Source organism: Salvelinus namaycush, chromosome 17 (genome assembly GCF_016432855.1).
Source record: "Salvelinus namaycush isolate Seneca chromosome 17, SaNama_1.0, whole genome shotgun sequence".
Taxonomy (NCBI): domain Eukaryota; kingdom Metazoa; phylum Chordata; class Actinopteri; order Salmoniformes; family Salmonidae; genus Salvelinus; species Salvelinus namaycush.
Genome location: NC_052323.1, coordinates 30,656,339 through 30,787,654, shown reverse-complemented (window position 1 = coordinate 30,787,654; position 131,316 = coordinate 30,656,339). Strand labels below are relative to the sequence as shown.

The 131,316-nt window shown below is 44.0% G+C and overlaps 5 protein-coding genes across 6 annotated transcripts; 4 read left to right on the top strand and 1 right to left on the bottom strand.

Annotated features, from left to right (window-relative positions):
- The first annotated feature begins 9,942 nt into the window (after positions 1-9,942).
- Positions 9,943-31,140, top strand: LOC120062524 (vesicular integral-membrane protein VIP36-like). 2 transcript variants are annotated; one of them, XM_039012564.1, is made up of 8 exons: positions 9,943-10,156; positions 25,939-26,057; positions 26,240-26,357; positions 26,673-26,752; positions 27,122-27,283; positions 27,567-27,681; positions 28,686-28,805; positions 29,979-31,140. In XM_039012564.1, the coding sequence occupies exons 1-8, from the start codon at positions 9,991-9,993 to the stop codon at positions 30,137-30,139; spliced, it is 1,041 nt and encodes a 346-aa protein (XP_038868492.1). In that variant the 5' UTR covers positions 9,943-9,990; the 3' UTR covers positions 30,140-31,140. The 2 variants fall into 2 exon arrangements, with proteins under 2 accessions (XP_038868492.1, XP_038868490.1); XM_039012562.1 differs by lacking the exon at positions 26,673-26,752 and adding an exon at positions 26,539-26,621 and having other exon boundaries at positions 9,944-10,156.
- A 310-nt stretch (positions 31,141-31,450) lies between these two features.
- Positions 31,451-35,554, top strand: LOC120062523 (transmembrane emp24 domain-containing protein 9-like). The gene is made up of 5 exons (XM_039012561.1): positions 31,451-31,627; positions 32,275-32,375; positions 32,533-32,658; positions 32,848-32,994; positions 33,518-35,554. The coding sequence occupies exons 1-5, from the start codon at positions 31,480-31,482 to the stop codon at positions 33,665-33,667; spliced, it is 672 nt and encodes a 223-aa protein (XP_038868489.1). The 5' UTR covers positions 31,451-31,479; the 3' UTR covers positions 33,668-35,554.
- Positions 35,555-35,787: 233 nt separating this feature from the next.
- On the top strand, positions 35,788-43,619 carry LOC120062522 (beta-1,4-galactosyltransferase 7-like). The gene is made up of 6 exons (XM_039012560.1): positions 35,788-36,497; positions 40,236-40,568; positions 40,817-41,042; positions 42,260-42,343; positions 42,633-42,737; positions 42,883-43,619. The coding sequence occupies exons 1-6, from the start codon at positions 36,358-36,360 to the stop codon at positions 43,036-43,038; spliced, it is 1,044 nt and encodes a 347-aa protein (XP_038868488.1). The 5' UTR covers positions 35,788-36,357; the 3' UTR covers positions 43,039-43,619.
- Positions 43,620-53,236: 9,617 nt separating this feature from the next.
- LOC120062081 (homeobox protein EMX1-like) lies at positions 53,237-75,759 on the top strand. Its single transcript, XM_039011887.1, has 3 exons — positions 53,237-53,579; positions 74,198-74,382; positions 75,589-75,759. The coding sequence occupies exons 1-3, from the start codon at positions 53,237-53,239 to the stop codon at positions 75,757-75,759; spliced, it is 699 nt and encodes a 232-aa protein (XP_038867815.1).
- A 26,667-nt stretch (positions 75,760-102,426) lies between these two features.
- On the bottom strand, positions 102,427-103,554 carry LOC120062179 (basic proline-rich protein-like; the record flags this gene model as incomplete). The annotated part of the gene is made up of 1 exon (XM_039011985.1): positions 102,427-103,554. A coding segment is annotated over exon 1 (1,128 nt), but the record flags the coding sequence as incomplete, so codon positions are not given.
- Between the last annotated feature and the right edge of the window lie 27,762 nt (positions 103,555-131,316).

Here is a 131,316-nt window from a genome sequence, read left to right as displayed (position 1 = left end):
GGAGGTATGGTGGGGTGGGAGGTATGGTGGGGTGGGGTGCAGTGGGAGGTATGGTGGGGTGGGAGGTATGGTGGGGTGGGGTGCAGTGGGAGGTCTGGTGGGGTGGGGTGCAGTGGGAGGTCTGGTGGGGTGGGGTGCAGTGGGAGGTATGGTGGGGTGGGAGGTATGGTGCGGTGGGAGGTATGGTGGGGTGAGAGGTATGGTGGGGTGGGAGGATTGGTGGGGTGGGAGGTATGGTGCAGTGGGAGGTATGGTGCAGTGGGAGGTATGGTGGGGTGGGAGGTCTGGTGGGGTGGGGGGTATGGTGCAGTGGGAGGTATGGTGGGGTGGGAGGTATGGTGCAGTGGGAGGTATGGTGGGGTGGGAGGTATGATGGGGTGGGTGGTATGGTGCAGTGGGAGGTATGGTGGGGTGGGAGGTATGGTGCAGTGGGAGGTATGGTGGGGTGAGAGGTATGGTGCAGTGGGAGGTATGGTGGGGTGAGAGGTATGGTGGGGTGAGAGGTATGGTGCAGTGGGAGGTATGGTGGGGTGGGAGGTATGGTGGGGTGAGAGGTATGGTGCGGTGGGAGGTATGGTGGGGTGAGAGGTATGGTGCAGTGGGAGGTATGGTGGGGTGAGAGGTATGGTGCAGTGGGAGGTATGGTGGGGTGAGAGGTATGGTGGGGTGGGAGGTATGGTGCAGTGGGAGGTATGGTGCAGTGGGAGGTATGGTGCAGTGGGAGGTATGGTGCAGTGGGAGGTATGGTGCAGTGGGAGGTCTGGTGGGGTGGGAGGTATGATGGGGTGGGAGGTATGGTGGAGGTATGGTGGGGTGGGAGGTATGGTGCAGTGGGAGGTATGGTGCGGTGGGAGGTATGGTGGGGTGGGAGGTATGGTGCAGTGGGAGGTATGGTGCAGTGGGAGGTATGGTGCAGTCGGAGGATTGGTGGGGTTGGAGGTATGATGGGGTGGGAGGTATTGTGCAGTGGGAGGTATGGTGCAGTGGGAGGTATGGTGGAGGTATGGTGCAGTGGGAGGTATGGTGCAGTGGGAGGTATGGTGCAGTGGGAGGTATGGTGCGGTGGGAGGTCTGGTGGGGTGGGAGGTATGGTGGAGGTATGGTGGGGTGGGAGGTATGGTGCAGTGGGAGGTATGGTGCGGTGGGAGGTATGGTGCAGTGGGAGGTATGGTGCAGTGAGAGGTATGGTGCAGTGGGAGGTATGGTGGGGTGGGAGGTATGGTGGGGTGGGAGGTATGGTGGAGGTATGGTGGTGTGGGAGGTATGGTGGGGTGGGAGGTATGGTGGGGTGGGGTGCAGTGGGAGGTATGGTGGGGTGGGAGGTATGGTGGGGTGGGAGGTATGGTGGGGTGGGGTGCAGTGGGAGGTCTGGTGGGGTGGGGTGCAGTGGGAGGTATGGTGGGGTGGGAGGTATGGTGGGGTGGGAGGTATGGTGCAGTGGGCGGTATGGTGGGGTGGGAGGTATGGTGGGGTGGGGTGCAGTGGGCGGTCTGGTGGGGTGAGCGGTATGGTGGGGTGGGAGGATTGGTGGGGTGGGAGGTATGGTGCGGTGGGAGGTATGGTGGGGTGGGAGGTATGGTGGGGTGGGAGGTATGGTGGGAGGTATGGTGGAGGTATGGTGCGGTGGGAGGTATGGTGGGGTGGGAGGTATGGTGCAGTGGGAGGTATGGTGCGGTGGGAGGTATGGTGCAGTGGGTGGTATGGTGGGGTGAGAGGTATGGTGCAGTGGGAGGTATGGTGGGGTGGGAGGTATGGTGCAGTGGGAGGTATGGTGGGGTGAGAGGTATGGTGCAGTGGGAGGTATGGTGGGGTGGGAGGTATGGTGCAGTGGGAGGTATGGTGGGGTGGGAGGTATGGTGCAGTGGGAGGTATGGTGGGGTGAGAGGTATGGTGCAGTGGGAGGTATGGTGGGGTGGGAGGTATGGTGCAGTGGGAGGTATGGTGGGGTGAGAGGTATGGTGCAGTGGGAGGTATGGTGCAGTGGGAGGTATGGTGCAGTGGGTGGTATGGTGGGGTGAGAGGTGGGGTGGGAGGTATGATGGGGTGGGAGGTATGGTGCAGTGGGAGGTATGGTGGGGTGGGAGGTATGGTGCAGTGGGAGGTATGGTGGGGTGAGAGGTATGGTGCAGTGGGAGGTATGGTGGGGTGGGAGGTATGGTGCAGTGGGAGGTATGGTGGGGTGAGAGGTATGGTGCAGTGGGAGGTATGGTGCAGTGGGTGGTATGGTGCGGTGGGAGGTATGGTGCAGTGGGAGGTATGGTGCAGTGGGAGGTATGGTGCAGTGGGAGGTATGGTGCGGTGGGAGGTCTGGTGGGGTGGGAGGTATGATGGGGTGGGAGGTATGGTGCAGTGGGAGGATTGGTGGGGTGGGAGGTATGGTGGGGTGGGAGGTATGGTGGAGGTATGGTGGGGTGGGAGGTGTGGTGCAGTGGGAGGTATGGTGCGGTGGGAGGTATGGTGCAGTGGGAGGTATGGTGCAGTGAGAGGTATGGTGCAGTGGGAGGTATGGTGCAGTGGGAGGTATGGTGGGGTGGGAGGTATGGTGGGGTGGGAGGTATGGTGGAGGTATGGTGGTGTGGGAGGTATGGTGGGGTGGGAGGTATGGTGGGGTGGGGTGCAGTGGGAGGTATGGTGGGGTGGGAGGTATGGTGGGTGGGAGGTATGGTGGGGTGGGGTGCAGTGGGAGGTCTGGTGGGGTGGGGTGCAGTGGGAGGTCTGGTGGGGTGGGGTGCAGTGGGAGGTATGGTGGGGTGGGAGGTATGGTGCGGTGGGAGGTATGGTGGGGTGAGAGGTATGGTGGGGTGGGAGGATTGGTGGGGTGGGAGGTATGGTGCAGTGGGAGGTATGGTGCAGTGGGAGGTATGGTGGGGTGGGAGGTCTGGTGGGGTGGGGGGTATGGTGCAGTGGGAGGTATGGTGGGGTGGGAGGTATGGTGGGGTGGGAGGTATGGTGGGGTGGGAGGTATGATGGGGTGGGAGGTATGGTGGGGTGGGAGGTATGGTGCAGTGGGAGGTATGGTGGGGTGAGAGGTATGGTGCAGTGGGAGGTATGGTGGGGTGAGAGGTATGGTGCAGTGGGAGGTATGGTGGGGTGGGAGGTATGGTGGGGTGAGAGGTATGGTGCAGTGGGAGGTATGGTGGGGTGAGAGGTATGGTGCAGTGGGAGGTATGGTGGGGTGAGAGGTATGGTGCGGTGGGAGGTATGGTGGGGTGAGAGGTATGGTGGGGTGGGAGGTATGGTGCAGTGGGAGGTATGGTGCAGTGGGAGGTATGGTGCAGTGGGAGGTATGGTGCAGTGGGAGGTCTGGTGGGGTGGGAGGTATGATGGGGTGGGAGGTATGGTGGAGGTATGGTGGGGTGGGAGGTATGGTGCAGTGGGAGGTATGGTGCGGTGGGAGGTATGGTGGGGTGGGAGGTATGGTGCAGTGGGAGGTATGGTGCAGTGGGAGGTATGGTGCAGTCGGAGGATTGGTGGGGTTGGAGGTATGATGGGGTGGGAGGTATTGTGCAGTGGGAGGTATGGTGCAGTGGGAGGTATGGTGGGGTGGGAGGTATGGTGCAGTGGGAGGTATGGTGCGGTGGGAGGTATGGTGCAGTGGGAGGTATGGTGCAGTGAGAGGTATGGTGCAGTGGGAGGTATGGTGGGGTGGGAGGTATGGTGGAGGTATGGTGGTGTGGGAGGTATGGTGGGGTGGGAGGTATGGTGGGGTGGGGTGCAGTGGGAGGTATGGTGGGGTGGGAGGTATGGTGGGGTGGGAGGTCTGGTGGGGTGGGGTGCAGTGGGAGGTCTGGTGGGGTGGGGTGCAGTGGGAGGTATGGTGGGGTGGGAGGTATGGTGCGGTGGGAGGTATGGTGGGGTGAGAGGTATGGTGGGGTGGGAGGATTGGTGGGGTGGGAGGTATGGTGCAGTGGGAGGTATGGTGCAGTGGGAGGTATGGTGGGGTGGGAGGTCTGGTGGGGTGGGGGGTATGGTGCAGTGGGAGGTATGGTGGGGTGAGAGGTATGGTGGGGTGGGAGGTATGGTGGGGTGGGAGGTATGGTGCAGTGGGAGGTATGGTGGGGTGGGAGGTATGATGGGGTGGGTGGTATGGTGCAGTGGGAGGTATGGTGGGGTGGGAGGTATGGTGGGGTGAGAGGTATGGTGCAGTGGGAGGTATGGTGGGGTGAGAGGTATGGTGCAGTGGGAGGTATGGTGGGGTGAGAGGTATGGTGCAGTGGGAGGTATGGTGGGGTGGGAGGTATGGTGGGGTGAGAGGTATGGTGCAGTGGGAGGTATGGTGGGGTGAGAGGTATGGTGGGGTGGGAGGTATGGTGGGGTGAGAGGTATGGTGCAGTGGGAGGTATGGTGGGGTGAGAGGTATGGTGCAGTGGGAGGTATGGTGGGGTGAGAGGTATGGTGGGGTGGGAGGTATGGGGGGGTGGGAGGTATGGTGCAGTCGGAGGTATGGTGGGGTGGGAGGTATGGTGGGGTGAGAGGTATGGTGCAGTGGGAGGTATGGTGCTGTGGGAGGTATGGTGCAGTGGGAGGTATGGTGCAGTGGGAGGTATGGTGCGGTGGGAGGTCTGGTGGGGTGGGAGGTATGATGGGGTGGGAGGTATGGTGCAGTGGGAGGATTGGTGGGGTGGGAGGTATGGTGGGGTGGGAGGTATGGTGCAGTGGGAGGTATGGTGCGGTGGGAGGTATGGTGCAGTGGGAGGTATGGTGCAGTGAGAGGTATGGTGCAGTGGGAGGTATGGTGCAGTGGGAGGTATGGTGGGGTGGGAGGTATGGTGGGGTGGGAGGTATGGTGGAGGTATGGTGGTGTGGGAGGTATGGTGCAGTGGGAGGTATGGTGGGGTGGGAGGTATGGTGCGGTGGGAGGTATGGTGGGGTGGGAGGTATGGTGCAGTGGGAGGTATGGTGGGGTGAGAGGTATGGTGGGGTGAGAGGTATGGTGCAGTGGGAGGTATGGTGGGGTGGGAGGTATGGTGCAGTGGGAGGTATGGTGGGGTGGGAGGTATGGTGCGGTGGGAGGTATGGTGCAGTGGGAGGTATGGTGCAGTGGGAGGTATGGTGCAGTGGGAGGTATGGTGCAGTGGGAGGTATGATGGGGTGGGAGGTATGGTGCAGTGGGAGGTATGGTGCAGTGGGAGGTATGGTGCGGTGGGAGGTCTGGTGGGGTGGGAGGTATGATGGGGTGGGAGGTATGGTGGAGGTATGGTGGGGTGGGAGGTATGGTGCAGTGGGAGGTATGGTGCGGTGGGAGGTATGGTGGGGTGGGAGGTATGGTGCAGTGGGAGGTATGGTGCAGTGGGAGGTATGGTGCAGTCGGAGGATTGGTGGGGTTGGAGGTATGATGGGGTGGGAGGTATTGTGCAGTGGGAGGTATGGTGCAGTGGGAGGTATGGTGGAGGTATGGTGGGGTGGGAGGTATGGTGGAGGTATGGTGGGGTGGGAGGTATGGTGCAGTGGGAGGTATGATGCAGTGAGAGGTATGGTGCAGTGGGAGGTATGGTGGGGTGAGAGGTATGGTGCGGTGGGAGGTATGGTGCGGTGGGAGGTATGGTGCAGTGGGAGGTATGGTGCAGTGGGAGGTATGGTGCAGTGGGAGGTATGGTGCAGTGGGAGGTATGGTGGGGTGGGAGGTATGGTGCAGTGGGAGGTATGGTGGGGTGGGGTGCAGTGCAGTGGGAGGTATGGTGGGGTGGGGTGCAGTGGGAGGTCTGGTGGGGTGGGGTGCAGTGGGAGGTATGGTGGGTTGGGAGGTATGGTGGGGTGGGGTGCAGTGGGAGGTCTGGTGGGGTGGGGTGCAGTGGGAGGTATGGTGGGGTGGGAGGTATGGTGGGGTGGGGTGCAGTGGGAGGTATGGTGGGGTGGGGTGCAGTGGGAGGTATGGTGGGGTGGGAGGTATGATGCAGTGGGAGGTATGGTGGGGTGGGTGGTATGGTGCAGTGGGAGGTATGGTGGGGTGGGGTGCAGTGGGAGGTCTGGTGGGGTGGGAGGTATGGTGGGGTGCAGTGGGAGGTATGGTGGGGTGGGAGGTCTGGTGGGGTGGGAGGTATGGTAGGGTGGGAGGTATTGTGCAGTGGGAGGTATGATGGGGTGGGGTGCAGTGGGAGGTCTGGTGGGGTGGGAGGTATGGTGGGGTGGTTGTTAGAGCCACTAGTGGATCATTCTCTCCAGGCTTTGTTTGTGGAGCTAAAATGGAGGGTTGCCGGCTTCCTTTTACTTTGTCTGTTGAAGGAGGGTGTGTGTGTGTTTGTGTGTGTGTGTGTGTGTGTGTGTGGTGTGTGTGTGTGGGGGGGGGGGGTATTCATGTTGGGGACTCCTCACGCTGCTATTGTCTTCATTGGGTGGTGGGTGTCTGTGTCCACATATGCTGCTGAGGAATTAATTTACTGGGGCTTCTTCAAGACAAGCTGGCCAGGATAAGATTAATGCATTGGCCCAGGGATTACATTTATTTAGAAAGTAAAACCATAAATGTCTATTTAGTTGTAGACTACTAGGCCTGTATTCCATTAGAATTCATTCTGCACTGTAGGCCTGGACAAATGACAAACGGCGTGATTTAAATCCCCTCCAACACTGACTGACATAAATGTTAACAGTTTGTTGATAATTCTGTGACTGCCCAGTTTATAAAACCAGAAATTTGAGTAGATTGGCCAAACCACTCATTTTTAAATGTAATCCGTTACAGTTACTGTTTAGGCCTAACCTGTGCAAAATTGTGTAATCGTTGTAATATATTTTTGGATTACCCAAAAATCAGTAACATAATGTCATTACTTTCATACCCAGACGTCTTGAGACATTGTCGTTTTTGAAGATGTGTCCACAGATGTTTTAAGACGTATTAAAACACATTTCTAAGAAGACATTCAATCAGATTTTCAACTTGTTGTAAGCAAGCAAAGCATTTGAATGGATAATATATGTTAGTCCAGAATAACATTTTGTCAATATTAAGAAATATGTTTTGACATCTTGTTTAAGCACTGCCATAATGTTATATTGAAGACTCTGTTTAGCTAGCTAGGTAACGACTGTCAATAAAACATCTCTAAATCCAGGTTGTTACGTTTTTACTGTTGCCTTTGACGCCAAACTGCGGTCAGGTTAAGATCCTGGTGAGGACGACAAGCATGTAGGTGAGCTTCCCTGAGACGATTTCTGACAATTTGTGCAGAAATTCTTTGGTTGTGCAAACCCACAGTTTCATCAGCTGTCCAGGTGGCTGGTCTCAGACGATCCCGCAGGTGAAGAAGCCGGATGTGGAGGTCCTGGGCTGGCGTGGTTACATGTGGTCTGTGGTTGTGAGGCCAGTTGGACGTACTAGCAAATTCTCTAAAACGATGTTGGAAGCAGCTTATGGTAGAGAAATGAACATTATCTGACAACTCTGGTGGACATTCCCTCAGTCAGCATGCCAATTGCACGCTCCCTCAAAACCTGAGACATCTGTAGCATTGTGTTGTGTGACAAAACTGTGAATTGTTGAGGGGCCTTTTCTTGTCCCCAGTGATAATGATAACAGCAATGATAATGCTGTTTAATCATATTCTTGATATGCCACATCTGTCAGGTGGATGGATTATCTTGGCAAACGAGAATTGCTCACTAACAGGGATGTAAACAAATTTGTGCATAACATTTCTGAGAAATAAACTTTTTGTGTACATGGAACATTTCTGGGATCTTTTATTTCAGCTCATGAAACATGGCACCAACACTTTACATATTTTGTTTCTATGTTTTTATATCTACAGTACCAGTCAAAAGTTTGAACACACCTACTCATTCAAGGCTTTAAAAAATAATTTTTTCTACATTGTAGAATAATAGTGAAGACATCAAAACTATGAAATAACACATATGTAATAACCTAAAAAGTGTTAAACAAATCAAAATATATTTTAGATTTTAGATTCTTCAAAGTAGCCACCCTTTGCCTTAAGGCAGTTATATACAATAAATAATATGACATTACATTTCCTTACACTTTCCACCAGGGGCGCAACTTTGGTTTTATTCTAAGAATCTGTACATTCTGTGAATGTTGATCTATTCTATAATCTGTACATTCTGTGAATGTCGATCTATTCTATAATCTGAACATTCTGTGAATGTCTATTCTATAATCTGTACATTCTGTGAATGTCGATCTATTCAATAATCTGTATATTCTGTGAATCAATCAATCAATCAAATGTATTTATAAAGCCTTTTTTACATCAGCCGATGTCACAAAGTGCTGTACAGAAACCCAGTTTAAAACCCCAAACAGCAAGCAATGCAGATGTAGAAGCACGGTGGCTAGGAAAAACTCCCTAGAAAGGCCGGAACCTAGGAAGAAACCTAGAAAGGAACCAGGCTTTGAGGGGTGGCCAGTCCTCTTCTGGCTGTGCCGGTGGAGATTATAACAGAACATGGCCAAGATGTTCAAACGTTCATAGATGACCAGCAGGGTCAGATAATAATAATCACAGTGGTTGTAGAGGGTGCAACAGGTCAGCACCTCAGGAGTAAATGTCAATAGGCTTTTCATAGCCGATCATTCAGAGTTAGAGACAGCAGGTGCGGTAGAGAGAGAGTCCAAAACAGCAGGTCCGGGACAAGGTAGCACGTCCAGTAAACAGGTCAGGGTTCCATAGCCGCAGGCAGAACAGTTGAAACTGGAGCAGCAGCATGACCAGGTGGACTGGGGACAGCAAGGAGTCATCAGGCCAGGTAGTCCTGAGGTATGGTCCTAGGGCTCAGGACCTCCGAGAGAAGAGAGAGAGAAAGAGAGAGCAAAAGAGAGAGAGAGAATTAGAGGGAGCATACTTAAATTCACACAATGTCTATCTATTCTATAATCTGTACATTATGTGAATGTCTATCTATTCTATAATCTTACATTTACATATCACACCTATTGAGAAATAATCTCATAGTTAAATGTGCTATTTATATTTCACTGTTCTTATGTCCTTGAACATCAGAGGTATGCTGCAAGTGTTGATTAAGTTTTCTGTAAGTAAATATGTTCAACTGTTTTAAACTGTTGTTTTCTAAAGTTTGTCCTAGAAATGAGTAAGTGATTGCCAAATCACTACAAGACAAAGTAAGTAAGCAACTGAACCATAGAAATACTATTTATAGAGCCTTGAAACATCTTATTATTTTTAAGATGTCTTAAGATGTCTTCTATATTCAAGACATCTTGAGACCGTCTGTAGATGCATCTTAAAGATGTCTTGACTTCTCAAGACATGTCTTAAAATGTCTTAAGTAGTCTCAAGACATGGTGATGGCTGGGTTTGTTCAGTTACTTTTGGATTACTTCCCACTGAAAAGGCATTAGAAGTGACAAAAAGGATCCATAAAACGGATTTGGTGTGTCATCATCGTGGTTTATTTGACTTGTGATCAGATTTGTTCAGGTGGAACAAACTTAAACTTGAGTGTTTTATCAATGTTGAACTGAATGTCATTGAGAAAAGTAATCCAATACATATTTTTTGTAACTGTAAATGATTACATGTAGTCAGTTACTACCCAACCTTGGGCGCGACCTTGTGGTGGGCCGTCACAGCAGGAAGTCAGGAACGCTTCAAAGGATCATAAACTGATGTAATGGCACCATCTAGTGGAGAAAGAGAGAAACCTCAGTGGCGCCATTTGCAAAGTTGTGAACATTTGCATACTTCGAACGTTTCAACTATAGGCATCCGCTGATTGTTCGTTTTCGTTGGCTTTTTAACTATGTGCTCGTCTATGATTGACAATAGTACGTTTTAGCAACTATAAAAACGTTCCATACAACGTTGAAAGCGATAATCAAACAAAAATAATGTTTTTGAACTTTGAAAGGTAACAATGAAAATATAATTCCCATATAGAAGGTAATTTCAACAACAACAAAAAAATAGAACACGGTCAAAGTTCTTGAGAAGTAACATAGGAACCATTTTAGTGGGAGTTGCTGTTTCCTACCCGGATCAGGAACATGGTTATCCAGGATTCATGGTGTCTTGCATAGGCCGAGTGAGCAAAATGAGAGGTTTTTGTACATTTATCAGCAGGCCACTGCTTTTCTTATTTCTTCACTTTACTCTAGTGCAATGCGATATAACAGACGGCAATGTGGAGCACTTAAAGCGTGAGCATTCGCTCATGAAACCGTACCAGGGTAAGTACGCTAACGGCATGTGAAATCGATAGCTTAGTTAGCTAGCTAGCTAACTGTTATCTTGTTAGAAACGTTAGCTGCTAAGTCATACTACACTGAACAAAAATATAAACGCATCATGTAAAGTGTTGGTTTCACGAGCTTAAATAAAATATCCCAGAAATTATCCACACGCACAAAAAGCTTGCACACATTTGTTTACATCCCAGTTAATTAGTATTTTTCCTTGGCCAAGATAATCCATCCACCTGACAGGTGTGACATATCAATAGGCTGGTTAAACAGCATGATCATTACACCGATGCACCTTTGTGCTGGGGACAGGAAAAGGCCTCTCAAATTGGCAGTTTTGTCACAAAACACAATGCCACAGACGTCTCAAGTGAGTGTGTAATTGTCACTTTTCATGAGGCAAATGGTCACACCAGACACTGACTGGTTTTCTGATTCACACCCCTACTTTTATTTTTTTAAAGGTATTTGTGACCAACAGACACATCTGTATTCCTATCATGTGAAATCCATAGATTAGGGCCTAATGAATTTATTTCAATTGACTGATTTTCCTATATGAACTGTAACTCAGTAAAATAGTGTGCAACTGCAGCCTGCAATTCGGGGCGTACCTGTATCTGCAGGAACGCACCCCCTCGAGCATCCCATTGGTTCCTTCATGAACACTCTTAACTAGCACGGTGTTGCCCCGGCCTATTGTGTACCCGAGAACATTGCCTGCTAGCTACTCTGGTACACAGCAGGTGGGAGGCGGGGGTGACACTGTGTACTAGTAGCACAGTGTGCTAGCTTGCTAGTTAGCTAGCTAACACATGGTGTTGCAATTTTTGTTTTTATAACTAACCCAAGATAGACCACAGCCTGTTTTCAATTTGAGGAAATTAATCGTGGTGACGAGCTTGCGAGAGCCTATTGGCATGTTTTTATTATGTATTTGCATATTTCCGTTAGGGAAGTGCGCAATAACTCAATTCGCCCTTGCATTCATTCTAAACAAAAATAAATAAAACCATGGCAAAGGGAAAAGTCTACAAAACTTAGTCCACTCTGTTCATAACAGATTTTAGTTTTGAAAACAGAAACTGTATTGTTAGAGAAATGTTTAATTGACGAGAAAAGTAGCAGAATGTCGTCAAATCCATCTCTATCTTGTCCCACTGCTGGCCCCTGGGCTTCCTCTCAGCACCATATTTGGTAGTGAGTGGAAACGCGAACTGGATATTTCACATTATACATCCGGTAAAATATCTGTCTCATTGTTCTACCTGTGGTGTCGCCTGCTGTGTACCGGACTCCTCCTTAGGACTAGCTGGCTAAGCTAGTATAGTGTATATCGCGCACCGTCATGAACAGTTCCCGACAGGCGGGGGCGAAGGACACTACCGGTGTATACTAGTTATAGCTAGCTACCATGGTCGCCCCTACCTCTTCTGCTGCAATTCAAATGTTTAATTGTCACATGCGCCGAATACGACAGGTGTAGACCTTACTGTGAAATGCTGACTTACAAGCCTTTAATCAACAATGCAGTTTTAATAAGAGAAAATATTTACAACATAAACTAAAGTAAAAAAAAAAAGGTAACGCAATAAAATAACAATAACGTGGTTATATGCAGGGGGTACCGGTACCGAGTCAATGTGCGGGTAACAGGTTAGTCGAGGTAATATGTACATGTAGGTAGGGGTAAAGTGACTGCATGGATAATAAACAGTGAGTAGCAGTAATAGTATGTGTAGCCATTTGATTAATTGTTCAGCAGTCTTATGGCTTGGGGGTAGACGCTGTTAAGGAGCCTTTTGGACCTAGACTTGGTGCTCCGGTACTTCTTGCCGTGCAGTAGCAGAGAGACCAGTCTATGACTTGGCCTCACGGTCGGATGCCGAGCAGTTGCCATACCAGGCGGTGATGCAACCGGTCAGGATGCTCTCGATGGTGCATCTGTAGAACTTTTTGAGGATCTGGAGACCCATGCCAAATCTTTTCAGTCTCCTGAGGGGGAATAGGTGTTGTTGTGGCCTCTTCACGACTGTCTTTGTGTGTTTGGACCATGATAGTTCGTTGGTGATGTGGACACCAAGGAACTTTAAAAAACTCTCGACCCACTCCACTTCAGCCCCGTCGATGTTAAATGGGGGCCTTTTCGGCTCTTATTTTCCTGTCGTCCATGATCAGCTCCTTCTGTCTTGCTCAGGTTGAGGGAGAGGAATTAGGTCAAATGGATTCATTTTTGCCTGCTTTAAAGTCCCCGGCCACTAGGAGCGCCACTTCTGGATGAGCATTTTCTTGTTTGCTTATGGCCTTATACACCTCGTTGAGAGCGGTCTTAGTGCCAGCATCGGTTTGTGGTGGTAAGTAGACACCTACGAAAAATATAGATAGTGTGGTCTACAGCTTATCATGCGGTACTCTACCTAAGGCGAGAAAAACCAGCTGTTTTTGACAAATAGACATAGACCACCACCACTCGTTTTACTGGAATTAGCTGTTCTGTCTTGCCGATGCATCGAAATCCCAGCCAATTGTATATTATCCATGTCATCGTTCAGCCACGACTCGGTGAAACATAAGATGTTACAGTTTTTATTAATGTCCCGTTGGTAGGATAGTCTCAAACAGAGCTCAGCCTGTTTATTCTCCAATGATTGCACTTTGGACGGATGGTAGAGGCAGGTTACCCACTCGCCAACAATTTCTCACAAAATGCACCTGGATCTGCTGCCCCTGTATCTCCTTCTTCATGTGAATGACAGGGATTTGGTCCGGGAGCAGCTGTATATCCTTCGCGTCAGACTCATTAAAGAAAATAATCTTAGTCCAGTTCGAGGGGAGTAATCGCTGTTCTGATATCCAGAAGCTCTTTTCGGCCATAAGAGACGGTAGTAGAAACTACTGTATTGGAGCACCCCTGCCTCCCACCTGGAGTCATAGATTAAAAATGGACCAATAGAAGTACACTATATATAAACTCAGCAAAAAAAGAAACGTCTCTTTTTCAACACCCTGTTTTTCAAAGATAATTCGTAAAAATCTAAGATCTTCATTGTAAAGGGTTTAAACACTGTTTCCCATGCTTGTTCAATGAACCATAAACAATTAATGAACATGCACCTGTGGAACGGTCATTAAGACACTAACAGCTTACAGACGGTAGGCAATTAAGGTCACACTTATGAAAACTTAGGCCTTTCTACTGACTCTGAAAAACACCAAAAGAAAGATGTCCACGGTCCCTGCTCATCTGCATGAACGTGCCTTAGGCATGCTGCAAGGAGGCATAAAGGACTGCAGATGTGGCCAGGGCAATAAATTGCAATGTCTGTACTGTGAGACGCCTAAGACAGCGCTACAGGGAGACAGGACGGACAGCTGATCGTCCTCACAGTGGCAGACCACGTGAAACAACACCTGCACAGGATCGGTACATCCGAACATCACATCTGTGGGACAGGTACAGGATGGCAACAACAACTACCCGAGTTACACCAGGATCTCACAATCCCTCCATCAGTGGGCACAAACCCACTGTCGCTGGACCAGACAGGACTGGCAAAAAGTGCTCTTCACTGACGAGTCGTGGTTTTGTCTCACCAGGGGTGATGGTCGGATTCGCGTTTATCTTTGAAGGAATGAGCGTTACACCGAGGCCTGTACTCTGGTGCGGTATCGATTTGGAGGTGGAGGGTCCGTCATGGTCTGGGGCGGTGTGTCACAGCATCATCGGACTGAGCTTGTTGTCATTGCAGGCAATCTCAACGCTGTGCGTTACAGGGAAAACATCCTCCTCCCTCATGTGGTACCCTTCCTGCAGGCTCATCCTGACATGACCCTCCAGCATGACAATGCCACCAGCCATACTGCTCGTTCTGTGCGTGATTTCCTGCAAGACAGGAATGTCAGTGTTCTGCCATGGCCAGCGAAGAACCCGGATCTCAATCCCATTGAGCACGTCTGGGACCTGTTGGATCGGAGGGTGAGGGCTAGGGCCATTCCCCCCCAGAAATGACCAGGAACTTGCAGGTGCCTTGGTGGAAGAGTGGGGTAACATCTCACAGCAAGAACTGGCGAATCTGGTGCAGTCCATGAGGAGGAGATGCACTGCAGTACTTAATGCAGCTGGTGGCCACACCCGATACTGAATGTTATTTTTGATTTTGACCGCACCTTTGTTCAGGGACACATTATTGCATTTCTGTTAGTCACACATCTGTGGAACTTGTTCAGTTTGTCTCAGTTGTTGAATCTTGTTATGTTCATAAAAATATTTACACGTTAAGTTTGCTGAAAATAAACGCAGTTGACAGTGAGAGGTCGTTTCTTTTGTTGCTGAGTTTACAAAAAATTGTGGATTTGGCTATTTCAGCCAGGGTGTATAAAATCAAGCACACAGCCATGCGATCTCCATAGACAAACATTGGCAGTAGAATGGCCTTACTGAAGAGCTCAGTGACTTTCAACGTGGCACTGTCATAGGATGCCACCTTTCCAAGAAGTCAGTTCGTCAAATCTCTGCCTTGCTAGAGCTTCCCCGGTCAACTGTAAGTGCTGTTATTTTGAAGTGGAAACGTCTAAAAGCAACAACAGCTCAGCCACGAAGTGTGTCCTCGGTTGCAACACTCACTACAGAGTTCCAAACTGCCTCTGGAAGTAACGTCAGCACAAGAAACTGAGCTTCATGAAATGGGTTTTCATGGCCGAGCAGCCGCACACAAGCCTAAGGTCATCATGAGCATTACCAAGCTTCGCCTGGAGTGGTGTAAAGCTCGCCGCCGTTGGACTCTGGAGCAGTGGAAATGCGTTCTCTGGAGTAAGGAATCACACTTCACCGTCTGGCAGTCCGACAGACGAATCTGGGTTTGGCTGATGCCAGGAGAACGCTACCTGCCCCAATGCACAGTGCCAACTGTAAAGTTTGGTGGAGGAGGAGTAATGGTCTGGGGCTGTTTTTGATGGTTCGGCCCCTTAGTTCCAGTGAAGGGAGATCTTAACCTTACAGCATACAATGACATTCTAGACAATTCTGTGCTTCTACCTTTGTGGCAACACTTTGGGGAAAGCCCTTTCCTGATTTCAGCATGACACTGTCCCCGTGCACAATGTGACGTCCATGCAAAAATGGTTTGTTGTTCGGTTTGGATGAACTTGACTGGCCTGCACAGAGCCCTGACCTCAACCCCATCAAACACCTTTGGGATGAATCGCCGACTTTGAGCCAGGCCTAATCGCCCAAGATCTGTACCTGACCTCACTAATGGTCTTTTGGCTGAATGGAAGCAAGTCCCCGCAGGAATGTTCCAACATCTAGTAGAAAGCCTTCCCTGGAGAGCGGAGGCTGTTAATAGCAGCAAAGGGGGACCAACTCCATATTAATGCACATGATTTTGGAATGAGATGTTCGACGAGCAGGTGTCCGCATACTTTTGGTCATGTAGTGTATAAAGAGGGGTTCTTCGCCGCTAACCTCCCTTTCTGCTGTTATGCCAATTGTCTAAATCTGTTGTGGTTGTAATACAAATTATTTAAGTCAAGTGTACAAGTTCAGCAGATACTTAAGCTAGCTAGTTAACGTTAGCTAGCTACTTTATTTTGTCTAGTTGGAACTCCTGCAAGTCCCAACTACATTTTTTTGTTGTTTTGGAAGGTGCGGTGTAGATTTGAGGTGGACGGAGTCAGGTCCAGTTCTGGGCTTTGGGGGGTAGCCCTAGCCGTAGCCCTGGTCGTCACTAGTTACCACAGCCACAAAGTCAGACATATATTTGCTCTACTGATCCATCAATTATTCGTTGATTTATTAGTAAAACCAACTGTTATACAGTGCATTCGGAAAGTCTTCAGACCCCTTGACTTCTAGATATAGTTACATTACAGCTGTATTCTAAAATGTATATTTTTTTCTCATCAATCTACACAAAATGCTTGATAATGACAAAGTGTAAACAGTTTTTTTTAGAAAGTTTAGCAAATTTATAAAAACAAAAATACCTTATTTACATAAGTATTCAGACCGTTTGCTATGAGACTCAATTGAGCTCAGGTGCATCCTGTTTCCATTGATCATCCTTGAGATTTTTTCTACAACTTGGTTGGAATCCACCTGCGGTAAATTCAATTGATTGGACATGATTTGGAAAGGCACACACCTGTCTATATGAGGTCCCACGGTTGACAGTGCATGTCAGAGCAAAAACCAAGCTATGAGGTCGAAGGAATTGTCCGTAGAGCTCTGAGACAGGATTGTGTCGAGGCACAGAACTGGGGAAGGGTACTAAAACATGAATGCAGCATTGAAGGTCCCCAAGAACACAGTGGCCTCTATCATTCTTAAATGGAAGAAGTTTGGAGCCAGCAAGACTCTTCCTAGAGCTGGCCGCCCGGCCAAACTGAGCAATCTGGGGAGAAGGACCTTGGTCAGGGTGGTGTCCTAGAACCCGATGGTCACTCTGACAAAGCTCCAGAGTTCCTCTATGGAGATAGGAGAACCTTCCAGAAGGATAACCATCTCTGCAGCAGTCTACCAAATCAGGCCTTTATGGTAGAGTGGCCAGACTCTACGGTAAAAAAAAAGAAGAAAAAGACGTCCTGCTTGGAGTTTTCCAAAATATATTAAAGGACTTTCCGACCATGAGGAAAGTGATTCTCTGGTCTGGTGAAACAAAGATGGAACTCTTTGGACTGAATGCCAAGTGTCACGTCTGGAGGAAACCTGGCACCATCCCTATGGTGAAGCATGGTGGTGGCAGCATTATGGTGTGGGGATGTTTTTCAGCAGCAGGGACTGGGAGACTAGTCAGGATCAAGGGAAAGATGAACGGAGCAAAGTACAGAGAGATCCTTGATGAAAACCTGCTCAGGACCTTAGAGTGTAAGGGTAAACTCCATCCTAACCCCACTCTATACAGGGGAAACTCTCCATCCTAACCCCACTCTATACAGGGGAAACTCTCCATCCTAACCCCATTCTATACAGGGGAAACTCTCCATCCTCACCCCACTCTATACAGGGGAAACTCTCCATCCTAACCCCACTCTATACAGGGGAAACTCTCCATCCTAACCCCACTCTATACAGGGGAAACTCCATCCTAACCCCACTCTATACAGGGGAAACTCCATCCTAACCCCACTCTATACAGGGGAAACTCTCCATCCTAACCCCACTCTATACAGGGGGAAACTCTCCATCCTAACCCCACTCTATACAGGGGGAAACTCTCCATCCTAACCCCACTCTATACAGGGGGAAACTCTCCATCCTAACCCCACTCTATACAGGGGGAAACTCTCCATCCTCACCCCACTCTATACAGGGGAAACTCTCCATCCTAACCCCACTCTATACAGGGGAAACTCTCCATCCTCACCCCACTCTATACAGGGGAAACTCTCCATCCTCACCCCACTCTATACTCATCCTAACCCCACTCTATATACAGGGGGAAACTCTCCATCCTAACCCCACTTACATACTCTTTATTTGTATGTATTCCCCCCCCCCCCCTTAGAGGACAAAGGCAACTTTGTTTAACATTTTTTTGTTTTTTTACAGATATTTAGTGACATACATTATTCATACACTTGACATACATGGTACTTTTATACACAGTATTACATGATAGGAATACAGTTTGACACACTTTAAAAACAGGCTTCCCAACTCTGTGGTTACTAAAGATCCTATGGGGGGGGTGCTTATATTGACATATCACTACATGTGTTTGTCAAACTGTATTTCCTATCATGTAATACTGTGTATAAAAGTACCATGTACACTACCGTTCAGAAGTTTGGGGTCACTTAGATATGTCCTTGTTTTTGAAGGAAAAGCAGATTTTTTTTTTTGTCCATTTGAAAATAACATAAAAATACGGTGTAGACATTGTTAATGTTATAAATGACTATTGTAGCTGGAAACAGCTTATTTTTAATGGAATATCTACATAGGTGTACAGAGGCCCATTATCAGCAACCATCACTCCTGTGTTCCAATGGAAAGTTGTGTTAGCTAATCCAAGTTTATAATTTTAAAAGGCTAATTGATCATTAGAAAACCCCTTTGCAATTAAGTTAGTGCAGCTGAAAACTGTTGTTCTGAATTAAAGAAGCAATACAACTGGCCTTTAGACTAATTGATTATCTGGAGCATCAGCATTTGTGGGGTTCGATTACAGGCTCAAAATGGCCAGAAACAAACCTTTCTTCTGAAATTGTCAGTCTATTCTTGTTCTAAGAAATGAAGGCTATTCCATGCGAGAAATTGCCAAGAAACTGAAGTTCGTCTACTTCCGGCGCCGACAGAGATGGCCGCCTCGCTTCGCGTTCCTAGGAAACTATGCAGTATTTTTGTTTTTTTACGTGTTATTTCTTACATTGGTATCCCAGGTAATCTTAGGTTTTATTACATACAGTCGGGAGGAACTACTGGATATAAGAGCAACGTCAACTCGCCATCATTACGACCAGGAATACGACTTTCCCGAAGTGGATCCTCTGTTTTGCCCACCACCCAGGACAATGGATGGAATCCCAGCCGGCGAACCAAAACAACGACGCCGTAAAAGGGGCAGACGAAGCGGTCTTCTGGTCAGGCTCCGTAAACGGGCACATCGCGCACCGCTCCCGAGCATACTACTCGCCAATGTGCAGTCTCTTGACAACAAGGTTGATGAAATCCGAGCAAGGGTAGCATTCCAGAGAGACATAAGAGACTGTAACGTTCTTTGCTTCACGGAAACATGGCTCACTCGAGACACGCTATCGGAGTCGGTACAGCCAGCTGGTTTTCTTCACGCATCGCGCCGACAGAAACAAGCATCTTTCTGGTAAGAAGAGGGGTGGGGGGGTATGCCTTATGATTAACGAGATGTGGTGTGATCATAACAACATACAGGAACTCAAGTCCTTCTGTTCACCTGACTTAGAATTCCTCACAATCAAATGTTGACCGCATTATCTACCAAGAGAATTCTCTTCGATTATAATCACAGCCGCATATATTCCCCTCAAGCAGACACATCGATGGCCCTGAACGAACTGTATTTGACTCTTTGTAAACTGGAAACCACATATCCTGAGGCTGCATTCATTGTAGCTGGGGATTTTAACAAGGCTAATCTGAAAACAAGACTCCCTAAATTCTATCAGCATATCGATTGTGCAACCAGGGCTGGTAAAACCCCGGATCATTTTTATTCTAACTTCCGCGACACATATAAGGCCCTCCCCCGCCCTCCTTTCGGAAAAGCTGACCACGACTCCATTTTGTTGCTCCCAGCCTATAGACAGAAACTAAAACAGGAAGCTCCCGCGCTCAGGTCTGTTCAACACTGGTCCGACCAATCTGATTCCACGCTTCAAGATTGCTTTGATCACGTGGATTTGGATATGTTCCGCATTGCGTCAAACAACAACATTGACGAATACGCTGATTCGGTGAGCCAGTTTATTAGCAAGTGCATCGGCGATGTCGTACGCACAGCAACTATTAAAACATTCCCAAACCAGAAACCGTGGATTGATGGCAGCATTTGCGCGAAACTGAAAGCGCAAACCACTGCTTTTAACCAGGGCAAGGTGACCGGAAACATGACCGAATACAAAACAGTGTAGCTATTCCCTCCAAGGCAATCAAACAAGCTAAGCGTCAGTATAGAGACAAAGTAGAGTCGCAATTCAACGGCTCAGACACAAGGTATGTGGCAAGGTCTACAGTCAATCACGGATTACAAAAAGAAAACCAGCCCCGTCGCAGACCAGGATGTCTTGCTCCCAGACAGACTAAACAACTTCTTTGCTCGCTTTGAGGACAATACAGTGCCACTGACAAGGCCCGCTACCAAAACCTGCGGACTCTCCTTCACTGCAGCCGACGTGAGTAAAACATTTAAACGTGTTAACCCTCGCAAGGCTGCAGGCCCAGATGGCATCCCCAGCCGCATCCTCAGAGCATGCGCAGACCAGCTGGCTGGTGTGTTTACGGACATATTCAATCAATGCTTATCCCAGTCTGCTGTTCCCACATGCTTCAAGAGGGCCACCATTGTTCCTGTTCCCAAGAAAGCTAAGGTAACTGAGCTAAACGACTACCGCCCCGTAGCACTCACTTCCGTCATCATGAAGTGCTTTGAGAGACTACATTTACATTTACATTTAAGTCATTTAGCAGACGCTCTTATCCAGAGCGACTTACAAATTGGTGCATTCACCTTATGACATCCAGTGGAACAGCCACTTTACAATAGTGCATCTAAATCTTTTAAGGGGGGGGGGGGGGGGGGTCAGAAGGATTGCTTTATCCTATCCTAGGTATTCCTTAAAGAGGTGGGGTTTCAGGTGTCTCCGGAAGGTGGTGATTGACTCCGCTGTCCTGGCGTCGTGAGGGAGTTTGTTCCACCATTGGGGTGCCAGAGCAGCGAACAGTTTTGACTGGGCTGAGCGGGAACTGTTCTTCCTCAGTGGTAGGGAGGCGAGCAGGCCAGAGGTGGATGAACGCAGTGCCCTTGTTTGGGTGTAGGGCCTGATCAGAGCCTGAAGGTACTGAGGTGCCGTTCCCCTCACAGCTCCGTAGGCAAGCACCATGGTCTTGTAGCGGATGCGAGCTTCAACTGGAAGCCAGTGGAGCGAGCGGAGGAGCGGGGTGACGTGAGAGAACTTGGGAAGGTTGAACACCAGGCGGGCTGCGGCGTTCTGGATGAGTTGTAGGGGTTTAATGGCACAGGCAGGGAGCCCAGCCAACAGCGAGTTGCAGTAATCCAGACGGGAGATGACAAGTGCCTGGATTAGGACCTGCGCCGCTTCCTGTGTGAGGCAGGGTCGTACTCTGCGGATGTTGTAGAGCATGAACCTACAGGAACGGGCCACCGCCTTGATGTTAGTTGAGAACGACAGGGTGTTGTCCAGGATCACGCCAAGGTTCTTAGCGCTCTGGGAGGAGGACACAATGGAGTTGTCAACCGTGATGGCGAGATCATGGAACGGGCAGTCCTTCCCAAGGACCATATCACCTCCACCCTACCTGACGCCCTAGACCCACTCCAATTTGCTTACCGCCCCAATAGGTCCACAGACGTCGCAATCACACTGCACACTGCCCTAAACCATCTGGACAAGAGGAATACCTATGTGAGAATGCTGTTCATCGACTACAGCTCAGCATTTAACACCATAGTACCCTCCAAACTCGTCATCATGCTCGAGACCTTGGGTCTCGACCCCGCCCTGTGCAACTGGGTACTGGACTTCCTGACGGGCCGCCCCCAGGTGGTGAGGGTAGGTAACAACACCTCCACCCTGCTGATCCTCAACACTGGGGCCCCACAAGGGTGCGTTCTGAGCCCTCTCCTGTACACCCTGTTCACCCACGACTGCGTGGCCATGCACGCCTCCAACTCAATCATCAAGTTTGCAGACAACACTACAGTGGTAGGCTTGATTACCAACAACGACGAGACGGCCTACAGGGAGGAGGTGAGGGCCCTCGGAGTGTGGTGTCAGGAAAATAACCTCACACTCGACGTCAACAAAACAAAGGAGATGATCGTGGACTTCAGGAAACAGCAGAGGGATCACCCCCCTATCCACATCGACGGGACAGTAGTGGAGAGGGTAGTAGGTTAAGTTCCTCGGCGTACACATCACGGACAAACTGAATTGTTCCACCCACACAGACAGCGTGGTGAAGAAGGCGCAACAGCGCCTCTTCAACCTCAGGAGGCTGAAGAAATTTGGCTTGTCACCAAAAGCACTCAAGAACTTTTACAGATGCACAATCAAGAGCATCCTGTCGGGCTGTATCACGCCTGGTACGGCAACTGCTCCGCCCACAACCGTAAGGCTCTCCAAAGGGTAGTGAGGTCTGCACAACGCATCACCGGGGGCAAACTACCTGCCCACCATGACACCTACACCACCCGATGTCACAGGAAGGCCATAAAGATCATCAAGGACAACAACCACCCGAGCCACTGCCTGTTCCCCCCGCTATCATCCAGAAGGCGAGGTCAGTACAGGTGCATCAAAGCAGGGACTAAGAGACATAAGCTGTTTTTCAATCTCAAGGCCATCAGTCTGTTAAACAGCCACCACTAACATTGAGTGGCTGCTGCCAACATACTGACTCAACTCCAGCCACTTTAATAATGGAAAAATGTATGTAAAAATTTATCACTAGCCACTTTAAACAATGCCACTTAATATAATGTTTACATACCCTACATTACTCATCTCATATGTATATACTGTACTCTATACCATCTACTGCATCTTGCCATCTTTATGTAATACATGTATCACTACCCACTTTAAACAATGCCACTTTTATATGTTTACATACCCTACATTACTCCTCTCATATGTATTTACTTTACTCGATACCATCTACTGCATCTTGCCTATGCCGTTCTGTACCATCACTCATTCATATATTTTTAAGTACATATTCTTCATCCCTTTACACTTGTGTGTATAATGTAGTTGTTGTGAAATTGTTAGGTTAGATTACTCGTTGGTTATTACTGCATTGTCTGAACTAGAAGCACAAGCATTTCGCTACACTCGCATTAACATCTGCTAACCATGTGTATGTGACAAATAAAATGTGATTTGATGAACGCTGTGTACTACTCCCTTCACAGAACAGTGCAAACTGACTCTAACCAGTTTAGAAAGAGTGGGAGGCCCCGGTGCACAACTGAGCAAGAGGACAAGTACATTAGTGTCTAGTTTGAGAAACCGATGCCTCACAAGTCCTCAACTGGCAGCTTCATTAAATAATACCCGCAAAACACCAGTCTCAACGTCAACAGTGAAGAGACGACACCGGGAGTCACTTCTTCACTGTGTTCCTGATCAATTTGATGTTATTTTAATGGACAACTGTGCTTTTCTTTCAAAAACAAGGACCTTTTTAAGTGACCCCAAACGTTTGAACGGTAGTGTACATGGTACTTTTATACACAGTATTACATGATAGGAAATACAGTTTGACATACACATGTAGTGATATGTCAATATAAGCACCCCCCCCATAGGATCTTTAGTGACCACAGTTTGGACACCCGTTTTTAAAGACCCATCTTCAATTTTATTTAGTAACATTCATTTTTGTATTTTATTAGGATCCCCATTAGCTGTTGGTCCACATGAAACATGACGTAATACATAACATTAATAGACAAGAACAGCTCAAGGACACAACTACATCAATTAAAAATATATAATATAGGCTATTTTCATCCCTTTCATGGGTAGCTTATCAGAGATAAACATAATATGGAAAAGAGCACACCAGGCTTGATTAAAAAATATATATATACATTCAGCAGTTCATTAATCGGTTGGTGTGAAATTGGGGTTGAAGCTACAAACGCCTAGGTTTGGCTCTCATCTCTTCCAGACTTTTGGGAGGGTGGACATTGCTTACATCCGCTATGACAGGCTCAATGTCCCCCGCAATGTCCCCACGGCAGCTTTCATGGCTGGGATCAGTTCTTTCCTCTTCTGGTGCACAGCTTCAGGATACTATTTTTGTTCGTTTGAAAGATTCTTCACCAGCCTCCTAAGTGGCGCAGCGATCTTGTTGTAACTTTAATGTGTTACAGAGTTAATGTTTAAGTTAATTCATTGAGCTGTATCTAAAGATATTTCTTTACAGTTATTTACATATGTAATTGTATTGGTTAGTATTGAATTATGCTTTTGACTGCAAGTTCCAGAATGCCTTGCGACAGGAAGTAGAGAGTGAACGCGCTAGTTAAGTGCAATTAACAGGTGATTATGTGTGGCTCCTTTGCGCTAGCATCTTACTGGCATTGCTCTGTAGAATCTAAAGTTGTTAAATGTAACGTGATCAAGAATTATTACTAAAAGAAGCTTTCATATCAAACCCGACGTCCCGAGTCATTACTTTGAAGATAGTTATTCTATAGATCTAAGGCACTGTATCGCAGTGTTGCAGTATCACTAAAGCCTGGGGTTTGGCCGGGGGGGGGGTTTGGCCGGGGGGGGGGGGGGGGGGGGTTTGGCCGTGGGGGGGGGGGGGCTTTACTTGGCTCATCGCTCTCTAGCGACTCCTTGTGGCGGGCCGGGCGCCTGCAGGCTGACTTTGGTCATCAGTTGAACGGTGTTTCCTCTGACACATTGGTGCAGCTGGCTTCCGGGTTAAGCGAGCGGGTGTTAAGAAGTGCGGCTTGGCGGGCATAACTCGACCTTCGCCCCTCCCGGGACCGTTGCAGCGATGAGACAAGATCGTAATAATGAAATTGGGGAGAAAAAAGGGGGTGGGTTAAAAAATAAATAAAAAATAAATAGATTCTTTACCTGTGCTAGAGCGACTCAACTGTACTCCCACCGGCTTTGGTCTTTGTCATGGTAGCAACGTAGGTTACGTTGTTACTCCACGCGGTTCCAGACAGGGCAGGTCACAGGGAAGATTCTAAACCACAAACAGCAGGGATCTAGACCGCCACAAGCCTGGGACAATACACGGTCCCAGCCACAATGGCTGACCGTTCAAGCCCTCAAGAAAACCCTTTTAGCTGCTACACCAAACAGGTCCTTAGACCCGGCCTTGGTTGGCAGGATCACTGGACAGATAGTAGCAGTCCCAGCAACTGATGCCAAGCGTGTCGCAGGATCCAAACTCAAAAGGTAACTAGCTACTAAGAAACTTTTCAATGGACATTCAACATTTTCCAAAACCACAAACCGAGCTCTCCCTTGTTCCTCGTTTAACAGGAAGTGACGTTGTTAATTAGTACTTTAACATTTTATTAAAATGAAATGTAAAGTTGTAAAAAGTGTATGGTATAAATTACTGATTTGTCATTGAACTTACTGCCTTCATTTCAGCAGCATGTTTCTTGTTTGTGTGGTGGCATACATATGTCTTAGCTAGCTACCTCATTTTAGATGAGAGTAGCAACAGTTGTCTGCTAGTTATCTAATACAGAAAAGACAACGTACCCTTTTAGCCCAAAACTTATTTCTCAATGTTATTCATTTTAGTGACGTTGCCAAGTCTTGTTCCCGAATGTATTTGCTACTTGAACTTGAGATGTGCCAATTTGAAAATGAGGGTGCTCGGTGGGCCTTCTGACTTTGTGGCTGTGGTAGCTAGTGACGAACCCTAGCCCTTGATCATGACTCTGTTCCAATATATAGGGTTAGGGGTAGTGTTCCCACATGGCCATATCTCCATGTTACAGAGCGTGTTTGCAGAAGACCGATGGAAGACAGAGCATGCTAATTAGCCATCTGGCTCGGGAACACCTGTGTGCAACGGAAGAATGCCTCCAGAAATGTGTTGTTTAAAATACTGTCGGGCTTCAACTGTGATAAAGCAGGTTAAAAACCGTGTGGATATTTTTGGATTTGTGAAATTATTTTGATGTGATATGAAAGTAAAGTTATGAAAGTTATGTTTCTAGAACCGTATTGCAATTGAGAATCGATTGACATTTTAGATGGAGTATTTGGCTGCCAGAGCCGGTCTACCTCTGAAGATAACATAAGGTCCCTGGACTTTGAGGAGCAACGACAGGCTCCTCAGCTTTGGCTAGGCTTGGGGTACCCGACTCAACTACGTTTAGTCAGCTGGGCTAAGGGTTTATCTTATTCATGACTCCAATTCCATTGCATTACATTGCCCCCTTGAGTTCTCCAGAGCTGGGCTAGGGGTGGCAATGAGTCATTGATGCACAATGGAATTATTCACGTTCTTCTCTCATGTGTCCCTGAAATCCTGCTTGACTCTTCACCAACATGTTGTACAGGTGTTGGAAGCAGCCCATCCAGTCAGTGGGACTTCTGGGGGAGCACGCTAGTCACCAGCTCCTATGTGCGCCTGACACCTGATGAGAGAAGTAGACAGGGATCCATATGGAACACAGTGGTGAGTAAGGAACTAGCTTCTAGGAAATGTATTCTGTTAGGCTTTACAGACAGATACACAAACAATAGAGTCCACTCCCAAATCCATTATAGCTTGATTGGAGAATATCTACATATTGAACTGAATAGGTCCAATTGATGGTTGAATTGATGATCCAATGTCATTTTCCTTTCACTGTACAGCCTGTATATCTGAAAGACTGGGAGATGCACGTGCAGTACAAGATCCACGGGTCGGGGAAGAAGAATCTCCATGGTGACGGCATCGCCATCTGGTACACGAAGGAGAGACTTCATCCAGGTAATGTATCATCTTGCCAAAATAACATCTTTGTCATCAATCACTTCCTCATTCCATTACAAAGCTTTGGCAATCAAATTAGTAGACAATGTGATGTGGTAGCACTGGGTTGCATTTGCCGTAAGCACTTCATGTCTCAGTCATGTGCTCATCATATCTCGCCTCTTTGCCTTCCATTCAGGCCCAGTCTTTGGAAACCAAGATCATTTTGTTGGCCTGGCTTTATTTGTGGATACCTTCCGCAATGATCTCCATGGGATGGATGTAAGTGCAGCGATCTGACTGGTTGACTTGACGTGATTCTTCCCTTTGCAGGGTCTGTGTTTGGCAGCAATGCTAAGTTCCACGGCCTCGCCCTTTTTATAGACACGTACCATAACGATGAGGCAGCTGACGTGAGTTGATGCAGCTACATTTATCATTATTGTCCTACATTTCATGTCAATGTGATGGATGGATTTTAAATGTGAAGTATTTTCTTTTTGAGTTTCTTTGTTATTTTGTCATATGAAGTTTTTTTTTTTTTTTTTGCTTTCTGAGAAGGACTTTTTTTGTAACACAATGAACATCACCTTTTAATATGCCACATTTGGCTTATTACAAATTTTTTAATTACATGTACAAATATTTTTGGGGGCATCACAGCCTAAGATGGATTGATTGGTAACTGAGTCAGGATTCGGATCAAATAATTGATTGACGATGTCTATTTTTGACGAACATTTGTCCAGTTTTCTGTCCTTACATCCCTTGATTCCCACTAGCGTTCCTTCCCCTACATCTATGCCATTGTGAATAATGGTTCTCTGCCCTATGACCATGGGAATGATGGACGTACCTCTGAACTGGGAGGCTGCTCTTCTGAGATCAGGAACAAAGACCATGACACCTACCTGGCCATCCGTTACTCCAAGGGTAGACTCACGGTAGGAATCCCTTTTTTAAATTATATAAGTTACTCTAGTTCAGACATCTTGGATCGGTTTCCTAAACATAGATGAGGCTGAACCTAGTCCTGTATTAAAAGGCATGCTTAATGGAGATGCTCCTTGGAGAATTCTCTTTGGTCCAGGATTATGTTTAGTCTTTGTCTGGGAAACTGGTCTCTTGTGTTATGAAATTGGTGAATTTCAATGTTATGGAGTATCTGTTATGTACTCGACATGTTACAGTTCTATTCAAATAATGGCACCATTCTGATCTCTACAGGTGATGATTGACATTGATGATAAGAATGAATGGAAAGAGTGCATTGACATCGGGGGTGTCCGCCTCCCCACGGGGTACTACTTTGGGGCTTCTGCTGCTACAGGAGATCTCTCTGGTAGGTTGGGTCAGGTTGTGGAGACTGATTCTTGCTACAGGGGATCTCTGGTAGGTTGGGTCAGGTTGTAGAGATGGATTCTTGCTACAGGGGATCTCTGGTAGGTTGGGTCAGGGTGGATTAAATAGACTGATTCTTGCTACAGGGGATCTCTGGTAGGTTGGGTCAGGTTGTGGAGACTGATTCTTGCTACAAATGGATCTCTGGTAGGTTGGGTCAGGTTGTAGAGACTGATTCTTGCTACAGGGGATCTCTGGTAGGTTGGGTCAGGGTGGATTAAATAGACTGATACTTGCTACAGGAGATCTCTGGTAGGTTGGGTCAGGGTGGATTAAATAGACTGATTCTTGCTACAGGAGATCTCTGGTAGGTTGCGTCAGGTTGTAGACAGGTTGTAGAGACTGATTCTTGCTACAGGGGATCTCTGGTAGGTTGGGTCAGGTTGTAGACAGGTTGTAGAGACTGATTCTTGCTACAGGGGATCTCTGGTAGGTTGGGTCAGGTTGTGGAGACTGATTCTTGCTACAGGGGATCTCTGATAGGTTGGGTCAGGTTGTAGAGACGGATTCTTGCTACAGGAGATCTCTGGTAGGTTGGGTCAGGGTGGATTAAATAGACTGATTCTTGCTACAATGGATCTCTGGTAGGATGGGTCAGGTTGTAGAGACTGATTCTTGCTACAGGGGATCTCTGGTAGGTTGGGCCAGGGTGGATTAAATAGACTGATTCTTGCTACAGGGGATCTCTGGTAGGTTGGGTCAGGTTGTAGAGACTGATTATTTCGAGATGTAGATCTAAATAAATGTAGGTCTCTAGAACACAAAGGTAAAAACTGCACACTGAGAAAGATAATGACTGACCTTGATTCAATTATTATTATTCATTTTTTTATCACTGTGCAGAAGAGTACACAGATTGAACCAATTACTACTTGTATTCCGACTTTGTCAGTTGTACATCTGAAGTCTATGGGGATTTATGCTAACACAACTCTCATGTTGCAGATAACCATGACATCATCTCTATGAAGATGTATCAACTGATGGTGGAACACACACCTGATGAGGACAGTCTGGACTGGACCAAGATTGAGCCAAGCGTCAGCCTGCTGAAGTCCCCCAAAGGTAGGTAGATTGATTTTATTTTATAAAGAAAACCCATTTCCGTTCTAATCAAATAGACAATAAAGCTTGTATTCTATTTGACCACAGTCAGGTATTTGTCATTTTACTGTAGATCATATACGGTAGGTGAGTAGGCATGTCACAGTCAGGTATTTGTCATTTTACTGTAGATCATATACGGTAGGTGAGTAGGCATGTCACAGTCACAGTCAGTCACAGTCAGGTATTTGTCATTTTACTGTAGATTATATACGGTAGGTGAGTAGGCATGTCACAGTCACAGTCAGTCACAGTCAGGTATTTGTCATTTTACTGTAGATCATATACGGTAGGTGAGTAGGCATGTCAGTCAGTCACAGTCAGGTATTTGTCATTTTACTGTAGATCATATACGGTAGGTGAGTAGGCATGTCACAGTCACAGTCAGTCACAGTCAGGTATTTGTCATTTTACTGTAGATTATATACGGTAGGTGAGTAGGCATGTCAGTCAGTCACAGTCAGGTATTTGTCATTTTACTGTAGATCATATACGGTAGGTGAGTAGGCATGTCACAGTCAGTCACAGTCAGGTATTTGTCATTTTACTGTAGATCATATACGGTAGGTGAGTAGGCATGTCACAGTCACAGTCAGTCACAGTCAGGTATTTGTCATTTTACTGTAGATTATATACGGTAGGTGAGTAGGCATGTCACAGTCAGTCACAGTCAGGTATTTGTCATTTTACTGTAGATCATATACGGTAGGTGAGTAGGCATGTCACAGTCACAGTCAGTCACAGTCAGGTATTTGTCATTTTACTGTAGATTATATACGGTAGGTGAGTAGGCATGTCACAGTCACAGTCAGTCACAGTCAGGTATTTGTCATTTTACTGTAGATCATATACGGTAGGTGAGTAGGCATGTCACAGTCAGTCACAGTCAGGTATTTGTCATTTTACTGTAGATCATATACGGTAGGTGAGTAGGCATGTCACAGTCACAGTCAGTCACAGTCAGGTATTTGTCATTTTACTGTAGATTATATACGGTAGGTGAGTAGGCATGTCACAGTCACAGTCAGTCACAGTCAGGTATTTGTCATTTTACTGTAGATCATATACGGTAGGTGAGTAGGCATGTTAGAGGAAGAGTTAACCGTGATCATTCTTTCATTTTCTCTTTCACAGACAACATTGATGATCCTACTGGTAACTTCCGAAGCACGCCGCTTACTGGCTGGAAGGTCTTCCTGCTTCTGCTATGTGCTCTACTGGGAATTGTAGTTTGTGGTGTTGTAGGGGCTGTAGTCTTTCAGAAGCGCCAGGAAAGAAACAGGAGATTTTACTAAGAGGAAAAACATATTTCTGTATGTGAGAGGTATTTGTGAAATTGACTGTTGCGAAGAATGTGTTGTTGAATCTCTATTCTAAGTGAATTTTCTAACGATTGTACAAATGTTTATATCTGCTGAAGCGCTGTGATGAGTCACTTATGGTATCATTCAAATTTTTGTGAAATAACCATGACTAATGATTGCTACCATGTGTCTGAGTAACCTTTGACTTTTTGATGGAGGCAGTTTAGCATTTTTGTTTTTATTTACCTTTTCCTCTGTTATTTTTGCTTTCACAGTGCAGGGGATAATTGCTGTTGAATTATTGTTTATTTGGATCGATCTGTAAAACACTGATTAGTTAAATACAACTTTCAAAAGAGATTATTTTCACAACATGTTCAGTATAAGCTTTTTGTACCATTGGGTTCTGATTGGGCTAGTTTAGATGGGTAAATGGGATTTTATTTAGTTTTTAACTGACTGCTTTTGACTTTGGGTTCAATGTGATTGCTGCACTTCTGATGCTGATATGCTAAGGCTTCCTTATCTGGCCTTTGCCATTTTCTTTCTCCATGTGTGAAGTTTTCTTTGCTGACTTAGACAATAATATTTTTGGGTGAACAACTCCCCCAACTACCATATCCACACCCGTCACATGGCCTATATGAAGAATAATTTGGCTACTAATAATGCAACGATTGATTTATACAGACTAGTTACATTTTAGGTTTTGACGTTATTATACCATGTGGGTGTTGGGAAGGATTTCAACGTTCTCATTTTTGGTGAGGCCTACTGGAGGCTTTACAAATCACTACTGTGAGATTGCATCACCTTTCTCATCTTGCATTAAATCGATGGGAATTGTGTGTTTGAACACCTGCTTATACGCTGATTATTTGAGTGGGAATATCTCTTTAATGTGTTTTGAATGATTCAAACTGAACAAGGCCATTGTTGAGTTTATCCTGTAAGACTCAATAAAACTGGTCTCCCCAAATGAGTAAACTCTGCATCTTCTAATGTGTAGTCTAATGCTTCCATATCATTTGGTATGTGTGACAGGCAGTACACGTTTGCCGTGGACTTCTTCGAGCAAAGCTCTACTACTGATTCAACTTATTGATGTCTAAATTGAAGACCATGATCAGTTAATTATTTTCATTCCTTTTGTTAGTTTTGGGTTGAAACAAACCCCTGCACAGTGCATACCGGAAGAACATTACTTAGAACTACAACAACCACAAGTCTAACTCGAGTGTTGATTGGACGATGGTAAGCGATAGGTTACGTGGCATTGGTGTCTGCGCAGACTCGAATCACAACATCCGTCCTCTACAACCGGCTGGAAGATGGTGGCAGTCAAAATGCGGTCTTGTGTTTTGTCAGTTTTGCTTTTGAACGTTTATTACACATTTGTTTCCTCGCTGTACTTTCACATCGGGGAGACTGAGAAGAAATGCTTCATAGAGGAAATTCCGGATGAAACGATGATCATCGGTCAGTGTCTTGTGGCCATTGGGATTGCTATACTAGTTAGCCTTGGGAAGTCAGCTAACAACCAGCGAGCTAATTCGATAATTCGTCAAACTAGCATCCAAATTCGAGTTAGCTAACATTTACCCAGCAATCTAGTTAGTTGGCTAGTTATTTAGACAGCCAACATTAAACTTGTCTGTAGAGGGGGCTGTGAACTTTTCAGTTGGTAGACTTGGCTAGCTAGCTACTCATATTCATGAGCAGGCTAACCAGCTAGCTAACGTTAGCTATACAAATGAAGTTTATTGGTTGCGTACACATATTTGTAGAAGTTATCGCATGTAGAGCGAAAATCGTATGTTTCTAGCTACAACAATACAGTAATACCTAACAAAAACAAGCAGACACCTGTCATTGATGTCCTCACCTAGCTAGAACTGTAATATTGGAAATACGTTTCGAATGTTTTTGATACTTTAATAAATAAACCATGTAACTACATATTTTACTGTCGTACCATCCATATACTGTTTGACATACTGTAGGTCTTGCCCAGAAACAACCCCTGGCCCAAACAGTTTACCCCCTAACTAAGCACTTGTAAGGATAGGACCGGTAGAAGCAATCATTGGCTGGCATGTATAAACAATTGTATTTTTTATTTTTAGGAAACTATCGTACACACTTGTACGACAAGCAGAAAGAGGAGTACCTACCTGCCACACAGGGTCTGGGGATGTTTGTTGAGGTGAAAGACCCTGATGAGAAGGTAGGATGCTACACTTTGCAACTAGTGTCATTCACTTCATATGGTATTCTGTGAGAGAGAGACTTGTGAGAACAATCATGACCCAAGCTGCATTGAATTGAATAGTGATGATACTGAAAAAGTTTTGCTCTCTGTGTGTTTCCTGTCTGGACTCTAGGTGATCCTGTCTCGTCAGTACGGCTCGGAGGGAAGATTCACCTTCACCTCTCACACCCCAGGAGAACATCGGATCTGCCTTCACTCCAATTCTTCCAAGTTTGCCCTCTTCGCTGGAGGAATGCTTGTAAGTACATTAGTGTGACAAATGTGGGGGAAAAAGCTATTGCACCCACAATATGCATATGAACTGTTGGTCAATAAGAACAGTTGATGGCAGGGATGCAGGGGGGGGTGTAGGAGTAGAGGGTAAAAAAATTAAATACCCACATTGATTCTCCTCTCAATTGCTGTGAACCACCCTTTTTTCCCTCAGAGAGTTCACCTAGACATCCAAGTGGGAGAGCACACCAATAACTATGCAGAGATTGCAGCCAAAGACAAGCTGACAGAGCTGCAGCTGAGAGTGAGACAGCTGGTGGAGCAGGTGGACCAGATCCAGAAGGAGCAGAACTATCAGAGGGTGAGTACATCAGCTGTCCTGCTGAGTAAAGCCCTGGACACGCCGGTAGTGTTTGCCGGCCAGGACTACTTAGCACCTCTGAACAGACTGCCAGCTGTAATTTGCTAATCAATTCTAGATGTAGAAAAATGCTCAAGTAATGTCAGTCAGACACGTACTGGCGGATGGTCCCTAAAACACACCGAGCGGAATGAACGCGAGACTGCCATTTGGTGCGATGTTTTCTCCTTCAAATACAATGAAATGTCTGTTCAAGGCAACCTTAAGACATTTGCTAAATTGCAAATAGACCTCAAGCCCACATACTCTAGCCACTCCTGTAGATCTGAGGGGATTGGATAGATATTCGCATGTGAGTAACAGCTTACTATAGTCTTCTGAATGGCTGGGTGGAAATATCACCATATTGCTTCCACCTATCCAATCCTGTCAGATCTACTAGTGAATAGATTCCGGAAATTCATTGCCTTTGCTTGTGTGCTACTATTTGTATTTTATAAAAGCTTTGCTATGTCTCCTTCAGTACCGTGAGGAGCGCTTCAGGCAGACCAGCGAGAGCACCAACCAGAGGGTTCTGTGGTGGTCCATCGTTCAGACATTGATCCTTGTGGCCATTGGCTTCTGGCAGATGAGACACCTCAAAAGTTTCTTTGAGGCCAAGAAATTAGTGTAAACCTGCACTCTCATATTGTTCTTTCTGAGTCCGGGTTTGGGATCAAATCAGTAAATTCAGGAAGTTAACTTAAACACTATTCTTGAATTGAAAATTCCCCCATTTTGTTTTCTGAGGCATTTTTCATTAATCAATTCAATTTGAATGAACTTCCTGAATTGATGTGTATTGAATACAACCCTGGTCTGAATGCAGTAGTTAAACATCAGTGAGAATGTGTGTTTACTCCCAGAAGTATGTGTACAGACGGGTGAGGTTACCGTTCTATCAGTGAAAACCCAGTTACTTTTTATTTTGAAAGGGCTCTGCTTTTGGATTTTTAAGACCTGTTTGTGACTTTGATATTCCCCATCTCTGTTTCTGTAAGAACACTGTTTGCAATTGGTTGTATTTATGATCCTCTACTGTATGCTATATGTTTTACATTTGGCTGGGGGGGAAATGATATTGTACTATCGATATCAAACATGGTTTTGTACTATTGATAATATCAAACATTGTTAAAACCACTTCTGTATTTTTTCCACCTCATAAACCCCCTCCCCCCGACATCCCATAAGATATTTCTGTAGCACTGTTTGTGACTAGAATGCCTGTCAGTCATATAACAGGCCGCATCTCTTCTCTCAGCATAACAGGTTTGTTTTCAAACTGATTAGACATTGTTCTCACTCTACATGCATTGTAATGGGGTTTTTGTTACTGGCTGAGAGAGAGCACCTATTTTGGTTTAGAGCCACACAACAGAAATGGTGACTTGATTTATGAAACTTACTTTTGGTCATTTGTGCATACTAATCTTTACGTTTTTATTTAGCTTCAAATGAATGTACGTTTCAACCCCTGATGTATTTAGTTGTTGGCCGTGGTCTGTGTGTTTAGAAACAGAAAGACATCCAGAATATGCAGATTTTTAAATTGAAGATCTTGAAAATTGGGAACCTTCTCCTTGTCTTGTTAACCAGTATCCGTTTTCGCAAAGCACCTCGGAGTAGATGTGCTGATCTAGTATCTGCTACCCCTTGTTATTCATTTTGATTTAAAAGGAGAAACTGATCCTAGATCACCACTTGTACTCTGATACGCTTTCTGAATATGGGCTCTGTCTGTGTTTTATTTATAAAGCTGGAAAGTGAGATAAGAAACATGACATTTTTGTTTAAAGGTTGGTGCTAGAGTGTCTGATGTTAATATGGTAGTTTCATGGAAAACTTTGACATACCAGCTATGCATTTGCTGAAGTACGAAAGCAGTTCACACAGTTTTTCCCTAACTTGCTGAATAAACTGCCAAAGATGTTCCCTTATCACAATCTACTGGCTTGATGGTGGTCAAGTGAACATTGGTTGTTTTTTAATCTGTACTGCATATCTAAGTGAACCTAGAGGGTCTGGTTTGTCCATTTCCTTTCTGCAAATACTCAGGTAGAGTTTTGAAGACACTGATTTAATTCAAATTGATTAAGTAAAGAATTGTTGTCCAGGTTAACAGGTTTGCTCCTGTTCTCATCATGTACAAGGAGTTGATTTGTGTGTAAACATCCATTGTACACTTGAAAAGTACTTAGCCAGAAAGCAGTCCTTGCTTCTTGTCACTCACAAAACTATTTGAACTACACTGGATCGTTTTTGTAAAAAATATTTTTGTTCAATTAATCAGTTTTTTGTTTCTCCTTAATAATTACCCAAACTGTTCCATATTGAATTAGTTCACAATTGATGTTTTTTTTTTGCATTTATATGGTTAGATACAGTATCAGAGATTTCGAGTATGATTTGAATCAATTGGTACTGGTTTGTTTTGGGTGGGGGGGTTTTAATTTTAGATTATGTAAATGTGAAAATTTGATTAAATTGCACAAAAAAATAAAGTTGTCACCAATGGCTAGCCATCTTGAATTTTTTTCCACCGACACTTTGCCCAACAACAATATTAGATCAGACGTGGGTCCATCCATAGGGAATGCGTTCTATATTTCCTTAAATGCATAGGAACGTTCAGTCTTTATAACGTGTTTCCCCCGGAGCAATATCGTAGGCGGACCTTATAAATTCAGGTGTTGATATTTTCTTGAGTAGAAGCTCTTTAGCGAATTAACGAATTATTTCAATGTAACTTTCGTATGGTAGTGTGTGAAACACAGTTAATTATTGAAACAAATGATATTTGTATAGTTTGTTGCTAGACTTTTTTGTTTCCCGAAATCCACGTGTCTCACCACAGAACAATCTTTGGTCTCATTGTGCAGTAGGACATGGATAGGAACAACATTTCCTTGCTCTGCTATGTTGCAACGTGTACACCCGGGGCGTCGTCATTACGCCGATTCTGTTGCAAAACGTTTTTTAAACAGAATGAAACGAGGCGGGACCAACCTTAATTTGTCCAATAGAAACTCTCGTTTTAGTTGCTAAACGTTCTGCAACTGTTTAGACGAATGATTACACCCCTGCTAGCAGTGAGCAGCAATGTTGCTCTGTTATTAGCCAGCGTCAAGCCAAAGCTTTGCCAATGTAATAAGAACATTGGCACGGCATTTCACGTTCAGTAACCAAAGGCTTAATGTGATATTTCGAGGAAGAATATGACAAGAACATCAGTTGGACATCAAAATAATCCGACTGCAAAAGGAGAGAGCCAGGAATAATGGAGAAGTTCGGTTGTAGAATCACGACGACATTCTCTGTTTCATGAGGAGCTACTGTCAAAATCGGGGGAATAGCATAACTGGATTTTTCTGTGAAATCTTGAAGCTGTTGTCATTTGCAACCTCAAAAATGATGTATTCATCAAGAAGGAAACCAGTCCTCTATTTCAAAGAAGACAGAAGGTAAAACATAACGGTAGCCCCGATGTTCACAATGATCCTGTCCTATGATTAGTCTAGATGAGTGAACCGACATTAGCAAGCTAGTAAATGTTTACTTTTTATCTACTAGCTAGGCCTATGTGAATCATACCAATACACTACTAATGTTACTGTAGGTACACTAAAGCCTAAATCTCTGGCTATTACATTGGGACACTAGCCTATTTCTTTAAAAACGTTTAAGAATGCAGCTGGTGTAAATGGATTGCAGTCAGATGTTTAAGATGGTTGAAATATTTATTAGTATTGTTCAACCGAGTAGTTGATGACAATAGAAGAAGAGAGTAATCAGTGAGTAGTTGATGACAATAGAAGAGAGTAATCAGTGAGTAGTTGATGACAATAGAAGGAGAGTAATCAGTGAGTAGTTGATGACAATAGAAGAAGAGAGTAATCAGTGAGTAGTTGACTACAATAGAAGAAGAGAGTAATCAGTGAGTAGTTGATGACAATAGAAGAAGAGAGTAATCAGTGAGTAGTTGACGGCAATAGAAGAAGAGAGTAATCAGTGAGTAGTTGATGACAATAGAAGAAGAGAGTAATCAGTGAGTAGTTGACTACAATAGAAGAAGAGAGTAATCAGTGAGTAGTTGACTACAATAGAAGAAGAGAGTAATCAGTGAGTAGTTGATGACAATAGAAGAGAGTAATCAGTGAGTAGTTGATGACAATAGAAGAGAGTAATCAGTGAGTAGTTGATGACAATAGAAGAAGAGAGTAATCAGTGAGTAGTTGACTACAATAGAAGAAGAGAGTAATCATTGAGTAGTTGACTACAATAGAAGAAGAGAGTAATCAGTGAGTAGTTGACTACAATAGAAGAAGAGAGTAATCAGTGAGTAGTTGACTACAATAGAAGAAGAGAGTAATCAGTGAGTAGTTGATGACAATAGAAGAAGAGAGTAATCAGTGAGTAGTTGATGACAGTAGAAGAAGAGAGTAATCAGTGAGTAGTTGATGACAATAGAAGAAGAGAGTAATCAGTGAGTAGTTGATGACAATAGAAGAAGAGAGTAATCAGTGAGTAGTTGATGACAATAGAAGAAGAGAGTAATCAGTGAGTAGTTGATGACAATAGAAGAAGAGAGTAATCAGTGAGTAGTTGACTACAATAGAAGAAGAGAGTAATCAGTGAGTAGTTGACTACAATAGAAGAAGAGAGTAATCAGTGAGTAGTTGATGACAATAGAAGAAGAGAGTAATCAGTGAGTAGTTGACGACAATAGAAGAAGAGAGTAATCAGTGAGTAGTTGATGACAATAGAAGAAGAGAGTAATCAGTGAGTAGTTGACTACAATAGAAGAAGAGAGTAATCAGTGAGTAGTTGATGACAATAGAAGAAGAGAGTAATCAGTGAGTAGTTGACTACAATAGAAGAAGAGAGTAATCAGTGAGTAGTTGACTACAATAGAAGAGAGTAATCAGTGAGTAGTTGACTACAATAGAAGAAGAGAGTAATCAGTGAGTAGTTGATGACAATAGAAGAAGAGAGTAATCAGTGAGTAGTTGATGACAATAGAAGAAGAGAGTAATCAGTGAGTAGTTGACTACAATAGAAGAAGAGAGTAATCAGTGAGTAGTTGATGACAATAGAAGAAGAGAGTAATCAGTGAGTAGTTGACTACAATAGAAGAAGAGAGTAATCAGTGAGTAGTTGATGACAATAGAAGAAGAGAGTAATCAGTGAGTAGTTGATGACAATAGAAGAAGAGAGTAATCAGTGAGTAGTTGATGACAATAGAAGAAGAGAGTAATCAGTGAGTAGTTGACTACAATAGAAGAAGAGAGTAATCAGTGAGTAGTTGACTACAATAGAAGAAGAGAGTAATCAGTGAGTAGTTGACTACAATAGAAGAAGAGAGTAATCAGTGAGTAGTTGATGACAATAGAAGAAGAGAGTAATCAGTGAGTAGTTGATGACAATAGAAGAAGAGAGTAATCAGTGAGTAGTTGATGACAATATAAGAAGAGAGTAATCAGTGAGTAGTTGACTACAATAGAAGAAGAGAGTAATCAGTGAGTAGTTGACTACAATAGAAGAGAGTAATCAGTGAGTAGTTGATGACAATAGAAGAAGAGAGTAATCAGTGAGTAGTTGACGGCAATAGAAGGAGAGTAATCAGTGAGTAGTTGATGACAATAGAAGAAGAGAGTAATCAGTGAGTAGTTGATGACAATAGAAGAAGAGAGTAATCAGTGAGTAGTTGATGACAATAGAAGAAGAGAGTAATCAGTGAGTAGTTGACTACAATAGAAGAAGAGAGTAATCAGTGAGTAGTTGATGACAATAGAAGAAGAGAGTAATCAGTGAGTAGTTGACTACAATAGAAGAAGAGAGTAATCAGTGAGTAGTTGATGACAATAGAAGAAGAGAGTAATCAGTGAGTAGTTGATGACAATAGAAGAAGAGAGTAATCAGTGAGTAGTTGATTACAATAGAAGAAGAGAGTAATCAGTGAGTAGTTGACTACAATAGAAGAAGAGAGTAATCAGTGAGTAGTTGACTACAATAGAAGAAGAGAGTAATCAGTGAGTAGTTGACTACAATAGAAGAAGAGAGTAATCAGTGAGTAGTTGATGACAATAGAAGAAGAGAGTAATCAGTGAGTAGTTGATGACAATAGAAGAAGAGAGTAATCAGTGAGTAGTTGATGACAATATAAGAAGAGAGTAATCAGTGAGTAGTTGACTACAATAGAAGAAGAGAGTAATCAGTGAGTAGTTGACTACAATAGAAGAGAGTAATCAGTGAGTAGTTGACTACAATAGAAGAAGAGAGTAATCAGTGAGTAGTTGACTACAATAGAAGAAGAGAGTAATCAGTGAGTAGTTGATGACAATAGAAGAAGAGAGTAATCAGTGAGTAGTTGACTACAATAGAAGAAGAGAGTAATCAGTGAGTAGTTGACTACAATAGAAGAAGAGAGTAATCAGTGAGTAGTTGATGACAATAGAAGAAGAGAGTAATCAGTGAGTAGTTGATGACAATAGAAGAGAGTAATCAGTGAGTAGTTGATGACAATAGAAGAAGAGAGTAATCAGTGAGTAGTTGATGACAATAGAAGAAGAGAGTAATCAGTGAGTAGTTGATGACAATAGAAGAAGAGAGTAATCAGTGAGTAGTTGACTACAATAGAAGAAGAGAGTAATCAGTGAGTAGTTGATGACAATAGAAGAAGAGAGTAATCAGTGAGTAGTTGATGACAATAGAAGAAGAGAGTAATCAGTGAGTAGTTGATGACAATATAAGAGAGTAATCAGTGAGTAGTTGATGACAATATAAGAAGAGAGTAATCAGTGAGTAGTTGATGACAATATAAGAGAGTAATCAGTGAGTAGTTGACTACAATAGAAGAAGAGAGTAATCAGTGAGTAGTTGACTACAATAGAAGTGTGTTGCTCTCAGATTTTGTTCTGTGAAATAATGTTGGTGGATTGATTTTTTTTGTTTGATTTCTGGTAAAATTGTGTGATAGTATTATAAACCAGCCATTCCTTACAGTCTAGACAAATCTAGACGTAGCCATTGCATACAGTGTGTATGGGTTTGGTTGTGCAAGCGTTTAGTGTACAATACTTATGCCTAGCTGAGTTAATGCTACTAAACCTCTCACTTGGTCAGTTTGTGGTTCAGGTGTGTAACATAACACTGATTGACTGCACTACATTGCTGAATGAGACTGGCTGTTCTACTTTCAGATTCTGGTCTGGGAAATGCACAGTCTACAAACTATTTGGTCTGTGTATGGTGCTGGTGCTGGTCTCCCTCCTATGGCTCCAACTCAGCTGTACAGGAGACATGAGCCGGGTTGTAGTGGATGACGGACGCATCCCCCATCAGCCTTGTCCCCTGGAGAGACAGGCATCTGCTGCGGACGACCCTTCCTGGGGTCCTCACAAGCTGGCCCTCCTGATACCTTTCAGGGAGAGATTTGAGGAGCTGCTGGTGTTTGTCCCCTTCATGCACACCTTCTTGAACAACAAGAAGATACTACATAAGATCTTCGTAATCAACCAGATAGATCACTATCGGTAAGGGATGGAAGACGTTATGTTGCCTTGTTAGTCATTAGGCCTACAACAGAAGCCCTGTTACTGTCTAATCTGAAGGCCACAATATATTCTGTTCTATTCTATTTTAGTCCAGTGGTTGTTGATGAATTCTGATTGGCACAGGGGAACTATAGTCTGGATGTGTGCCTCGTTGATTTGCACCTTACCAATGAAATATTGACTCCTCCTGGCAGTAAATAATGAGTTCCACCCTTATCTCACCACAGGTTCAACAGAGCCTCTCTCATTAACGTTGGTTACACGGAGAGTGGTAACGACACTGATTACATCGCCATGCATGATGTGGACTTGTTACCTCTGAATGAAGCTCTGGACTATGGTTTCCCAGAGGAGGGCCCTTTCCACGTGGCCTCACCAGAGCTGCACCCCCTGTATCACTACAAGACATACGTGGGAGGAATCCTGCTGCTCACCAAACAGCATTATCACATGGTAGGTTAGCCTATTGTTAAGATAATCATTCATTATCAATAATAATAGACAGCACTTCAGAGCTCCAGTACATTAAATTCATTATTTACACATATTCTAATCAAATTTTATTCATCACATGCACCAAATACAACTGGTGTAGACTTTACAGTGAAAAGCTTGCTTACAAGCCCCTCCCAACAATGCAGAGTTTAAAAATAAAATAGTAACACATGAGGAATGATATAAAATACACAAGAATAGAGCTATATACAGGAAGTACCTGTACCAGATCAATGTGGAGCTATATACAGGAAGTACCAGTACCAGATCAATGTGGAGCTATATACAGGAAGTACCTGTACCAGATCAATGTGGAGCTATATACAGGAAGTACCTGTACCAGATCAACGTGGAGCTATATACAGGAAGTACCAGTACCAGATCAATGTGGAGCTATATACAGGAAGTACCAGTACCAGATCAATGTGCAGGGTATTTGAGGTAGATATGTACATGAAGGCAGGGTAAAGTGACTAGACATCAGGATAGATAATAATAAGGTATTTGAGGTAGATATGTACATGAAGGCAGGGTAAAGTGACTAGACATCAGGATGGATAATAATAAGGTATTTGAGGTTGATATGTACATAAAGGCAGGGTAAAGTGGCTAGGCTTCAGGATAGATAATAATAAGGTATTTGAGGTAGATATGTACATGAAGGCAGGGTAAAGTGACTAGGCATCAGGATAGATAATAATAAGGTATTTGAGGTAGATATGTACATGAAGGCAGGGTAAAGTGGCTAGGCATCAGGATAGATAATAATAAGGTATTTGAGGTAGATATGTACATGAAGGCAGGGTAAAGTGGCTAGGCATCAGGATAGATAATAATAAGGTATTTGAGGTAGATATGTACATGAAGGCAGGGTAAAGTGACTAGGCATCAGGATAGATAATAATAAGGTATTTGAGGTAGATATGTACATGAAGGCAGGGTAAAGTGGCTAGGCATCAGGATAGATAATAATAAGGTATTTGAGGTAGATATGTACATGAAGGCAGGGTAAAGTGACTAGGCATCAGGATAGATAATAATAAGGTATTTGAGGTAGATATGTACATGAAGGCAGGGTAAAGTGACTAGGCATCAGGATAGATAATAATAATTGTACGATTGTGCCGGGTGGTGGTGTGCTGTTTTTAGCTGTGTCATGTTCTATGTTCCTGAAGTGCAACGGCATGTCCAACCGGTTCTGGGGATGGGGGAGAGAAGACGATGAATTCTACAGGAGACTAAGAAGTGCTGGATTACAGGTAAACCAGAACTGTCCTTTACGTGTCACAAAGAGACAGAGATAGCTGGCTAATCCCTTAAATTACTCCAAAAGAATGACAAGTCAATGACTGATAAGCATCAGTATCTGACACATCTACCTACATATTACATCTACCTACATATTACATCTACCTACATATTACATCTAACTACATATTAGGAAAACTCCAGAGTACGTCTGCATGTAGACCAGTAAAAGAAACAGCTGCTGCCACGTCTCTAAATACTATGAATAATATAATCAATCTGTCATGTTCTGTTTGCCAGCTCTTCAGGCCCAGTGGGATAAAAACAGGGTATAAAACCTTTCGCCACATCCATGACCCTGCCTGGAGGAAGAGAGACCAGAAGAGAGTGGCTGCACAGAAACAGGTAGAGATGCAGTCACTGGACACCTACTACCGTGTTGTATTGTTATGTGTTGCATTCTCAGATAGACAGATACTGGATTGATCTCTTTGGTTGTATTTCCAATCACACTACTGACATTATGGTTTTCTCTCCTCGTTTTTGGAAGGAACAATTCAAGGTTGACCCTGAGGGCGGGCTGACTAACTTGCAGTACAAGGTGGAGTCGAGACAGGAGCTGACTATTAGTGGAGCCCCTGTCACTGTCCTCCACACCAAACTGGAGTGTGACACAGACAAGACTCCCTGGTGTCTGTTGAACTAAGAGGAGCCCAATGATAGACCCATGCTGCCTCTCATCTGGGTTATGTTCATTATCCACCAAACGGAATAAAACAGACTAAAACAGGGAGGGACTACCTGAGCTTCTGGAATGAGAAACACTTGTTTTTGTGTGCCCTAATGAATATGACCCTGGTGCTACAAAGGGTGATGTTTCCCCTACCTGATGTGTCTGGAAGACATGGATAAAAAATAAAATGTAGATTATTATTTAAAAAATGTATCAAACAACCGCATCAGAAGACATGGGTGCCATCTTCTGGACGACCCAGAGAAGAGGCTTTGGCCTTTGACCTCAGCAACGCCTTCCCTCATTGGAGAGATGGAATGTATTTATATTGAACTAGCTATATGATGTCATCCTTTAGAACTGTATGTCTAACTTTCATTCAGAACTGTGAGTGACTGGATCTGTGAGTGACTGGATCTGTGAGTGACTGGATCCGTGAGTGACTGGATCTCATGCAGGCCTAACTTCAGGGGCTTTGAACTACAGAACCTTTACCAATATTGACGATAAATGAAAGGAAAGGTGTACTGAAATAATAAGCAATGGCCTTTGTATCTGTTTGTTTGTTTATTTATTTTTACCCTTATTTTACTTGGTAAGTTGACTGAGAACACATTCTCATTTACAGCAACGACCTGGGGAATAGTTACAGGAGAGAGGAGGGGGATGAATGAGCCAATTGGAAGCTGGGGATGATTATGTGGCCATGATGGTTTGAGGGCCAGATTGGGAATTTAGCCAGGACACCGGGGTTAACAGCCATACTCTTACAATAAGTGCCATGGGAACTTTAGTGACCACAGAGAGTCAGGACAACCGTTTAACGTCCCATCTGAAAGACGGCACCCTACACAGGGCAATGTCCCCAATCACTGCCCTGGGACATTGGGATATTTTTTTTTAGACCAGAGGAAAGTGTACCTTCTACTGGACCTCCAACACCACTTACAGCAGCATCTGGGCTGGACCAACACTGCTTAGCTTCAGAGGCCAGCCAGCAGTGGGATGTAGGGATGGTATGCTGCTGGGTGTGATCCCGATGGACCATTTGCACTTTTCAGGAATCCCTCCTCTGTCCTTCAGCTGAAGTCTGCTATACTGTCTGGCTTAATATATTATCATCAGAGTTAGTTTACTATGAAAGGGTTTTCTTTCCGACATTGTAATGCACCGGATTGGCATGCCATTTCCATGATCCGTAGCGCTGTATTCTCATCCGGTATCCATTGTAACCCATCATGTGCTCAACTGGTAGTGAGTTGAGTGTCAGGGGGCCATTTTGACTTTGTTGGTGATGGTAAAACAGTAAAGGTTTACAACTGTGCTTTAGAAGGTTATCAGAGACCGACTAGACATTATGAAGGTATTTTGGGGTAAATTAAGGTGTGTTTACAACATACTGCTGGAATGTATTTTTGAATGACTAGACAAGTCAATGGTACCGTAAATGTATTTGTACAATATTCAGTATGTATATGAAGTTATGACTCAAAAACATGGGAAAAGCATGCATTGTCATTTTTTTTCCTAATTTATAAAGTTCTTCATTGTACATAATATGGTTAACAACACATCTGTATTGTATTTTCAATACTTAACATCATCTATTTGATCTGTTTGAAGTTCTGACAGAAGACCGTTGTACCTGAGCTTTGTTATGTTGACATCTCTCACTATAATTGGAAAAAAAAGATACAGCATTTGTTGCACTTGATATCTACTCAAGAAATGCATATTAGTGAACTGATGCTACTTTGATTTGAGAGTGTAAATGAAGGTGTGTAACTAGCCTGTCATTCCACGTGTGACTTTAATCTTACTGATCCTGTAAACAGACAGTAATGAGGACTTTCACACACGTTTGAAGTCAACCCCTGCATTGTCTCACTGGTTTATAGACAAGCCTAATTTTGAATCCACTAGAAATGCAAAAACAGATACTTTTACCATTACCAAGAAGTCTACAATATACTGTGTCTGTAATTTAGCATATGACATAAGTTTATAAAGTCTGCTCAAGACTGCAGAAGTTATGCCTATTTCTGCTTCATGACTATTTTTTAATTAACCTTTATTTAACTAGGCAAGTCAGTTAAGAACAAATTCTTATTTACAATGACGGCCTACCAAAAGGCAAAAAGCCTCCTGCGGGGACGGGGGCCTGGGATAAAAAAATATATACACTGCTCAAAAAAATAAGGGAACACTTAAACAACACAATGTAACTCCAAGTCAATCACACTTCTGTGAAATCAAACTGTCCACTTAGGAAACAACACTGATTGACAATAAATTTCACATGCTGTTGTGCAAATGGAATAGACAAAAGGTGGAAATTATAGGCAATTAGCAAGACACCCCCAATAAAGGAGTGATTCTGCAGGTGGTGACCACAGACCACTTCTCAGTTCCTATGCTTCCTGGCTGATGTTTTGGTCACTTTTGAATGCTGGCGGTGCTTTCACTCTAGTGGTAGCATGAGACGGAGTCTACAACCCACACAAGTGGCTCAGGTAGTGCAGCTCATCCAGGATGGCACATCAATGCGAGCTGTGGCAAGAAGGTTTGCTGTGTCTGTCAGCGTAGTGTCCAGAGAATGGAGGCGCTACCAGGAGACAGGCCAGTACATCAGGAGACGTGGAGGAGGCCGTAGGAGGGCAACAACCCAGCAGCAGGACCGCTACCTCCGCCTTTGTGCAAGGAGGAGCACTGCCAGAGCCCTGCAAAATGACCTCCAGCAGGCCACAAATGTGCATGTGTCTGCTCAAACGGTCAGAAACAGACTCCATGAGGGTGGTATGAGGGCCCGACGTCCACAGGTGGGGGTTGTGCTTACAGCCCAACACCGTGCAGGACGTTTGGCATTTGCCAGAGAACACCAAGATTGGCAAATTCGCCACTGGCGCCCTGTGCTCTTCAAAGATGAAAGCAGGTTCACACTGAGCACATGAGCACATGTGACAGACGTGACAGAGTCTGGAGACGCCGTGGCGAACGTTCTGCTGCCTGCAACATCCTCGAGCATGACCGGTTTGGCGGTGGGTCAGTCATGGTGTGGGGTGGCATTTCTTTGTGGGGCCGCACAGCCCTCCATGTGCTCGCCAGAGGTAGCCTGACTGCCATTAGGTACCGAGATGAGATCCTCAGAGCCCTTGTGAGACCATATGCTGACAAATGCACATTTGTGGCCTGCTGGAGGTCATTTTGCAGGGCTCTGGCAGTGCTCCTCCTTGCACAAAGGCGGAGGTAGCGGTCCTGCTGCTGGGTTGTTGCCCTCCTACGGCCTCCTCCACATCTCCTGATGTACTGGCCTGTCTCCTGGTAGCGCCTCCATTCTCTGGACACTACGCTGACAGACACAGCAAACCTTCTTGCCACAGCTCGCATTGATGTGCCATCCTGGATGAGCTGCACTACCTGAGCCACTTGTGTGGGTTGTAGACTCCGTCTCATGCTACCACTAGAGTGAAAGCACCGCCAGCATTCAAAAGTGACCAAAACATCAGCCAGGAAGCATAGGAACTGAGAAGTGGTCTGTGGTCACCACCTGCAGAATCACTCCTTTATTGGGGGTGTCTTGCTAATTGCCTATAATTTCCACCTTTTATCTATTCCATTTGCACAACAGCATGGGAAATTTATTGTCAATCAGTGTTGCTTCCTAAGTGGACAGTTTGATTTCACAGAAGTGTGATTGACTTGGAGTTACATTGTGTTGTTTAAGTGTTCCCTTTATTTCTTTGAGCAGTGTATATATATAGGGCAAAACACACATCAGGACAAGAGCGACACCACAACATTACATAAAGAGAAACCTAAGACAACAACGTAGCATGGCAGCAACACATGAAAACACTCAATAATGATTACCTTTGTGGTGATTTGTCACAAAGCCCCGCATGCAAAGCCCCTGTCTGAACTCTTTGTCAGGTCATAATTGATCCATCGGCTCACGGTCGACCAGAACACCGCCCCATCACGACAGCTTTACACTAATCTCCTCAAAGTAGTTTCTGACTCGATGGGACAACACCTTTCAGGCCTATGATCTATCTGTTGAGGCGGGGTATAAAGTCCTCGCCTCCCGCCTGGAGAAGGAGCCACATTGAGCCACACTCAACGGCGCACCATGACGAGAGGAAGCCTAAGCGCGAGTTCCCTCAACGGGACATCTTCTTTCTCCTTTCCATCACATTTTCCTTTTTATGGTGGAGCAACCGACATCTCCCCATGGTTGCCAAACAAGGTTATATTAACGGCAAAGACAAATAAAGCGTGCTTCTTCAGTGTTGAAGTTATCCTTTCCGTGGGTCCTTCCCGGGAAGCAGCCGCACAACAAGCCATGAACATCCAGCAACCAGGCGGAGGCGCAAGGCACCATCCGGCGATGCTGACCTGGTCGCATATTGGAGACACAAATTCACTTCACCCAGATTACTACCAGCATCTAAGTGGTTATAATCAAGGTCTGTATAATGGTGAGATCAATGTATGTCCTCAATGTTTCCGACTTTGATTGTTTTGGCCCAAGGGATATTAGCCTACATTATAGGTCTCGCATTGCATTGTGTTTGTAAAACTGATGATCTGACTCCTCTTAATTACATGGAAAATGGAATAGGTGTCATTGTGATAATGTGTAAGGAAGACTATTGTTTGGAAATTAATGTTTGTTTTCTCTCTGCAGGGCAACCGGGCAGTCTATCCAGGGGAACCTTCGTGCGGAGATCTGGCAGGAGAATCCGCACCATCTACACTGACGACCAGCTGACCAAACTAGAAGAGGTGTTCAGTAAGCAGCGGTACATGACCGGGACGGAGAAGATGCTTCTGGCCTCAGCGCTGAGACTGACCCAGACACAGGTCAAAGTCTGGTTCCAGAACAGGAGAACGCGGTGGAGGAAGGCCCACGGGGACATTGCCGGTGTACGGGAGAGCCATGCGCACTGTGCAATGAGAAGGAGGAGTTGATTTCCGTGGACAATGACGAGTCATGGGTGTATTTCTGATTTAAAGTTAAATTACTAAATGCCTTGAGGCCATCACACACATTCACGATGATTCTTGAATTACTGTCAAACAAGAGAGACTTGTCTATATTTTACCTCTGTGTGGCCTGGCATGGGGTGCTTCAGCTTGTCAGCCAGCTATCAACTAGGCTATGATTCACTGCAGATTTAGCCATGTCATTTTTGTAATGTATATAATGTATCCTTTTCACACAGACTTTTCATTGGGTTTCTTTTCAGTTTATGTGGTGCATTTATCCATGTACTGAACCCAGGATATAGGCCTTCTGTACTAAACCAAGGATATAGGCCTAGCCTCCTACTCTGAACCCAGAATATAGGCCTAGCCTCCTACTATGAACCCAGGGTATAGGCCTAGCCTTCTATACTGAACCCAGGATATAGGCCTAGCCTTCTATACTGAACCCAGGATATAGGCCTAGCCTCCTATACTGAACCCAGGATATAGGCCTTGCCTTCTATACTGAACCCAGGATATAGGCCTAGCCTTCTATACTGAACCCAGGATATAGACCTAGCCTCCTACTATGAACCCAGGATATAGGCCTAGCCTTCTATACTGAACCCAGGATATAGGCCTAGCCTCCTACTATGAACCCAGGATATAGACCTAGCCTTCTATACTGAACCCAGGATATAGGTCTAGCCTTCTATACTGAACCCAGGATATAGACCTAGCCTTCTATACTGCTGTTTTTTCTGTTCTACTGATTACTGTCTCTATATTTTTGTTTTGACTGATATTTTTTGCTACTTGATATGCAATTCGCTTGTATTTTTTTCTGAAAAACCTTTGGCCTATAGACGAGAAATGGTGTACAATCATTTTCAAATAGAAAATGCTGTGTCCAAAACAGAAAGTGTGGATTATTTAATGAACAAACTGCAAATAGCTATACATAAATATATAATCTAAATTGACTAATTCTAATATACTCGGATGACAATAGTGTGATGGACACAAGACTGCAGGTATAGCCCCAAACTGAGCGACTAATGCATTATGGGCCACTACAGTCTGTTAATTCGTTTTCCATGAGTAAAGAAGTCGCTCCAGGCATACTGGCCCTCACTTAACCAGGTATTATGTTCCTAGAAGCCAGGTGTGTAGCGGTAAAAGCTTAAAGTCAGACCCAACACTGACATTCTTCTCCCTAATTGACCTTTATGGACTCGAGCTGACAGAGACAGGAAATGTTTGTGCGCGAGAGTAAATAAATCAGACCGCCCGGAGAGAGAGACAGCAATTATAGGCGCGCAAAACGTTCCCCAATTTGAGCCTAAATATGCTTCAAGGTTAAATTGCAATTAGGTAGTAGATGGAAGTTTTCATTATGTAGATATTACAAAATAATACACGTGAAATTAATAAATATTATATAATTAACTATAATAAAGTTATAGTAATTCGGGGTACATTTTAAAAATCACATTGTTGAATTGAAATAAAACACATTTTTGCAAATAGGTAATTATGAAAAATAGAAGGCCTTGTATTTCAAAAAAAATTAAAACAGATATCATCAATTCTTTCCCAGATCTCATTTGAACGTAACATCAATATTATCTTTAAAAGCCACTAGAGGGCGCCATCAACATCCACTAGTGGGCATTGACCACATCAATAGAACTCCCCCAGATTAACCAATTCATTCACTTGACATCATTAATTTACCACCAAATTAAATGTAAATTAAAATAAATGATTAAGCCAGCAGATGACATGACAAAACTATGTCTGTCAACTTTACCTTTGACCGTTGTACTTAACCCAAGGCTATACTGTAAGTATTTGAATTAATAAAGTTATGAATAAAATACTGAATTAATATCATAAACGAAGATGCATATTTAAGGGGACTGTTTCCATTCCTCATTCGATGTACTGAAACTATAAATGTAATCTGTAATGACCTGATGTGTCGATGAATGTTCCATTCAACAGAGTTCTGTCCTTTACAGCTTACTATATAGAATAACGTAAATGGCAGGCATTTCCTATAACGCATCCCATTTCTGTTCCTTCCTGAATAGAGTAACCTCATTCCTTGTAAAAGGGACTTAACTCCAGTTAGCTGATTCAAGGCAGACCATGCAGGGGGACAATAGTCACATTTTAACTCGGCTTTACACCCCTGCGTGCCTACAAAAACTCCAACTGCTTAATCCCTCTTTTCAGACCAGCAAAATCTATCATTATTTGCCAGAGGCAAAATTAATAGTTGTTAATGGCCGCCTGAATCAAAGGCTCCGGGGCTAGATCTGCCAGTTAAACCTATTAATTCTATACAGGGGGACTGGGCGGTATAGGATTGGTATAGGGGACAAGAGGGGTGGAGACAACTCCTTTGGGTCTCACTGGGCTCTTTGGCCCTTGGTGGTTCACATCAGCTTCCACAGGAGCAGATCATGAAAGATGGAAGCAGGGGGGCTTTTGTGGTTCGTCCCTGATTATTTCTCCCCTGAAAGGACTGACATCTGTCCTGGGTTCCTGGGACTGGCTGAGTCTCTGATCTACTGGTACCCCCCACCCCCCACCCCCACCCTCTTCTCCCTCAACAACATCTAAGATGGTAACTACCAAAAGAGGGAGGGAAGGTACCCTGGACATAACATAAAGAAGCAATATTTCCCAGACCTTTGACCTTAGTAAAAAAATAGTTGACCTATTCTGTTAAGTACTTAATTTAGGAGACCTATAGGTCTATTCTGTAAAAAACAGTCATTTTGCAGACCAATGTACAGTGCATTCACAAAATATTCAGACCCCTTGACTTTTTCCACATTTTGTTACATTACATCCTTATTCTAAAATGTATTAAATTGTTCCCCCCCATCAATCTACAAACAATACCCGATAATGACAAAGCAAAACACACCTGTATTTGGGGAGTTTCTCCCATTCTTATCTGCAGATCCTCTCAAGCTCTGTCAGGTTGGATGGGGAGCATCGATGCACAGCTATTTTCATGTCTCTCCAGAGATGTTCAATCGGGTTCAGGTCCGGGCTCTGGCTGGGCCACTCAGGGACATTCAGAAACCTGTCCCGAAGCCACTCCTGTGTTGTCTTGGCTGTGTGCTTACAGTTGTTGTCCTGTTGGAAGGTGAACCTTCGCCCCAGTCTGAGGTCCTGAGCACTCTGGAGCAGGTTTTCATCAAGGATCTCTCTGTACTTTGCTTCGTTCATCTTTCCCTCGATCCTGACTAGTCTCCCAGTCCCTGCCACTGAAAAAAATCCCCACAGCATGATGCTGCCACCCCCATGCTACACAGTAGGGATGATGCCAGGTTTCCTCCAGACGTGACACTTGGCATTCAGGCCAAAACGTTCAATCTTGGTTTCATCAGACCAGAGAATCTTGTTTCTCATGGTTCGAGAGTCCTTTAGGTGCCTTTTGGAAAACTCCAAGCGGGCTGTCATGGGCCTTTTACTGAGGAGTGGCTTCCTTCTGGCCCCTCTAACATAAAGGCCTGATTGGTGGAGTGCTGCAAAGATGGTTGTCCATCTCCACAGAGGAACTCTAGAGCTCTGTAAGAGTGACCATCGGGTTCTTGGTCACCTCCCTGACCAAGGCCCTTCTCCCCCTATTGCTCAGTTTGGCCGGGCGGCTAGCTCTAGGAGTCTTGGTGGCTGGAGACCACTGTGTTCTTGGGGACCTTCAATGCTGCAGAAATGTGTTGGTACCCTTCCCCCAGATCTGTGCCTCGACACAATCCTGTCTCGGAGCTCTACGGACAATTCCTTCGACCTCGTGGCTTGTTTTTTTGCTCTGACATGCACTGTCAACCGTGGGACCTTATACAGACAGGTGTGTGCCTTTCCAAATCATGTCCAATCAATTGAATTTACCACAGATGGACTCCAATCAAGTTGTAGAACCATCTCAAGGATTATCAATGGAAACAGGATGCACCTGAGCTCCTTTTTGAGTCTCATAGCAAAGGGTATGAATACTTATGTAAATAAGGTATTTCTAAAAACCTGTTTTTGCTTTGTCATTATGGGGTATTGTGTGTAGATTGATGAGGATTTTTTTTCATCCATTTTAGAATAAGGCTGTAACACAATGTGGAAAAAGGGAAGGGGTCTGAATACTTTCCCGAATGCACTTTAAAAGAGTTTCAGTCCACAGTGGTTTTGGATACCTTGATAAATAAAAACAAATCATAGTAAACCTCAGAGATATTTTGTAGTTAATCCCTAGAATTATCATGTTTAAATTGTTAGAAGTGGCTTTAAAGGTCTGGACTAGTCTGATCTTTGACCTAGAATTAAATTGATCAATCAACCTACAGGTGCCACTGTCAGCTATAGGATACATTACCAGAATAATTTTTGTGTGAAAACCTTTTCTATTGTTTTCTATTAGGAGGCTAATTTCCTAGATTTTAGGGACCATTTGGGGGATGACGAGACGACATAGGGCATAATAAACTTGTTATAAGTAAGTTATAATTGCTAAATCATTAACAAGAAAATCCTTCAAATTATGTTTCTTCTGGTTTAATATAATATCACTTTGCAACATTGAAATAAACGCATATCGATAGGCTATTAGTCACAAGTAATTTCAATAAATCAGAAGCCACTCCACTTAGATTTACAAAATGGCTGTTATGCTAGGCTACACGGTCCTATCTGCGCATGCCCACCACACCTATGTCAGCGACAGTTGAGGGCAGGTATTGAGTCTGACGAGTGACAGGCTTTTTGTCAAGGGCTTAGCCTACTGATCCTGGCTCCTAGTACAGCACAGTCCAACATTTATTTCCAGGAGTGATGAGACTGAGACAAGAGCCAGACTGTCATAAACATAATCACAGACTAATACATCTGACGCTGCAGTGGTATCTAGAACCGAAACTTGATTTTTGGCAGATTGTTAAAGCAGAGAAATCCGGTCGATAACCTACTGAAGACAAGGTTCGGAGACAAGTGAACTTACTCTACAGGAAACCCGCTTCCAGAGGTCCACGGATATAGGCAACACGATTTGCACGCGCAAGGGACTGCGAGTTATGGATTTCCCGGGAACTGTTCTACTTCTACTGTTGTGAGGTTTTCTTCTGCATCACCTGTTTTATAACTGTGTTATTGAATATATTATTAGAAATATATAAACTATAGCCTATTTTTGATCATGTACCAACATAGTAAGAAATGTTTTACCATCGAATCCCTTGTTGGGAAAGACGTGAACTCTTCGACTAACGGGGACGAACCGATCAGACCCACAGCGCTGAGGTTCATGGAATCAATTCACCCGGCGCCTTTTGGGAGTTGTTTCCAGAACTCCGGCAGGACTTTATACGGCAGTCCAGACATGATGTTCCCTGACCCGGGTACACACACAGGGAACTCCGGTCTGCCCCTGCATCCCCTCCAGCTTCCATCTCAGCCTTTCTTCAACCCGCATCAGAGAGACACGTTGAATTTCTACCCGTGGGTTCTTCGAAACAGATATCTCGGTCACAGGTTCCAAGGTAAGCGAACAGGTTCTTTAATTTAATGAATATTAACAACGTTATTTTCAATAATATCATATGTTTGGGCATATCCTTGCATATCCTTGCATGATTGATAAAGAAACATATAGGGATATATTATGCACGAGCTAAATTACAACGAATGTACGCATCAGAAATGAGAACTCAGTCTAGTTGACTGATGGAAGAAATGTCCTTATTGATCCCTGAACATGCAACATGTTGTTAGGGATGGTATTTAATTCAGGATACAAATCATCTATTAAAAGGTTAAAGCAACAAAAACAGGACCAAAGCAAATGATTAAAACTACTGAAATCTGTTTGGAGATGGAAAAGTTTCAACATCCAACTATAATTTTTACTATTTATATTTCAAGTCATTTTGCTTTTTAAGTTAGGTCTATGCATTATTGGTACATTTCAGAGATTGAATGTATTTAAATAAACGTAAAAACATCGCACCCAGGATTTGCACCCGCCCGTAGCTTAAAACAACTTTTTTAAAACCTATAACATTTCAGTAGTTTAATTTTGTAGCATTAATATATGTTTTAATTCAAGTAGACTATATTGTTTATTTTTATTCATTTAAAATACACATCAAAATCATTGCACTTTCTTATAATATATGTTCCCAAAAAGTTGTTAGGAGATCAATAGTCTAATGTGTTGAATAATAATACTAGGGTAAATTAATTGTGATTTAAATGTGTAAGCTCTATGCAATTATACAAATACAATAATATAAAATAAGAACAATATTTATCTAACAAATAGGCCTATAATGAATATTTTTTTCCCCCTTTTGCCTACCCATTCGTTTTAGGTTTTGCATTATTCAGAATGTTAATTATAAGCAGCGGTGGAAAAAGTAACCAATTGTCATACTTGAGTAAAAGTAAAGATACCTTAACAGAAAATGACTCAAGTAAAAGTCACCCAGTAAAATACGACTTGAGTAAAAGTCTAAAAGTATTTTGTTTTAAATATATTAAATATGCTTGAGGTATCAAAAGTAAATGTAATTGCTAAGATATGCTTAAGTATCAAAAGTAAAATTATAAATCATTTCACATACCTTCTATTAAGCAAACCAGACGGCACGATTTTCTTGTTTTTTAAATGTACGGATAGCCAGGGGGCACACTCCAACACTCAGACATCATTTACAAACGAAGCATCTGTGTTTAGTGAGTCCGCCAGATCAGAGACAGTAGGGATGACCAGAGATGTTCTCTTGATACGTCTGTGAATTAGACCGTTTTCCTGTCCTGCAAAACATTCGAAATGTAACGAGTACTTCTGGTTGTCAGGGAAAATATATGGAGTAAAATGTACATCATTTTCTTTAGGGATGTAGTGAAGTAAAAGTAAAAGTAGTCAAAAATATAAATAGTAAAGTACAGATACCTCTCCCTAAAAATACTTATATGGTACTTTTACTTAAGTACTTTACATCACTGATTATAAGGATTTTTGTTTCTCAAATATTTAGATATAATTAACTAATAATTATTTAATATGAAAGTTATTTTAATGAAAAGTAACAAGAGACAGGAATATTGTAATATTATTAGTTTATAATAATATTATAGTATTATTACAAATAAAAACAGCAATAATAAACAATAAACAAATAATAACAATAATAATAATACTATTTCATTCAATTCATTTGCTTTGTGTTCTACTTTAGATTTAAAGGCTGCCCATTTCTAATAAGACAATAACTATTTGAAAATGGACCAGCTTTAGCAACCAAACAAAGCCATGAGAGAAATTGAATATTGGAAAATCTCAGTATTCAGTGACCAAAACCTTAAATCTTCTTATTCAAGCTATTTGCAGTGCATATATGCAAGAAATGGTGAACATCCTTACTAACTGATGCTGGGTGGTCCTCAAAAACAAAGCAATTTGTTAAATCAGACAGATCAATAACTTTCAACGCTCATCTCGTTGACTCAGTGGACAGCAGTGGTTAGTTACATCAGGTGTGCTCTCAGGTATGTTACACTCTGACCAGTCAGCCCAGGGCCGTATTCACAGTGTCTCAGAGTAGTAGTGCTGATCTAGGATCAGTTTAGCCTTTTAGATCATTAATGAATAAGATTATGAAGACAAAGGGGGGGAATCTGATCCTAGATCAGCACTCCACCTCTTTACCAGGTAACCTTCAGGGTGTACCTCAGTCAGGTAATCAGTGGGAGTCAGAGGTTACTGTCACTGTTGCTCAGATCAGGAGCTCAGATAAAGTGTCTTTGTTTACAGACACAGCAGATCCACTCACTGATGGTGTCCAATAACCATGAAAACTAGTGTTTAGACAAGGCTAACTACAGACCGGAGGAGTGAGAGGAGAGGATTAGCCATCATGACTGTCACTTACTGTTAGAGATGGATGGATGGATGGGAGATTGATTTTCTTTCTTACTCCCCCACTTCCTGAGAGGTTGAGAGATAGAGGTAGAGGTTGACAGAGAGAGAGAGAGAGGATGAGAGAGAGATAGAGGTTGACAGAGAGAGAAAGGTTGAGAGAGGTTGAGAGAGAGACATCATTACAACACTGTATATATACATAATATGACATTTAAAATGTCTTTATTCTTTTGGAACTTTTATAAGTGTAATGTTTAGAGTTAATTGTTTTTGAATTGAGAGATAGAGAGATTGAGAGAGAGAGAGAGGTTGAGAGAAGTTGAGAGAGAGAGGTTGAGAGAGAGAGAGAGGTTGAGAGAGGTTGAGAGAGGGAGAGAGAGAGAGGTTGAGAGAGGATGAGAGAGGTTGAGAGAGGTTGAGAGAGAGAGGTTGAGAACAGCACAATATACACAGGATCTTAGGTCCTACACATGTAAGCACTTATTTATATTGGGGTACATTTCAGTGTGTAGCCTTTGGGGAACATTTCAGTGTGTAGCCTTTGGGGTGCATTTCAGTGTGTAGCCTTTGGGGTACATTTCAGTGTGTAGCCTTTGGGGAACATTTCAGTGTGTAGCCTTTTGGGTGCATTTCAGTGTGTAGCCGTTGGGGTACATTTCAGTGTGTAGCCTTTGGGGTACATTTCAGTGTGTAGCTTTTGGGGTACATTTCAGTGTGTAGCCTTTGGGGTACATTTCAGTGTGTAGCCTTTTGGGTACATTTCAATGTGTAGCCTTTGGGGTGCATTTCAGTGTGTAGCCTTTAGGGTGCATTTCAGTGTGTAGCCTTTAGGGTGCATTTCAGTGTGTAGCCTTTGGGGTACATTTCAGTGTGTAGCCTTAAGGCTGCATTTCAGGGTATTTCAGTGTAGCCATTGGGGTACATTTCAGTGTGTTGCCTTTGGGGTACATTTCAGTGTGTAGCCTTTGGGGTGCATTTCAGTGTGTAGCCTTTGGGGTGCATTTCAGTGTGTAGGCTTTGGGGTATATTTCAGTGTGTAGCCTTTGGGGTGCATTTCAGTGTGTAACCTTTGGGGTACATTTCAGTGTGTAGCCTTTGGGGTGCATTTCAGTGTGTAGCCTTTGGGGTGCATTTCAGTGTGTAGCCTTTGGGGTGCATTTCAGTGTGTAGCCTTTGGGGTGCATTTCAGTGTGTAGCCGTTGGGGTGCATTTCAGTGTGTAGCCGTTGGGGTGCATTTCAGTGTGTAGCCTTTGGGGTGCATTTCAGTGTGTAGCCTTTGGGGTGCATTTCAGTGTGTAGCCGTTGGGGTGCATTTCAGTGTGTAGCCTTTGGGGTGCATTTCAGTGTGTAGCCTTTGGGGTGCATTTCAGTGTGTAGCCTTTGGGGTGCATTTCAGTGTGTAGCCTTTGGGGTGCATTTCAGTGTGTAGCCGTTGGGGTGCATTTCAGTGTGTATGGGATTGTTATCACCAGGAAGGAAGGCAGACAGTAAAATTCATCTCATGGTCTGATGGTCTGGAGGTTTGCTTTGACACATTTTGGGTGTTGAATGCCAGGAGATATGTGTTGGAAGTTAATTTATAGGATAACTGCATTGTAAACATTATTTTCCAGACATATTGGATAGTTCATAGAATGCTCCTCTTCTTCTTGTCGTTTAGTCCTTTTTGTTTATAACCAGACAGAAAAACAAACAATCAATCAATCAACCAACCACAGTCAGATAAAGATGGACTGCATGAGGAGGATAAATATTATCATTATTTGCATAATCCTAATATAGTAGATTATAATTTTTGTATTGATTGTTTCCTTTTCATATTCAAGAGAAAGAAAAAACTATTATTTCTCTATACGTATACTTTATATGGAAATAGACCATCCTCCCCCCTACTTTATATTGAAATAGACCATCCTCCCCCTTATTTACCACTATCCTCCCCCTTATTTACCACCATCCTTCCCCCTTATTTACCATCATCCTCCCCCTTATTTACCACCATCCTTCCCCCTTATTTACCACCATCCTTACCACCATCCTTCCCCTTATTTACCACCATCCTCCCCCTTATTTACCACCATCCTTCCCCCTTATTTACCACCATCCTCTCCCTTATTTACCACCATCCTTCCCCCTTATTTACCACCATCCTTACCACCATCCTTCCCCTTATTTACCACCATCCTCCCCCTTATTTACCACCATCCTTCCCCCTTATTTACCACCATCCTCCCCCTTATTTACCACCATCCTCCCCCTTATTTACCACCATCCTCCCCCTTATTTACCACCATCCTTCCCCCTTATTTACCACCATCCTCCCCCTTATTTACCACCATCCTTCCCCTTATTTACCACCATCCTTCCCCCTTATTTACCACCATCCTCCCCCTTATTTACCACCATCCTTCCCCCTTATTTACCACCATCCTTACCACCATTCTCCCCCTTATTTACCACCATCCTCCCCCCTTATTTACCACTATCCTCCCCCCTTATTTACCACCATCCTTCCCCCTTATTTACCACCATCCTCCCCCCTTATTTACCACCATCCTCCCCCCTTATTTACCACCATCCTCCCCCCTTATTTACCACCATCCTCCCCCTTATTTACCACCATCCTTCCCCCTTATTTACCACCATCCTTCCCCTTATTTACCACCATCCTCCCCCTTATTTACCACCATCCTTCCCCCTTATTTACCACCATCCTTCCCCTTTATTTACCACTATCCTCCCCCTTATTTACCACCATCCTTCCCCTTATTTACCACCATCCTCCCCCTTATTTACCACCATCCCTCCCCCTCATTTACCACCATCCTTCCCCCTTATTTACCATCATCTTCCCCCTTATTTACCACCATCCTTCCCCCTTATTTACCACCATCCTTCCCCCTTATTTACCACCATCCTTCCCTCTTATTTATCATCATCCATCCGACTGCCTCCATATTCATCCATCTAGGGTTAGAATAAGAGATTGGCCCCCACCACTACCCAGTGTGTAGCTTACTGCTGACAAGACCAGTCTTGTTGGTGCCAGGGGACTGGTGTTACTGGTGATGAACACAGCTCTCTGGCTGGCGCTGCCATCTGCTCCCTGGTAGTCATGTTGGAGGCATGTTCCCCCATGTTCCCCCACCCGCTGACTACAGGCCAAAGTGTTGAAGGCTCATCCTCTGGAGGGTATTCCCTCTGTTGCTGGGGCTGAGCCACCCTTACAGTCTAGGGTTAGTATTCACAAAGAGTCTCAGAGTCGGAGTGTTGATTTAGGATCATGTCGCCCAGTACATATTATTATATTTATTATGATCTATAAGGATAAACTGATCCTAGATCAGCACTCTTACTGAGCATTAGTGGTCAGCCTGGTGAGTTCTTCCTCCAGTCTCAGTCTTCTCCAGAGGGATTTGAGTGGAGGTTACGCCACAAACACCATACGACAGATGATGCCAGTCTGACAGTCTATCTGAGTGGCTAAACCACCAGCCAGAACCAGCATGGAAAGAGATCAGGGTGCCTTGTGAGCATCAGGCGACAAGTGGCTAATCTGCCCTTGAATTCCATCCTGCTAGCTAACGTTCAAAGAGCAGGGGTCTCCAACCTTTTCTAACATGTCGCGAGCTACACATTTTCTTCCTAGCCATTAAATAGGCACAATCTTCTCTTCTCCTCTGCAGCTCTTCCCCAGGTCTTTAGTGTTCCACATAAAATAGTGCACTATGTTTTCTTCCCAATATATCTGGTAAAATAAGGGTTAATAAACAACTCTAAGGTGGGCCCTATAAAATCTTTATATTTTCCCAAATTCTGTTTTCTCAGTTAAATTTTTCCTGGTTTTTGATTACTATTGTTTTTCACTCTCAAAAGTACAATTGTTCATAGAGAAACAACGACATTGGATGTTCTGAGTACATGTCAATGGTGAAATCACATCAGAAGACCATTTTTTTTAAGGCCCTGAAGAACACATTAGGATTTATGAGTGTAATTCCCCTTTAATTGCGCGTCTGGCTCTTTAATTGCGCATCTAGCGAGTGAGGAATGTGCGATATAATTTGCCGGTCGAGTGATGGTTCTAATGCCAAAGTTAACAAATGACAAATAAATGGAAATTATTTCTGTAATCCCACTAGATGGTTATCACATTAAATGGCCACACACGGAGTGATAGACAAACGCGCACACCACACAGACCGACAGGGGCAATATTGCTGGAAATTAATTGGCAGATATGGCGTTAGGTTTGTCTTTTTTAAGCCAATAGTGGCTAACCAGGGGTGGGATAATGTCAATGTTGCGTCAATTAGATAGTAGCTGGGAGCTTGCACTGTCTGATGCTTGTGAGATTTGCTAATGACAGTTTGCAGTGGAACACAAGAAAATTACATGTACTTTCAGAATTGTTTGGCAAGCTACTCATAGGTGGGCGGTGAGCTACTGGAGACCCCTGACAGACTGACCAGGTGAACCCTTATTGATGTCACTTTTTAAATCCACTTCAATCCGTGTAGATGAAGGGGAGGAGACAGGGTACAAAATGATTTTTCAAGCTTGTTTAGACAACTGAGACATGGATTGTGTATGTGAGCCATTCAGAAGGTGAATGGGCAAGACAAAAGATTGAAGTACCTTTGAACAGGGTATGGTAGCAGGTGCCAAGCGCACCGGTTTGTATCAAGTACTGCAACACTGCTGGATTTTTGATGCTCAACAGTTTCCTTTGTGTATCAAGAATGGTTCACCACCCAAAGGACATCCAGCCAACTTAATTAACACAACTGTGGGAAGCATTTAAATGAATATGGGCCGGCATCCCTGTGGAACGCTTTCTACACCTTGTAGAGTCTATGCCCTGAGGAATTGAGGCTAGTTCTCTGGACATAAGGGGAGGGGTGCAACTCAATAGGATGGTGTTCTTAATGATTTGTCCACTCAGTGTATATATATTAATCTGTGCATGGGGGGAAAACATTGTTATAGCATTGTTTTGAGTAGAAGGTGTAGTCGCTTTTTTGTTGTTGTCTTGTAATAAGCCACCAATACCCATACAAGCCGAGGAAACCTACTATTAGCTACTATTACCATTTGCTATTACCATTTGCTATTACCAGGTGCTATTACCAGGTGCTATTACCAGGTGCTATTACCAGGTGCTACCTGCAAATAATGTGTTGCTGCCTTGCTATGTTGTTGTCTTAGGTCTCTCTTTTTATGTAGTGTTGTGTTGTCTCTCTTTATGTAGTGTTGTGTTGTCTCTCTTTATGTAGTGTTGTCTCTCTTGTCGTGATGTGTGTTTTTTTAGTACTATATTTTAATTTTATTTTTGTATTTTTAATCCCAACCCCAGCCTCCTGCGGGGACGGGGGTTGGTTGGCCATCATTTTAAATAAGAATTTGTTCTTAACTGACTTGACTAGTTTAAATAAAATAATAAGAAAGACTGCTATTAGATTAACTGGATGTCGGACTCTATCAAACTCTTCAAAACCTCTTCATGTGTAACTCAGAACCGTTGTCTGTGAGTAGTGCAGCAGGTCATATCAGACCTGCTAGAGAAGATATGAAGAGTTGACCATAAGCACATATGTTATGCTAGGGAAGAAATACATGGTTGTTTCCACAGACAGTGCTTTCATTTAACTCATTTAACTGTCTGTAGTAGAGAGTATCAGGGCAGTTTCTAAATAGGTTTATATTAGCGTGACATTATCATATTTTTTTTTTTTTGTAGACATAATGTTTCATCATAGCAATATCACAACAAGGTATTTCCATAGTACATGTAGTCCTATATTCAGTACACCTTTTGGTCGCTTTCAAAGCTTGTGTACCATAGCATCAGTATTTGCTAGTCCAAGGTCATGGTCAGTTTGATGGCTTCCGTGTATCCATCTCCTTTCGTAGATGCTCCTTCTTCGGTCCATGTTTTGCATGTGAATGAATGTGGCTGGACACTGTAGCCCTGCTGTCGCTGATTTCATTCATTTAGTTTGACAGACTCCTCATTGCTCACAGCTTTCGGTGCACACACTGTCTCTCAACTGCCGAGCTGTAACCGACTTTTGCGTACACGTGTTTGAGGTTATATTTGTGCTGCAAGGTTCTTTTCAAGCCAGGCACAACCTTTTCATGTGGCGGTCAAATAATTTATTGATGGATTTGCTTATGTAAAATATTTAGTTTTTTTATGTGTCATTTTAATAAACGAACCCTAATCCTGGGAGGGCAGATGTTGGGCCTGTGGCGAGAAGAAAGTCATGTACACAATGAAACTGAAAGACAAGGACATTTTACTATTGCCCTATGTTGAATGAAGTCAGGTTTGTTCATACGATTCAATTTGCTTAATTGCACAACACTTCGTCTTCACAACAATTGTTTTTTGCATTTTCCCAGCCCGAGATATTTACGTGTGATGTCATATGAGGCGTTACTGAACACTTAGGTTCCATGCTCAGCGTTGAATAAACTAAAGGCCCTACATGTATACAAATGAGGTTAATGTCACAATATAGAGAGGTGGAGTCCCTGAACTGCTCTACAGTGGTAGAATACCCCTCTAGTTCTGAATGAACCTGTCGTCCACAGTGGTAGAATACCCCTCTAGTTCTGAATGAACCTGTCGTCCACAGTGGTAGAATACCCCTCTAGTTCTGAATGAACCTGTCGTCCACAGTGGTAGAATACCCCTCTAGTTCTGAATGAACCTGCCGTCCACAGTGGTAGAATACCCCTCTAGTTCTGAATGAACCTGTCGTCCACAGTGGTAGAATACCCCTCTAGTTCTGAATGAACCTGCCGTCCACAGTGGTAGAATACCCCTCTAGTTCTGAATGAACCTGTCGTCCACAGTGGTAGAATAGCCCTCTAGTTCTGAATGAACCTGTCGTCCACAGTGGTAGAATACCCCTCTAGTTCTGAATGAACCTGCCGTCCACAGTGGTAGAATACCCCTCTAGTTCTGAATGAACATGTCGTCCACAGTGGTAGAATACCCCTCTAGTTCTGAAGGAACCTGTCGTCCACAGTGGTAGAATACCCCTCTAGTTCTGAATGAACCTGCCGTCCACAGTGGTAGAATACCCCTCTAGTTCTGAATGAACCTGCCGTCCACAGTGGTAGAATACCCCTCTAGTTCTGAATGAACCTGTCGTCCACAGTGGTAGAATACCCCTCTAGTTCTGAATGAACCTGCCGTCCACAGTGGTAGAATACCCCTCTAGTTCTGAATGAACCTGTCGTCCACAGTGGTAGAATACCCCTCTAGTTCTGAATGAACCTGCCGTCCACAGTGGTAGAATACCCCTCTAGTTCTGAATGAACCTGTCGTCCACAGTGGTAGAATACCCCTCTAGTTCTGAGTGAACCTGTCGTCCACAGTGGTAGAATACCCCTCTAGTTCTGAGTGAACCTGTCGTCCACAGTGGTAGAATACCCCTCTAGTTCTGAATGAACCTGTCGTCCACAGTGGTAGAATACCCCTCTAGTTCTGAGTGAACCTGTCGTCCACAGTGGTAGAATACCCCTCTAGTTCTGAGTGAACCTGTCGTCCACAGTGGTAGAATACCCCTCTAGTTCTGAGTGAACCTGCCGTCCACAGTGGTAGAATACCCCTCTAGTTCTGAGTGAACCTGCCGTCCACAGTGGTAGAATACCCCTCTAGCTCTGAGTGAACCTGTCGTCCACAGTGGTAGAATACCCCTCTAGTTCTGAGTGAACCTGCCGTCCACAGTGGTAGAATACCCCTCTAGCTCTGAGTGAACCTGTCGTCCACAGTGGTAGAATACCCCTCTAGCTCTGAGTGAACCTGTCGTCCACAGTGGTAGAATACCCCTCTAGTTCTGAGTGAACCTGCCGTCCACAGTGGTAGAATACCCCTCTACTTCTGAATGAACCTGTCGTCCACAGTGGTAGAATACCCCTCTAGTTCTGAGTGAACCTGTCGTCCACAGTGGTAGAATACCCCTCTAGTTCTGAGTGAACCTGTCGTCCACAGTGGTAGAATACCCCTCTAGTTCTGAGTGAACCTGCCGTCCACAGTGGTAGAATACCCCTCTAGTTCTGAATGAACCTGCCGTCCACAGTGGTAGAATACCCCTCTAGCTCTGAGTGAACCTGCCGTCCACAGTGGTAGAATACCCCTCTAGTTCTGAGTGAACCTGTCGTCCACAGTGGTAGAATACCCCTCTAGTTCTGAATGAACCTGCCGTCCACAGTGGTAGAATACCCCTCTAGTTCTGAGTGAACCTGCCGTCCACAGTGGTAGAATACCCCTCTAGTTCTGAGTGAACCTGCCGTCCACAGTGGTAGAATACCCCTCTAGTTCTGAGTGAACCTGTCGTCCACAGTGGTAGAATACCCCTCTAGTTCTGAGTGAACCTGCCGTCCACAGTGGTAGAATACCCCTCTAGTTCTGAGTGAACCTGCCGTCCACAGTGGTAGAATACCCCTCTAGTTCTGAGTGAACCTGCCGTCCACAGTGGTAGAATACCCCTCTAGTTCTGAGTGAACCTGCCGTCCACAGTGGTAGAATACCCCTCTAGTTCTGAGTGAACCTGCCGTCCACAGTGGTAGAATACCCCTCTAGTTCTGAGTGAACCTGCCGTCCACAGTGGTAGAATACCCCTCTAGTTCTGAGTGAACCTGCCGTCCACAGTGGTAGAATACCCCTCTAGCTCTGAATGAACCTGCCGTCCACAGTGGTAGAATACCCCTCTAGTTCTGAGTGAACCTGCCGTCCACAGTGGTAGAATACCCCTCTAGTTCTGAGTGAACCTGCCGTCTACAGTGGTAGAATACCCCTCTAGTTCTGAGTGAACCTGCCGTCCACAGTGGTAGAATACCCCTCTAGCTCTGAATGAACCTGCCGTCCACAGTGGTAGAATACCCCTCTAGTTCTGAGTGAACCTGCCGTCCACAGTGGTAGAATACCCCTCTAGTTCTGAGTGAACCTGCCGTCCACAGTGGTAGAATACCCCTCTAGTTCTGAGTGAACCTGCCGTCCACAGTGGTAGAATACCCCTCTAGTTCTGAGTGAACCTGCCGTCCACAGTGGTAGAATACCCCTCTAGCTCTGAATGAACCTGCCGTCCACAGTGGTAGAATACCCCTCTAGTTCTGAGTGAACCTGCCGTCCACAGTGGTAGAATACCCCTCTAGTTCTGAATGAACCTGTCGTCCACAGTGGTAGAATACCCCTCTAGTTCTGAATGAACCTGCCGTCCACAGTGGTAGAATACCCCTCTAGTTCTGAGTGAACCTGCCGTCCACAGTGGTAGAATACCCCTCTAGTTCTGAATGAACCTGCCGTCCACAGTGGTAGAATACCCCTCTAGCTCTGAATGAACCTGCCATCCACAGTGGTAGAATACCCCTCTAGCTCTGAATGAACCTGCCGTCCACAGTGGTAGAATACCCCTCTAGTTCTGAGTGAACCTGCCGTCCACAGTGGTAGAATACCCCTCTAGTTCTGAGTGAACCTGCCATCCACAGTGGTAGAATACCCCTCTAGTTCTGAGTGAACCTGCCGTCCACAGTGGTAGAATACCCCTCTAGTTCTGAATGAACCTGCCGTCCACAGTGGTAGAATACCCCTCTAGTTCTGAGTGAACCTGTCGTCCACAGTGGTAGAATACCCCTCTAGTTCTGAGTGAACCTGCCGTCCACAGTGGTAGAATACCCCTCTAGTTCTGAATGAACCTGTCGTCCACAGTGGTAGAATACCCCTCTAGATCTGAGTGAACCTGTCGTCCACAGTGGTAGAATACCCCTCTAGTTCTGAGTGAACCTGTCGTCCACAGTGGTAGAATACCCCTCTAGTTCTGAGTGAACCTGCCGTCCACAGTGGTAGAATACCCCTCTAGTTCTGAATGAACCTGCCGTCCACAGTGGTATAATACCCCTCTAGCTCTGAGTGAACCTGCCGTCCACAGTGGTAGAATACCCCTCTAGTTCTGAGTGAACCTGTCGTCCACAGTGGTAGAATACCCCTCTAGTTCTGAATGAACCTGCCGTCCACAGTGGTAGAATACCCCTCTAGTTCTGAGTGAACCTGCCGTCCACAGTGGTAGAATACCCCTCTAGTTCTGAGTGAACCTGCCGTCCACAGTGGTAGAATACCCCTCTAGCTCTGAATGAACCTGCCGTCCACAGTGGTAGAATACCCCTCTAGTTCTGAGTGAACCTGCCGTCCACAGTGGTAGAATACCCCTCTAGTTCTGAATGAACCTGTCGTCCACAGTGGTAGAATACCCCTCTAGTTCTGAATGAACCTGCCGTCCACAGTGGTAGAATACCCCTCTAGTTCTGAGTGAACCTGCCGTCCACAGTGGTAGAATACCCCTCTAGTTCTGAATGAACCTGCCGTCCACAGTGGTAGAATACCCCTCTAGCTCTGAATGAACCTGCCATCCACAGTGGTAGAATACCCCTCTAGCTCTGAATGAACCTGCTGTCCACAGTGGTAGAATACCCCTCTAGTTCTGAGTGAACCTGCCGTCCACAGTGGTAGAATACCCCTCTAGTTCTGAGTGAACCTGCCATCCACAGTGGTAGAATACCCCTCTAGTTCTGAGTGAACCTGCCGTCCACAGTGGTAGAATACCCCTCTAGTTCTGAATGAACCTGCCGTCCACAGTGGTAGAATACCCCTCTAGTTCTGAGTGAACCTGTCGTCCACAGTGGTAGAATACCCCTCTAGTTCTGAGTGAACCTGCCGTCCACAGTGGTAGAATACCCCTCTAGTTCTGAATGAACCTGTCGTCCACAGTGGTAGAATACCCCTCTAGTTCTGAGTGAACCTGTCGTCCACAGTGGTAGAATACCCCTCTAGTTCTGAGTGAACCTGTCGTCCACAGTGGTAGAATACCCCTCTAGTTCTGAGTGAACCTGCCGTCCACAGTGGTAGAATACCCCTCTAGTTCTGAATGAACCTGCCGTCCACAGTGGTAGAATACCCCTCTAGCTCTGAGTGAACCTGCCGTCCACAGTGGTAGAATACCCCTCTAGTTCTGAGTGAACCTGTCGTCCACAGTGGTAGAATACCCCTCTAGTTCTGAATGAACCTGCCGTCCACAGTGGTAGAATACCCCTCTAGTTCTGAGTGAACCTGCCGTCCACAGTGGTAGAATACCCCTCTAGTTCTGAGTGAACCTGCCGTCCACAGTGGTAGAATACCCCTCTAGTTCTGAGTGAACCTGCCGTCCACAGTGGTAGAATACCCCTCTAGTTCTGAGTGAACCTGCCGTCCACAGTGGTAGAATACCCCTCTAGTTCTGAGTGAACCTGCCGTCCACAGTGGTAGAATACCCCTCTAGTTCTGAGTGAACCTGCCGTCCACAGTGGTAGAATACCCCTCTAGTTCTGAGTGAACCTGCCGTCCACAGTGGTAGAATACCCCTCTAGTTCTGAGTGAACCTGCCGTCCACAGTGGTAGAATACCCCTCTAGTTCTGAGTGAACCTGCCGTCCACAGTGGTAGAATACCCCTCTAGTTCTGAGTGAACCTGCCGTCCACAGTGGTAGAATACCCCTCTAGTTCTGAGTGAACCTGCCGTCCACAGTGGTAGAATACCCCTCTAGTTCTGAGTGAACCTGTCGTCCACAGTGGTAGAATACCCCTCTAGTTCTGAGTGAACCTGCCGTCCACAGTGGTAGAATACCCCTCTAGTTCTGAGTGAACCTGGCGTCCACAGTGGTAGAATACCCCTCTAGTTCTGAGTGAACCTGCCGTCCACAGTGGTAGAATACCCCTCTAGTTCTGAGTGAACCTGCCGTCCACAGTGGTAGAATACCCCTCTAGTTCTGAGTGAACCTGCCGTCCACAGTGGTAGAATACCCCTCTAGTTCTGAGTGAACCTGCCGTCCACAGTGGTAGAATACCCCTCTAGTTCTGAGTGAACCTGCCGTCCACAGTGGTAGAATACCCCTCTAGTTCTGAGTGAACCTGCCGTCCACAGTGGTAGAATACCCCTCTAGTTCTGAGTGAACCTGCCGTCCACAGTGGTAGAATACCCCTCTAGTTCTGAGTGAACCTGCCGTCCACAGTGGTAGAATACCCCTCTAGCTCTGAATGAACCTGCCGTCCACAGTGGTAGAATACCCCTCTAGCTCTGAATGAACCTGCCATCCACAGTGGTAGAATACCCCTCTAGTTCTGAGTGAACCTGCCGTCCACAGTGGTAGAATACCCCTCTAGCTCTGAATGAACCTGCCGTCCACAGTGGTAGAATACCCCTCTAGCTCTGAATGAACCTGCCGTCCACAGTGGTAGAATACCCCTCTAGTTCTGAGTGAACCTGCCGTCCACAGTGGTAGAATACCCCTCTAGCTCTGAATGAACCTGCCGTCCACAGTGGTAGAATACCCCTCTAGTTCTGAGTGAACCTGCCGTCCACAGTGGTAGAATACCCCTCTAGTTCTGAATGAACCTGCCGTCCACAGTGGTAGAATACCCCTCTAGTTCTGAGTGAACCTGCCGTCCACAGTGGTAGAATACCCCTCTAGTTCTGAGTGAACCTGCCGTCCACAGTGGTAGAATACCCCTCTAGCTCTGAGTGAACCTGCCGTCCACAGTGGTAGAATACCCCTCTAGTTCTGAGTGAACCTGCCGTCCACAGTGGTAGAATACCCCTCTAGTTCTGAGTGAACCTGCCATCCACAGTGGTAGAATACCCCTCTAGTTCTGAGTGAACCTGCCGTCCACAGTGGTAGAATACCCCTCTAGCTCTGAATGAACCTGCCGTCCACAGTGGTAGAATACCCCTCTAGTTCTGAGTGAACCTGCCGTCCACAGTGGTAGAATACCCCTCTAGTTCTGAATGAACCTGCCGTCCACAGTGGTAGAATACCCCTCTAGTTCTGAGTGAACCTGCCGTCCACAGTGGTAGAATACCCCTCTAGTTCTGAGTGAACCTGCCGTCCACAGTGGTAGAATACCCCTCTAGTTCTGAATGAACCTGCCATCCACAGTGGTAGAATACCCCTCTAGTTCTGAGTGAACCTGCCGTCCACAGTGGTAGAATACCCCTCTAGCTCTGAATGAACCTGCCGTCCACAGTGGTAGAATACCCCTCTAGTTCTGAATGAACCTGCCGTCCACAGTGGTAGAATACCCCTCTAGTTCTGAATGAACCTGCCGTCCATAACTCATGAATGAAATAATGGGAATCAGTATTGAAACTAGACAATCTAGTTCTGGAGGTTTTAATTGAGTCTAGCCTAAGAGAAGTGTTCACAAAGCTTTATGGAATAAATCACTTTAAATTACAGTACTATTAAAACGCAATACATGTGATTCATGTCTTTGTTACGTTTTGCACTACGAAGCAATGTCCTAATTAAAGTATCTTATTTTGAAACACTTTGATCTGAATAGCAAAGATACGTTTCTCTCACAATAAACATATGCTTATATGGGCCCTCTGTGTGTTCTCGATGGGCCGTGACCAATGTTCTCTCAACAACCAAAAATTCCCGTCACTGAGCAAATTTCAGGTCTGCTGAGCGGAAACTTGAATGTTGTGAAAATTCTGTGCAACTTTCAGTGCACGTTTACTGTGAACACTGAGGCTGTACCCTCTTTAAGTTAGTGTTAACAGTGGTCAGGTAGTCTACTGTGGCTATTTAATCATAATGTTGGCCTATCAGAGTGGCCTACCATCAAAAACAATGGAGAAAATGCACCCCATAACATTTTAACATGGAATTAGCTGTTCTATCATTCAGACTACAGTAACAGACAATGTGTAGTGTTCAGTGTAGGCCTACATTCCATGAGACTTTTGAAAAACTTTTGAAACTTTTGAAAAAAACATGCAGGGCTTGACATGAACCTGTTTATCCACTTGTCCTTCAGACAAGGAGGCGACTGTAAATGGTGTTATGTTGTTTGATGGAAGAAACCACTTTACAAAATAAATTGCATCATTATTCCCATACCATTATTAGGGATAATCAGACAAATTGTGCTTCCCTCTGCCTATTCGCTACTTAGCTTATTCAAGCCTGTCTCAAAATACAACACTGCCCCTTTAAGACAAAAAGCTCTTTACCTGACTGGCTTTTCAAAGACGTCTAGAAATGTACACGTTTTGTAGGAAGCAATCCCTCCCCCATTGCTGACTACAAATGATCTGTAACTGGGCTATTAACACACTAACCAGCAATGGATATGAACAGAATATGCACACATGGCTACATGAAGCTCTCCCTTTGATCTCAAAACAAGCACATCTACTCATAACCGCTCATGCTGTTAACACAGTCCAGTTCAAAGTAAATGGCACAGATCTATATATGGCAATGGTCTTTTTGCATATAGGCCTACTATAGCTCTGATTGGTTATACCGCACCTATCTGTGTAGAGTACGGGCTGAGTCATGCGTGTCACTGCAAAAAAACCCTACTCCGATGTGTTCTGCCTACAACAAAGTCTCTTGCATAGTTAGTTTTGTTTCAGTATGTTGCATTGAAAGGGGCTTATATTGCATTGATTTTGATCACAATTACCACAGTAAAGGGAAACATTGATAGTGTTAACTAAGGGGGAAAACTCTAGAAAGGTGAGTGAAGTTCAGTCTCGTGCTTCTCTCGGTAGGCTCATATTTATTCTGCCAGTAGCTATTAGAGGGAAATTGGTCATGACCATGATAAATCAGGGAGGTGTTTCTTCTTTTAAATGTTTCTCTCTGTGTGGTGTGTGTGTGTGTGTGTGTGTGTGCGTGCGTGCGTGCGTGCGTGCAACCAATAGGCTCGTTGTTGAAAGTCCCAGTCCCTTTATCTGTCACCAGTTCAGATTGTTCTGGAGAAGGATGTCGTCCATGTTGGCTGAACCAACATGTCACTATGTACATTTTGCAACGGTGCTATTTCCTAACTGTGATGTCATTCAACGCTGCTATTTCCTAACTGTGATGTCATTCAACGCTGCTATTTCCTAACTGTGATGTCATTCAACACTACCTTTTCCTAACTGTGATGTCATTCAACGCTGCTCTTTCCTAACTGTGATGTCATTCAACGCTGCTATTTCCTAACTGTGATGTCATTCAACGCTGCTATTTTCTAACTGTGATGTCATTCAACGCTGTTATTTCCTAACTGTGATGTCATTCAACACTACCGTTTCCTAACTGTGATGTCATTCAACGCTGCTATTTCCTAACTGTGATGTCATTCAACACTACCTTTTCCTAACTGTGATGTCATTCAACGCTGCTCTTTCCTAACTGTGATGTCATTCAACGCTGCTATTTCCTAACTGTGATGACATTCAACACTACCGTTTCCTAACTGTGATGTCATTCAACACTACCATTTAATAACTGTGATGTCATTCAACACTACCATTTCCTAACTGTGATGTCATTCAACGCTGCTATTTCCTAACTGTGATGTCATTCAACGCTGCTATTTCCTAACTGTGATGTCATTCAACGCTGCTATTTCCTAACTGTGATGTCATTCAATGCTGCTATTTCCTAACTGTGATGTCATTCAACGCTGCTATTTCCTAACTGTGATGACATTCAACACTACCGTTTAATAACTGTGATGTCATTCAACGCTGCTATTTCCTAACTGTGATGTCATTCAACGCTGCTATTTCCTAACTGTGATGACATTCAACACTACCGTTTAATAACTGTGATGTCATTCAATGCTGCTATTTCCTAACTGTGATGTCATTCAACGCTGCTATTTTCTAACTGTGATGTCATTCAACGCTGCTATTTCCTAACTATGATGACATTCAACACTACCGTTTCCTAACTGTGATGTCATTCAACACTGCTATTTCCTAACTGTGATGTCATTCAACGCTGCTATTTCCTAACTGTGATGTCATTCAACACTGCTATTTTCTAACTGTGATGTCATTCAACGCTGCTATTTCCTAACTGTGATGTCATTCAACGCTGCTATTTCCTAACTGTGATGACATTCAACACTACCGTTTAATAACGGTGATGTCATTCAACACTGCTATTTTCTAACTGTGATGTCATTCAACGCTGCTATTTCCTAACTGTGATGTCATTCAACACTACCGTTCCCTAACTGTGATGTCATTCAACACTACCGTTTCCTAACTGTGATGTCATTCAACGCTGCTATTTCCTAACTGTGATGTCATTCAACGCTGCTATTTCCTAACTGTGATGTCATTCAACGCTGCTATTTCCTAACTGTGATGTCATTCAACGCTGCTATTTCCTAACTGTGATGTCATTCAATGCTGCTATTTCCTAACTGTGATGTCATTCAACGCTGCTATTTCCTAACTGTGATGACATTCAACACTACCGTTTCCTAACTGTGATGTCATTCAACGCTGCTATTTCCTAACTGTGATGTCATTCAACGCTGCTATTTCCTAACTGTGATGTCATTCAACGCTGCTATTTCCTAACTGTGATGACATTCAACACTACCGTTTAATAACTGTGATGTCATTCAATGCTGCTATTTCCTAACTGTGATGTCATTCAACGCTGCTATTTTCTAACTGTGATGTCATTCAACGCTGCTATTTCCTAACTATGATGACATTCAACACTACCGTTTCCTAACTGTGATGTCATTCAACGTTGCTATTTCCTAACTGTGATGTCATTCAACGCTGCTATTTCCTAACTGTGATGTCATTCAACGCTGCTATTTCCTAACTGTGATGTCATTCAACGCTGCTATTTCCTAACTATGATGACATTCAACACTACCGTTTCCTAACTGTGATGTCATTCAACACTGCTATTTCCTAACTGTGATGTCATTCAACGCTGCTATTTCCTAACTGTGATGTCATTCAACGCTGCTATTTTCTAACTGTGATGTCATTCAACGCTGCTATTTCCTAACTGTGATGTCATTCAACGCTGCTATTTCCTAACTGTGATGACATTCAACACTACCGTTTAATAACGGTGATGTCATTCAACACTGCTATTTTCTAACTGTGATGTCATTCAACGCTGCTATTTCCTAACTGTGATGTCATTCAACACTACCGTTCCCTAACTGTGATGTCATTCAACACTACCGTTTCCTAACTGTGATGTCATTCAACGCTGCTATTTCCTAACTGTGATGTCATTCAACGCTGCCATTTCCTAAATGTGATGACATTCAACACTACCGTTTCCTAACTGTGATGTCATTCAACGCTGCTATTTCCTAACTGTGATGTCATTCAACGCTGCCATTTCCTAAATGTGATGTCATTCAACACTACCGTTTCCTAACTGTGATGTCATTCAACACTACCGTTTAATAACTGTGATGTCATTCAACGCTGCTATTTCCTAACTGTGATGTCATTCAACGCTGCTATTTCCTAACTGTGATGTCATTCAACGCTGCCCTGCCATTTCCTAAATGTGATGTCATTCAACACTACCATTTCCTAACTGTGATGTCATTCAACACTACCGTTTCCTAACTGTGATGTCATTCAACGCTGTTATTTCCTAACTGTGATGTCATTCAACGCTGCCATTTCCTAAATGTGATGTCATTCAACACTACCGTTTCCTAACTGTGATGTCATTCAACACTACCGTTTCCTAACTGTGATGTCATTCATCTCTACTATTACCTAACTGTGATGTCATTCAACACTACCGTTTCCTAACTGTGATGACGTTCAAACGTGATGTGTAATGCATACAGTACATCATCTCCTTAACGATAAATCTGTCTACATACTAGAACAAGCATGTGGAATGAGGCGTGGTGGCATTGTGAAATGGAGGATGATATCACAACCTAACATTAGTAACTTTTACATGTACATGAATCAATTACTGACGTTATGGGAAAGTGTCATGAATGATGAGTCAAGTGAAGAAGCCCATCGGGGCACATTGATATGGCTGATACTGACCTAGAGAGCAGCATGCAATGTGTTTCGACACTGATGCCCTCCTTAGCAGCATGCACTACGTATCAACACTGAAGTCCTCCTTAGTCAGTGCTTTGCCCTCTTTTTGAAGTGTAATTGGACCAGCTATTAATCACAAAACAACACCATAGCCTACGAACAAAAAACACTTAGTACAAACCATTAGTATCAGTTTGCTGAGTTGTACAACAGTTAGTGTACAACAGTTAGTATACTCTAGTTTATCTCTTTACACATACAACAAGAGCTGCTACGGTGTCATTCCTGTCTGTCAACCCTAAGTCTAACCCTCCACTTCCTCTCCCTCCTCTCCTCTCTCCAGGTGAGGACAGCAGCCCAGAGAACATGCTCCTTCATGGGCCTTTTTCCCGCAAGCCGAAGCGCATCCGGACAGCCTTCTCCCCCTCACAGCTCCTCAGGCTGGAGAGGGCCTTTGAGAAGAACCACTATGTGGTGGGAGCAGAGCGGAAGCAGCTCGCCAGCGGCCTCTGCCTCACCGAGACACAGGTGAGTGTGAGGGGGCACAGCGATCTTGAACGCACCCGTAACATGTTTTCTAACGCGCTCTAAACCCCTAGGGGTTGAAAGCCAATTTATGCTCGATCAGAAAATGTGGTTGAAGGCTCTGTATGGAGGGTGTGACGCAATTACGGAGCCACGAGGCTTGCGGAGGCCAGATCGAGCTCCATACCGAGTCACTGTGCGCCTCCCAAATGTTGTAACAATGCGATGGGCTCTGCATAGCTCCGCATTGACATGATTGCTTGACGGTATGTGAGGGCGGCAGGTCCTGTATAAACACAAAATAATTTCCTTGACAACATCCTTCACGGCCCTGACTTCAGAGGCCGTTTCACAGTAAATGCTGTACGGACACGGCAGAAGTCGGATTTACCATGCACAGCCTTTAAGGCATGGCTGCATTCCAGAGCGCTGAAACGGATATGAGTGGACTCGTAGTCAGAACTCCACAACACCCTCTCAACCAACGTATAGCAAAACCAGCTTTCTCCACCACACGATGTTTGTCCTACAGTAGCTATGGGGATGGGCAAGGTGATGCCAATAACTCATGTAGTTAATTTCACAATTATTATTTATGACCTAATTTCTCTAATCACATCAGAAACACGCTGCTAACCAACAGCAATTCAGGCTTTTCGCAATCATCTCATGCAATATATCATGCATTGGGAATACAGTATTGCGATGTGCTGAACTTTTAATTTCAAAAGAATTAGGCCAATTATTGAATCAAGCTTGTAAATAGGATATAAAAATGACAACCAAACAATGCCTGAAAATTAATTTAAAAATATGATGCTCTTTGCACGGCAAAAAGCTGTAAAGAACGACAGTATGTGAAGCCTTAGGCAGGCGATGTTTGGCAGTGTTATAGAAAGAAAATGGAAGCAGTAACAGTTTTACACCCTGTGAAATATTGTCTTGGCAAAATCATTGTTGCTATGACACTTTGAAAAAAAGCTTCGCTTAAAAATCATAGGGCAGATACATGCAGACACTTTGCGTTATTATTCTATAACTAGAAAAGGTACATTTACTAAAGAAAATGTGTGTGCTTGCTTCAGCTGTCTCAAAGTATTTCATGGAATTGGAAGAACGAGTTGTAGTAGTTTTTACAGCAAGCACACTTCTTTATTCTACCATTGTTTCTTCCAGTACTAAACTTGATGTCTCTCCTTTCTCTCCCAGGTAAAGGTTTGGTTCCAGAACAGGAGGACGAAGCACAAGAGACAGAAGCTGGAGGAAGAGTCACCTGAGTCGCAGCAGAAGAGGAAAGGAAGCCAGCACGTCAGCCGCTGGAGGGTGGCTACGCACCAGGGCAGTAGCCACGAGGACATCGATGTCATCTCAGAGGACTGACGTACATCGTTGTCACCTTGATTGAACCGTCATAAATCATTCAACATGAACGCACACTGACCGACTGCTGACTGACTTGTGTCTGAATATGGGCAGTCTGTGTGCTCCTCTGAACACCTGATTTGATTTGATTTGACCTTTGACACCACCTGTTGTTGATCAAACAGATGAACAACTTTAATGAAAACGATCAGAATGACTTCTTCATGTTGGACAAAAGAACTCTTGTTTGATCGTTAAAGAGACAGATCTGACATTTTGTAGCTGAAGGGTTTTTAACCCAAGTTTATCATGTTATTACACAGCTCCGGCTGCTGTAAACGTGGTGGATATCTGCATTTGGTCTATGTTGCTTGCCGTAGTAGCACAAACTACTGAAGAGAGACTGTTTGACTTGGAGGAATTGTTCAGTACAGTTTGTTACTATATTGTCTACCTGAACTTGAGATTGTCCTTACTCACATTTAACAAAACATCATTATTGTTTTAGCGTTTTCAGTTTGTTGATGTGTATTTGTACAATGCTAAATATGCACAATATGTTTGTGGTAAAAAATAAGCCATTGGTATGATAGCTATAGAGGAACCTGCTGTTTCAGTTTAGGATTTTGTTTGTCTTAATTATAGTCTTTAGACCAGTCCCACTGAAAAGTAGGTAACCACCACTACAGACAATACATCATACTGATGCCATGTTACCCGGAAATATGTTTTTGATTCTCACATTGGAATAGTTTGGACAATTTAAAGTGTAAGTATTTATACAAATTTAAAAAAAGGTATTCTATGCATCTTTTGTCCTTGTTTTGTTTCCTCTGGATTTAAAAAAGGCTATTTTTGTCTAGTTTGTTACTTACTTTAAATTCATTCCACGTTTGCTTTTGCCTTTGACAAATATTTGATAAATTATATTGAGACCATGTAGAATGTACAGTGCAGGCACATTACAACTTGTCCACAAGAATGACAAGAAAAACAAATGTACCTCAATACTACATTTATTTCAGCAACCGTTACCATTCCTGAGATATCATGTTACGTAGCACTTCGTAGTGGAATATACATTTGCATTTGTTTTAAATAGATTAGAAATAATGCATTGTAAGTAGGAATCTTTCTTTTGACCTATTTCTCCCGAGAGTGAACGTTTTTGTACTTTCTGTGTGTGGTCAGATGACTTTGGAAAATAAAAACATCTACCGATATTTATTATGTGCGAGTATGTCTAAGCGTTAATTTTCGAACCTATTTTCAACATCCTATAATTGTCGACATGTCATCACTTCAAACTACAAACACATATCGGTTAAATGACACAGAACTTGAAAAGTTAATTTGATACACAACGATTTGTTATTGGTTATTTGGTCTACACCTTTGTAGAACAGCTGTTAATCTTTTTTTTGTGAGCTGCAGTTGAATATTCTTAGCTACACGTCAAGGCATCAGCGTATATTTGTTAAATTAATTAAATCTATATTTTAAATAAAGTACAGAAGGCCTAGCATAGCCTATATACAGAGCCGTGGTTATAGTTTATACATCTTTATCTTGTGTTATTTTTTAAAATATATTATCCATAAGAAACCCCAATGGTCTGTTGCCTGTGTTTTACTGATATTTATTCAGTTTGCGGATAGCCTTCATTATTAGGCTTATCCTAAATTATACATAGGCTATAATAGGGTTATTAACAATTAGCGTAGATTACTTTTTGACGAAAACATAAAACACAAGGAGGTTATTTAGACAGCAGTAGGCCTATTACGTTTGGGCCAATCCTTTTTCAATGTATTCTTCGTCTGGACTTGTGCATATAGGCCTAAAATGGATAGGTTGCGATTGGTGCATGGTCAAATGCGAGGACAAGTTCAAAGAGACATGAAACAACGCACTCCGTTCCGTCTCGTGCTCTTCAAAATACACTTTTCACCAGAAATATTATTGTGCCAGAGATGCTTTTCTTTCAGGCCACACCGAAGGTCATATGCAACACTTACAACCGAAAAATTAGAGAATGACAAATATAATTGATTAGCCTAGGCTAATCGTTCGGAAAATATTTAAAGCCATACTTTCAGCAGAGTTCCAAAAAAGGTATGTCAGAAACAGAAGCATTTTTTAATTCCGAATAATGACATACATGATATATATGATATGCTGCTATGTGAAAACAACTTCACTTCTCCGATATGCCGACACACATGTGAGGAACCTTGTTTTGGAATTACGTCAAGACACCGTTGATACAGCTCGGATAGAGACTATCATAGCGAGAGAGACATGATCAACCAGCAACAGGTCAAAACCCGTCCCTGCTATTATTACTAATAGGACATGACCCCCTTACTAAAACGGCTTTCTTTGAGCAATAGAGACAAGTCTTGCGTGAGCCATTAATAGTTATTAGTTTATTTCGAGTCATTACTGTAGCCTGATCAAACAGCGTATAAGCCTAAAGTATGTGTTTTATTTGGACAATAGATGACCATTAGCCTACCCTGGAACAGAACAGAATAGAAAGAATATGGAGTACTATATAGTTTGCTTATTCCTTACTTATTTGGTAACATGTATATCAATAGAGTATAATCAGTGATATATGGAGCATGGACCTCTGAGTGGTCAATAATTTAGGGTCATTGTTCTTAAAACTCAAATTGTCCCTAATTTCATTCTACGTTTTATTCTATTCTATGTCACCATTGTAGTGTTTGATAATCAGCTTGTATTAATGTAGATCGATTAAACATTGCTTGTAGGGCCTCTGCTGGCCTTCGGTTCTGTTTTACCAGCTGGAAAATTTATTCATATCACCTTTATGCATTGTGATTTACACCTACTAATTCTTCAAGCCCCGAGCAATTGAGAGGTGTTAGATTTCCGTCATTTTCATCACTTTTTTTTTTTTTTTTTTTTTTTACAATAGACAGCCTCATTATCGGCAGATAGGCACATAAACTGTGAACAAAATGTAGGAGCAAACTACTCAAATTCTCGGTAATTGGGGCTGAATATTTTTTCCAGGTTCAATTACGTACTCAATTACGTACATTCATGGATGCTAGGATTTTGTTGTTAAATTGATACCGCTGTTTCTGTTCTGCTTGATGTATAAATCGAATGCAAACAAGCTCTCTTTTAGTAATCCTAAATAATCTTATTGGTACTGTTGGAATGGGGATTAATCTATAGTATATAGTATAGTAGCCTATATAGTATAGTTTATTATATTATAGTATAGCATAGTATAGTACAGTAAAGTAAAGTATAATATTGTATTGTATAGAGGTACAGTACAGTACAGTACAATATAGTAGAGTATGTTGCAGTATAGTATAATATTGTATTGTATAGTACAGTACAGTATAGTATACTACAGTATATTATATTACAGTATATTATAGTACAGTGCAGTACAGTATGGTATGGCATTATATTGTATAGTACAGTACAGTATACTGTATTATAGTATATCATAGTATAGTATTGCATTGTATAGTATAGTAGTATATTAGTATATTATATTATAGTATTGCATAGGTTCATGGTAGAGTAGGCATAATCTACAATAGATTATAGATTTGAAGATTGTAGATTATTTAATAGTAGATTTATTATAGTATTTTCCAGAGCCATATGTGAGCCATATATTTAGAGATTTGGGACAACTTTTAGAAAAAAATTCTAATTCTAGAAATTCAGTTACTTAGCATTGTTAAAAAATTCTTATGGATCGGACCCTTTCTTTCAATTTTCGCCTAAAATGACATACCCAAATCTAACTGCCTGTAGCTCAGGACCTGAAGCAAGGATATGCATTTTCTTGATACCATTTGAAAGGAAACAATTTGACATTTGTGGAAATGGGAAATTAATTTAGGAGAATATAACACATTAGATCTGGTAAAAGAAAAAAACATGCATTCTTTCAATTTTTTTTGTGTGCCATCTTCTTTGAAATGCAAGAGAAAGGCCATAATGTATTATTCCAGCCCAAGCGCAATTTATATTTTGGCCACTAGATGGCAGCAGTGTATGTGTAAAGTTTATACTGATCCAATGAACCATTGCATTTCTGTTCAACATTTTGTATCAAGACTGCCCAAATGTGCCTAATTGGTTTATTAATAACTTTAAATTCATAACTGTGCACTCTTCTCAAACAATAGCATGGTATTATTTCACTGTAATAGCTACTGTAAATTGGACAGTGCAGTTAGATTAACAAGAATTTAAGCTTTCTGCCAATATCAGATAAGTCTATGTCCTGGGAAATGTTCTTGTTACTTACAACCTCATGCTAATCGTATTAGCCTACGTGAGCTCAACCGTCCCGAGGGGGACCCAGCAATCCTGTAGAGGTTTTAAATATTCCCCATGTTAGAACTAGAGTTGAGACCTATATAATTAAATATTAGAATTCTAGAACTAGAGTTGAGACCTATATAATTAAATATTAGAACTCTAGAACTAGAGTTGAGACCTATATAATTAAATATTAGAACTCTAGAACTAGAGTTGAGACCTATATAATTAAATATTAGAACTCTAGAACTAGAGGTGAGACCTATGTAATTAAATATTAGAACTCTAGAACTAGAGTTGAGACCTATATAGTTAAATATTATTACTCTAGAACTAGAGTTGAGACCTATATAGTTAAATATTATTACTCTAGAAATAGAGACTAAAACTGTAGTGATAGAACCAGAGAACGACATAGGACTGATAATCAGAGACCCTAATAGAAGAGGTAGAAGGGGATATTTACTGTCAAGCTAACAGACGTCATGCATTGCAACAGTCAAATCCGTAGCATTTCCAGTAAGTGTCATATGAGTCAGTTGCGTGGTATATGAGCTATAAGTGTTCTTCTACTCTCTGCTGATTGAAAGATGTAATTCATCTCTATTACTAATTAGTGACTGACAGTCCCATGAGGCTCCATTATGAGACCCCTGTTTATCTGGATGTCAAAGACAAAGACCGCTCACATTGACATGACATAGATGGAAACGTTCCCTTTACCCTTTCTCAAGTTAAACCCCCCCCCCCCCCAACTGTTCTTTCTTATTCAATAGTTCTCAAACATTAGGCTTAAAGTAAACACCATAAAGTGAGAAGAAGTGTGCTTCCTTTGTTGAAAGCCAGACAAGAGTTATCAAGGGTTGTGTGAAGATGAATATACCTTACATTACAGTGTAATAGTGTTTTGAAACCTGGCGGAAGTGTAGGCTATTAGTAGCAGTCGTTATAATGACCTGAGTGATAGCATTAATCAGACAACTAGACAACCTACAGTACCTCTGTGTGTGTATGAGTTAGTGTGTGTGTGTGTGTGAGTGTGTGTGTGTGTGCGTGCATTAGTGCACTGTAAAAAGTAATTTGTTCCACTAAAAATGATTTTTTTTGTGTAAACCCGCTACCTAGAACCATGTGAGTAACCCAACTCAAAGTACAGTGCCTTCAGAAAGTATTCATACCCTTTGTGTAACGATATTCGTCTTCAGATGAAGAGTAGTCATCGGACCAAAGCGCAGCGTGGTAAGTGTTCATGTTAATTTATAAAAAACAGAGCACTAAACAAAATAACAAAGAGAATGAAACGAAACAAAACGAAACGAAACGGTCCTATCTGGTACAGACACAAAGACAGAAAACAACTACCCACAAAACACAGGTGGAAAATGGCAACCTAAATAGGCTCCCCAATCAGAGACAACGAGAAACAGCTGTCTCTGATTGGGAACCAATTCAGGCCACCATAAACCTACATACCCCTAGACCAGGGGTGTCAAAGTCAAATGGACGGAGGGCCAAATAAAAAATTTAGCTACAAGCCGAGGGCCGGACTGTTCGAATGTTCATTGAAAAATTTTTAAATGACGCATATAGTCTAGTGAACCTAATTGAACCTACTGAAAACCTAACAAATATATTCCAATATGATCAGATAAATAAAGCAATATTTTCTTATGGCTCTGTCAGTAATCTTTAATTTTCAACAGACACAAAAGACAAATTTCCTTTATATAAAAATCCCCATAACATGAACATTAAATGAAAGAAACCGGTATTCAAGGCACCATCAGTAGCCTATATTTTCTATTTTAGCAAAAGTGGGCTAAATTTACTTCAAAGAAAAAAACAATAATAGCAATTTTCTATCATCCACTCAACTGAAATATTTTTAAAATATAATTGGATTGAAATACAATAAAATAAAGTGCAAAAATCTATTAATCAAAAACAACACTTTGTTTAAGGAGAAGTAACATGCAGTGAAAACAAATATTAAACTTTAACTTTTAAACTTGAACTGAGTAAAAACTCTAAATATGTGATTGCACAGTAATGTTCACTTGTTTGAGGTTGAGGGTGATACTTGGTGGTGTCCCATCTTTTCCACAAGTTCATCAATGTTCGGGGTAAGGCTCTGAGCTGAGGAAATCCTCAGAATTGAGTGGAGGTGTTCAGCAGTAAGTCGACTTCTGTGTGATGTTTTGTTCAGGTTCATCAAAGAAAACAGTTGTTCACACAGGTATGTGCTGCCAAACATAGACAACGTTTGAGCAGCCTGGATGCGCAGCTGGGGCATTGTGTCGGGGAGGAAACGGGCGAACTCCGCAGCACCCACTGCCGCATATTTTGCCCTCAGTGCATCATTGCATTGGAGGTCAATCAACTCCATTTGGAGGTTTGGTGGTGAGCTTTCCACGTCAACAGCAAATGGGTTACCGAGCAGTTCCAACCTGCTTTTTTGTGCTTCAAAGTCAGCAAATCGGCGTCGAAAGTCAGCGGCAAGCATACCTATTTTATCAGCCAACTGTGCGCTCGGGAACGCACTGGTAGAGAGCTTCTCTTTCATGGTCTGGCAGCTGGGAAAGTGGCTCAAATTTTCTTTCCGCATCTGCGTCTCCCACAGAGTCAGTTTGGTTTTAAATGCCTTCACTGTACTGTACATATCAGAGATGACATGATCCCGACCCTGCAGCTGCAAGTTCATTGCATTCAGATGACTCGTAATGTCACACAGAAAAGCCATTTCACACAGAAACATTTCGTCTCGGAGTTGTGTTGTGTCTTTCCCTTTGCTGTCCAAGAACAGACAAATCTCCTCACGAAGCTCGAAACATCTTTGAAGCACCTTTCCCTGGCTTAGCCATCGCACCTCTGTGTGATAAGGCAAATCACCATGCTCCGTTTCTAACTCCGTCAGAAATGCCTTGAACTGGCGGTGATTCAAACCTTTGGCTCTGATAAAGTTAACTGTGCGCGTGATGATGCTCATTACATGCTCCATTTTCAAGGCTTTACCGCACAACGCTTCCTGGTGTATGATACAATGATAAGCTGTCAGCTCACCTGTCGCGTTTTCCTCTTGCATCTTTTCCCGTATCTTCGCCACCAGTCCGCTCCTGTGTCCACACATCGCAGGTGCTCCGTCGGTTGTCAAACCCACGAGTTTTTCCCAAGGCAGCTCCATCTCATTTACACATCTTGACACCTCTTCATACAAATCATGCCCCGTAGTTGTGCCATGCATAGGACGTAAAGCCAAAAACTCCTCTGTCACGCTTAGGCTGGAGTCCACTCCGCGGATGAAAATTGACAACTGGGCAATGTCAGAAATGTCGGTGCTCTCATCCACAGCCAAGGAATATGCAATGAAATCTTTTCCCTTTTTCACAAGCTGCTCTTTTAGATTGATGGACAACTGGTCTACTCTCTCGGCAATGGTGTTTCTGCTCAGACTCACATTTAAAAAGAGTTGCCTTTTTTCTGGGCAAACTTCGTCACAAACTTTAATCATGCAGTTTTTGATGAAATCCCCCTCCGTAAATGGCCGGGCTGATTTAGCGATCTCTTCTGCCAAAATAAAACTGGCCTTGACAGCAGCCTGGCCTTGTGATTTGGCTTTTTTGAACAGAGCCTGTCGAGATTTGAGGCCTCGTTTTAATTCCTCTGCCTTTTGTAGCCTTTGTTCCATGTCCATATTCTTGTTTTTGTCCGCGTGTTTCGTTTCATAATGTCGTCTCAGATTATACTCTTTCAGTACCGCCACACTTTCTCCACACAGAAGACACACAGGTTTTCCAGCTACCTCCGTGAACATATACTCCGACTCCCACCTTGTTTGAAACCCCCGGTTCTCAGTGTCCACCTTCCGTTTTGCCATTTTTGATGGGTATCTGAAAGTTAATTTTACTGTGATGCTGACGACTGCTGTGCCAATAAATATTGAAATGAAGCAGCCTACTGCTCGGTGCGTCACCGTTGCATTGTGGGAAATGTAGTATTGGTGCGTGTAAAAGATCTGCGGGCTGCCGGCTTGCTGCGGTCTGCGGGCCGGTTCTAATAATAAATCAAGATCATCCCAGGGGCCGTAAAAAACCTTCTCGCGGGCCGGATGTGGCCCGCGGGCCTTGACTCTGACATATGTGGTGTAAAAGATCTGCGGGCTGCCGGCTTGCTGCGGTCTGCGGGCCGGTTCTAATAATAAATCAAGATCATCCCAGGGGCCGTAAAAAACCTTCTCGCGGGCCGGATGTGGCCCGCGGGCCTTGACTCTGACATATGTGCCCTAGACCATACAAAATCCCCATAGATAAACAAAAACCCTAGACAAGTCAAAAAACCCTAGACAATACAAAAACTAAACAAACCACCCTTGTCACACCCTGACCTAACCAAAAAATAAAGAAAACAAATATAACTAAAGTCAGGGCGTGACACTTTGACTTATTCCACATTTTGTTGTGTTACAGCCTGAATTCAAAATGGATTAAATATATTTTTGAAAATATATTGTGAAAACATGTTGTTAGAAATAATATCCATAAATATCTAATTTACATAAGTATTCACAACCCTGAGTCAATACATGTTAGAATCACCCTTTTGCAGCGATTACAGCTATGAGTCTTTCTGGGTAAGTCTGAGAGTTTTCCACACCTGGATTGTACAATATTTGCCCATTATTCTTTTCAACATTCTTCAAGCTCTGTCAATATAAGGGCACACGGCGAGACCCAGATGCAGACAAGGCATGACCTGGTACTCATAATGTCCCCTCACTGTGTTGAATGCTGTATTCCACTCATCTCCTTCGCGTATCCGAACCAGGTGGTAAGCATTCCCGAAGGTCCAGCTTGGAAAAAATGGTGGCCCCCTGGAGAGGTTCAAAAGCTGAGTAGAGGAGTGGTAGGGGGTAACGATTCTTAACCGTAATGTCATTCAGACCCCGGTAGTCAATGCACGGACGCAGGGTCTTGTCCTTCTTCTCCACACGCCAGCTGGCACAGGGTTTTTCTTTGTGGAGAAGAAGGACAAGACCCTGCGTCCGTGCATTGACTACCGGGGTCTGAATGACATTACGGTTAAGAATCGTTACCCCCTACCACGGACGGACCCAGTAGCCAGAGACTCCTTTATGTACTCCTCCATGGCCTTGGTCTCCGGCCCGGATAGAGAATATAACCTACCACGAGGTGTTGTGGTGCCTGGGAGGAGATCAATGGCACAATCATAAGGACGGTGCAGGGGAAGAGAAGTAGCCCGTGCTTTGCTGAAGACCTTCAGGAGGTCGTGGTACTCTGTGGGGACGGCAGAGAAATCCGAGACTTGACTTAAGCCCTGTGGAGACCGTCTCGGGGAAGGCTGCGTTGCTTTGAGTTCATGTTAATGGCAGAACGGACTCCAACCCAGGATTGATCTTGTGGTCCAGTCAATAACGGGGTTGTGATTTTTGAGCCAAGAAAATCCCAAAACAGGAACATGGGGGGAATCAATTTGGAGAAGCTGTATAGCCTCACCGTGATTTCCTGAAACCCGTAGATTAACAGGAACAGCGGGTAACTCTGCCAATGGAGCGGCCGTCCAGTGCTCTAGCGTCCATGGGAACAGAGATGAGTTGATTGGGGATAACTTCTTCAGAAACCAGGGTAGCATCCATAAAACTCTCATCCACCCCCAGAGTCAATGAGCACCCGGAGAGATTTAGACTGGTCTCCCCACAGCAGTATCACAAAAAAAGGAGTGCAGTTGATGGGATTTAGAGGATTCCCAGTCTGGCTCACCAGAGTACTTGTACCTACTACAGAAATAGGTCTCTTAACTGGGCAGGTGGCTATATAATGTCCCACAGCCCCACAGTACTGACAACTGTTGGAACTTAGCCTATGTGAACGTTCCCTAGGCGATAACCTAGCTCTGCCCAGTGGCATAGGTTCCGGAGTACCTGACTCACCCGTCGCCAATGATTCTCGAGGGAGCTTGGGTGGCTTCGGATCCTCTCGGAACAACAGCCTTCGGGGACTTCCGGATTCCTTCGAAGGTGAGCGAGCCACTGCGGATGAACGAGTGTGACCTCGGCCAGACCTCCTCTCACTCTTGCCTTCCCGTAGACGTCCATCAATTCTAATGGTGAGGGCGATGAGGGAATCGAGGTCCACCGGTAATTCCAGAGCAGCTAGCTCATCTTTTACCACCTCAGATAATCTGTGAAGAAAGGCATCGAAAAGAGACTCCGGATTCCAGGCACTCTCGGCGGCCAACGTGCGAAAGTCAACAGCGTAGTCAGCCACACTACGGGAGTCTTGACGTAATTCAAGATGTTTTCGGGCCGCCTCTCTCCCGGATACCGGAGAAACGAACACCTTCCTCACCTCTTCCATGAAATCCTTCAGATGACGACAAACGTCGGATTGCTGCTCCCAAACTGCCATAGGCCAGGAGAGCGCCCTTCCCGACATTAGCGTAATAAGATACGCTATCTTTGATCGGTTTGAAGGAAACGAAGATGGCTGTAGCTCAAAAATAAGAGAGCACTGAGAAAGAAAACCCCGGCAGGTACCAGGATCCCCAGAATGTCGCTCCGGAGGAGGTAAGTGGGGTTCTAGGGGAGCCGGGGTAGGCTGTACAAACTCACCACTAATAGGGAAAAAGTTACTGGGTGGTTGGGTGTTCGCAGAGGTGGCAGGCTGCCTATGAGCTAACTCCCTGATTTGCTCCATAATAGCCTTAAACCCTTGGTCGTGGCATTCCGTCAGGGAACAAAGCCCATCCAAAAGTTCCTGTAGTAACTCTTCATGCCTCCCAATGGTGGCTCCCTGCAGGGAGACAGCGTGGCGGAGCTGGTTCAAGTCTGCTGGGTCTGTCATGGCCAGTTCGTACTATAAGGGCACAAGGCGAGACCTAGATGCAGACACGGGAGGCAGATGGTTTGATATTTATTGATATTTATTAAACAACCCAAAGGGTAGGCAAGAGAATGGTCGTGGACAGGCAAAAGGTCAAAACCAGTTCAGAGTCCAGGAGGTACAGAGTTGCAGGCAGGCTCGAGGTCAGGGCAGGCAGAATGGTCAGGCAGGCGGGTACGGAGTCCAAAAAACAGATAAGGGTCAAAACCGGGAGGACTAGCAAAAGAGAATAGAAGCAGGAGTACGGGAAAAACGCTAGTTGACTTGAAAAACATACAAGACGAATTGGCACAGCGAGACAGGAAACACAGGGATAAATACACTGGCACAGAGAGACAGGAAACACAGGGATAAATACACCACGTATAATAAGCAACACCTGGAGGGGGTGAAGACAATCACAAGACAGGTGAAACAGATCAGGGTGTGACAGTCAAATTGGTTGGTTGTTGATCATTGCTAGACAACCATTTTCAAGTCTTGCCATAGATTTTCAAGCAGTTTTAAGTTAAAACTGTAACTTGGCCACTTAGGAACATTCACTGTCATCTTGGTAAGCATCTCCACTGTATATTTGGCCTTGTGTTTTAGGTTATTGTCCTGCTGAAAGGTGAATTCATCTCCAGTATCTGGTGGGAAGCAGACTGAACCAGGTTTTCCTTTAGGATTTTGCCTGTGCTTAGATCCATTTCCTTTATTTTTTATCCTGAAAAACTCCCCATTCCTTAACGATTACAAGCATACCCATAACATGATGCAGCCACCACTATGCTTGAAAATATGAAGAGTGGTACTCAGTAATGTGTTGTGTTTGTCACGCCTGCTCCCGCACTCGCTCTCTGGCACTCAAGGGTGCCAGGCTGCCCTTCATGACGCACACCTGTCACCATCATTACACGCAGCTGCACAATATTGGACTCATGTGGACTCCATTACTTTGTTGATTGCCCCAGTTGTATCTGTCTGTTCCTCCGTTGGTTCCCCGTGTCAACATTGATGTTGTTATTTTTCCCCTGTCCAGACGCTGTTCCTGTTCTGTTTCATGTCCGTTGTTTATTAAATGTTCACTCCCTGTATTTGCTTCTCGTCTCCAGATTCGAAATCCCCACAGAATGCTGACACCACTAAAGGAAGCATCAGGGAGTTTTGGATTTTTGTTTTGGTTAGTGACGTTAGGTCCGGGTGCCGTCGCCAATGGAACCGGGGGTGCCTCAGCTAGCTCGTTGGGCTTCCATGCCTTAGCTAGCTCGAAAGGTCATCCTGCCTCGGTGGGCTCGGCAGGCGCCCACCCCACCTCATGCTTCAGCCGGCCCATCAGGCTCCCACGCCTCAGCCGGATCATCAGGCTCCCACGCCTCAGCCGGATCATCAGGCTCCCACGCCTCAGCCGGATCATCAGGCTCCCACGCCTCAGCCGGATCATCAGGCTCCCACGCCTCAGCCGGATCATCAGGCTCCCACGCCTCAGCCGGATCATCAGGCTCCCACGCCTCAGCCGGCTCTCCAGGCTGCCACGCCTCTGCCAGCTTGTCGGGCTTCTAAACCTCAGCCAGCTTGTCCAGCGCCCATGCCTCGGCCATTTAAAACAGCACCAGACCATTATTCCTCCTCCACCAAACTTACAATTGGCACTATGCATTGGGACAGGTAGCGTTCTCTCGGCATCCACCAAACCCAGATTCATCTGTCGGAATGCCAGATGGTGAAGCGTGATTCATCACTCCAGAGAATGCGTTTCCACTGCTCTAAAGTCCATTGGTGGCGAGCTTTACACCCCTCCAGCAGACGCTTGGCATTGCACATGTTGATCTTAGACTTGTGTGCAGCTGCTTGGGAATGGATACCCATTTCATGAAGCTTCCAACTAACATTTATTGTGCTGAAGTTGTTTCCAGAGGCAGTTTGGTACTCGGCAGTGAGTGTTGCAACCGAGGACAGACGATTTTCACGCTCCATGTACTTCAACATTCGGCGGTCCAGTTCTGTGAGCTTGTGTGGCTTACCACTTAATTTGACAAATTTACTTGTTGGAAAGGTGGCATCCTATGACGGTGCCACGTTGAAAGTCACTGAGCTCTCCAGTAAGGCCATTCTACTGCCAATGTTTGTCTATGGAGATTGTATGGCTGTGTGCTCGATTTTATACACTTGCCAGCAACGGGTGTGGCTGAAATAGCCAAATCCACAAATTTGAAGGGGTGTCCACATACTTTTGTGTATATATAGTGTATATCCTGATTACCTAGTCACGTTAACCCTACCTACATGGACAAATTACCTCGACTAACATCATGGGAAAATCAAAAGAAATCAGCCAAGACCTAAGAAAAAAATTTGTAGACCTCCACAAGTCTGGTTCATCCTTGGGAGCAATTTCCAAACGCCTCAAGGTATCACGTTCATCTGTACAAACAATAGTAAACACCATGGGATAAACACCATGGGACCACGCAGCCGTCATACCGCTCAGGAAGGAGACTGTCTCCTAGAGATGAACGTACTTTGGTGCGAAAAGTGCAAATCAATCCCAGAACAACAGCAAAGGACCTTGTGAAGATGCTGGAGGAAACAGGTACAAAAGTAGCTATATCCACAGTAAAACGAGTCCTATATTGACATAACCTGAAAGGCCGCTCAGCAAGGAAGAAGCCACTGCTCCAAAACCGCCATAAAAAAGCCAGACTACGGTTTGCAACTGCACATGGGGACAAAGATCATACTTTTTGGAGAAATGTCCTCTGGTCTGATGAATCAAAAATAGAACTGTTTGGCCATAATGACCATCGTTATGTTTGGAGGAAAAAGGGGGATGCTTGCAAGCTGAAGAACACCATCCCAACCGTGAAGCACAGGGGTGGCAGCATCATGTTGTGGGGGTGCTTTGCTGCAGGAAGGACTGGTGCACTTCACAAAATAGATGGCATCACGAGGGAGGAAAATTATGTGGATATATTGAAGCAACATCTCAAGATATCAGTCAGGAAGTTAAAGCTTGGTCGCAAATGGGTCTTCCAAATGGACAATGACCCCAAGCATTCTTCCAAAGTTGTGGCAAAATGGCTTAAGGACAACAAAGTCAAGGTATTGGAGTGGCCATCACAAAGCCCTGACCTCAATCCTATAGAACATTTGTGGGCAGAACTGAAAAAGTGTGTGCAAGCAAGGAGGCCTACAAACCTGACTCAGTTACACCAGCTCTGTCAGGAGGAATGGGCCAAAATTCACCCAACTTATTGCGGGAAGCTTGTGGAAGACTACCTGAAACGTTTGACCTAAGTTATACAATTTAAAGTCAATGCTACCAAATACTAATTGAGTGTATGTAAACTTCTGACCCACTGGGAATATGATGAAATAAATAAAAGCTGAAATAAATCCTTCTCTCTACTATTATTCTAACATTTCACATTCTTAAAATAAATTGGTGATCCTAACTGACTGAAGACAGGGAATTTTTACTAGGATTAAATGTCAGGTATTGTGAAAAACTGACTTTAAATGTATTTGGCTAAGGTGTATGTAAACTTCCGACTTCAACTGAATATTCTGTATCTTAGTCTATGCCGCTCTGACATTGCTCATCCATATATTTATATATTCTTAATTCCATTCCTTAGATTTGTGTGTATTGGGTATATGTTGTGAAATTGTTAGATAGTACTGCACTGTCGGAGCTAGAAACACAAGCCTCATTATTGCTACTTTATAGTGTTACTATTTCCTTTTTTATTCAGCAAATATTTTTCTTACTTTTTAACTCTGCATTGTTGGGAATGGGCTCGTAAGTAAGCATTTCATGGTAAAGTCTACATCTGTTATATTCAGCACATGTGACCAATACAATTTGATTTGATTTGATTGTTGAGCACAGCACAGTAAACTGCAGCATTACAGGATAATGAATTAGCCTCTGTCATAAAGATTGGTGTACATGACCTTGTTGATGGTGGGAATTTGCTGGACGGCTGTGATATCCGTCCATCGTGATGAAATACACCTCATAGCACAACAAACTGCTTAATACTATTACAGAAATATATTTTTATTTCCTTAAACATGCAAACATCATTGTGTAAAAGCCAAACATTTTGGAATTACCCACAATCCTCTAAAAAACAGAGACAAGTGGCACTATTAAGTACTCATAACTTGCAAAAACTTTTGAATTCTATATGAGCACAACACAGCACAATAAATCAAGTGTTTTTTATTCAACTTGTCTGACTGCTATTTCATTTTATTATTTCAAGTATTACATACTGGAGTCAAGTAATAACTACTTATTTAATATGTGTTACATTGACTTTAAAATAATAATAATAATCATAACTTGTAAAAATCTATAATTTTTAGATGAGCAGAACACACGTAAATAAAGTTATATTTACTCAATAACCTAATATTTGTTAAGGACTCAAAAACATTAAGTGATAGAACATCTGATTGACTAGTGAGTATCACTTATATGATGTGAGTTCTACAGGCAGTTGGAGATGTTTGAGTAACCACTACTCAATTGCTTTAATGAGTTAGGCAATTACTTTTTATAATGTGTATGTGTGTGATAATTATTGTGTTATTGATCAAAATGAGACTAATTCATACAAGTTTCCTGTGTTCCTCTTTTAGTACTGATTTTATAATCTAGCAAATATTTAAGTGCAACAATTAAAATTAATCAAACAATATAATTCCTCCTAAGACCTAGTAGTTATACACTTCTATACACATGATTATTACTGTTATGATGATTAAAGTCCTTCAGATACAACCCAGCCTGCAGTAGAGGCAAGAGAGCATGATGCTAGTTGTGTTTGGATTGTGTAGCATGAGCTGCTATTGAAATCTGGCAGGGTAATGGGTTAAGATAGGTTAGCAGGGTAAAGGGTTAAGATAAGTTAGCAGGGTAAAGGGTTAAGATAGGTTAGCAGGGTAAAGTGTTAAGATAGGTTAGCAGGGTAAAGGGTTAAGATAGGTTAGCAGGGTAAAGGGTTAAGATAAGTTAGCAGGGTAAAGGGTTAAGATAGGTTAGCAGGGTAAAGGGTTAAGATAGGTTAGCAGGGTAAAGGGTTAAGATAAGTTAGCAGGGTAAAGGGTTAAGATAAGTTAGCAGGGTAAAGGGTTAAGATAGGTTAGCAGGGTAAAGGGTTAAGATAAGTTAGCAGGGTAAAGGGTTAAGATAAGTTAGCAGGGTAAAGGGTTAAGATAGGTTAGCAGGGTAAAGGGTTAAGATAGGTTAGCAGGGTAAAGGGTTAAGATAGGTTAGCAGGGTAAAGGGTTAAGATAAGTTAGCAGGGTAAAGGGTTAAGATAAGTTAGCAGGGTAAAGGGTTAAGATAAGTTAGCAGGGTAAAGGGTTAAGATAAGTTAGCAGGGTAAAGGGTTAAGATAGGTTAGCAGGGTAAAGGGTTAAGATAAGTTAGCAGGGTAAAGGGTTAAGATAAGTTAGCAGGGTAAAGGGTTAAGATAAGTTAGCAGGGTAAAGGGTTAAGATAAGTTAGCAGGGTAAAGGGTTAAGATAAGTTAGCAGGGTAAAGGGTTAAGATAAGTTAGCAGGGTAAAGGGTTAAGATAAGTTAGCAGGGTAAAGGGTTAAGATAAGTTAGCAGGGTAAAGGGTTAAGATAGGTTAGCAGGGTAAAGGGTTAAGAAAAGTTAGCAGGGTAAAGGGTTAAGATAAGTTAGCAGGGTAAAGGGTTAAGATAAGTTAGCAGGGTAAAGGGTTAAGATAGGTTAGCAGGGTAAAGGGTTAAGATAAGTTAGCAGGGTAAAGGGTTAAGATAGGTTAGCAGGGTAAAGTGTTAAGATAAGTTAGCAGGGTTAAGATAGGTTGACTGCTTGACTTATTCATTTTTAGCTCCTAGTTGCTGAAGACAGTAAATGGTTAAGTTGTCAGCATTGTTGAGTGTCTGTACAAAGAGATGACAAGAGATGACAAGCCCTGCAACCCCATAAATTTTCAGCCCCAAGTCTTCGCCACCGTGTTATGGAGTGGAAGGTTTCCCTGACACGTGACAGTTCCACCACTGCCATATCATTCTTACTGCCTTTATCCATATTCAATGTATTGTATGAATATACACTGTATGTATCATCGTTTTTTAAACTTTTGGTAGGTCGTTTGTCTAAGAGGAATTGCACAAAATGCACATTTTGCATACAGTATACAGTAAAGGTTAATGCAATCCTTTTGTTAGTGTATAAAACAATCTATTATGGATTTGATTCGACTTTAAGAGTAGAATCATGCTTTGTGATGTCTGACTTTGACTGAAGTAATTCAGGGAATTTTTATGTGATTGACAGGGCTGATGATGAAGGCGAGTGTAATGATGGGTGTCTAGAGTTATGTTGAGACAGGAGAGATGGGTGGGCAACATGCAACCGATGGGTGTCATGACTTGACGAAGGGAACTTCCAGAATAGTTTGGATTTCTTGTAGTGCGATCAAAACGTCTAACCTTGGAGCAGTGGTGGGCCTTTTATGGGTCAGCCTTAATCACAGACCATATAGACACGGATGAGGATCGATACACTTTGGGGTGGCAGGTAGCCTAGTGGTTAGAGCGTTGGGCCAGTAACCGAAAAGTAGCTAGATTTAATCTCCGAGCTGACAAGGTAAAAATCTGTCGTTCTACCCCTGAACAAGGCAGATAACCCACTGTTCCTAGGCCGTCATTGTAAATAAGAATTTGTTCTTAACTGACTTGCCTAGTTAAATATACGGGAGTTGAATAAAGACAGTTTTACTTTGTTGGTTTTGGGGATTTGGAGCCTCAGAAAGCTAGACATAACACGCCTTTTGATAAGTTCAACTTTTTTTTTAGACAATCTGATTTGATCAAGAGAAGTGGCATGATCATACATAACCAATTATAGATATAAGATATTAGTTCTTTATCAAATCAAAGTTTTATTGGTCACATACACATGGTTAGCAGATGTTAATGCGAATGTAGATAAATACTTATGCTTCTAGTTCCGACAGTGCAGTAATATCTAACAAGTAATCTAACAAATTCACGACTACCTTATACACACAAATGTAAAGGGATGAATAAGAGTATGTACATATAAATAAACTCTGCAAAAAAAAGAAACATCCCTTTTTCAGGACCCTGTCTTTCAAAGATAATTAATAAAAATCCAAATAACTTCACAGATCCTCATTGTAAAGGGTTTCAATACTGTTTCCCATGCTTTCCCATGTTCAATAAACCATAAACAATTAATGAACATGCACCTGTGGAACGGTTGTTAAGACTCTAACAGCTTACAGACGGTAGGCAATTAAGGTCACAGTTATGAAAACTTAGGACACTAAAGAGGCATTTCTACTGACTCTGAAAAACACCAAACGAAAGATGCTCAGGGTCCCTGCTCATCTGCGTGAATGTGCCTTAGGCATGCTGCAAGGAGGCATGAGGACTGCAGATGTGGCCAGGGCAATACATTGCAATGTCCGTACTGTGAGACGCCTAAGACAGTGCTACAGGGAGACAGGACGGACAGCTGATCGTCCTCGCAGTGGCAGAGCACGTGTAACAACACCTGCACAGGATCGGTACATCCGAACATCACACCTGCGGGAAATGTACAGGATGGCAACAACAACTGCCCGAGTTACGCCAGGAATGCACTATCCCTCAATCAGTGCTCAGACTGTCCACAATAGGCTGAGAGAGGCTAGACTGAGGGCTTGTAGGCCTGTTGTAAGGCAGGTCCTCACCAGACATCACTGGCAACAACGTTGCCTATGGGCACAAACCCACTGTCGCTGGACCAGACAGGACTGGCAAAAAGTGCTCTTCACTGACGAGTTGCGGTTTTGTCTCCCCAGGGGTGATTGTCGGATTCGCGTTTATCGTCGAAGGAATGAGCGTTACACCGAGGCCTGTACTCTGGAGCGGCATTGATTTGGAGGTGGAGAGTCCGTCAATGTCTGGGGCGGTGTGTCACAGCGTCATCGGACTGAGCTTGTTGTCATTGCACGCAATCTCAACGCTGTGCGTTACAGGGAAGAAATCCTCCTCCCTCATGTTGTACCCTTCCTGCAGGCTCATCCTGACACGACCCTCCAGCATGACAATGCCACCAGCCATACTGCTGGTTCTGTGCATGATTTCCTGCAAGACAGGAATGTCAGTGTTCTGCCATGGCCAGCGAAGAGCCCGGGTCTCAATCCCATTGAGCACGTCTGGGACCAGTTGGATCGGAGGGTGAGGGCTAGGGCCAATCCCCCCAGAAATGTCCAGGAACTTGCAGGTGCCTTGGTGGAAGAGTGGGGTAACATCTCACAGCAAGAACTGGCAAATCTGGTGCAGTCCATGATGAGCAGATGCACTGCAGTACTTAATGCAGCTGGTGGCCACACCAGATACTGACTGTTACTTTTGATTTTGACCCCCCCTTTGTTCAGGGACACATTATTCAATTTATGTTAGTCACACGTCTGTGGAACTTGTTCAGTTTATGTCTCAGTTGTTGAATCTTGTTATGTTCATACAAATATTTACACATTAAGTTTGATGAAAATAAACGCAGTTGATAGTGGAGAGGACGTTTCTTTTTTTGCTGAGTTTATATGGATGAGCGATGCCTGGGAGGCAAGATACAGTAGATGATATAGAATACAGTATATACATATGAGATGAGTAATGTTGGATATGTAAACATTATTAAAGTGCCGTTATTTAAGATATTATTTATTTATGCTAAGTCCCCCGGGCAGGTTCCATACCATCCCATTAATCCTGCCTGTCTTGATACCTTGCGGCATAGCATCACGCGAGACAGGCACCTCCTCCACCACATGTCCAGCTAGATTTCTAGCTCTGAAATTGCCGCTGTGGATGTGATGATACCATGTCAAGAGTGGATGTGATTTACAACCTAAATGATGTAATAATTACAGGTTGGCACGACCCGGGGAGCTAGTTAGCTGCTTTACAGACTGGAAGGGCCTGTTTCTTCGCCTGACACCTGTTTAGTCTGCAGTCATAGGCTACAGGGTACTAGAGAAAAGGACAGCAGCTCTAACCAATTATAGGGTGCTGCTAGTCAGACCCAGATTGTAATTGATTGGTTTTATGAATCAGAAGAAGAGGCTTTAAAGAGGCATTATGGAATTTGTGTATAATTTCAGCCAGTAGGTGTTGCCCACGAGCCAAAAGGCGGTCCCTTATTTTTCTTCATCAGATTGTGCGCTACCTCATCCGTTTCGTATAGTATGCTATGACCTGCAAAATGTTTATTTTGTCTGTTATAATTTTCCAATTCGTACTATATGTTACGAATTAGTTGTGCTTAAGGGTCCTGGAGTGCGTTTTTAATTAAAGTGTAATGAATGATGAAAATATAATTAAAAAAATATGCCACTTTGGAAAAATCAGGAAGAATCTATTCTAAATGTTCAGCGAAATAATGATTGGATTTGATTGTGTCTGTGTGTTTGTTGATGAGTCTTCCATCTCCACAGGCGCACTGTCTTAAGTTGACAATAAGTTAAAGTATAAAGTATAGACAAAGACTTGTGATCAGACTAACACCATTCAGACGTATCAAAACATGTTCATCACTGCCATTAAAACAACCACGATCTGTTTACACTACACACACCACACAGACTGACAGTCATTTTAGCTATCGCTAAGGGCTCAGTACCATATGTAACTGACATTTTGGATTGACCCGGAATGACACAACTAGATAGACACGTGTACTTAAGTGCTATCTCAACGTAAAGGCTAGATATAATGATGTTTTGAATACAAACACCCAGCTATTTCTCACCCTGACAAACATGTCTTATAACGCTTTCAGACATAATAAAGGTGTGTTTACTATCATTGAAAAAAACACTGATTGGATTAGAATGAATCACCCTTAGCAACCCTTAGTAACACCTGCTGTTGGAAAACTCTGTAGAACCGGATCTGTGGTTCCTTCAAACACACGGAAAGCCACAGTTTAAAATAAAGACTATTCTTTCTTTTCTCCTATTCAAATGTATTAAGTTCTGTCCATGAGCTGTTCTTGTCTATTGATGTTCTGTAATTATGTCATTCTGTATTATGTTTCATGTTTCGTGTGTTGCTTTTGCAACAGCTAATGGGGATCCTAATAAAATACCCCCAAAAATACTTATATTACAGTAATACAATGTTATCTGTTCCTAATGTATCTATGGTATAGGTCAGACTGGGTCCTAATGTTTCTTATACAGTAGCCTACTATTGGCCATGCCAGACCACCATACTTGTTTGCAATCACAACTCTGAGAAACAGACACTCTTACTTTTGGCTCAGACCTTGACTGACAGTTGATTAGTTGAGGACGTTGTCTGTTATACCAGCAGTTCTGCGTGTCTTTTAAGCAGACTTAAAACTAATTAAGTCAATGCTATAAGATTTTTTAGCCAAAGCCACTTTGTGCGTTATGTTCACTGTGGTGGGGTGTAAAAATACCACAGCTATTACTGTATCATATCTAGCTGATGATTAATAAACATTGATGAGAGCCTTCTCTTCCCCTGCCAACGCCTCTCCTGCAGACTCCAACGTTAAAGTGGCAATCTGTGATTTGAAAAAACAAAGCGACCACATTTTTTGTTGTTGTAATCAGCTGAGGGAGGGGTCTGGAGAAATGTAACCACTCACAAATTCATAGACGGAGCTATGGTTGCCAGGACTGACTATCCATGCGATTTATTATTATTATTATTTTATTTATTCATTTTTGTATTATTATATACAGTATTTGGGGTTATGTTGTGGGTAGGACATTTGAACTTAGCTCATGAGGCATTATAAGTTATATTCTTCAAGAATCAATGGCTATACATCATTAATTTAAAAGTCCAAAAAACTGATGTACCAATCCCGGATTGCCCCTTTAAACTGACACACTTACCCATTAGCGCTTCTTCCCTACATCACAGACTGACAGACAGACAGACAGATAGACAAAGACAGACAGCGAGAATCAACACTCGACAGCAGGTTTCGTCCGATGTGATCGCGCATCTCTTGTTTGTGTTCTGTTCATTACTATTTAAAGGGACCGGCCTGTTTCTCAGTTCCTTGTTCTCCTTTCCATTCATCTTGCCTATAAGGGCCTTGTTATATTCTATATCTTGTATATAGAAGCCACTGACAATGATGCTAATCCTTTGATGGATGTACAAGACGGAAGTCTAAATCCTTGGTAATTTTTTGATGATCTGATTTAACCATTATCTAAAACAGGAAATCAAGACAGAAGTAAAATAATGACTTGTACTCCCATCAGATGACCCATAGACTGTATAGGTCTACCCATGATGGAGATTCAGGATTAGGGAGGGTATTGGCCTGCCCATGATGGAGATTCAGGTTTAGGGTATAGGCCTACCCATGATGGAGATTCAGGTTTAGGGAGGGTATTGGCCTGCCCATGATGGAGATTCAGGTTTAGGGAGGGTATTGGCCTGCCCATGATGGAGATTCAGGTTTAGGGTATAGGCCTACCCATGATGAAGATTCAGGGTTAGGGAGGGTATTGGCCTACCCATGATGAACATTCAGGGTTAGGGTTGAACCAGGATGTGGACATGAAGCTAGGCTTAGAGTTAGGGTTAGATTTAACAGGCTGGAATGGAGCTCCACCCCCAATAGGGTGAGACAGGAGAGAGGGTGAGAGGGTGAGACAGGGGATAGGGTGAGACAGGTGAGATGGTGAGAGGGTGAGACAGGGGAGAGGGTGAGACAGGAGAAATGGTGAGACAGGAGAAAGGGTGAGAGGGTGACAGGTGAGAGGGTGAGACAGGTGAGAGGGTGAGACAGGAGAGAGAGTGAGACAGGAGAAAGGGTGAGATAGTAGAAAGGGTGAGAGGGTGAGCCAGGGGAGAGGGTGAGACAGGTGAGAGGGTGAGACAGGGGAGAGGGTGAGCCAGGAGAAAGAGTGAGAGGGTGAGACAGGAGAGAGGGTGAGACAGGAGAGAGGGTGAGAGGGTGAGACAGGAGAGAGGGTGAGAGGGTGAGACAGGGGAGAGGGTGAGACAGGAGAGGGGGTGAGACAGGAGAGAGGGTGAGAGGGTGAGACAGGAGAGAGGGTGAGAGGGTGAGACAGGAGAGAGGGTGAGCCAGGAGAGAGGGTGAGACAGGAGAGATGGTGAGAGGGTGAGACAGGGGAGAGGGTGAGACAGGGGATATGGTGAGACAGGAGAGAGGGTGAGATGGTGAGACAGGAGAGAGGGTGAGACAGGAGAGGGGGTGAGACAGGAGAGAGGGTGAGACAGGAGAGAGGGTGAGAGGGTGAGACAGGAGACAGGGTGAGACAGGAGAGAGGGTGAGACAGGTTCTTGGTTGATTCACTGCAGGTGAAGGTTGATGATGTGAGTTCTGGTAAAGTTCTGAAGACAAGGTTCTCTACTGTGTTATTAATTCACAGACATACCACACACACAGGCAACTGTAAGTTATTCATGGCTGTAGGCAGAGGCTTGTTCCACTGCTGTCTAGTCAGGCCTTTGTTGGGTAGCTGTCTTTGGTCTTTTTAGGTGGTATGATTGGGATAAAACACCACCTCATCATCACGTTGTGGTTTCTTTTTTTTATCAATGTTAAAATGTGAGGAGAGGTAAAAGCACCTAGCTATCTTAGATATGGAAAGGATTTGCATTTGCCCCAAGTGGGTATTGACTTAGAATGTTCAAAGTAGATAGATCATGAGATATGGTGTGAGAGAGTTTTTTTTTTTAATACCCAATACCTGTTTCACAACGCTCACTAATTGCTGCTTTAAGCAGGCGAGGAGAGAACATTTTAATGGCAGGCTTGCAGGTTAAACCAACATTCAACACCCCCCGCGTCCCAAATGGCACCCTATTCCCTTTTTACAGTGAACAACTTCTTCTGACCAGGACCTATTTGGGAGGCAGCTATCGTTCCAAAAGAGAAGAGCCCGGTATTCCCCCTTTAACCTACCTACATTAGCTACCTTATCTACAGTAGCTACCTTATCTACAGTAGCTACCTTACCAGCAGCTCTGTGAATTCCACATGTCACGATGATACTTAATGTAGTGTTATTATTCTGTCATTTTGTTTAATGTTGTCTGATGAAAATGAACCCTTAAACATTGTAATCTCTGAAGGTAAATTGACACAGTAAAGCTGGGCTTTAGACTCATGGCTGAATCATGATACACAGTAGAATAGAATAGAAACTACTGGAAGTCAATATTGCTATTCATAATATTAGGGGTAAATTTATTCAAAGCCCAGCTTTACCGTATCAATTTACCTTCAGAGATTATAATCATTAAGGGTTCTGTTTCATTTTAAGGGTTCATGTCAAGGGTTCAAGGGTTCGTTTTCATTTATAGGGTTCATGTCAAGGGTTCAAGGGTTCATTTTCATTTAAAGGGTTAATGTCAAGGGTTCAAGGGTTCGTTTTCATTTTAAGGGTTCGTGTCATGGGTTCAATGGTTCGTTTTCATTTATAGGGTTCATGTCAAGGGTTCAAGGGTTCATTTTCATTTATATGGTTCATGTCAAGGGTTCAGGGGTTCATTTTCAACTCCATTTGGAATTATGTGGTGGTACAGTGTAAATAACAAATCCCAGGTAGAGTGATTTCCAGAGCTTCTATGATATATAAATTACTGAGTTGGTGACTAAATGAAAAAACAAACTGAAGTAATAATTGTCTCAAAACAAACCTCATTAAATAAGCATATAACAAATACCCGGAAGCCTATTGAGATCTCAATTAGTATTTTGGCATCATTTCACTATTCTTTCCCAGAAATGTCATCTTCATCGTTTATACTCCGAGCAGCGCTAATTAATTTTCCCTCTAAACAGGATGTTTTTTATTCAAATGAGGTAGGCTTCCTCCTTAGCACACCTGTGCTGCATGAGCTTCTTAATTAAAAGTGGAATCCTGTAAATTTTTACATCCGCAAGCAGACAGTGGTTATGTTACCAAATATTGAGCAAGGTAGCAGTGTGTTAATTAATGTTATAACGAGAGGAGACAACGGGTTCAACGTCAGCTCATTAGCATAAAGTGCAACAACACAAAGCCATACCTGGCTGTGTGTCTCCAATACAGGCTGGGTTCTAATACTCAACACTTTGAGCTCCGCCATATGGGCGGGGCTTATACTTTTTTGCACTATTCTATTTGTCCGTCAAGCCAGGCAAGCTCAATCACAGAATAAGCACAGATAAAGCACAGATAACGTAATTGAAATATAGACATTATTTCAGATAGTATTTGGACCCAGGTCTGGTGAGCATCTATCCAATATCCTCAGAGTTGTTGGAGGGCTCTCTGGGTAATATAACCTGAGCAGTGCTCTGTTGTTGTGTTGTACACTGAGGCCTTTATAATACCACTAGGAGCTATTTCAGCCACACCCGTTGCTTATATGTGTATAAAATCGAGCACACAGCCATGCAATCTCCATAGACAAAAACATGGTAGTAGAATGGCCTTACTGAAGAGCTTAGTGACTTTCAACGTGGCACTGTCATAGGATACCACCTTTCCAAGCCAGTTAATCAAATTTCTGCCCTGCTAGAGCTGCCCCGGTCAACTGTAAGTGCTGTTATTGTGAAATGGAAACGTATAGGAGCAACAACGGCTCAGCCATGAAGTGGTAGGCCACACAAGCTCACAGAACGGGACCACCAAGTGCTGAAGCTCATTGTGTGTAAAAATTGTCAGTCCTCGGTTGCGACACTCACTACCGAGTTCCAAACTGCCTCTGGAAGCAACGTCAGCACAATAACTGTTCATCGGGAGCTTCATGAAATGGGTTTCCATGACCGAGCAGCTGCACACAAGCCTAAGATCACCGTGCGCAATGCCAAGCGTTGGCTGGAGTGGTGTAATGCTCGCCACAATTGGACTCTGGAGCAGTGTAAATGCATTCTCTGGAGTGATGAATCCCGCTTCACCATCTGGCAGTCCGACAGACAAATCTGGTGATGGTGGTGGTGATGGTGGTGGTGGTGGTGATGGTGGTGGTGATGGTGGGGGTGGTGATGATGGTGGTGGTATGATGGTAGTGGTGGTGGTGGTGGTGGTGATTGTGGGGCTTGTGATGATGGTTGTGGTAGGGGTGGTGATAATGGTGGTAGGGTGGTGATGATGATGGTGGTGATGATGGTGGTGGTGATTGTGGTGGAGGTGGTGATGGTGATGATGATGGTGGTGATGGTGGGGGTGGTGATGATAGGGGTGGTATGATGGTGGTGGTGATGGTGGTGGTGGTGAATGTGGTGGTGATGATGGTGGTGGTGGTGATGGTGGGGGTTGTGATGATGGTGGTGGTAGGGGTGGTGATGATGATGGTGGTGATGATGGTGGTGGTGAATGTGGTGGTGATGATGGTGGTGGTGGTGATGGTGGTGGTGATGATGATGGTGGTGATGGTGGGGGTTGTGATGATGGTGGTGGTGATGATGGTGGTGGTGATGATGATGGTGGTGATGGTGGGGGTTGTGATGATGGTGGTGGTGATGGTGGGGGTTGTGATGATGGTGGTGGTAGGGGTGGTGATGATGATGGTGGTGATGATGGTGGTGGTGATGATGGTGGTGATGATTGTGATGGTGATGATGATGGTGGTGGTGGTGGTGATGGTGGTGGTGATGATGGTGGTGGTGGTGATTGTGGTGTTGATGATGGTGGTGGTGGTGGTGATGATGGTGGTGATGGTGGGGGTGGTGTAGATGATGGTGGTGGTGGTGATTGTGGTGGTGATGGTGGTGGTGATGGTGGTGGTGATGGTGGTGGTGGTGATGATGGTGGTGGTGATGGTGGTGGTGATGGTAGTGGTGATGGTGGTGGTGGTGATGGTGATGATGGTGGTGGTGATTGTGGTGGTGATGTTGGTGATGGTGGTGGTGGTGGGGGTGGTGGTGATGGTGGTGGTGGTGGTGATTGTGGTGGTGATGGTGGTGGTGATTGTGGTGGTGATGGTGGTGGTGATGGTGGTGGTTGTGATTGTGGTGGTGATGGTGGTGATGGTGGGGGTGGTGGTGATGGTGGTGATGGTGGAGGTGGTGGTGATGGTGGGGGTGGTGATTGTGGTGGTGATGGTGGTGATGGTGGAGGTGGTGGTGATGGTGGGGGTGGTGATGATGTTGGGGGTGGTGATGATGGTGGTGGTGGTGATGATGGTGGTGGTGATGGTGGTGGTGGTGGTGGTGGTGGTGATTGTGGTGGTGGTGGTGATGGTAGTGGTGGTGGTGGTGGTGGTGATTGTGGTGGTGATGGTGGTGATGTTGTGGGTGGTGATGATGGTGGTGGTGATGGTGGTGGTGGTGGTAATTGTGGGGGTGATGGTAGTGGTGGTGGTGTTGGTGGTGATGGTAGTGGTGGTGATTGTGGTGTTGATGGTGGTGATGGTGGGGGTGGTGGTGATGGTGGGGGTGGTGGTGATGATGGTGGTGGTGGTGGTGATGGTGGGGGTGGTGGTGAATGTGGTGGTGGTAGGCATAGGGGTGATGAGTATTTTTTTAGAGATGAAAGTAGGTGAAGAAGTCTGGTGCTTGTCCATTGACACAGTAAAATGCAGGGCTTGTATTCAACAAACATCTCAGAGTAGGAGTGCTGATGTAGGATCAGGTCCCCCTGTCCATGTAATCTTATTAATTTTGATCTAAAATGCTAAACTGATCCTACGTCAGCACTCTTACTCTGGAACTCTATGTTAATACAGGTCCAGATATCATTTTTTCCCTTCCAAACTGCTCCAGTCCTTTAACTCTGTAGCTTCAGCTTCCTCCACCTTGCATCCTTTATCTCTGTAGCTTCAGCTTCCTCCACCATGCATCCTTTAACTCTGTAGTTTCAGCTTCCCCCACCGTGCATCCTTTAACACTATAGCTTCAGCTTCCTCCACCGTGCATCCTTTAACACTATAGCTTCAGCTTCCCCCACCGTGCATCCTTTAACACTATAGCTTCAGCTTCCCCCACCGTGCATCCTTTAACACTATAGCTTCAGCTTCCCCCACCGTGCATCCTTTAACTCTATAGCTTCAGCTTCCCCCACCGTGCATCCTTTAATTCTGTAGCTTCAGCTTCCCCCACCGTGCATCCTTTAACTCTGTAGCTTCAGCTTCCCCCACCGTGCATGTTAAGCAGCAGGAGGAGCTGGTAGGATGTTCCCAGCCCCACATCCTGCAAATTAGCAGCTCCATTACCATCCATTTCCCTTCTGTAGTTTGGACAGCAGATGGTTGAATATCCTAAAGAGGATGGCCACGGACACAGTGGTTGAACAAGAATGGCCGTCTGGGACGCCTCAGATTCAAAACAACCTAGAGGTAGTTATTACAAGGAAGAATTACCCAAATTCTCCCTGCATGCTCTGTTAAGTTTTCCCTTTGTCGTCTCTCGACTAGTGACAGTCAGAGAAATGCTCTCAACATGGCCTCTTACAGGTACACTAGTGACAGTCAGAGAAGTGCTCTCAACATGGCCTCTTACAAGTACACTAGTGACAGAGAGAAGTGCTCTCAACATGGCCTCTTACAGGTACACTAGTGACAGAGAGAAGTGCTCTCAACATGGCCTCTTACAAGTACACTAGTGACAGAGAGAAGTGCTCTCAACATGGCCTCTTACAGGTACACTAGTGACAGAGAGAAGTGCTCTCAACATGGCCTCTTACAGGTACACTAGTGACAGAGAGAAGTGCTCTCAACATGGCCTCTTACAAGTACACTAGTGACAGAGAGAAGTGCTCTCAACATGGCCTCTTACAAGTACACTAGTGACAGAGAGAAGTGCTCTCAACATGGCCTCTTACAGGTACACTAGTGACAGAGAGAAGTGCTCTCAACATGGCCTCTTACAGGTACACTAGTGACAGTCAGAGAAGTGCTCTCAACATGGCCTCTTACAGGTACACTAGTGACAGTCAGAGAAGTGCTCTCAACATGGCCTCTTACAGGTACACTAGTGACAGAGAGAAGTGCTCTCAACATGGCCTCTTACAAGTACACTAGTGACAGAGAGAAGTGCTCTCAACATGGCCTCTTACAGGTACACTAGTGACAGTCAGAGAAGTGCTCTCAACTTGGCCTCTTACAGGTACACTAGTGACAGTCAGAGAAGTGCTCTCAACATGGCCTCTTACAAGTACACTAGTGACAGAGAGAAGTGCTCTCAACATGGCCTCTTACAGGTACACTAGTGACAGTCAGAGAAGTGCTCTCAACATGGCCTCTTACAGGTACACTAGTGACAGAGAGAAGTGCTCTCAACATGGCCTCTTACAAGTACACTAGTGACAGTCAGAGAAGTGCTCTCAACATGGCCTCTTACAGGTACACTAGTGACAGTCTGAGAAGTGCTCTCAACATGGCCTCTTACATGTACACTAGTGACAGAGAGAAGTGCTCTCAACATGGCCTCTTACAGGTACACTAGTGACAGTCAGAGAAGTGCTCTCAACATGGCCTCTTACAGGTACACTAGTGACAGAGAGAAGTGCTCTCAACATGGCCTCTTACAGGTACACTAGTGACAGAGAGAAGTGCTCTCAACATGGCCTTTTACAGGTACACTAGTGACAGTCAGAGAAGTGCTCTCAACATGGCCTCTTACAGGTACACTAGTGACAGTCAGAGAAGTGCTCTCAACATGGCCTCTTACAGGTACACTAGTGACAGAGAGAAGTGCTCTCAACATGGCCTCTTACAGGTACACTAGTGACAGAGAGAAGTGCTCTCAACATGGCCTCTTACAGGTACACTAGTGACAGAGAGAAGTGCTCTCAACATGGCCTCTTACAGGTACACTAGTGACAGAGAGAAGTGCTCTCAACATGGCCTCTTACAGGTACACTAGTGACAGAGAGAAGTGCTCTCAACATGGCCTCTTACAGGTACACTAGTGACAGTCAGAGAAGTGCTCTCAACATGGCCTCTTACAGGTACACTAGTGACAGTCAGAGAAGTGCTCTCAACATGGCCTCTTACAGGTACACTAGTGACAGTCAGAGAAGTGCTCTCAACATGGCCTCTTACAGGTACACTAGTGACAGTCAGAGAAGTGCTCTCAACATGGCCTCTTACAGGTACACTAGTGACAGAGAGAAGTGCTCTCAACATGGCCTCTTACAAGTACACTAGTGACAGTCAGAGAAGTGCTCTCAACATGGCCTCTTACAGGTACACTAGTGACAGTCAGAGAAGTGCTCTCAACATGGCCTCTTACAAGTACACTAGTGACAGAGAGAAGTGCTCTCAACATGGCCTCTTACAGGTACACTAGTGACAGAGAGAAGTGCTCTCAACATGGCCTCTTACAAGTACACTAGTGACAGTCAGAGAAGTGCTCTCAACATGGCCTCTTACAGGTACACTAGTGACAGAGAGAAGTGCTCTCAACATGGCCTCTTACAAGTACACTAGTGACAGAGAGAAGTGCTCTCAACATGGCCTCTTACAGGTACACTAGTGACAGTCAGAGAAGTGCTCTCAACATGGCCTCTTACAGGTACACTAGTGACAGTCAGAGAAGTGCTCTCAACATGGCCTCTTACAGGTACACTAGTGACAGTCAGAGAAGTGCTCTCAACATGGCCTCTTACAGGTACACTAGTGACAGTCAGAGAAGTGCTCTCAACATGGCCTCTTACAGGTACACTAGTGACAGAGAGAAGTGCTCTCAACATGGCCTCTTACAAGTACACTAGTGACAGTCAGAGAAGTGCTCTCAACATGGCCTCTTACAGGTACACTAGTGACAGTCAGAGAAGTGCTCTCAACATGGCCTCTTACAAGTACACTAGTGACAGTCAGAGAAGTGCTCTCAACATGGCCTCTTACAAGTACACTAATGACAGTCAGAGAAGTGCTCTCAACATGGCCTCTTACAGGTACACTAGTGACAGTCAGAGAAGTGCTCTCAACATGGCCTCTTACAAGTACACTAGTGACAGTCAGAGAAGTGCTCTCAACATGGCCTCTTACAAGTACACTAATGACAGTCAGAGAAGTGCTCTCAACATGGCCTCTTACAAGTTGTACAACTGAGTGTACTAGGTCTATGTGACTCCTTCCTATACCAGGATATTCTGACTTAGTTTAACACAGACACAATAAGGTCCTGGATAGTGGTTTGATGTAACAGCTAGTTACATCAAACTCAAGTCAAACATCTGTTGTGTCAAAAGCTGACTGTGAACCAGGCCATCAAGGAGTATAAGTGTATAGTCACTTAAACCAAGTAGGCTACAAGACTGCCTGTACAACACAGAGTTAAATCGATGCATTTATAAAAGTTGTAATCATAAGCATATGTACCAAAATCTGTTCTGTTATTTCGAGGCGCGCTAATCACCAAGCAGAAAGCTACATTTCTATGGTCTCGTCTGTAAAAAAAAAACGTATGAATCTGGAAGGATTTCACAGCTAATAATTCATAAGCGCTTGCTAATCTCACTCTAGGAGTCTAATTAACGCATCATTAAAAGCATAATTCTGATAATTATAATTTCTCACGTTTTAAACGAGAGCGCCACAGAGCCGGGTAGAGAAGAGAAGGACGGGTGTCTAGCCGAGCTGGAGCCAATTTTTGGGGGTGGCTGAAACAGATTCTAAAGTAAAAAGGGGTGGGAGGGTGAGAAAACAAGCTAGGTTGTGTTTACCAGACAAGAAAAGCTCAAGAATACAAGGCCTGAACAGAGCAGACGTTTATTGTTTTAGAAGTGGATCCGTCAAAGCAAGTGATTCCTAATGTAGCAGAGTGATGCTGTTACCCTAGATTATGCAGATGACTTTTTATTTTGAAGGAGTTGTGCAGAGGACATTCATTTGGAAGGAGTTGTGCAGAGGACATTCATTTTGAAGGAGTTGTGCAGAGGACATTCATTTTGAAGGAGTTGTGCAGAGGACATTCATTTTGAAGGAGTTGTGCAGAGGACTGGGTCAATTGTTCACTTCAAGAGGTGATTCATTTATTTTGTATTATTTACATTCTATGTGTACTATTTTATCTGCTGTCATTTCATTGGATGTAAAAGCACTACAATGTATTAGCTCATGATAAAAAATGTTTAATGTCAGGTTTGATAGGGCTTCCTTGGTTGGTTTGGTCCATTTATAATGTCAGGTTTGATAGGGTTTCCTTGGTTGGTTTGGTCCATTTATAATGTCAGGTTTGATAGGGCTTCCTTGGTTGGTTTGGTCCATTTATAATGTCAGGTTTGATAGGGCTTCCTTGGTTGGTTTGGTCCATTTATAATGTCAGGTTTGATAGGGCTTCCTTGGTTGGTTTGGTCCATTTATAATGTCAGGTTTGATAGGGCTTCCTTGGTTGGTTTGGTCCATTTATAATGTCAGGTTTGATAGGGCTTCCTTGGTTGGTTTGGTCCATTTATAATGTCAGGTTTGATAGGGCTTTCTTGGTTGGTTTGGTCCATTTATAATGTCAGGTTTGATAGGGCTTCCTTGGTTGGTTTGGTCCATTTATAATGTCAGGTTTGATAGTGCATCCTTGGTTGGTTTGGTCCATTTGTTTGGTCCTGTTGCTTCCCCTTTTATCGTCCTCTCTCGTCTTCCTATCCCTGGGAGAAGGTACAGTATGTTGTCCTCGGCTCCTCTATTTTTAAGTGTCAAATATGTAAATGCTCTTTAAGTGGGAGAATTGTTTTGTCATTTGTATGAATATATTTTGCTGTAATTATCATTGTATATAATTATTTCTAACGCACGAGCATGTTTCAAAAGTTGATTTAGCTTACTATCAGTGTTAGCAGCGCAGCCTGTTGAGTACCATGGTGCATTGTTGCCATGTACTTAGTGGTTGCTATGCCCGGACAGGTGCGTCAGACCTGACACTGCAACCTGTTTTTGTCAACTCTCTGCAGGCATGTTTTAATATAATTTATAAAAAGGATTGCAAATAATAACTTTTATATTTAATTTTATACTATAGCATATGTACAGTTGAGGTCGGAGGTTTACATACACCTTAGCCAAATACATTTAAACTCAGTTTTTCACAATTCCTGACATTTAATCCTAGTAAAAATTCCCTGTCTTACGTCAGTTAGGATCACGATTTTATTTTAAGAATGTGAAATGTCAGAATAATAGTAGACAGAATGACTTATTTCAGCTTTTATTTACTTCATCACATTCCCAGTGGGTCAGAAGTTTACATACACTCAATTTGTATTTGGTAGCATTGCCTTTAAATTGTTTAACTTGGGTCAAACATTTCGGGTAGCCTTCCACAAGCTTCCCACAATAAGTTGGGTGAATTTTGGCCCATTCCTCCTGACAGAGCTGGTGTAACTGAGTCAGGTTTGTAGGCCTCCTTGCTCGCACACACTTTTTCAGTTCTGCCCACAAATGTTCTATGGGATTGAGGTCAGGGCCACTCCAATACCTTTACTTTGTTGTCCTTAAGCCATTTTGCCACAACTTTGGAAGTATGCCTGGGGTCAATGTCCATTTGGAAGACCCATTTGCGACCAAGCTTTAACTTCCTGACTGATGTCTTGAGATGTTGCTTCAATATATCCACATAATTTTCCTCCCTCATGATGCCATCTATTTTGTGAAGTGCACCAGTCCCTCCTGCAGCAAAGCACCCCCACAACATGATGCTGCCACCCGTGCTTCACGGTTGGGATGGTGTCTTCAGCTTGCAAGTCTCCCCCTTTTCCTCCAAACATAATGATGGTCATTATGGCCAAACAGTTATATTTTTGTTTCAACAGACCAGAGGACATTTCTCCAAAAAGTACGATCTTTGTCCCCATGTGCAGTTGCAAACCGTAGTCTGGCTTTTTTATGGCGGTTTTGGAGCAGTGGCTTCTTCCTTGCTGCGCAGCCTTTCAGGTTCTGTTGATATAGGACTCGTTTTACTGTGGATATAGACACTTTTCTACCTGTTTCCTCCAGCATCTTCACAAGGTCCTTTGCTGTTCTTCTGGGATTGATTTGCACTTTTCGCAGCAAAGTACGTTCATCTTTAGGAGACAGAACACATCTCCTTCCTGAGCGGTATGAAGCCTGCGTGGTCCCATGGTGTTTATACTTGTGTACTATTGTTTGTACAGATGAATGTGGTACCTTTAGGCATTTGGAAATTGCTCCCAAGGATGAACCAGACTTGTGGAGGTCTACAATTTTTTTCTGAGGTCTTGGCTGATTTATTTTGATTTTCCATGATGTCAAGCAAGGAGGCACTGAGTTTGAAGATAGGTCTTGAAATACATCCACAGGTACACCTCCAATTGACTCAAATCATGTCAATTAACCTATCAGAAGCTTCTAAAGCCATGACATCATTTTCTGGAATTGTCCAAGCTGTTTAAAGGCACAGTCAACTTAGTGTATGTAAACTTCTGACCCACTGGAATTGTGATACATTGAATTATAAGTGAAATAATCTGTCTGTAAACAATTGTTTACTTGTGTAAAAAATTACTTGTGTCATGCACAAAGTAGATGTCCTAACCGACTTGCCAAAACTATAGTTTGTTAACAAGAAATTTGTGGAGTGGTTGAAAAACGAGTTTTAATGACTCCAACTTAAGTTTATGTAAACTTCAAACTTCAACTGTATTGTGGTGTGCTAGGTGCACGGCATTTGTGCACCACAATAAAAAAAAATTCTCATCTGTCTATCCTTGGGAGAAGGTGCGCAAGAGCTGACACTGAAACCGGTTGTCAACTCTGCAGGCGGCAAAATAAATCCCCACAAATCACTCCAGTTCTCAGTGATATTATTTCAGACACAGAGTTAAGCTACACTAATGTGATTATTCACATGCACCACATCCAGAATGACCACAAGGAGGACGACTGTGTGTTTTGTGGGGTTCCTTTCATTTGAGGTCCACTTAGCTAGTTACCTGGTGAAGTCTGGCCACGTCCGAATACCCATACTAGCGTAGTACACACTTAAACTGCATACTATATACACTCATCGTCGCACACCATTTAGCACGTACCGTTTCGTAACAAGTATGCAGTATGCCACCTCCGCAACACAGAGCGGCTCCTGACTGGCTGAGTAGGTAGGGGCGGGGCCGAGTGTGGGTGGATTTTTCTAAATTCAGAGTCGCGTAACATTAACCAGCCTGATAATAGATCATTTCCAATCTGAGAAATTTCTCTAAACTCTGGATAGAATAGGAAGGGAGTTATAGGCCTACTCATGCTGTAATGATCATCTAAGGGAGGAGACCAAAACACAGCGTGGTAAGTGTTCATGCCTTTTATTGAAAAGTGAACGCTATGACAAAAATAACAAAGTGATAAACGAAAATCGAACAACACGAAACAGTTCTGTCTGGTACAGACACAAAGACAGAAAACATAGAACACAAAACATAGAATGCCCACCCCAACTCACGCCCTGACCAAACCAAAATTGAGACATAAAAATGATCTCTAAGGTCAGGGCGTTACACATGCTCAGGCTTAATGACTTGACTAGTTAAATAAAGGTGAAATAAAATGTAAAAAAAAAAAAGCTGGTTATAGGCAGACTATCACATTCAACCTATACTGTAGCCCACATAGCCCATCTATCCTGTTTAAACAGGACTGAAGACTAAAACAGATCATTTGGTTCTATTTCAACATATTTATTAGTGAAACCAAAGTGTTGTAAAATATATAAATGAAATAGCCTAGTGCACACACCAAAACATTTCAAAGGTTCAAATCAAAAGGCTATTGCACAGAAAAGTCTGGACAGTCGGGGACATCGCAAATTCAGAACCGCTGGACAACAAACTAAATCACTGATAATTGGGAACGAGATCAGAATGACTGCTAAGGCTTGTTCCATAAATTAAACAATTAAATAGGTAGCCTAGCCTACAGAACTAAATCAATCCATATGTTCAAATCAAAAGGCCTGATTAACATGACATCAATAACACAGCCAAATTCCGAGTCCCCTATGCCGACACATTCACAAATCAAAAGATAGTTTAGTATTTAGTTTAAAAGCTCTGACGAAGGCTAAGAGGACAGTAAACACTTTTCAATGAGAACAGAAATCCCCCCCCCCCCAAAAAAAAATACTTGTTTTCAAAGATGTATCCTACAGTCGTGGCCAAAAGTTTTGAGAATGACACAAATATACATTTTCACAAAGTCTGCTTTCTCAGTTTGTATGATGGCAATTTGCATATACTCCAGAATGTTATGAAGAGTGATCAGATGAATTGCAATCAGTTGCAAAGTCCCTCTTTGCAAAGCAAATGAACTGAATCCCCCAAAAACATTTCCACTGCATTTCAGCCCTGCCACAAAAGGACCAGCTGACATCATGTCAGTGATTCTCTCGTTAACACGGGTGTGAGTGGTGACGAGAACAAGGCTGGAGATCACTCTGTCATGCTGATTGAGTTCGAATAACAGACTGGAAGCTTCAAAAGGAGGGTGGTGCTTGGAATCATTGCTCTTCCTCTGTCAACCATGGTTACCTGCACGGAAACACGTGCCGTCATCATTGTTTTGCACAAAAAGGGCTTCACAAGCAAGGATATTGCTGGCAGTAAGTGATTCAGCTGCGGGATTGGGGCACCACCAGTACAGAGCTTGCTCAGGAATGGCAGCAGGCAAGTGTGAGTGCATCTGCACGCACAGTGAGGCGAAGACTTTTGGAGGATGGCCTGGTGTCAAGAAGGGCAGCAAAGAAGCCACTTCTCTCCAGGAAAAACATCAGGAACAGACTGATATTCTGCAAAAGGTACAGGGATTGGACTGCTGAGGACTGGGGTAAAGTCATTTTTCTGATGAATCCCCTTTCCGATTGTTTGGGGCATCCGGAAAAAAGCTTGTCCGGAGAAGACAAGGTGAGCGCTACCATCAGTCCTGTGTCATGCTAACAGTAAAGCATCCTGAGACCATTCATGTGTGGGGTTGCTACTCAGCCAAGGGAGTGGGCTCACTCACAATTTTGCCTAAGAACACAGCCATGAATAAAGAATGGTACCAACACATCCTCTGAGAGCAACTTCTCCCAACCATCCAGGAACAGTTTGGTGATGAACAATGCCTTTTCCAGCATGATAGAGCACCTTGCCATAAGGCTAGGGGAACAAACAAAACATTGATATTTTGGGTCCATGGCCAGGAAACTCCCCAGACACAACTTTCCCCATCAGAACTTAGCCTACTGTTTTGACTTGGTGGTGCACATAGTTTATAGCCTGTTTTAGAGAAATGTCGTCATCGAATATTGTAAGAGCTTTCATTGTCTGTTTATATGCCCCATTTATTTATTCTACGGTTCTGACTTGGTATACAGGGAGAATACTGTAAGAACAGCCCATGTTCTGAGTTCTGTCGCTGTACATTTCAAAAGTGCTGAACAAATAGTTATATTGACTATGTCCGTCCTAGCTCGCTCATTAATGTCTTAATCAAAATTACGGATTGCCTCTTATCAGCTCGTCGTCCCCTTATGCCATAGTTTGTACATCTCAATTGTCAGTAAAAACCACATTAGTTTAAGCAAGTCAGCCATATCAGGTATGCATTTTTAAAAGGCAGTAAATGAGGCTGAATGAACTGTTTCGCTGCCAGACAAGGCTCCGCTGATAGCCAGGTATAACGGTGGTACTGCTGTTGGGACTGCTGCTGGGACAGCTTCACGTAGGCCCTAACAGTTTGTGGGCACCATTATAGTCCAATTAATGTATTGTTTAGTGTTGTGTAGTGGCTTTGCTGGCATGCATCGAAAAACATTTTGGTTGAGTTTGCCCCAACAAGATTTACATAATAAAATCGCCACTGAACCTGTGACACTTCAGTATTATAATTGTTTAAGATGTAGACGCAGGCTATTTACTTTCCAGATATCATTTGCATATTGGTCCCTGATTTATAGTGTTTGTATTATGCCATCACAAGTTGTGGTGGTGGTGTGATCGTCAACTCAACAGCTGTTTCCCATGATGCACAGTGGCAGTCGTCCAAATCAATTATTCCACTTCCACCCTCAATTCTGTATCACTCATCAGACGTGTGAAAAGGTATCAACCTCACTCTGCTGTCCTGTTACCTCCAGATGCATCACACACCACATGGACTGTGGGACACAGCCTGGATGAGTCACACAAATGGCACCCTTTTCCTTATTTTGTGCTTATATAGCCTGATGGGCCCTGGTCAAAAGTAGTGTACTATAAAGGGAATAGGGTGCCATTTGGGATACAGATTCCTGTCTGTCTGGAAGGAAGTTGCATCCGCCTCCTGTTGTCTGTATGGGACCTTGGTGTTGTACTCTAACACCCCCACAGCAGACAGTGTGGTTAAATACCTTCTTACACCAATTTCCCCTCTGAAAATAACACATCTTCAGAAACCTACAATCAAAAAGTTCATTTTTATCTCCATTCCTACTTATTGGTATGTATAAATACCTCTACTGCCTAACTATACCTCTACCTGCCTAACTATACCTCTACTACCTAACTATACCTCTACTACCTAACTATACCTCTACTACCTACCTAACTATACCTCTACCTACCTAACTATACCTCTACTACCTAACTATACCTCTACTACCTAACTATACCTATACCTACCTAACTATACCTCTACCTACCTAACTATACCTCTACTACCTAACTATACCTCTACTACCTACCTAACTATACCTCTACTACCTAACTATACCTCTACTACCTACCTAACTATACCTCTACTACCTAACTATACCTCTACTACCTAACTATACCTCTACTACCTAACTATACCTCTACTACCTACCTAACTATACCTCTACTACCTAACTATACCTCTACTACCTAACTATACCTCTACTACCTACCTAACTATACCTCTACTACCTAACTATACCTCTACTACCTAACTATACCTCTACTACCTAACTATACCTCTACTACCTAACTATACCTATACCTACCTAACTATACCTCTACTACCTAACTATACCTCTACTACCTAACTATACCTCTACTACCTACCTAACTATACCTCTACTACCTACCTAACTATACCTCTACTACCTACCTAACTATACCTCTACCTACCTAACTATACCTATACCTACCTAACTATACCTCTACTACCTAACTATACCTCTACCTGCCTATCTAAACCTTCACCTGCATACTGTAGATGTGGGTGGTGTATAATGTAGAAAGAAATATAACTTTTAACTATTTCTGAAACTTTCTTCTGATTGGCTTTAGAGCTGAAACCAGTCTATTGTCTCTCCCACCGTCACACCTGGCGCTGCTCTGGAGGTGAGATTTTCGCCACCTCAGGTGTGGAGAAATTGTCGCTTCTTTTCTGTCACCCCCCCCTTTTTCCAAAACAACACAAGTGTTCTGTATAACAAACGATACAAACAAACTGTGAATTACAACAAGAAGAACTGAAGTTTGGTAGAAAAGAGAAAGTTATTTTAACATTCATAGATGTGTGACTGTTTCCTAAAATGGACACCGTACATCTGAAATGTTGTATTATAAGGAACAGGATACATTCTGTGCAGTCAGGCTTGTATTTCTTTATTGTCATTCTCTTCTACCTAGACAGGGGAAGAGCCGTGACAAGAAACCCTGTGGCCTCTCTGACACATCTATCTTGGGGAACCTGTCATAAGGTGGGGAGGTCGACCGGGAGAGCACCCTGGAGCAGACCGGGAGTCTCAGAGTCCTTCTCTCCCCGCTGGCCTCTCCTGAGTCCAACCTGTAGCGGAGACGCCTCAGTCTGGAAAGGAAGGAGGACCTGAAAGAGACCCTTCTCCCCCTCCCTTGGGATTGGGAATGTTGGAACGGGAACATTTGGAATTTACTGGAAGTCTGAGTCCCGATGGTGCTCCCTGCTGTAGATGTCTCCTCCAGGGGACCCTGACGGGAGCTGTGTCCTCGTCCTGGGTCCAGCAGACACTCCCTGGCCTCCTGGCCATCCTCCAGGTCTCCAGTCTCAGAAGTGAGGATAGATGCAGGGAAATAGGATACTGGTCTGATGTTATTGCTGCACCCTGGGTTGGGTAGATGGAAGGGAAAGAGAGAAGGTGGGAAAGAGAGTTTTCCACTTGTCTATTGTCTGGATGTAATTCTGGTGATCTCTCTGTTTTCTGTCCTCCATCAGAGCTCAATGCTTTAATGCAAAACACACTACACTACTGTCACTCCTTATCGCTATCAAATGATATGAAAGTATACAATTACAGAAGTGATCAAGCAAATCTATTTTTACAAAAAAAAATTTGACTGACAAATACTTTCTAAGAGACAAAACCATACAAAGACATCATACCAGCTGTAGTGATGCTGACGCAGTCTGGGCTGTCTACTGGTACAGATGGTGGTGGAACTGAGTCCAGCACTTCAGAATTCTCCTCTCCACAAGATGGATGGTTTGGCTCCCAATGCTTTACCACCGGCTGCACACACAATGGACACAGTACTCAACACACCAACCCCAACACAATGGAGAGGGCCAGTCACTCACTACTCAACACACAAACCCCCAACACCATTCTATTCTATTCTAGAACTGCCGTCATGTTCCTGTCTTAAAGGACTGACCTGAACAGAAGGTGGTAAGCAGTGTGTGTCACTCTCCCAGCTGATGTGGCTCTTGGTGCAGATGGAGGAGGAGGGTTGGAAGTGGGATTGGGAGTGAGGCTGGGTGAGGGAGTGGGAGGGAAGGTTGGAGGGCTGGGAGAGGCTTGTGGAGTGGGAGAGAATGGTGCAGGGTTGGGAGTGGGAGAGGGATTTGGTCTGGGTGAGGGGTTGGAAGTAGGTCTGGGTGAAAGGTTGGGAATGGGTCTGGGTGACAGGTTGGGAGTAGGTCTGGGTGACAGGTTGGGAGTGGGTCTGGGTGACAGGTTGGGAGTGGGATGGAAGGCAGCTACGCTCTGTGTACAGCCTGAAAGACACTTCCACATGTCCACGCTTCTTTAGCTTCTTCCTCGGCTCAGAATTGAGGACAAACCACCTGCAGAAGAAAAAACAATACTTGTTTCTTGCTCTTCTTTTGTGAGTAGTTCACAGATCACAGCTTTAAACGTATGTTTTGAATGAGCTATAGAGATATAATCTCTACAGCATACAGTATGCCACCAGATTGGGTACATCATATACATTACATCCTGTACATTATATTTGATATATTACTGGTCCTCTGTAGCTCACTACGTAGAGCATGGCTCTTGCAACACCAGGATAGTGGGTTCGATTACCGGGTCCACCCATATGTTAAAAATGTATTCACGCATGACTGTAAATTGCTTTAGATAAAAGGTATATATTTACATTACATCAGTTGAAATCAGTTTTTCTCAACTCACTCTTTGTTCCCGTCCTTCTTCTTGACAACATCCTCCAGCCTGAAGCTCACAGTACCCAGGAACTTATCAGGCAGGGCCAGTAGGGAGCGTCGGTGGTGGATGGTCAGGGTCAGGGCTGCGGCGGTGGCATCCCGGGGGGCCGAGGAGGGCAGGGGGAAGGTGAGCTCACAGTTCCAGTGGGGGGTCAGGGTATCGTGGATGACAGGGGTGGTGATTCTCCTTTGCCCCAGCTGGAGGATAGCGTAAGGGTTGCTGCCCCCATGAAAGGTCTTAGCTCTGAGGCCAGTGGCCCTCAACACAGTCACAGCCAGGTGGGAGGGGGGACCTTCACTGTACACTGAAGTCACTGCCAGACTGGCCTGTGCTCTGCTACCATCACTCTCCACCACAGGACCTGATGACATCCTGCAGGGGATGAGGGTTAGAGTTAGGGTCAGGAATCCTACTGTATGTACAGTATCTTATAACTCATCATTCCAAATTGTGAATCAATCTGTGCTATTATTATTCTGTCTCGTCTTAGTTCTGTTTTCATTCCTGTGTTTGGCTTCCCCATCAGCCGATGCTGAATGACTCCGGAACTATAATTATCAGTAATTATCAGGAGTTAGTGATGTCATAATGGATGTTCTTAAGAAGGAAGATTCTCCATGGTTCTACCTGAGGTTTAATATTCTGTGTTCATTGAGTAATAGGAATATTAATAGCTTTCTGTTCGCATACACACCATCCCAAGACTGATATATTTTTGATCCATAGATAACAATCTCCAGCTCTTGTGAGTTTCGGTTAACCAGTTGCCACAACATTGTCTTGAACAACCTCTGAAAACATCACTTCAAAATCAACTGCTGATTGAAATATGATTTCAGGAATTAGGTTGTAACTTGTAAACAGTAATTAGTCATACCAGTTTCATGTCCATCTGTCTCTTAACTAAATGGTGTAGCCACAAAAAGAAAGTTAAACCTCACACTGCATCACACGAATACACTAATTACTTGCTAGTGAAGCTGTTGAAAGAACGAGGCATTTTGGATATAACAGACGGGATACAGCAGAAAACCTTCCATCCTGTTTCACATTGTTTGGAAACCTACAGTAGATTTGATAATAGTTCACTGGTTGTGTTTATGTGTTAATAAACACCTCGGCTGGCCAGGCACTGCCATATTGCATACCTGATGCCCTTCCCAATCCTCCCGTTTATAAATGTGTCTTTGTCAGTGTGATCTTATAGTAGTAGTAGGCTCTGTATGTGTGACAAAATCCCCCCACCCCTCCCCTCCCCTCCCCTCCTGTCCCAGTCCTAATCTTGGAGCAGAACCCTGCCAAGCCATTTAAACCGGAAGAACACTGGTCTGTTGTGGTTGGATGACGCTCAATGATCAAATCTCAGACCGACATAGTAAGAAGGAAAAAGCAAAATGAGCGTTTAGGCGCCAGTGTGAATTGCCTTTCGCACCAGACAGATTTTCGTCTCCCCATTATGGTTCCAGCTAGCGTTCTTAGTGCTGCGCGTTGTGTGGATTGCACATGCTCCCCCCTGTCTAATGAGGCAGCATTAGCCAGAGAGAAGCAGTAATTAGACCAAGCGTCAGAGACGAGGAGTCAGGGACAGATGGCATGCAAAGACAAGTCTCTCTCTACCCTTTCTCCTCAGACTTCTTGTCCCACTCTCAGAGGGGAGACAGACGTGTCACTTGTCATTCTAACCTGCAGTTTGTCATCTGTTGATGGTAATGTAAGGGTGTACGATGAGATGGTATGTGAGTAATTACTCGCTTGTCTTGTCTGTATTTTTATATGCTTAGCCTGTTCAAGAAGACTGCGGTATGTGTAAAGTATAGGCCTGCTGTTTGTACATCAGGGTGCAGTCTGGAAATGCAACATTTCTAGCTGCAGCGAGGTGTTGATTGGCAGCGATCAATCATGAATTTTGAGAATACATTTTCCAGTAGCTAAACACATTTCTCTCTCAGGTGTTATTGACACTGATTCCTAATGAACAAAAAGTATCAGTCTGTGATTCAGGTTTCTTCACCAGTTCAGTTGAGGGAAGTCTCCGTTAATAACACATGCTCTGTGACAGCTCTACTGAATCCTGTTAGAAGTCTCTAGTTTTGACTGTACATAATGAGCCAACCCGGGATCTGCCCTGCGTCCCAAAACGGCACCCGATTCATAGGGTCCTGGTCAAAATAAGTGCACTATGTAGGGAATAGGGTGCCATTTGGGACACATCCCGGGACACTTCAACGTGTGTTTTATTAGTGCATTGTTTATGGTAATTTATTGTTCATGTATTGAAATATTGCAACGTGTTCTGAGTTCGCCCCGTAGCACATTGAGTTAATTAGACTGTTCAGAATTGTGTTGGCGGAAAAAAAAAAAAAGAAGTGAGTGGAATGTTGTTGACAGCCAATCAACATCTCACTTCTCTACAGAACAGTGTAAATACTATGACAAATGAATGTATGACAAAATATTGCAAGCCATGCATGTTGATTGCATCATTATCATATAATTGTGGATTCATGGGAATCACACCAATAACAAAAACTACTTGAACTTCCGTAGAAGACATTTACTTTATTCAATAAAACTGTTTGTACTGATGATACAAAGGTCATATCAATGTCTAATGTACAGAGCTGTATATAACTAGAATAAATCTAACCCTAGCTACATGTCACCTAATAATCCCCAGTTTTCAATTGGCTCATTCCTCCCCCTCCTCTCCCCTGTAACTATTCCCCAGGTCGTTGCTGTAAATGAGAACGTGTTCTCAGTCAACTTACCTGGTAAAAAAACGGATAAATAAAAATAAATACAAAAATGTCCAAACACCGGCTCAACCCAAACCCTAGACATTACCCTAACACCAACCTTAACCCTAGACATTACCCTAACACCAACCTTAACCTTAGACATTAACCTAACACCAACCTTAACCCTAGACAATACCCTAACACCAACCTTAACCCTAGACATTACCCTAACACCAACCTTAACCCTAGACATTACCCTAACACCAACCTTAACCCTAGACATTACCCTAACACCAACCTTAACCCTAGACATTACCCTAACACCAACCTTAACCCTAGACATTACCCTAACACCAACCTTAACCATAGACATTACCCTAACACCAACCTTAACCCTAGACATTACCCTAACACCAACCTTAACCCTAGCCATTAACCTAACACCAACCTTAACCCTAGACATTACCCTAACACCAACCTTAACCCTAGACATTACCCTAACACCAACCTTAACCCTAGACAATACCCTAACACCAACCTTAACCCTAGACATTAACCTAACACCAACCTTAACCCTAGACATTACCCTAACACCAACCTTAACCCTAGACATTACCCTAACACCAACCTTAACCCTAGACATTACCCTAACACCAACCTTAACTCTAGACATTACCCTAACACCAACCTTAACCCTAGACATTACCCTAACACCAACCTTAACCCTAGACATTAACCTAACACCAACCTTAACCCTAGACATTACCCTAACACCAACCTTAACACTAGACATTAACCTAACACCAACCTTAACCCTAGACATTACCCTAACACCAACCTTAACCCTAGACATTACCCTAACACCAACCTTAACCCTAGACATTAACCTAACACCAACCTTAACCCTAGACATTACCCTAACACCAACCTTAACCCTAGACATTAACCTAACACCAACCTTAACCCTAGACATTACCCTAACACCAACCTTAACCTTAGACATTAACCTAACACCAACCTTAACCCTAGACATTAACCTAACACCAACCCTAACCCTGAGACTGAAACTGTAATAAGTTAATTGTTTATGTGGAATTCTGATAGATACAATTGAAGTTGGAAGTTTACATACACCTCAGCCAAATACATTTAAACATTCCTGACATTTAATCTGAGTAAACATTACCTGTCTTAGGTCAGTTAGGATCACCACTTTATTTTAAGAATGTGAAATGTCAGAATAATAGTAGAGAGAATGATTTATTTCAGCTTTTATTTCTTTCATCACATTCCCAGTGGGTCAGAAGATTACATACACTCAATTTGTATTTGGTTGCATTGCCTTTAAATTGTTTAACTTGGATCGAATGTTTCGGGTAGCCTTCCATAAGCTGAATTTTGGCCCATTCCTCCTGACAGAGCTGGTGTAACTGAGTCAGGTTTGTAGGCCTCCTTGCTTGCACACGCTTTTTCAGTTCTGCCCACAAATGTTCTATGGGATTGAGGTCAGGGCTTTGTGATGGCCACTCCAATACACTGACTTTGTTGTCCTTAATCCATTTTGACACAACTTTGGAAGTATGCTTGGGGTCATTGTCCATTTGGAAGACCCATTTGCGACCAAGCTTTAACTTCCTGACTGATATCTTGAGATATTGCTTCAATATATCCACATACTTTTCCTCCCTCATGATGCCATCTATTTTGTGAAGTGCACCAGTCCCTCCTGCAGCAAAGCACCCCCACAACATGATGATGCCACCCCCGTTCTTCACGGTTGGGATGGTGTTCTTCGGCTTGCAAGCCTCCCCCTTCTTCCTCCAAAAATAACGATGGTCATTATGGCCAAACAGTTCTATTTTTGTTTCATCAGACCAGAGGACATTTCTCCAAAAAGTACGATCTTTGTCCCCATGTGCAGTTGCAAACCGTAGTCTGGCTTTTTATGGCGATTTTGGAGCAGTGGCTTCTTCCTTGCTGAGCAGCCTTTCAAGTTATGTCGATATAGGACTCGTTTTACTGTGGAAATAGATACTTTTGTACCTGTTTCCTCCAGCATCTTCACAAGGTCCTTTGCTGTTGTTCTGGGATTGATTTGCACTTTTCTCACCAAGTACGTTCATCTCTAGGAGACAGAACGCGTCTTCTTCCTGAGTGGTATGACGGCTGCGTGGTCCGATGGTTTTTATACTTGTGTACTATTGTTTGTACAGATGAACGTGGTACCTTCAGGCATTTGGAAATTGCTCCCAAGGATGAACCAGACTTGTGGATGTCTACATTTTTCTTTCTGAAGTCTTGGCTGATTTCTATTGATTTACCCATGATGTCAAGCAAAGAGGCACTGTGCTTGATGGTAGGCCTTGAAATACATCCACAGGTACACCTCCAGTTGACGCAAATGATGTCAATTAGCCTATCAGAAGCTTCTAAAGCCATGGCATCATTTTCTGGAATTTTCTAAGCTGTTTTAAGGCACAGTCAACTTAGTGTTTGTGAACTTCTGACCCACTGGATATGTGATAAGTGAAATAATCTGTCTGTAAACAATTGTTGGAAAAATGAATTAGAGTAATTAAGTAGATGTCCTAACCGACTGGCCAAAACTATAGTTTGTTAACAAGAAATTTGTGTAGTGGTTGAAAAACGAGTTTGAATCACTCCAACCTAAGTGTATGTAAACTTCCGACTTCAACTGTACATAGCTCATGCACCGGGTCCCCCTAGCTGTCTCTGTCTCAGGGGTGAACCTGGTCCTCCTAGCTGTCCCTGTCTCAGGGGTGAACCTGGTCCTCCTAGCTGTCCCTGTCTCAGGGGTGCTGGATGGAGGGTTTTCAGAAGACATCCATGGGTTCTCACACAATCACAGCACACCTTAACAGGAAGACTTTAGGGATTCTCACACACACACACACACACACACACACACACACACACACACACACACACACACACACACACACACACACACACACACACACACACACACACACACACACACACACACACACACACACACACACACACACACACACACACACACACAACTCTCCAGCCTCCAACAGCACCTAAATGAAGGAGCAGTTCACACTGCAGCACACTCCCTCCATTTCGCACCTTGACTGAAGCCTTCTGAATCAGCACACTGAGGATTCAATGATCCCTGTGCGTGTGTGTGTTTAATTGTCCCTCCCTTAATCCCCTCCGGAGAGGCCTTCCAGATCCTGACAGCCTTTCTTTCTTTGGCTTTCTAGTGTTGCATTTTTTCTTCCCTCTTTGTCACTGCTCCACCACCCACCCTCCCTCCCTCCCTCCCTCCCTCCCTCCCTCCCTCCCTCCCTCCCTCCCTCCCTCCCTCCCTCCCTCCCTCCCTCCCTCCCTCCGTCCGTGAGGAGTTCAGTCAAATTCTTATAGTCTACATATCCTTATAGTCAACATATATTTATACTCTACATATTCTTATAGTCTACATATTCTTATAGTCTACATATTCTTATAGTCTACATATACTTATAGACTACTTATTATTTTATCCTTCATTCAATATCAATGTAGATTATATAAGGGACAATCCATGCCTTAAATTATGGAGATCTTTACATTTTTCAGTTAAGTGTCTGCACCTGCTGTCCTTTCAAATTCAAATCCAAATGTTTCAGGTGGGGATTTAGGTTCCTGCAAGGACCCCCACCAACATTTACAGTAAGGGTCGTGATTCACTGCAAGGGTTGGGGAACTCAGTAACAGTCCCATGTAGCTCAGTTTGTAGAGGATGGTGCTTGCAGCGCCAGAGTTGTGGGTTTGATTCCCACGGGGAACCAGTATTAAAAACATGATTAAAATGTATGCAGTCGCTCTGGATAAGAGAATCGGCTAAATGATGTAGACTATAAGAATATGAAGACTGTAAGAATATGTGGACTATAAGAATATGTAGACTGTAAGAATATGTAGACTATAAGAATATGTAGACTATAAGAATATGAAGACTATAAGAATATGTAGACTATAAGAATATGTAGACTATAAGAATATGTAGACTATAAGAATATGTAGACTGTAAGAATATGTAGACTGTAAGAATATGTAGACTATAAGAATATGAAGACTATAAGAATATGAAGACTATAAGAATATGTAGATTATAAGAATATGTAGACTATAAGAATATGTAGACTATAAGAATATGAAGACTGTAAGAATATGTGGACTATAAGAATATGTAGACTATAAGAATATGAAGACTATAAGAATATGTAGACTGTAAGAATATGTAGACTATAAGAATATGTAGACTGTAAGAATATGTTGAAGGCTATAAGAATGTGTAGACTATAAGAATATGTTGAAGGCTATAAGAATATGTAGACTATAAGAATATGTAGACTATAAGAATATGTAGACTATAAGAATATATTGAAGACTATAATATTATGTAGACTATAAGAATATGTAGACTATAATATTATGTAGACTATAAGAATATGTTGAAGGCAATAAGAATATGTTGAAGGCTATAATATTATGTAGACTATAAGAATATTGTAACGCTCTGGGTGTCGGGGGGTGTGAAGTCAGACGCAGGAACAACAGAGCTTCAATACGGTGCTTTCTTTTTAATGCACAACCGGCATACCAATGTCCAATACGGACTTACTGGGTGTCATAAAACAAACGTCCAAACACGAAAGACAAAACCCAGTCCACAATACATACATCCACTCCCGAATCCAAAAGTACAAATGAACAATCCCGCACAAAGAAGCGTACGGGCTGGCTGACTAATAAAGCCACACTAATTGCCAATTACCTAAACCCAGGTGATACAAATAAACACATAAGGAGGGGGAGGAAAAAGAGTCAGTGGCAGCTAGTAGGCCGGTGACGACGACCGCCGAGCGCCACCCGAACGGGAAGGAGAGCCTGCCTCGGTTGAAGTCGTGACAGTACCCCCCCTCTGACGCGCGGCTCCCGCAGCGCGCCGACACCGGCCTCGAGGTCGACCCGGAGGACGAGGTGCAGGGCGATCCGGATGGAGGCGATGGAAATCCCTTAACATAGATGGATCCAAAATGTCCTCCACCGGTACCCAGCACCTCTCCTCCGGACCGTACCCCTCCCAGTCCACGAGGTACTGCAGGCCCCTCACCCGGCGTCTCGAGTCCAGAATGGCCCGTATAATGTACGCCGGGGACCCCTCGATGTCCAGAGGGGGAGGAGGGACCTCCGGCACCTCACCGTCCTGCAGGGGACCAGCTACCACCGGCCTGAGGAGAGACACATGAAACGAGGGGTTAATACGATAATAGGAAGGGAGTTTTAATCGATAACACACCTCGTTTATTCTCCTCAGGACTTTGAAGGGCCCTACACACTGCGGCCCCAGCTTCCGGCAGGGCAAGCGGAGGGGTAGGTTTCGGGTCGAGAGCCAGACCCTTTCCCCCGGTACAAACACGGGGGCCTCACTGCGGTGGCGGTCAGCGCTCCTCTTCTGCCTTCTCGTAGCTTGTTGGAGGGACTCCTGGACGGCCCTCCAGGTCTCCTTGGAGCGCTGTACCCACTCCTCCACCGCAGGAGCCTTGGTCTGGCTCGGATGCCATGGTGCCAGGACCGGCTGGTACCCCAACACACACTGAAAGGGGGACACATTAGTAGAGGAGTGGCGTAGTGAGTTCTGGGCCATCTCGGCCCAGGGAATGTATCTCGCCCACTCCCCTGGCCGGTCCTGGCAATACGACCGCAGAAACCTACCCACCTCCTGGTTCACTCTCTCCACCTGCCCATTACTCTCGGGGTGATAACCGGAAGTCAGGCTGACCGTGACCCCCAGACGCTCCATGAACGCCCTCCATACTCTGGACGTGAACTGGGGGCCCCGATCAGAAACGATGTCCTCCGGCACCCCGTAGTGCCGGAAGACGTGGGTGAATAATGCCTCCGCAGTCTGTAGGGCTGTAGGAATACCGGGCAACGGGAGGAGACGGCAGGACTTAGAAAACCGATCCACAATTACCAGAACCGTAGTGTTTCCCTGGGAGGGGGGAAGATCGGTCAGGAAGTCTACGGACAGATGAGACCATGGCCGTTGTGGAACGGGGAGGGGTTGCAACTTCCCTCTAGGAAGGTGCCTAGGAGCCTTACTCTGAGCGCATACCGAACAGGAGGAGACATAAACCCTAACGTCTCGAGCTAAGGTAGGCCACCAATACCTCCCCCGAAGGCTCCCCACTGTCCTCGTCACCCCAGGGTGACCCGAGGAGGGTAGGACATGAGCCCACCGAATCAGTCGGTCCCGAACACCAAGCGGTACGTACTTACGGCCCGCCGGACACTGAGGAGGCGCGGGTTCCGCCCGTAGCGCCCGCTCGATGTCCGAGTCCACCTCCCAGACCACTGGCGCTATCAGCCTCGAGGCGGGGATGATGGGAGTGGGTTCGGTGGTCCTATCCTCCGTGTCGTAAAGGCGGGACAGTGCGTCTGCCTTTACGTTTTGGGAGCCGGGTCTATAGGACAACGTGAACCGAAACCGGGTGAAAAACATGGCCCACCTTGCCTGACGTGGGTTCAGTCTCCGAGCTGCCCGAATATACTCCAGATTCTGATGGTCGGTCCAGATGAGAAAGGGGTGCTTAGCCCCCTCAAGCCAGTGTCTCCACACCTTCAGAGCCCTGACCACCGCTAACAACTCCCGATCCCCCACATCATAGTTACGCTCCGCTGCACTGAGCTTACTAGAGAAGAAAGCGCAGGGGCGGAGTTTTGGTGGCGTACCCGAGCGCTGTGATAGCACGGCACCCACCCCAGCCTCGGACGCGTCCACCTCCACTATGAATGCTAAAGAGGGATCCGGATGCGCCAACACGGGAGCATCCGTGAACAGAGCCTTCAACCTGTTGAAAGCTCCGTCCGCCGCCGCTGACCACCGCAACCGCACCGGGCCCCCCTTTAGCAGTGAGGTAATGGGAGCCGCTACCTGGCCAAAACCCCGGATAAATCTCCGGTAGTAGTTGGCAAAACCCAAAAACCGCTGCACCTCTTTTACCGTGGTCGGAGTCGGCCAATTACGCACGGCCTTTATGCGGTCACTCTCCACCACCACCCCCGAGGTGGAAATGCGATAACCCAGGAAGGAGACGGCTTGTTTGGAGAACACACACTTCTCAGCCTTGACGTATAAGTCATGCTCCAGCAGTCTGCCAAGCACTTTGCGTACCAGAGATACATGCGCGGCGTGAGTAGATGAGTAGATCAGAATGTCATCGATATACACCACTACCCCCTGCACGTGCAGGTCCCTGAGAATGTCGTCTACAAAGGATTGGAAAACGGCTGGAGCATTCTTTAACCCATACGGCATGATGCAGTACTCATAGTGGCCCGATGTGGTACTAAATGCGGTTTTCCACTCGTCTCCTTTCCGAATACGCACCAGACTGTACGCGCTCCTGAGGTCCAGTTTTGTAAAGAACTGCGCTCCGTGAAATGATTCCACCGCCGAAGCGATGAGAGGTAGTGGGTAACTAAACCCCACTGTGATGGCATTTAGACCTCTATAATCAATACACGGACGCAAACCTCCCTCCTTTTTCTTTACAAAAAAGAAACTCGAGGAGACGGGTGAGATGGAGGGCCGAATGTACCCCTGTCCCAGAGACTCCGCGACATATGTCTCCATAGCCAACGTCTCCTCTTGGGACAAAGGGTACACGTGACTCTTGGGAAGCGCAGCGTTAACCTGGAGATCTATCGCACAATCCCTACCCGGTCGATGTGGTGGTAATTTCGTCGCTTTCCTTTTACAAAAAGCGATTGGCAAATCGGCATACTCGGGGGGAATGCGCACCGTGGAACCCTGGTCTGGACTCTCCACCGACGTGGCACCAAGGGAAACTCCCAGACACCTTCCAGAACACTCCTCTGACCACCCCTGGAGAACCCCCTGTCTCCACGAAATATTGGGATTGTGCCGGGCCAACCAGGGAATACCCAGCACCACTGGAAACGCAGGCGAATCAATAATATACAGACTGATACGTTCCCTATGATTCCCCTGCGTCACCATGTCCAGGGGAACTGTGGCCTCCCTGACCACCCCTGACCCTAATGGCCGGCTATCTAGGGAGTGCACGGGAAAGGGAGAATCTATCGGCACAAGCGGAACGCCCAACTTACGGGCGAGTCCGCGATCCATAAAGTTCCCAGCTGCACCTGAATCGACTATGTCAATAAGCTCATCCAGAGAAAGTGCGATGTCCCGACACGCTAGCTCCCTGCGGACGTCCTCCCGGAGACTACACCGGTAGTGGTCAATGAGGGCCCTGTCGTTCCACCCTGATCCCGCGGCCAAGGTCCGGAACTCCAGCGCGAAATCCTGTGCGCTCCTCCTCTCCTGCCTGAGATGAAATAGTCTCTCACCCGCCGCTCGGCCGTCTGGGGGGTGGTCAAACACGGCACGAAAACGACGGGTAAACCGGGTAGTGCTCCTTCGCGGAGTCCGGGCCATTCCAGACTGCGTTGGCCCACTCCAGAGCACGACCCGTTAGGCAGGAGACGAGGACACTCACCCTCTCCGCTCCCGAGGGAGTGGGGCGAACAGTGGCCAGGTATAGCTCCAGTTGGAGTAAGAACCCCTGACAACCTGCCGCCGCTCCATCATAATCCCTCGGGAGCGTAAGACGGAGCGCGCTGGAGCCGGGGGATGGAGAGTCCTGGGGGGGGGAGCCGAAGGTGGAGAGAGGAGCCCACTCCTCTCCCATCGCTCCATTCTCTCCATCATTTGGTCCATGGCTGATCCAATCCGATGGAGGACGGTGGTGTGGTGGAGAACCCGTTCCTCCATCGATGGGAGAGGGTTGGCTGCTGCTCCTGCTGACTCCATTTTAGTGGTGCGGGATTCTGTAACGCTCTGGGTGTCGGGGGGTGTGAAGTCAGACGCAGGAACAACAGAGCTTCAATACGGTGCTTTCTTTTTAATGCACAACCGGCATACCAATGTCCAATACGGACTTACTGGGTGTCATAAAACAAACGTCCAAACACGAAAGACAAAACCCAGTCCACAATACATACATCCACTCCCGAATCCAAAAGTACAAATGAACAATCCCGCACAAAGAAGCGTACGGGCTGGCTGACTAATAAAGCCACACTAATTGCCAATTACCTAAACCCAGGTGATACAAATAAACACATAAGGAGGGGGAGGAAAAAGAGTCAGTGGCAGCTAGTAGGCCGGTGACGACGACCGCCGAGCGCCACCCGAACGGGAAGGAGAGCCTGCCTCGGTTGAAGTCGTGACAAATATGTTGAAGGCTATAATATTATGTAGACTATAAGAATATGTTGAAGGCTATAATATTATGTAGACTATAAGAGTATGTTGAAGGCTATAATATTATGTAGACTATAAGAATATGTCGAAGGCTATAATATTATGTAGACTATAAGAATATGTTGAAGGCTATAATATAATGTAGACTATAAGAATATGTTGAAGGCTATAATATTATGTAGACTATAAGAATATGTAGACTATAAGAATATGTTGAAGGCTATAATATTATGTAGACTATAAGAATATGTTGAAGGCTATAAGAATATGTAGACTATAATATTATGTAGACTATAAGAATATGTAGACTATAAGAATATGTTGAAGGCTATAAGAATATGTAGACTATAATATTATGTAGACTATAAGAATATGTAGACTATAAGAATATGTTGATTATAAGAATATGTTGATTATAAGAATATGTAGAAGGCAATCTGTATTGGGTGCAGATGACTGATGTGCTCGCTCTTTTGTCTGTCTGTCTTTATTTTATTTTTATTTTTATTTATTTAACCTTTATTTAACTAGGCAAGTCAGTTAAGAACAAAGGTGTACAGACGAGGAGGCATACAAAGGTATGTCAATTAGTATGTTTGTAAGGATCGACGCTGGTAGACGAGAAGCAGGTACAGTGAGTGAACATTTAACACTCGAGCGCCAGAGAGGGCGAGCCGGGGCAGGCGTGTTATGCAGATCACATGTACCATCCTCCCTTACCTCTTCAATGAATATCCCATAGGCCTCTACAATATGGACGAGGTATGTATAATTTTCATTCAGATTTACCACAAGAAACAAGGTATGAATACTGTCATGTGCATGTTTTTTTTAAACATCTGTATAATTACATTTTTTTTTGGTGATTCATAGACTTCACCCTCCCTACACCTCTGATGAATATAACATGAAACCTGTTCTATCACCGTGCACTGCAAAATCATTCTGGCTATGGATACGGAGAACAAGACATTAACATCAGCACGTCAGAGGATAGATTTGGGGCTCTGTTGGAAGTTTAACTCATATGTTGATGTTTTTATTCTGCTTTGTCACTAAAATCATAATAAACAGTGACAACTCAAATATTGTTGTTATTGTTGTTATTGTTGTTATTGTTGTTATTATTGTTGTTATTGTTGTTATTGCTGTTATAGTTGTTATTGCTTCTACACCTGCATTGCTTGCTGTTTGGGGTTTTAGGCTGGGTTTCTGTACAGCACTTCGAGATATTAGCTGATGTACGAAGGGCTATATAAAATAAACTTGATTGATTGATTATTGTTGTTATTGTTGTTATTATTGTTGTTATTGTTGTTGTTATAGTTGTTATTGTTGTTGTTATTGTTGTTGTTATAGTTGTTATTGTTGTTGTTGTTATTGTTGTTGTTATTGTTGTCATTGTTGTTATTGTTGTTGTTATTGTTGTTGTTATTGTTGTCATTGTTGTTATTGTTGTTGTTATTGTTGTCATTGTTGTTATTGTTGTTGTTATTGTTGTTATTGTTGTTGTTGTTGTTATTGTTGTTATTGTTGTTATTGTTATGGGTATTATTATTAATAATAATAATAGGGATGGAAAGGGGGGGGTAGTTCAAAAATGAACCCCAAAAGGTTCTTCAAAAACGTTCTTCGAACAACTTATAGGGGTTCCCTCACAGTTTCAATTTGAAGAACCCTTAAAGGATACTCCAGGAATCTTTTCTTTTTAGAAGTGTACACGCTTCAGCACTCGGCGGTCTCGTTCTGTGAGCTTGTGTGGCCTACCACTTCGCAGCTGAGCCATTGTTGCTCCTAGACATTTCCACTATAACAGCACTTACAGTTGACCGGGGCAACTTTAGCAGGGCGGAAATTTGATGACCTGACTTGTTGGATTGGTGGCATCCTATGATGGTGCCACGTTGAAAGTCACTGACCTCTTCAGTATTGGCCA

Bases quoted from the DNA above. Each gene is read 5' to 3' on its own strand.
- LOC120062524 (XM_039012562.1), top strand. From the start codon at position 9,991: ATGGTGTCTTGCATAGGCCGAGTGAGCAAAATGAGAGGTTTTTGTACA. The intron at 26,358-26,538 runs GTAATGTATCAT...CCTTCCATTCAG, and splicing joins GAAGGAGAGACTTCATCCAG to GCCCAGTCTTTGGAAACCAA. The intron at 27,682-28,685 runs GTAGGTTGGGTC...CTCATGTTGCAG, and splicing joins TGCTACAGGAGATCTCTCTG to ATAACCATGACATCATCTCT.
- LOC120062523 (XM_039012561.1), top strand. From the start codon at position 31,480: ATGGTGGCAGTCAAAATGCGGTCTTGTGTTTTGTCAGTTTTGCTTTTG. The intron at 32,376-32,532 runs GTAGGATGCTAC...TCTGGACTCTAG, and splicing joins TGAAAGACCCTGATGAGAAG to GTGATCCTGTCTCGTCAGTA. The intron at 32,995-33,517 runs GTGAGTACATCA...TGTCTCCTTCAG, and splicing joins AGGAGCAGAACTATCAGAGG to TACCGTGAGGAGCGCTTCAG.
- LOC120062522 (XM_039012560.1), top strand. From the start codon at position 36,358: ATGAGGAGCTACTGTCAAAATCGGGGGAATAGCATAACTGGATTTTTC. The intron at 40,569-40,816 runs GTAAGGGATGGA...ATCTCACCACAG, and splicing joins AACCAGATAGATCACTATCG to GTTCAACAGAGCCTCTCTCA. The intron at 41,043-42,259 runs GTAGGTTAGCCT...ATGTTCCTGAAG, and splicing joins CCAAACAGCATTATCACATG to TGCAACGGCATGTCCAACCG.
- LOC120062081 (XM_039011887.1), top strand. From the start codon at position 53,237: ATGTACCAACATAGTAAGAAATGTTTTACCATCGAATCCCTTGTTGGG. The intron at 53,580-74,197 runs GTAAGCGAACAG...TCCTCTCTCCAG, and splicing joins TCTCGGTCACAGGTTCCAAG to GTGAGGACAGCAGCCCAGAG. The intron at 74,383-75,588 runs GTGAGTGTGAGG...TTTCTCTCCCAG, and splicing joins TCTGCCTCACCGAGACACAG to GTAAAGGTTTGGTTCCAGAA.